At 33.0% G+C, this 144,179-nt stretch overlaps 10 protein-coding genes, 1 non-coding gene and 2 pseudogenes across 20 annotated transcripts; 8 read left to right on the forward strand and 5 right to left on the reverse strand.

Moving 5' to 3' along the window:
* The first annotated feature begins 861 nt into the window (after positions 1–861).
* On the forward strand, positions 862–2,409 carry LOC100790008 (organic cation/carnitine transporter 3). The gene has a single exon (XM_003520168.4). It carries the CDS (start codon positions 862–864, stop codon positions 2,407–2,409), a length of 1,548 nt encoding a protein of 515 aa, XP_003520216.1.
* Positions 2,410–12,444: 10,035 nt separating this feature from the next.
* On the reverse strand, positions 12,445–19,248 carry LOC100791061 (protein PALE CRESS, chloroplastic-like; annotated as a pseudogene).
* A 1,122-nt stretch (positions 19,249–20,370) lies between these two features.
* On the reverse strand, positions 20,371–24,634 carry LOC100799666 (BTB/POZ and MATH domain-containing protein 2). The gene is made up of 4 exons (XM_014767335.3): positions 23,904–24,634; positions 22,868–23,216; positions 21,840–22,116; positions 20,371–20,789 (listed from the first exon to the last, which is right to left on the reverse strand). The coding sequence occupies exons 1-4, from the start codon at positions 24,335–24,337 to the stop codon at positions 20,611–20,613; spliced, it is 1,239 nt and encodes a 412-aa protein (XP_014622821.1). The 5' UTR covers positions 24,338–24,634; the 3' UTR covers positions 20,371–20,610.
* Positions 24,635–29,125: 4,491 nt separating this feature from the next.
* Positions 29,126–34,042, forward strand: LOC100800200 (uncharacterized). Of its 2 annotated transcripts, none has more exons than NM_001289349.2 (5): positions 29,126–29,364; positions 29,988–30,159; positions 31,258–31,660; positions 32,556–32,636; positions 33,108–34,042. In NM_001289349.2, the coding sequence occupies exons 1-5, from the start codon at positions 29,269–29,271 to the stop codon at positions 33,604–33,606; spliced, it is 1,251 nt and encodes a 416-aa protein (NP_001276278.2). In that variant the 5' UTR covers positions 29,126–29,268; the 3' UTR covers positions 33,607–34,042. The 2 variants fall into 2 exon arrangements, with proteins under 2 accessions (NP_001276278.2, XP_040862186.1); XM_041006252.1 differs by lacking the exon at positions 29,126–29,364 and adding an exon at positions 29,469–29,635.
* Positions 34,043–35,562: 1,520 nt separating this feature from the next.
* On the forward strand, positions 35,563–40,139 carry LOC100800734 (E3 ubiquitin-protein ligase SP1). Its single transcript, XM_003518885.5, has 11 exons — positions 35,563–35,925; positions 36,027–36,079; positions 37,179–37,297; positions 37,403–37,498; positions 37,748–37,885; positions 38,005–38,070; positions 38,550–38,662; positions 38,745–38,855; positions 39,019–39,062; positions 39,143–39,245; positions 39,662–40,139. The coding sequence occupies exons 1-11, from the start codon at positions 35,852–35,854 to the stop codon at positions 39,762–39,764; spliced, it is 1,020 nt and encodes a 339-aa protein (XP_003518933.1). The 5' UTR covers positions 35,563–35,851; the 3' UTR covers positions 39,765–40,139.
* Positions 40,140–58,130: 17,991 nt separating this feature from the next.
* Positions 58,131–64,080, forward strand: LOC100791586 (RNA demethylase ALKBH10B). Its single transcript, XM_003520169.5, has 7 exons — positions 58,131–58,797; positions 60,995–61,125; positions 61,266–61,383; positions 61,663–61,764; positions 61,908–62,023; positions 62,156–62,310; positions 63,242–64,080. The coding sequence occupies exons 1-7, from the start codon at positions 58,365–58,367 to the stop codon at positions 63,729–63,731; spliced, it is 1,545 nt and encodes a 514-aa protein (XP_003520217.1). The 5' UTR covers positions 58,131–58,364; the 3' UTR covers positions 63,732–64,080.
* An 841-nt stretch (positions 64,081–64,921) lies between these two features.
* Positions 64,922–66,760, reverse strand: LOC100792113 (BSD domain-containing protein 1). The gene has a single exon (XM_003520170.5). The coding sequence runs from the start codon at positions 66,518–66,520 to the stop codon at positions 65,144–65,146; it is 1,377 nt and encodes a 458-aa protein (XP_003520218.1). The 5' UTR covers positions 66,521–66,760; the 3' UTR covers positions 64,922–65,143.
* Positions 66,761–68,804: 2,044 nt separating this feature from the next.
* On the reverse strand, positions 68,805–72,949 carry LOC100801817 (auxin-binding protein T85). 2 transcript variants are annotated; one of them, XM_014767344.3, is made up of 5 exons: positions 72,774–72,949; positions 71,559–71,665; positions 70,668–70,871; positions 69,807–69,839; positions 68,805–69,508 (listed from the first exon to the last, which is right to left on the reverse strand). In XM_014767344.3, the coding sequence occupies exons 1-5, from the start codon at positions 72,862–72,864 to the stop codon at positions 69,440–69,442; spliced, it is 504 nt and encodes a 167-aa protein (XP_014622830.1). In that variant the 5' UTR covers positions 72,865–72,949; the 3' UTR covers positions 68,805–69,439. The 2 variants fall into 2 exon arrangements, with proteins under 2 accessions (XP_014622830.1, XP_003518935.1); XM_003518887.5 differs by having other exon boundaries at positions 69,772–69,839; positions 72,774–72,947.
* A 2,105-nt stretch (positions 72,950–75,054) lies between these two features.
* Positions 75,055–110,867, forward strand: LOC100792646 (piezo-type mechanosensitive ion channel homolog). 5 transcript variants are annotated; one of them, XM_006575029.4, is made up of 21 exons: positions 75,059–75,531; positions 76,100–76,180; positions 76,822–76,981; positions 77,067–77,224; positions 79,580–79,736; positions 79,838–80,024; positions 87,975–88,090; positions 88,406–88,490; positions 89,947–90,162; positions 90,243–90,420; positions 92,760–92,888; positions 93,061–93,234; positions 93,355–93,588; positions 100,395–101,939; positions 102,403–104,894; positions 105,899–106,291; positions 107,366–107,524; positions 108,804–109,310; positions 109,817–109,964; positions 110,060–110,204; positions 110,394–110,867. In XM_006575029.4, exons 1-21 carry the CDS (start codon positions 75,483–75,485, stop codon positions 110,527–110,529), a joined length of 7,449 nt encoding a protein of 2,482 aa, XP_006575092.1. In that variant the 5' UTR covers positions 75,059–75,482; the 3' UTR covers positions 110,530–110,867. The 5 variants fall into 5 exon arrangements, 4 of the variants coding, with proteins under 4 accessions (XP_006575092.1, XP_006575093.1, XP_014622835.1 ...); XR_001384810.3 differs by lacking the exons at positions 109,817–109,964; positions 110,060–110,204; positions 110,394–110,867 and adding an exon at positions 107,770–107,848 and having other exon boundaries at positions 75,055–75,531; positions 108,804–108,866; XM_006575030.3 differs by lacking the exons at positions 75,059–75,531; positions 76,100–76,180 and having other exon boundaries at positions 76,840–76,981; positions 77,067–77,228; positions 79,594–79,736.
* A 3,030-nt stretch (positions 110,868–113,897) lies between these two features.
* On the reverse strand, positions 113,898–116,797 carry LOC100802350 (methyl-CpG-binding domain-containing protein 4-like). 2 transcript variants are annotated; one of them, NM_001252946.2, is given in 2 exon segments: positions 113,898–114,663; positions 116,642–116,797. In NM_001252946.2, coding segments are annotated over 2 exon segments (534 nt in total). In that variant the 5' UTR covers positions 116,687–116,797; the 3' UTR covers positions 113,898–114,174.
* Positions 116,798–122,511: 5,714 nt separating this feature from the next.
* LOC100793172 (putative E3 ubiquitin-protein ligase RF298) lies at positions 122,512–126,733 on the forward strand. Of its 3 annotated transcripts, XM_006575034.4 has the most exons (5): positions 122,512–122,770; positions 123,072–123,120; positions 123,431–124,440; positions 124,615–125,324; positions 125,987–126,733. In XM_006575034.4, the coding sequence occupies exons 1-5, from the start codon at positions 122,749–122,751 to the stop codon at positions 126,524–126,526; spliced, it is 2,331 nt and encodes a 776-aa protein (XP_006575097.1). In that variant the 5' UTR covers positions 122,512–122,748; the 3' UTR covers positions 126,527–126,733. The 3 variants fall into 3 exon arrangements, with proteins under 3 accessions (XP_006575097.1, XP_014622843.1, XP_006575096.1); XM_014767357.3 differs by having other exon boundaries at positions 123,394–125,324; XM_006575033.4 differs by having other exon boundaries at positions 123,431–125,324.
* Positions 126,734–133,080: 6,347 nt separating this feature from the next.
* On the forward strand, positions 133,081–133,162 carry TRNAS-UGA (transfer RNA serine (anticodon UGA)). The gene has a single exon. It is a non-coding gene; the product is annotated as a tRNA-Ser (tRNA).
* Positions 133,163–141,842: 8,680 nt separating this feature from the next.
* The window catches only part of LOC100793708 (uncharacterized), a 3,814-nt pseudogene continuing 1,477 nt past the window's right edge, over positions 141,843–144,179 (forward strand).

The following is a 144,179-nucleotide window of genomic DNA, read 5'->3' on the forward strand; positions in this document are numbered from 1 at the left end:
CAATTAAATTTTTAGTTTTTTAGTAATGTTCGAAATCACCAAAGTACATAATGTAATTGCAACATTTACGCTTGTAATAATATTGTATAATTATATTTTTTTCAAATAAAAGTAAACAATTTTAATATCATTATTCAATACATATTAATTAATTTAAATATTGCAGTAAACACTAATTTATTTATTTCAAATGTATTATTGTTTATTCTTATAAAACTTACTTTTATTATAAGATTATTTATAGTCAAATATTTATTATATATAATAATCATAATGATGCCAATCAACCAAAAAGTCTTGGTCCTCTTTTGGTATCAAAGTATCATCCAATCCCCGTTCACCTACCAAAATACCAACAAAATTTGGTATCCATCAATCATCAATATTAGACTATATAATTCCTAGAATTAAATTTTCAAGTACACAATATATATTTGATTTTGATCGAGTTTATAATAAAAAAAATTATTATCTTAAATTTTTTATATATATTAAAAGATTTATTTCAAATCTTTATCGTCAGTAACATTATCCTAATATAAACTTGGAAAAAACTGTAAAATAATAAAATCATGTCATTAATTAATTGATCACAAAAACATAAAATAAAATTTTTAATACATCAATAACTCAAAACAAAATTTAAATTATTAGAAACTCAAAACAAAATTTAAATGTATATATCATATACCCAAACATATTAAAGCCTAACTCCTGTAAGTGCGACTTTTATTCATTCACACAGTAATAATTAATTTAAACCCCGTTAATAAGATTCTTGCTAATTGTTATAAGAAGGCTTTGGCTAATGCACATTCTACACAACATAACTACTTTTCAACAGAGAGAAAAGAGTTGAAAATGGCTGATTCAACCCATCTCCTACTCTACCACCAAAACTCATCTGATTCAATCGTTCATCATCAAGATTATGATGCACACAACCTTTCATCTCTTAGCTCCACAATAGACAAGTGCATTGGAGATAAACTCAACTGGACCCAATTCCTCCAAGCTCTTCTCATCTCATGTTCATGGTTCTTTGATGGTCAACAAGCATTCATCACTATCTTCACAGACGCACACCCATCATGGCACTGCATCGACAATCCATGCAACTCAGCCACCACCAACATGTGCACCCTTCCCAAGTACTCATGGGCCTGGGATGGGCCCACGCATGCCTCCATCATCTCAGAATTTGGGCTGGAGTGTTCGAGCTCCTTCATCATGGGCCTTCCAGCCTCCATGTTCTTCGCGGGCTGCTTCGTTGGTGGGCTTGTATTCTCCACTCTGGCTGACTCCTCATTCGGTCGCAAGAACATGCTCTTCTTTTCATGCCTCATCATGTCCCTCTCTTCCTTCCTTGCCACTTTCTCAGCCAACGTTTGGGTTTACTCAGCTCTCAAATTCCTCAGTGGCTTTGGCCGCGGCACCATTGGAACTGTGACACTTGTGTTGGTCTCTGAACTCGTCGCTAAAGGGTGGCGTGGCAAGCTTGGTGTCATGGGTTTCTCCTTTTTCAGTATAGGGTTTCTGACCCTCTCACCCTTGGCCTACATAAACCAAGGATTTTCATGGAGAAACCTATATCTATGGACTTCTCTTCCATCTATTTTATACTGCGGATTAGTCCACTTTTTCGTTCCCGAGTCTCCAAGGTGGCTTCTCATAAGGGGCAAGAAAGAAGAAGCTATGAAAATATTGAAAAACATCAATACATCAATAACTCATAGTAGCTTAAAGTTCGCTATATCACGCCTGTCCCTTGAGGAAGAAGTTTGGAATGCAGATTTGTTCTCGGCCCTCAAGATTATGTTGCAAAAGAAATGGTCTTCAAGAAGGATATTAACGATTACAGCCATGGGGTTAGGCATTGGATTGGTTTATTATGGCATGCCACTAGGTCTTGGAATTTTGTCATTCAACCTTTACCTGAGTGTCACATTTAATGCCTTGTCTGAGATTCTATCCGCATTCCTCACCTACGTGCTTCTAGACAAGTTCAATAGGAGAAGTATGATCTTCATTCTCACCATCATAAGTGGGGTTTCGAGTGTTTTAGCAACCATGGAAGGGGTGATAATAATGAGAAGGCTGCAAATTGTGTTTGAATTGATATCTTTCTCTTGTGCTTGCACCGCGTGTGATGTTGTCCTGATATACACCACCGAGTTGTTCCCAACTTCTATACGAAACTCTGCATTGTCATTGGTGAGGCAAACGGTGGCGTTGGGTGGTGCATTTAGTCCGGTGTTGGTGGCAGCTGGGAGAGAGCATAGGTTTTTATGCTATGGAGTTTTGGGGTTGGCAATAGGGTGCAGTGGGATTTTTGGAGTGTGTTTGCCAGAGACCAAAGGCAAAGCATTTTGTGATACCATGGATGAAGAAGAAAGCAATTGCTACTAGTGTACTGGTTGAGATGATTTTCGTATAGGATTTGTTTCCAATATACATATGTGATATGAATCAAGTGTACTGGTAGTTTGTTGATATGTTACATATATAAAGAAAAGATAAAGCATTTCCTTTAAAGGCATATAACTCATTCATTATCTCACAAGTTATTTCAGCTATATATATATATATATATATCCCTGAAATAAAGTTGGATATGATACGATCACCATCGTGCTTGAACAAGAATTCGCACACCTAGGGGTGGGTTAATGGGAGGGATTTGAGTAGTTAGAATTTGAATGAGATTTTTAGGTTTGTTGTTGTTGTTTAATTGAGATAATGGTTTTTTTTAAGAGCTTAATAAGCATGTATGATTATAACCGGAGAAATAAGGGAATATGTATTCTAAAGTGAAACTGTAGAATATCTTCTGAGAAGTTTTTTTTTAAAAGCTCGATTTTTATTTGTTAAGTCAGTAAAAGAGCCAATAGAAGAAGATACATCAGACTAAATATAAAGGTAGCGCTTGATGAGGGACATCCTAAATCCAAACTTGCTCATGAATAGTGAAACTAGTTTAATTGTCAGCAACAAAATTATCACTCCTTTTAGTAAAAACTTAGCTACTGATATGCAAGTCAATGAGGCACAGTCTATGACTAAAGCAGCAAGATAAGAAATATCTTCATGGCTTATGTTCTGCCACATATTGCAAAGCACTTCTCAAAAATTGTCTGTGGAAGGGACAATTGTGCTTAGGTTGTTGACAATGACATAAGTAATTATTGTGTAAAGATTGCAAATTATAATATAATAAGGACATGTGATGCCATGGATGAAGAAGAAAGAAAAAGAATTGTTAATAAGATTTTTAATTGGGCTATTATATATTGGTAATTTTTTTTCTTCATTTTTGTGACATCTTTTATCACATTTATTAATTTTTCTCTTTTTCTTTATTTTTTCTATCTCTATAATTTTTTTACAATTATTAGCAATTTTTAATAAGAATACTTTTGTTAAAAAAATCATTTTTATAATAATTATACGATTAATATTTTTTAAACAATGTATTTTCTTAAAAAATAATGAGACATTAATAATATATTCAATTTTGTTCAATCACAATGTTTCATCAGGCCCTACGTGTGTTTGGTGTTTTGGCTGTGTTCTTTGTTGGAAGCCCACTTTATATGCACGTTCCTTTATATTTTATTATTTTGGAAAAATTTGTTATTTTTGAATCTGGTCCATTTTTCATCCACATTCATCCCATATCTTTGCAAATATATTTGCAACACCTTCAGTAACAAATCACGTACCCATCATTTATGTCACGTACTGATAACTTCTTATCTCACGTCTGATACTTCCTATCTCTGATAACAAGTTGAGAGCTCTGTGATGGACAGACTCTATAAATAGGATGGGGTGCTCTCAGTTTTGTATCACCAAACCCACTTCTCTATTCAGAAAAAAATACACCATCTATTCAGAGTGAGTAAGGGTCTGGAAGAACAAAATTGTCTTTCAGGTTCGTGTGTGCGCCGCTTCCCGTTCAATTTGCAATGGCTGGAGGTACGCTTGTAATTCTTTTTAATTTCCGCTGTTTGATCTAAATATGCTATTTAAATTTATTTGCATGTTTAGATCAGTGTATGTATATTTTTACATTTGGTATCAGAGCCACTTAATACCTCTGCCTTGCCTTTATTGTGCTTTGTTCAAATAAAGAAGAAACATGAACATTCAGCGTTAAGCAATTTTTTATTTTTTTATTTTAAATATTAAAACTTGTGGCTGAATTTAATATTTAAATATTAAAAGTTTGAACCTCTTTGAGAAAGCGTAAAAGGGAATCGAAGCGAAGCTAATATATATATATATATATATATATATATATATATTAAATAATTTGTTACGCTGAGAGGATGAAGATGTACATGTGCATGTTTAGTGATGTGAAATTGTTAATATATATTGTTTTCTGAAAATTCTAAACAAAGTATGCCTTGATCCAGTGGTTGATGCGGTTAGTATTACCCTTTTGTTGTGGGTTCGAATCTCATTGTTGCCTTTTGTTGCTTGTTTTCCTTTTAATTAATTAAAAGGAATGTATAAATGAAATAAAAACGCCTTGAGCTGGTTTTGAACCCTCGCCCTGCAAGCATGAAAGGACTCCCTTTGTCGCTAAGCTACTGCAATTTAATTGTTTATTAATTGCAGTTCATGTGTATTTATAACTTCTGAAGGATAAATCATTTATACACAAACTGTTTAAAATTGTGTGTCTCTTAAGTTATGTTGAACATGCAATATTATGTTAAATACTGGTATGCATTGGATTTAATCCTTTAAAGTTTATTACATGTTGAATGAATATACGTGCAATGTTATTGTACATGTAATTTTTATGATTCAATATTGAGCACATTTGCATTATTAAGTATGTTTATGAAAAAAATTATTTTTGAATGTTAAGTGATTAATATAATTTTATTAAATTAGAGAATAGCCACAGCATCTTTAATTGAGTAAAATTATATACTAAATTTATAATCACATTAGAAATATTAATTGTGATTAATCATATGTAATGTGATGAAATCTACCTACAGGAATTTTGTTATATTTGTATGATTAATTAGGATAAAATATTAAATTATATTTCTTAATTTACCCACAGGAATTAAGGAAAAGAACATGATTTAATAGTTTTATCATAAAGTTGCATGATGAATCTAATTGAGTAGGACTTTAGCCCACAGGCAAGTTTTGTGTCACTAGATTCATATATTGAGACATGATTTGCATTGGCAAAACATGACATTTGTTTAGTCTCAAATTTTCTTAATGAGCATGTGTGTTTGTTTGCAGTTTCACAATCTATGAATATTTCTTGTGACCTTCCCATTTTGAAAGGTGATAATTATAAGGTTTGGAAGGAAAGAGTTCTCCTTCATTTGGGCTGGATGGATATTGACTATGCTATAAGTAAGGATGAGCCACCGGCTATTACTGAAACTAGCGAACCTGATGCTATTGATCTTTATGAAAAGTGGGAGAGATCTAATCGTCTCTCTGTTATGTTCATAAAAACCAACATATCAACTAGTATCCGGGGTTCAGTTGACCAACATGATAAGGTCAGAGATATGTTGAAAGCCATTGATGAACAGTTTACGACCTCTGAGAAGTCACTTGCTAGCACACTCATTATGCAATTCTCTTCCATTAAGCTTACTGGAACGAGAGGTGTGCGTGAACATATCATGCGCTTAAGGGACATAGTGGCTCAGTTGAAAACCTTGGAAGTTACCATGTCTGAATCCTTCCTGGTACATTTCATTTTGTGCACCCTACCTCAACAGTATACACCCTTCAAAATCTCCTACAACACACATAAGGATAAATGGTCTATTAATGAATTGATGACCATGTGTGTTCAAGAAGAGGAGAGATTGATAATGGAAGAGGGTGAGAAGGTAAATTTGACTACTTCTAATTCTGGAAAGGATAGGAAGAAGTCTGTAGGCACCAATAAAGGAAAGATTCTGACTCAACCAACAATTAAAAAGGAGTCAAAGTGTTTCTTCTGTAAAAAGAAAGGACACATGAAGAAGGACTGCCCCAAATTTAAAAGTTGGTTTGAGAAGAAAAGTACACCATTTGCCTTTGTTTGTTATGAATCTAATATGATTAATGTGAATCATAATACATGGTGGATTGACTCTGGTTCTACAATCCATGTTTCTAATACCTTGCAGGGTATGGAAAGCCTAAGGAAGCCAGTGGGAAGTGAGCAGTGTATCTACTCAGGGAGTAGGATGAGCTCACATGTAGAGGCCATTGGAACGTGCGTCTTAGTCTTAAGTAGTGGCTTTAAATTACATTTGGAAAAAAAAATTTATGTTCCTAGTTTTTGTAAAAACTTAATTTCTGTTTCTAAACTTGCACCTTTGGGATTTTATTTTAATTTTACAGACTTTGGTTTTAATTTACTAAATAAATCTGAAATTATTGGTTGTGGTCAATTGATTGATGGTCTTTATTCGATTGAATTGCAAAATGACGCTACTTCTATGCACGTTTCTGTTGGGTTAAAACGATGTATTGTGAATGAAGAATCCTCTATGTTGTGGCACCGGAGATTAGGACATATCTCTATTGAGAGAATCAAGCGATTAGTAGATGAAGGAGTACTTAGTACTTTGGATTTCGCTGATTTTGAGACTTGTGTAGATTGCATTAAGGGTAAGCAAACTAACAAGTCTAAAAAGGGTGCAAAGAGGAGTTCTAATTTATTAGAAATCATACATACAGACATATGTTGTCCAGACATGGATGCAAATAGTCCGAAATACTTCATAACCTTTATAGTTGATTATTCACGATATATGTATCTCTACTTACTTCATTCTAAGAATGAAGCTTTAGATGCCTTTAAAGTTTTTAAGGCTGAAGTTGAGAAACAATGTGGAAAACAAATTAAGATCGTGAGATCAGATAGAGGTGGGGAGTACTATGGTAGATACACAGAGGATGGACAAGCACCAGGTTCATTTGCGAAATTTCTTCAAGAACATGGGATTGTTGCCCAATACACTATGCCTAGTTCTCCGGATCAGAATGGTGTGGCAGAACAAAGAAATCGAACCTTATTAGACATGGTGAGAAGCATGAGGAGTAATGTAAAGCTTCCTCAATTTTTGTGGATTGATGCTCTTAAGACGGCTGCATATATATTAAACCGAGTTCCAACCAAGACTGTCTCAAAGACACCTTTTGAGTTATTCAAGGATTAGAAACCAAGTTTGCGACATATACGCGTTTGGGGATGCCCGTCTGAAGTAAGAATTTATAATCCACAAGAGAAGAAACTAGACCCTAAGACTATTACTGGGTATTTCATTGGATATGCTGAAAGGTCTAAAGGGTATAGGTTCTATTGTCCATCCCACAACACTAGGATTGTGGAATCAAGGAATGCAAAGTTTCTTGAAAATGACTTGATCAGTGGGAGTGATCAATTTCAGAACATTTCTTCTGAAAGGGATCACTATGAAGCTGAACCTTCTGGGACAAGTAATAGGTTGGTAGTCATTCCCACCCCTCAAGTTAAAATGGGTGTTAGACAACCAGTGATTGAAGTTCCACAAGCTGTTGAAAGTGATCATGTAGATCGAGTTGTTTGTGAGGAACAACATGATGATATTGAACAAACTGGTGAAGAACCAGTTGAACAAGTTCCTCAGCAAGATGACCAAACAACATTAAGAAGATCTACTAGAATAAAAAAGACAGCAATTCCTAGTGATTATGTAGTGTACCTACAAGAATCAGACTACAACATTGGAGCCGAAAATGATCCTGAGACGTTTTCACAAGCCATGAGTTCTAAGGAATCAAATTTGTGGTATAATGCTATGAGGGATGAGATGAATTCTATGGCATCTAACCAAGTTTGGGATCTCGTTGAGTTGCCTGTTGGTGTAAAAGCCATCGGATGTAGATGGGTCTTCAAAACAAAGAAAGACTCAGAAGGCAACATTGAGAGACATAAGGCAAGACTTGTTGCTAAAGGATTCACTCAAAGAGAAGGAATCGATTACAGAGAGACCTTTTCCCCTGTATCTAAGAAAGACTCTCTTCGAGTAATTCTGGCATTAGTAGCTCATTTTGATCTTGAGCTGCATCAAATGGATGTGAAAACGGCGTTCCTGAATGGTGATCTAGAAGAAGAGGTTTACATGAAACAACCTGAGGGATTCTTATCTAGTGTTGGTGAGCACTTAGTCTGCAAGCTTAATAAGTCCATCTATGGATTGAAACAAGCCTCCCGCTAATGGTATTTAAAATTTCATGAGGTCATTTCTTCATTTAGCTTTGAAGAGAATGTCATGGATCACTGTATATACCAGAAGGTCAGTGGGAGTAAGATTTGTTTCCTTGTATTATACGTAGATGACATTCTGCTTGCGACTAATGATAAGGGTATGCTATATGAGGTGAAACAATTTCTCTCAAAGAACTTTGATATGAAGGATATGGGAGAGGCATCTTATGTCATAGGCATAAAGATCCATAGAGAAAGATCTCGAGGCATTTTAGGCTTGTCTCAAGAAACCTATATCAACAAAGTTTTAGAGAGATTTAATATGAAAGATTGTTCACCAAGTGTAGCTCCCATTGTGAAGGGTGACAAACTTGCTTTGAGTCAATGCCCCAAAAATGATTTTGAGCGGGAACACATGAAAAATATTCCATATGCTTCAGCAGCTGGAAGCCTTATGTATGCTCAGGTTTGCACTAGACCTGATATTGCATTCGCTGTTGGAGTTTTGGGAAGATATCAAAGTAATCCAGGTATTGGCCACTGGAAAGCTGCAAAGAAAGTGATGAGATATCTTCAAGGAACAAAGAATTACATGCTCATGTACAGACAAACTGATTGTCTGGAAGTGATTGGCTACTCCGACTCAGACTTTGCTGGTTGTGTTGATTCACGAAGATCAACATCTGATTATATTTTTATGTTAGCCAGTGGAGCTGTATCTTGGAGAACTGCCAAACAAACCTTGACTGCTACTTCCACTATGGAGGCTGAGTTCGTTTCTTGTTTTGAGGCTACCTCGCATGGTGTATGGTTGAAGAGTTTCATATCTGGCCTTAGAGTTGTGGACTCTATTTCTAGGCCATTAAAGTTGTATTGTGACAACTTTGCTGCGGTGTTTATGGCTAAAAATAACAAAAGTGGAAGTCGAAGTAAGCACATCGACATCAAGTACTTAGCCATAAGAGAACGTGTTAAAGAAAAGAAAGTGGTCATTGAACACGTCAACACTGAGTTAATGATTGCTGATCCTTTAACTAAAGGCATGCCACCAAAGAATTTTAAGGATCATGTAGTACGAATGGGACTTGGTTCCATGATGTAATTTCATTGTACGTACATTTGTTATTTTCAATGAAACTCTTATTCAGTTAGATATTTTCTCATATCGTTTTGTGCACATATTTATTTATTTCGAGAAAAATCATTCGGTTTAGATATAGAATAAACATATGGTTTATTCATTAAGTTGAGAGCTAGTGTTGAGAGACTCGATATATTGTGGTACATGGAAGATACTACTCATCATCAGAGGACCTATCACCATGACTCATATATTATGTTTCTTGTTATGGTTGATGTTGAGTTAAATGGACCAAGTGGGAGAATGTTGGAAGCCCACGTTATGTGCACGTTGCACGTTCCTTTATATTTTATTATTTTGGAAAAATTTGTTACTTCTGAATCTGGTCCATTGCAGACCCCTTAAATTAATTGTTATACATTTCTTAGATCAATTTCATAAGATTTTGAAAGCTAACTTACTTTTTGCGGCTTAATTAGCATTTTGAATTTAACACGAGTCTATAATATTTATTTTTCTTGGACAATTGAGATATTTATAACTCGGGCAACGCATATAAATTAATTATTTAGATTGTTTAAATTCTTGATTAATTGTTGTTTTTAAGTTTGACAATCAATATGGGAAATTATTCTCATTTGATTTTATATATATCATGTCATAATCAATCTTTCCATTGTTCCAACACAAATCATAATTAACAATGAGTTTTTTATCAACTAATATTTATTGCTAGTCTGTTAATGGAAGAAATTCTTTATTTTTTTCTTCACCCTTCAACTATCAAGTCAATCTTATAACTTTTTTAATTAACAAAAATATTTAATAATTGATTAAATAATATGTTTACATTATTTATAAATTCTTTGATATCTAAATTCATGTCTCCCCATAAATAAAAAAGTATAGTAATTAATATATGCACTAGATCTCATCTTTCAATTACAAAATTTATGAACTATATATCTCCTATGGACTATATATCTCCTACCACACGATCTTGCCATTGTCATTTTCAGCTTTTCACACCATCACCTCAATTCACATGGTTTCAAATTATAATTTCTATATATCTCCTATTGACTCTTACTATTCAAATAATAGTTTCTATATATTTCTTTTTTGTAATATTAAAAAGTAATATTTTTTCTTTTGATAATAATATTGCGGACCCCTTAGAATAATTGTTATACATGTCTTACATCAATTTTATAAAATTTTGAAAGCTAACTTACTTTTTGTGGCTTAATGAGCATTTCGAATTTAACACGAGTCTATAATACTTATTTTCTTGGACAGCTGAGATATTTATAACCCGGGCAACGCATATAGATTAATTATTTAGATTGTTTAAATTCTTGATTAATAATTGTTTTTGAGTTTGACAATCAATATGGGAAATTGTTCCCATTTGATTTTATATATATCGTCATAATCAATCTTTCCATTCTTCAAACACAAATCATAACTAACAATAATTTTTTTATCAACTTATATTAATTGATAATTTGTTAACGAGAGAAATTTTTTTATTTTTTCTTCTCATCACGTCAATCTTATTATTATAAGTTCCTTAATTAACAAAGATATTTAATTCAATTGATTAAATAAAACGTGTACATTATTTATAAATTCTTTGATATCCAAGTTATTTTTTCTCCTAAATAATAAAAAACACTTGTAGTAATTAATATATACATTGGATTTCATCTTTCAATTACAAAATTTATGAACTATATATCTCCTATGGACTATATATCTCCTATCACACGATCTTGCCATTGTCATTTTCAGTTTTTCACACCATCACCTCAATTCACATGGTTTCAAATTATAATTTCTATATATTTCATTTTTGTAATATTAAAAAGTGATATTTATAAACGCATATAGATTCATTATTTAGATTGTTTAAATTCTTGATTAATAATTGTTTTTGAGTTTGACAATCAATATGGGAAACTGTTCCCATTTGATTTATATATATATATATATGTCATAATCAATATTTCCATTGTTCAAACACAAATCTTCATTAAATTATTGATTAACATCAGTCCAAGATTTAAGCAACATTTAATTGAATAACCATGATTTATGGATATTATACAATATTATGGAGTATATAATTAAAAGTGTTATCACATAATTATCAGTACCGTAATTGTTTATGTCTATTTGTACTATTTAGTAATTAGTATTACACATGTAGTCAATTGGAGTTTATTAAATTAAAATAGATGATCAATGTTAAATTAGAGTTAGAATCTCTCTTAATAAGCTACTTCAAATAGGATGTGTAATATCAAAGAAAAATTAGAGTTTATTGTTATTTTTTTATACATGAAAAATCAAAGATAATATCAAAAATTTATAATAACTCACAACATCTTATCCAACCAATTGAATTGATTCTCTTGACAGAATTTAATGTCTTATAGACAAAGCTCAAGATAGAAAAGTGTAGAAGTCTCTCTTAAAATTATTCTTCTTTTCATCTTTATTTATATACTTGATCTTCTTAATTGTTTGTCTCTTTCAATTTAACATATTTTATCTTTATCTCTAAATTAAATTTAAATAGTTTTTTAAAAGAATTTTTCAATAATTAAAAAAAATTACATCATAATAAAAACATTATTTTATTTTAGATTTTAATTATAATATAATCTGTATATTTAAAATATTCATTTATTATAAATTTTAATTATATGAAAGAAATATTTGTCTTGTAATTAAAATATCAGTCTATAATAAAATTACTCCTAACATGTTGACAAGTTACTATAACTGAATCGTCAATCCTAATCCCAATTTTACAGTAGCGAACATAGGCTAAGTAAACTTAGCATGTGCTTGTTTTGCAGTTAGCACACTTTTTTACTATGCTTTGTGTTGACTAAATGGGTTGATAACATTCTAATTCTATGCTTTGTGGAAAGTTTATCTTATGAACGACGACAACTCTTACTGATGTGCATTTTAAGGTTATGAACAACAATTTCTAACTCTATTGTGAACAGAAGTGATTTAATAAAATTTTATGTTCTTTGACTTAAATTTCAAAATTTAACTTCGAAGTCTTTGATTTATGAAGTACGGGATCATCAAATGTACATTAAGGTTATGATCTGGAAAAAACAAAAGCTTAATTTCTAACACGACTGTAGTCCTGTACCTTTACAACAAGATCACCAAAAATTGCCATGGCTACATTTGTATGTTCTGGTTTTTCTTTTTTTTGGTTGGTACTATATTTTTACGTACTGCAGAAGGCAAAAAAACACCATAAAATGAAGCTAATTTGGATTGTAACTGCAGTGCAAACCAATTCCTATTCGCAACTATATGTAATCGGACGATTCAAGCGATATGAATCAAAATGCAAGACAAAATAGTTACCAGTTCAAACCAATGGCTAAATCTAGCAGAGCTTCTACTTGGCGTATTGTTTGTTGCTTCTCCTGTTGTTTCAATCTATTTGCAACAGATTCAGCATCAAACCCTGGTTCATTATGTACTTCACTCTCTTCAGAACGAACCTCTTGCAGTAATTCATCCACCTCCCTTACAAAGTCCACCCTCAAAAGAGTATCATCAACTTAAAGTGATGGTCGCAACGGCCCATGATGCTGATACCACACAAGATTGAAACAAAAAATCATTAGGGGATTCCAACAAAGGTGATTTCCAACTTATAAAATATAGTTTAGATGGAATCTGCACCATCTCACTTTTAGTTTTAACCCAACTTATGTATAAGCAAATAAACTTGAATCAAGTTTAAACACTTAACATTGATGTATAAACAGATAAACTTCGAATTAATCTTAACCAGTTTATATCAATGTTTAATTTCAATTGTTGTTGTGAACATATTTTTGTTAATCATTTATAAATCAAATAAACTACCTATTTTTAACATGGTGAAATGGACTAACATCTAGTTATTTAAATACAGATTCAGTTAAGCGCTAAGTGGTATAATGGTATTCACACTTCCAACCGCATCTTAGAATCCACTCAGTCACATATTTATATAGGAATTACAGCTTCAGTTATTATCATGAGAGGGAGGGGGGAAAGTCAAACTTAAAGGAGATAGAAGACATCACTTGACTAAGGTCTAATCCCTGTAATCTATAGGTGCAGCTTACCTTATCTATGTCGAATGACTCAAATCCTGGTGGAACAAGAATACTGAATGGATCCTCCCGAGGAAATGTATCAATCATGACCTTTTTACATTTCTTTAGCCACTCTTCAAAATCATAGCCGTCATACATAACCAAAAGATCATTGAGCAATCTCATCGCAGGGATAGCCTCTCATTTCAAAATCTCAGTCTATAATCAAGAACAGAAAATTAGAAGAAAAGAAAAAGTAAAAATTCTGAAAAGAAGTATTAAGGTTAAGTTAAACTGTGCAGGAAGTAATATGCTAGAATTGTTCTAAACAGAAATGCTAGAAACACACTTTTTTTAACACACTTTCTCTATTGGTAGAAACTTAACGGAAATCACAAAATTTCATGAGTCCTACATCTTATTTAATGAACTTCTCTCATGATTTTGTAATTTATAAAAAATTTAACCAATAGAAAAGAGTGTTTTAATTCCTAACACTCCTCTTGTTCTAAATAGTAGCCAATATGAAAATTTATGTGAATATAAAATGGAAAGGAAAAGGTCTAGAGTACCCAAGGTATTTAAAATATATTGGAATACAAACAATAATCATATAGTTTTGCATTAAATTCAACAAAAAAATTAAGAATCACATTAGTTATTAGAATAAGTGATACCCCAGGTCCTAAAAAAAGCAACGAAACCTTTTCAAATGGTGGTGCACATGACAGCAGAATGGCCACTGCAGAATAATTAAAGAAAGGAAAATTTGGGCCAGTTATTACCTCAACCCTTCTGTACAACAGATCCAGACTTCTAATGGCATCCTTTTCTTCCTGTAAAGAGGTGATAAAATAATGTATAAAACTAGATAGTAAGAGCAAGAGGATGAAAAAAAATTATACTAAGTTTTTTCAGAAAAAGACATGGAATTAACTCTAATATTCACTTATCATAATCTCCTTCAGATTATCATAATGATATCCAGCACAGAACAATACAGCAGTCAACATAAATAAATTACACTTTGCTTAATATGTCTATCAAGATAATAATTTATTTTGCTTAATAATGTCTTAATCCCAATGTTGGTACAGAGCCTCAGCCTCCCAAGTACCAAATGATAAAGGAAGGCTCTGATCAGTTTACAACTTAAACAAAACTACAAGTCTAATGAAAAGTAAAAGTTCCCTAATTGCCCAGAACACCAATTAGGTTATATTTATCCACTCTTTCAAGTTTCACCTGCCAAACTAAAGGATTACATGATACTTAAAAAACCTTTCATTCCTTCAGGTTAACTGACTACTACATTGGTCAGTTATATTTCTAAAACAATAATGAAATTTCCTAAGAAAATTATAATTTTGTCAGGTTTCATTTCATTTCAAAAAATTGAGGCATGATATAAGTTCCTTGACAAGAACAATGCAGTGCCCATCACTAGCTATTAGAATTATAATAGTATCATAAGAAAGATATTTTGAGAGAAAGAGTGAATCAATCAGAGAGAATGAAAAATGATATTAAGCCACTTAACAGTGTAGTAAAGTCTGGTATTTATAGACCAGAAAAGTCAGTTATAACAACTAACTTCTAACTAACTCCCTTTAATTGAGAGTGCAGTTGAATACTGCAACTCTCTGTACATTACTCCAATTCTAGCTGGCTAACAACCTTCTGTATCACAAACTTCCAGTTTTTAAAAGAGTACCACACTCATTGCCTACAATTCTGTTGTGATGTGGAAGAAGTAAATATTATTCAAACACAATAAAAAGGAAACTAGTAATTTTTAGTTAAAATTTTAATTTACAAAAATTGATAGTATTTTCAAAATGTTTGTATATTTATCTAAAAAAATGGCGTCGCCTGTACCCTCTGAACTTAGTCTATATTTATATTTAAATTCACAAAGACACCACTTTGTTGATCATATGCTGTAAAAAAATCTGATAATTTGGAACTTAAAATCCTCCACAATGCAAATGATTACCTAAAAGAACCTTGCAATGAAAGATTTACAATCTAATAGTTAGGTCATGGAAAAAGAGTAGGAAACATATGCTACCTGCCTACTTCTTTTTCATCACAAAATGAAACCCTATGCACAAATTAATTGAAACATATACCTAGAATACTTCAGAAGCTAAAACAACAACTTACATCATGCCGAGCAAGATCAAGGCGATTCCATATGACCATTAAAACAAGTTCAGTGAATTCTCCTTTCTTGGCAGCTTCCTCAATTCTCTATCAGAAAAAAGTCAGTCGATACCTTTGAATACACACAAACATGTGTGCAAAAATGTACAAACCAGTCAAAGGAAGAAAATAAAAGGCTTAAGCCATTGAGAATTAAATTATCTTATTTATAATATTATTATTTTCTTAGTTATATGCATAAATGACACACAAGCTATCAGTAAATAAATAACTTAGACACTATACACTAAATATATCAGAGTGAGAGGAAAACTTTATGCAAGAACATGTTAAGAAGGCTACATGATGCAGACCATTATGTTCCTTTCTTTTTCGTCTTGCTTTTCCTTTTAGATTTTTTTTTTAATGTGAACTATATCACAATTTCCTTCAGATAAAACTGCAGATTTCTTTTTTGTTCTATATATGTCAAATTTCCCAAGTATGCTGATTGCAGTACAATTAGTTTCTAGATGCTCACTGGGAGAGAAAGATGATCCCTATATGGTCAAGGAAAAAGCACTCTAAGCTCTAGCTTGGTCACCCAACATTTAATTGAGGCGATCCATCGTACAACATGCAAATCATTTTTATGAGAAACTGAGATATAATTGGGTGTAAATTTAGAAATTGAAAATACAAACAAGCTCAAGAGGACATATTTTTATTTGAACAACATTTAGTATATTGCTGCACCAAGAAATTACCTCTTCTACTTCTTCAGCAGCTCTGAGAAAGCTTGAAACCAATTTCCTTGCTTTTATGACATCTTCTTCTGGGTATTCCTTCAACCGCATGCCAATTTCACGATACTCTTCAATCTTTCTTTCTTCTTCCTCTTCTTCCTGTTTCCGTAGCGGATGCAATTCCTTGGTCTTCTCACGTTGTTGGGTTTGCCATTCCTATCCTAGAGAAGGTTAATAAAAACTCCCCAAATAAAACCTTCCAACAATTTTGGTTTTACATGAAAAATTGGCCCTAAAATAAAAATTCAAATTTAATCTCTGAATGTGCAACAAATTAGTCTTGCAGACAATTTAATGACAAATTGGTCTCAAAAGTTTACAACTTAATGTCAAATTAGTCCTCAAAGAATACAACTTATTTTCAAATTGATTTTGAACATTACAACTTAATGATAAAATGGTCTCACAAGTTTTAGGACAAAACTAATTTGTCACATTTTTTGCACATTCAGAGAATAAATTTATGTTTTCCATCTTTCAGGGACTAATTTGTCACCACATCACACTTACACTTACACTTCAAGGACGAATTTGACTATTTACCCTTTAAATTTCTTTAGTTTCAAGGATTAATGACAACATTTTATATTTTCAGGGACCAAAGTAGTAGTGTTTTACCCTACAAAAAACAAACATGAAAATCAGAATTGCATTGGGCATTAAAGAAGTGAAGATATATTCTCCCTAAACATATGCTGCCACTGCCAAGGTTTTTACTAGAAGCACTGCCTAATAGACCGACAAAACAAGAACTCAAGTTTGAATGAAGCAACAACAGTTTTTTTCCTTCAAAATCTAATCATCAATCAGGGCCATGCAAGTAAAATTGAATAAGAAATAGTAAGAAATTCACAATAAAAAAATGAAATACCCAGATAAAGGTGCATACATACATCGTCATAGTACTCCTTTGGCATCCCTTCTAGAAGCTCCTCCTCTTCCTTTTCCTCTTTGACACATCTCCTTAAAACTATGAGCAAAAGCCACAAACACAAGAAAGAAAATAATCAATTTTGAGACCCAATGAAGGGACTGGGAGTGAGCATGATATGAAATATGTGGTGGCAATGACTAACCTGCGCCAGATGTGCACTTGTACGAAGAGGGAAATGCAGAAAGTCTCGTTACAGAAAGAGATGAACAATAAAGGGGAAGTGGCAAGGTTAGAGAGAGAAGGTTCATTCCCAATGAGAGAGAATTGGGATTCTTCCTTTGAAATGAAAGTGGGAGAGTAAAGAAACTAAACTAAACTATTGCTACTAGAGTATATTAATAGTATAGAACTCAGTTACTAGCTACCTCCAAGAGAGCGTGAAGTGAAGATGAACGAAGGTATGCTATTGCTATCTCTTGCCTCTCGAAGCGGGGTTTAAAGCTTACACATAATCTAGGAAAAGGGGCATTCGCCTAAGTTATCTAAGTTATACGAGGATCAATGTTACATTTTATCTTGTATCTTTTAGTTTTTCTTTAATTCTCCGTTAAAAACATTTATTTTTAAATTTTAAAATAATTAAGTTAGTATACTAAAATGAGTTACTATTTTTATTTTATTTCAAAAATTATAATTCTTTTAACTGCAGAAAAGAATTTTATTAAGCCTAGAAAAGCACAAGTTGTGGCAAGACTGGGAACCACCAAAGATCACAAACGATTATAGCAGAACAATAAAACAAAAGCGATACGAGTACAATTGAAATCCACAAAATAAGGTTACCCACAACAGCAAATACCCTGCATAAGATCCTCCTTGCAACAGTCCTTTAACTAAATATCCCAAAAGCAAAGCCCATTCCAAGAAAACTCTTAAAAGTTCTAACCATTGATCTATCACTCGAGGATTTCCTACTAATTGGTCACCAATTCATGCTCCCTCTAACTCAAACTACATCAAATTGTTGCTTGTTATTGACAACTGGTTTTCCAATCTTACAATAAAGTCGTCCCAAACCTTGTGTCTGGTATGCAAATTGGTCGAGCTAGTAATATAAATATAATACCTTATCCTACTCACGGTAGATGCCCACCAAATGTTTGAAGATATCCTTCTTACATCTGAAACATTACAAAAACCACTCCACATATGCTCTGGAAATCAATACTTTGCATCAAAGTGGGTGGTGGCCGATACAAATCAATGCAGAGGAGGAAGAGGGTTCTGAAGAGGGTGTGGTTAAGCTTCCAAAAATCAATGGGTGTCCTCGTGGGTGGAATAAATTAAAAATGAATTGATTGAATAATTATCTTTGTCCATCAAAGTGTTGCATCTCTAAAATTCAATCTCCAAAAATCAATGGTTCGGTCTCTTCTCTTTCCCCCATTCGGTTTCCAATTTTTTTTTCTCTCCACCAAATTTAATCTTTGTTCATCAAAGTGTTGCATCTCTAGAAAGATCTATTCCATTCTTACACTCTTACTCGACAACTTCAAAAACATTATTCAATGAGATTTGGGAACCTTCACTCCCATCGCCACCTACTTCGACTGTGTTTCCGGCTTCGAGAGCGACACCTTGCGTGTTGATACCGATGGCAACAGATTGGCGTTGCTTCGATAATAACGAAGTAATTCACGGATCTGAGTTTTTGTTTTTAGATATGCGTTGTTTTCCCTGAAATTGGTGAGAGATTGTGCGTTGAATCCGGATTTGTATCTTGAGCGGTGGTGGTTGGTGGAGTCGTCGGTGCGGTGAGAATGCGTATGCCGCCGGTGCTGCGAGAACGCGTGCGCCGTCAGTGCTAATGGTGGCGCCAACCACCGTGAGAGGCTGTTCAGCGAGGACGGACTTGCCATTGCTGGAGAAAAATCCCCAGTTTCCGGTAGAAGTTCCTGGTTACATTAGTTATTTTAAAATCTACATAAGTTAACATTTTTAACAAAAAATTAAAAAAATATTAAAATAATTTATTTTTTAAAAAAAAAATAAGAAATCAGAATAAAAATTTTAAAATTTAGTATACTAAAATAAAATAATTATAAAAATATAATAAACTAAAAATGACATTAACTTATACAAATTTATATTAATGATTTATCACCGATGAAAATTCATTAGTGAGAATCGGATTCATATAACTTCGACGATGGATGTAAAATAAAAAACACAAAAAAACTTTGACAATTATATTAATTTTTTAGTTCTAGATTTTATTTTTTGTTTCTATCTTAATATGAAGAAATTATATAATTTAGTCCCGGTATAAAAATATTTACCAATCAATCAGCATCCTTTTGAAACCATAGCAATATTAACGTTTTTTTTTAATATAAAGAGAAACAAAAAAAAAAAGTGTCAAGAATAGTGTTCAAAATGTAGGACTTTTCATACAAGAACCCTAATGAAGTAAATGTTATCAAGTATGTGAATCAAATTTAATAGCATTATTACGTCGACAAATGTAAGTGTTTCTCGTTATAAAGATTAAATTGCAAGAATTTTTTGACTGGGATCAAAATGAAAAATGTTGTCACACGTAAGTTACACACACTGTTTTCTTTTATCGTGCCAATTTGATAAACGTAATTTTTTATATAAATATTATGATATAGTTATATTACTTAAAATATTTTAATTTGATTTTTTTCCTAATTGATATCAAATCGGCATGGTGATGAAGAAATTTACCAACTTTTATAACGATTTCAGTAACAACTAAAACTGTTTTTTTATTTATTTGAAGGTGTAATTGCCAGAATTCACTCTAAATTTTGAAGGTGTAATTTTTTACTTTAAATTGATGACGTCAATCATATAGAATGTTGAGTTTATCACTCGTGTACGGTATATCGTTTGTCAATGAAATCCCTTGATTTTATCAAACTAATCCATTTTATCACAAGTGTATTCCCAGATAATATTGATATACAACAACTCATCCAAGCGGATACGTCGCCATCTGTGTTTCACTCGGCTTTGTTGGGGGGAATCACCTCTTACGGGGAAATATGTAGTGAGAAAAAAAGAAGACATAGCAGTGATCAATACTTTCTTTTTTAAGACAAATGTTTTACGAGCAAAGTTATCACAGACAGACCTGCAACAGCATCAAAACAAACTACATTTACATCTCCTAGACATGAAGTAAGCTAAGAAAATTAGAAATTGCCACTAATCCTATAAATGCTTAGCATCTCCCTCTATCTATGGCTCTCACAGAAATTTTTAAATGCAACAAGGAGCAGAGGGTTGTACAGAGAAACTTGTCAGTGTTCGCACTATAGTCTTTGCTTCACCCGCCTTCCATTTACGTCACTGCCATCAAGTATCACTTCATTCCTATGCTTGCACAAGAAGTCCGAATGCTCAGTAAATCTAGCCACATACTCCAAAAGTTCAGTCAAAACAGACGGGCAACTTTCCTTCAAGTACTCAAAACCATCAGTTTGCATCACAGCTGTAGAAACAAAGGGAACATAATACTTCAGCCCGAGTTTAGGACATCAAAAGTATGACTATGAATTATCTATAATACACTTTTTTAAATAAGAAGTTTGTAATGTTGTCTTTTACTACTCCATTACTTTTTGGTTATGTAAATGTCATTTTCAAGGGTTTATCATGACTCAATTGGTTATTAAATTTTGCTATATTTTGTAGGTCGACATATTAAAAACAATATTGAAAGTCATATAAAAATGGATTTTTTTTTCTTAAAAAAAAAGCCAACCTGAACCACAGAAGATATTGCATTCAAAATGAACCAAACCGAAACAACAAACCTTTGTGTCGGCAATGAATTTAACATTCAATGATAATTAGATACTAACTTTAAGAGTGTGTTTGGTAAGAAGGAAAAAAATAGTTGAGAACTAGGGAAGACAAAAATAGATGAGAAATAGAATGGATTTAGGGGTGCTTGTTTTAGGAGAAATAGAGAAGAAATAAGGAATAAAGAAATTGAAAAAATAATAAAAATTTCTTTGTTGATCGTTTTTTTATTCATATTCTACCATGATTAGTGAAGATCAATTATGCATTTTTTAAATTGATTTTTATACGTTTCTAGCAGTTTTAAACCCTGACTGCGTGACATATAAGACTGCCAGTTAATGCTCAATTTGTGGGGGTTTCAAACAGCCAGGAAAAAAAATGCTAGAAATTCAAACCGCCAAGGAAACAAAACAATTTGCGTGACATGCGTCTCCCCCCCCTTGCATTTCCACACACCGCACAATTCAGTGAGGAGATAAAAAGGTGTGAGCCTCACACCTTTTTATTTCAGTCTTCTCACACCTTCTTATTTCAGTCTTCTCCCATTACTACCCTACCAAACAAGAGAAATCCCCCATTTCTTCGCCTATTTCCTCTTCATTCTCTCTATTTCTCACCCATTCCTTTTTACCAAACAGAGTGTAAGACCTTTCAACATCCCAATTATCTCCTAATATTGCACATTTTGTTTAATGCATGTTCATGAAAATAAAGTTCAAACAATAAAACACACCTCTGAGATTTTCAGGCCTTGCAACAAATTTTAGACAGACTGCTTTCAGTTGGAAACAATGGTGCTGTTCTGCCAAAGCTAGAGTCGTAGCGACCGTGTTTATTGCAACATCATCACAGAGACTTGCTTCACACATAAGCCTAAGTCTCTCCAAGCCATACCGATCAGCTGCTGCTAGCAGATGCTGAGCCATCAAGGTAGTAGCCCATTTTGAGCTCAACCCAGTAAGCTCTTGCATGTCAGGTAGTGAGTCCCAATATATAACATGAAGCAATGCCTGCAAAATAGAGAAATATGATATAACAAAGCAGACAAAGTTGCACATTCTTTTGGTATAATGCTAAGCTATCACCCAACATTTTAGCACCTAGAAAAATGGAACCGGTACAATAAAAATAGACTTGCAAGAATAAGTTCCCAATTCAAAGCATAAATTATAGAAAGCATTGAACAAAACCAATCAGCCATGCGAATCTACCATTCTGTGTGCAAAAAACAACATTACAATATCATATAGTATCAGTTCTTTACAGTACTAATTTTATACACAACCAGCTGGAACAACATGCCAAAGAGAAACCAAGCAACTAAGGAACCAACCAACCAGAATGGAACTCCTAGCTGCAGTCAATTTATAAAGAACTAGTCTCAGTTCTTTTTTCCAACTTTTCTGTGTTCTTTCAAAAAGGTTATATGATTTCTGTCAAATCTAACTTCCCAGTGCAATGAAATACCATCTAAAAAAGTACCAATGTATGCATCAATTCTTTTTGGTGGCATAAATGAAGGGAAGAGGAGAGAATAAAGTTGGCAAAACAAAAGAGGTATAACTTTCCACATCAGCATATAGCTCAGTTGCAACAATGTGCTTAACAATGATAATAAGGGGAAAAGCAAGGAAAATGTCTTCCAAAATCATAAAGGACTGTGTATATCAGGGTATGAACAGAAAGGGTAACCAAAACATTTTCCAACCGCATCACAAGCATAAATCAAAAACATAAAGCACAAAGAGCACTCATTCAAACCTTGAAAACTGGAGCCTCCATGTCTTCAACTTTTATACAATGGGTATTCTGATCTTTCATTGGACCGAAAAGTTGGGCCCTGAAAACAGGTGAACGAGCTGCTAGAACCAATTTATGAGCAGCGAAAATTTCTCCATTCACTTCAAAACTGACATCACTGCCTTTCCCACTTTCTAGTAGTTTCCCAAATTGCTGACCCATGTTGGAAGGCGGAATTGGGATTTTATATATTTTAGGGCCTTCTGTGTGTGACTTCACAACACCAACACTACAATTAACACTAAGGCAATCATCTTTAAGGTAATCTGATGTCTCTAGTGCTGTTCTCTTAAAAAACCGCTTGTAACCCCTGAAACACCCAATTTTAACAATTAGCCTCTTTACCAAAATCATACATAAGCATCACTCTATATTCAAAAAATACATTTTTTTTTTCTTTGGGGGGGGGGGGGGGGGGTTTAAATTTCAATGCACATACACATAATCCCAGAGCGTATTGAGAGAGTGAGATGAGCTAATTTTGACCAACTAATCTTACACAGATGATCGAGATTAGGTTTGAGTTTTTTACCATCCATTATGGTTGTGTGGTCAAGATTAGCTCTTATCACATCATGCCCTGATTTGATAGCCATGATCACTTCATGTTGTTTGAGGGGAGGATTCTAAACCAACCCCCACCCACAAGTAATCTGAAGAATTAATAACTAAGATTCAGTTTAGCTAGCAAGACAATTTGCAAGACATAAAAATCTCTGAAAACATACTTCTTGAACAGCATGATCCCTCAAGACCCAACCCCCTTCCCTTAAATATAAAAACCATTCATTTAATCCTTCCATCCCCATTTTTCCAACAACATTGCAAACACACATCTAAGTAAATTCCCATCAGCCACTCTATAAATTTCCCTCAGACAAACCCAATACCCAACAACATATTACAATCAGAACCAAGCCAAGTAAATCAAAAAATTCAAATTAAGGAAAATTATAAAATTTAAAAAAAAAAACCGCAGCATATCCAATTCGCTCACCACATGCTACCACGGTATTTTAACGTGTAGGGTCCACTCTCGAGGGTCCTCTCAAAATGGCTATGCACCTTGTGCCTCTCCTTCCCACTCTGATCCAAAAGCGTCAACTCAAAAAGCGCCCTAACATCGGTCCCTTCGCTAGCGAGCGCGATGAAGAGCGAAACGTACGTTGCATTGTCCTCAACGCTCTTCCCATCGGGGTAAAAATAGATCGCCCAATCGTACCCTCCCACCGAGAATATATCCGACGCTATGTACTTCCCAATCCCAATCCCCTTCGACAGCGAATACCCCGTGATCTTGAACCGGTGCGACCCCCTCACCGTGTCCGTCAACGACATCGACGACGTCGTTGCCGGCGGCGCCGATGACGGAGACGCCGACGACGAACAATTCGAGAACGGCCTCGCGGATTCTCTCCGAATCTTACCCATGCTCAACGCGAACCACGACAGCAGCAATGTCTCGAATTTGTGCGGAATTGAGTTTTCTTCTTCAGAAACCAAACCCGATCGGGGGATGCGGAAAAAAAAAATTAACGGGATCTGCGATCTGTACGCCGAATACCGATAATGAAGAAGCTGTGAGAGATTTGAGAGAGGAAATCTAGGGTTCTGTCGGAAGGGGGAATTTTCTAGGGTTTGGATTCTGAGAGAAAAGAGAGAGAGAAATGAAAGAGAAAGAGAAAGAGAAATTATATGGAGTTATGGATGGTGACGATGATGACTTTTTATGTGTTTAATTTCAGGCAATTGAAATGGGAAATAGTGCGATGACGCGCCTTGCGCGTGGTTTTCAGCGATGCCTTAGCCTACTCGCTTTGCTTCCGGGACACGTGTGCATCGCAATGCAACGGTACGCAAAATCTCGCGGAAGCGAACGAGTAACGACAGCGTGAGTGACACAGTAAAATTTAGTCAGGTATGGCGGCGCCTCAATTTCCCCTTAAGGGAAAAAGCACGCTGGTCGATCTAGAAGTCTTTTTTTAACGGTTAGCCACAAAATTGGTTAAGCCATCGTTTGGTTGTGAGCACTAAGGAGGTAAGAGAAAGACAACAGGTAAAAGAAAAAAAAAAAACAATTGATTTAGTTAAAGAGAAATAAAAAAAAAATATTTGAATTAAAATAATTTAATAGATTCATAAAAATTAATTGTAATTTTGATTTTTTTTAATTTTAAAAATTGATAATTTTAAACGTTAATAATTTTGATTCTTTCGTTTAGATTACTTTCATTGAACCAACTTGTAAACTTTGATCAAGTAATTATTTATGTAACAGGCTTATATTTTATTTATCAATAATTAACTATGATTAATGTAATTATTAATTTAATTATAAATTTATTAAAAGCCAAAAATTGTTATCTTCTTTTGTAACCGGTTCTTTATTCGTCTCTAGCATTCATCAAGAAGAATCACAAACACAACCTCATTCTCTTCTCACATTTATTTCAGATCCAATGAATGACTTAAGCACCAGCAGCAACAATAGTAGAACTGAACCTATAAGCAACTTCGATTTCTCCATCTTCATCTTCTCTTCTCTGTCCTAGAAAATAAAAGGATTAATTTAATCTACATGCAGTGGACCTACATTGGGATCGGGGTGTGCATTTGCACCTCCTCATTCTTTACAATTTACTGTAAATAAAATTTTATAATTTTATTTATATTTATATAATTGAACCACTAATTTTATTTTTTATAATTTGTACCTACTAATTTAAGGTTTTGGATTCGTCACTGCCTACATGAACAAGCATAAATCGCACGATGTGATTCTGCAACTGCAAACAGATAAAGAGGTTGAACTCAAAATCGATTAAAATGACAAGCATAGATAAACCATGAACAAAACCAAATGAAGTGATAAACCATGTTAAATATCTAAGCACCTTATGAACATAAATTAATCCCTAACATCTAAACGCGTACATACAGGATCGAATTGAAACAGATGCACTGGCATGCTGATAGATTGATAGCTGTCCTTGTTTCGAGTCGAGGAGCTGGAAGACCAGGGGGAAAAGCTTGAGAGCATTTGGATTTGTCTCATAATCAAAACAGAAAAGGGGAAGAAGGGTTGGAAAAGAGGCAAAGAAGAAATGGGTCTCAACAATTTTGTTTAATTTTCAGTATTTGTTTTTTAATTAATTTTAACTCAGTTTAATTAAACAATAATCACATTTACATCTTAATAAAATCATTTTTAGACATGTACATCATAAGTGAGGACCCTCAAGGCAATCCTCCATTCTCACCCTTTTCCGGAGCCAACCAACCAATTAAAATCGCAAATGTTGTAATAAATCAAATTGAGAAATTGAAAAAAACAAAAGTATAATTTAACTTAAAAAAATAATTAATATCGAATAAAAAAACATTTTTATCCTTTTTTAAAGCTTTTTGTATCTGTAAAAAAAAAAAACTTTTTGCACGTCATTATTGGGTTATTGCTCAATGCTCACATGTTATTATTGGAAGATGAAAATAATATGAGAAAGAATATCAGTTTCACAACTCACAAGGAGTGTCAGAAGGGCAACACGGGAAAGTTGAATGAACTGCGAATTTCTTCGCCAATCCGCTCAATTGAGAGAGGATAAAAAATTGTGGGTCCCATGATTTTTTTTTTTTCAAAAAAGTTACGCAACTTTGCAACCAAACCACCACATGTGAGAACTTCTTTCTTTTGTGTCTTTCTTTCCTATTCTCATGTATTTAAACACAACCAAACAATTGGTAAATGATTTTTTATATATTATTAATGAGATAACTTTATAATAAATAAGAGTATAGTAGAAAATTTACAATTAATACATTTAAAAAATATTATATTTGTTTATTATATTTAAGAAAAATGAGGTAGTACTATTGTATATAATTTGAAAAATATTATGATCAGTGGAGAAATTGCATATATGTTTCCATGGCAGAAATCAACCTTGAGTGGTGGAGTAGGCGGAAGCGCATAGCGTCAATGGTAATCACAAATATATTTTGATGGTACGAATCAACCTCAAGTGAGTTTAAACATTGATGCATAGCCTCAAGAAGGCATCATCATTGGTTTTAAGTGTGGGGTGGCGGAAGATGTCTTCATCACGGTTGTGGATGACAAAAGGTATGGTTTGATATCATGTTGGTAATGCTAACAAGAGGATGAGGGGATAAAGATCATAGGTTAAGGCCAAGTTATTCAATAAGATTAAAATATGTTTTTTTTTTTTTCTCTTAAATTTATGTCACATTTGCTTTTTATCTTTCAAATTTAACTTTGTTTTTTAGTTAATAATTTTTGAAAATTTTTCTTTTTAATCTCTCATCCAATAAAAATTACCACAAATTATGTGCATCTAAACTACCAAAAATTAGTCAAGAAGACTAAAAATAACACTTTCATTATAATAAAAGAAAAAAAAAACAATTTTAAATTTGGGAGACAAAAACAAAAACGACCTAAATCTAACAGATAAAATATATATTTAAGTCATTAAAAAAGATGTAATTTCATAAAAACTCATTTATTGATTAAAAATATTAAATTATTGTACGTTGATCTCTTATTTATATGATTATTATATAACTAATTCTTAAGATAATAAGTAACTTACTATTTTTTTGTTAAAAAAAATGATAGAACAAGAACACATTTCCAAGACAAAAGATTTGGACTAATTCAATGTGAATTTTAACTAATCCGAACCTTGAAAAATTGGATTGTTTTGTATTAGATTGAAAAATTGAAAATTTGGTGAGTTTGGATAAGGTATAATATTTCACTTTTGAAAATCTAATCGAAACCAATTCATCTGATTACCCTGCTGAATTTTATTTTTATTTTTTTCATTTGAAAACTATTGGTCAATCATTACTATAATTATAATATTTCTTTAATATCAAAATAAGAATCATCCTAAATTATTTTACACAGACAAAAGAAACTAATATATAAATAAAAGAGAATAGTTACAAAATCAATCTTATTCTTAAATTACATTGAAAAATTATAATGTTACTTTTTAGAGTATTAGTAGGAAAAAAATTAATAATAAATTGAAAAACTAACATAACACTTATTTTGGATCAACTTTTTTTGCAAATGCAACACTTTTAGAACGGATGGAATATAAGACATGATTTAACTTAAAATGAAGCATCATCATATTAGACTAATAGTTAAAAATAATTGTAGTTAATGTACTAAATTGCATACTATTAAAATCACCTTTATTTTTTTTATATATATATATATATATATATTAAATGTTTCTATTTTATTTTAACAATAAATCCAATAAACTAATTCAATCCAATCTAATTATAATCAAATTAATTCAGATAAACTTAAATTAAACAAAATCTAGAACAATTAAAATTGATTGAATAAAATAAAAAAATTTCACAAATCTTATTCAATTCAACCATAACCATCTACTATCATGTAAGACACCAATGACATAATGGGATTATCAACAAAGACTCACTTCAAATCACAAATAATTCCACCTAATTATAGACAATTAATCCTTATGCGTGAAGAAATCTTCTTGACGAAGGTTGTCTACCAAGCAACAAAAAAAAGGAACAACAAGAAAATTTGAATCCAGAGAGAATGTGAAAGTTTGATAAGGATTCTTAAACATCTGTCTTAATTCACGTTGACAACGAACCTATATTCTATTAATATCCTTGCATCAATAATTTAATTTTAAAGCATTTAATATTATAAAACGAGTATAAAAGTTTTTACATCAAATTAAATTAAATTAATTCTCTCAGCAAAAAAAAAAAATTAAATTAATTCCCTCAATTATCAACTTGCAAAAAAGAAGAGCAAGCGTACAAGAACGGGGTCCAACGAGGAGAGTTTTTCGAGGAAACAACTGGTGGATGTGTGCCGTCAGGAGCTGGGTAGGGCACGTAAAATTATGACACGTGGATCTCGGACATCCACAACTCAATTATCACATGATGTTAACGATTCGGATATATAAGCGAAAAAGAATAAACGGTTGAGATGAATCTTAAACGATAGAGTAGGAGAGACCGAGGACACACGGGAACAAACCATCCAACAAGTCCTAGTCCGAGGCCAAGAAGACAACCTGGATTTTCTCATCCCACCGTGCCGTTGATCCCTACAGTTTCGGAAGTTAGCGGGTTGAACAAATGGATCACATAAAACCACTTTTTATTTTTATATTTTAAATTTTTTGGTACCACTCAAAGATTCAGATTGCGGAAAATCTTTCGGATTTGAGGACCAGGTAGGGATAAGTCGATGGGCTTGTAACAGAGCCACGAAAGGAGAGGAGTTTTGGTTTCCAAAACCTCGTTTCTTCTCAATACAAAAAAAAAAAATGCTGCAGAAGCTGTGTTTGATGGCTTCTCATGGATGCCCTCCCGGACTTTCTTTGCAGCAAGAGCTGGCCATGGTTGGCTGCACCATTACCAAGGTAAAAAAAAATCTGGTTTTTGATTTGGTGGTAGCAACTTGTTTATGGTGTCAAAGGTTTTTTTGATGCAAACACGGATTGTCACAGGTGGTTAAGGATTCGGTACTAAGTCTTACTTTCTTCATGGGTGTGTATTCGAATCTCCCAGAGGTCACTTTTCCCGCATGGTAGCAATGCTCGCCAGGGAGATCCCTTGGTGCCTAGGGGCTAATTGAATATCTGCAATTGGGTAGGACTGCTTGCGGTTCGGACCTATGCAGTAATCTTTTAGGTGGGTCTCTGTTGGCAGCCTTAGCATGCCATTGACACCCTACCCGGTAGTATTGGGGTGCTGCCCTTCTATCAAATTTGGTATAAAAAAAAATGTTTTTATGATGTATTATCCATATTTCAACAATTTGTTAGTATTAATGAATTGGTTTCCTTAAAATTGGAGCATGGTCTATGGAGCACAGCTGGAATTTGGAGTTGACATTGTTACCTTTTCTTTCACTATTGATGTTGTATTGAAATTCTGAAATCAAGATAGTTTAGCATGCTTAATTGGTTATGGTTGTTTGAGTAATTCATCATTTTATAATTACCTAACTTTGGTTTTTACCTCGAATTTTTGTGTAAGACAGGGTTGTAAACCATTATTGCCTTCTCCTGTATTGAAACTAGAAATTATCAGATATGGGTCCTCCCTAAATCCATTCGAGGAGTCTAGCAAGTCCCAGAAAGAGTGGTTCAATTCTAATCAGATTGTCAACATGAACTTGTCGACTCAAAGGCCTATGCTCATTGATGTCCAAGGTGTGCAGGCAGCTGAATGAATTGTGTATTTGATCCAGCCATTTGATTGTTAACTCTTTCTTCAATGTTGCATGTTTGGTTTCTCGGTTCCATTTTGTCTAGCTCCTAGTTACATCACTTATGTTCTATTTGTTAGTGATGTAATAACTAATAATCCTGCAAATACACTTTCAGTTTTGTTGTAAAAGGCTTGTATGTAAGTATGGCTATCATGGGCATCTTGAACCCATCTGACAGACAATCATGCGGTGCAACCAGTCAAGGAATTTTTCATATATGTTGTAATCAGTAGTTTGATTAGACCATAGACTGTAATAAATCCTGGCAACTCTGAGGATTTGGGTGTATTGGGATCAGGATTCAAGAGTAGAGAGATTGCTCCTTGTAATTTTCATTGATCATAGTGAATTTTCGCTATGTTTTGTTGGTGGATGTAAACCTATAGTTTGCTGTAGGTTGAACAGTATTAATTTGTGTTTTTTTAGTGCTATGGTTGTAATTTGTAAGGACAAGGTATTCCAAGAATGGAAATCAAGGTGTCAGCAACAAACTTGATATCTAAGAGTGGCAAGTGGAGAATTTACCTCCAAGAACTTTTTTCATCCTACCTTAAAAGGATGCTATTCAACTAGCCTCTAAGCAACAATGTATCTCCTTGGAAAGAGATGGCTGCCAAGCAAGGCTACTAGTCAAGGGAGGGATTGGAACCCATCCACATGGATCATTGAATGTGAACCCAATTACAATAATTTCTTCATTATTTGTCATTTCTCTCAGCTTATACTGTTATGGACAACATGTGTGTGTCTCTTGTGTATTGATTATGCCTCTTTCTTTCACATGTTAATTTAGTGGTGAAATGTTAAATCCAATGACCAAAAAGGCTATGGTAATGCCTAATCAGTGAAGGTTGGTTTTGTTTCTCAGATATGATGCATCGCTAGTTTCTAGAATGATGTAAGTAATTGGTGAGCAGATGGTAGATTTGATTATTGAGCTTTTATTTACTTCTGTGATGAATGTTTAATGACTTAATGCTATTAAATTTGTGTTCTCTGCTGTGTCTTACTAAGTAATTTCACTTATTTTTTGTGGCAGAAACCTATCCAAGCCCAGTAGATTTTGGCTTTGGCATCGTTGAACAATGCAGTGAGCACGATAAAATTTTGCAGTGTATCATGTCTGAGAGTGCTGAAGCTGGGATAGGTGGAGTACATATATCTTTGTTGTCTGACTTGATGGGTTTACAATTGCCAGGCATTGATGAACCTCAAAAACCATTGACACCTCTTATCCCAAAAAGCAAATTCTTTATCCCGAAGCTTTTGCTCGATATTTTTCAAGATTCAGCCTTTAGTTCAAAGATTACAGTTCATCCAGATGGTCAAGTCACTTTTATGGGCACTGCAATTGAGATGAAAGATCTTCTTTCTGTAGTTGCTGACTCATACTTATTACGTAAGGGTGAAAAACAATCTATGCTTGTTCCGCACTTCAGCAGGTATAAATTTGTGGAGCTGTTTAGGACTCAATTGATCACATGAAATTCTAACTGTTCTGGTCACTTAGAATTACATTTTCAGAGTAGAACAAAATTTAGTTGACATTTTTGTGTGTGTAAAGACTGTCAAGCTATGGATTAAGTCAGATTTAATTAGATTTTCGATGTCAAATTTAAAAGCTTGGAAAATATATGTTTTCAAATGCGTTTCTTTGCTAATGCATTGGCAGATACAGGAGTCTTTGCGATCTGCATGATTTAGCCTTAACATTGTCAACTCTGTTGTTTTGCATTCATGACAACTAGTTGAAGAATTGTATCAATAAATGTGCAAAATTGATAATGGATTGCCTTGTGTATCTAGCATAGTTAATGTACAAACTACACTTATGTGTAGTTCATTAGGTACTTTTGATATTGTTCTCTAACTAAAATTGGAGTTTCAAGCTGGTAATCCATGTAATAATGGTTGACATTGGTTACCAAGGTGAAATTTGAATTTGATTGGAAAACAAAAAACAAAAGCACTTAAATGAAGTATACCATATGATCAAATAAAAATGAAGTACATATTTCTGTCACTCTGAAGAATTACTTGCCTCTTGTTACACTTGTATTGGAGGGACTGCTATTAGTTTGGGATGCTTTCATTTAAGATAGCTTAAAATTTGGTCAATGGGAAGACAAACTTCCTTCTTCACTTGTTCCCTCCACATGTGTGTGAGCTTAGATTTTCTTAAAAAAATTGGTTTTTTATACTAATTTAATAAAGGCACATGTGCCATCTGTATATACTTCAGTAATAAGCTTTTAAATCCCCATATTTAACAATCTATTTTTGTTTGTTAATTGTCATATCAAGCAACTGACTTTTGCTGAAAATCTCTATGGACAGGATGAGTATCAATGAAGTAGAAGTTACAAGTCTTTCCTCCACATTGGATATTCATTCTACATTGACTGTTCCTTTAAAGAGGTATGCAAAATATGCTCTCCCTGAAAATTGGCTTCATTCCTTACTTTGGGATATGCAAAATATGCTTGTCTAGGAGGTTACTTTTATGCAAATAATAGTTCATAATCATAAAGTTCTCTATAAAATAAATGCAACTTTGGTCTGAGGGCTTTTCATCACTGCTATGCATTTCTCCCATGCTATGGCCTATGTGAATAATCCATCTACTAACTGATTTTCTTAATAGGCGTCTAATGAGGAAGAATTATCTTCTTGTAAAATTTATTTTAATGCAATATTAAATATATATAGTTTTCCAACATCATGACATTGAAGAGTTATGTTTTATAGTTGGGCTGCATTATTGCTTTCATTTATGCTGACCGTTTCTCTCTCTGGTTGTGGATAGTCTCATCTACTAAGCATACAATGGCCATATTAATTTCTTGCTCAATAAACATATTATGTTGTTGCTTTTCTTTTGCTTAACAGTCCTGAGAAAGTCAAAGTCAAGCCATCACAAAAGAAGAACAAGAAAGTAGCCAGAGAGAGGGATCTATTCAAGAAGAACTACTTACATGCATGTGAGAGCCTTCTGTCCCTAATGGTTGACAAGAGGCGACAACGGAAAACCGCAATTCTCTCACTGAAGAAATCTGGCCCTGAGCTTCCTGAGCTCCTCACACAATTTTCTGCTGGTATTGCTGGTACTGGCCTTGCTGTCCTGCTATCTGTGATCTGTAAGCTAGCTTGTGGAAGGGGGGTTTCCTTTTGTGCGTATAAGCTCCTCAACACTGGGTTTGGATTTGGTCTGGTTTGGCTTTCTTGGGCAGTTAATAAGCTAAGGGATACAATTGTCAGCATGAACAAGAATACAGGAAAGCTTGGACTGAAAGATGAGGAAATGATTCAAAAGGTCGATAAGAGCCTAAGAGAGGTTTACTTCAGAGCCGCCACGTTGCTAGCAGTGGCAGTGCTAAGGTTAGCTTGAGCACTACCTCTAAGGACATGATCACGTTGAGTTTGAAGAGCTGTAAGCTTCGCAAGGCCACACATTGGAACAACCATTATACCTGATCAGTTGGATGTCCATGGCCATGTCTTTTGGGGATGTGATACAAAGCAATCTTGGTTTCAAACCAAATGAACCTTTGCTTGATGTTGGAAGCACAAGATTGTGGATGATTGGCTTGATCAGCACTTGGATGGTGTACTTACGGTATGGTTAGTACCTCATTTTAATAAACAAAGCAAGCAACATACTCGTATGCTTGGCATTAGGGCGGTAAGACAAATTGTAAAGTGTAATGTAAAATTTTGCGATGAAATACTGTTTTGGTGAAATTGTTGCTTGGTATCAGCGCATGGATTATCTCTGCAAAAGATTAACGCATGCTGTAATGCTAGTGCCACTAATATTCATCACATATAGCAGTAATCTTTGATCTAAGATATGCTACTGAAACATGAAAAACTTTGATTCTTTTTTGTAGCTAAAATCTAGAATTTACGAAAAGTGGCCGAAGTCAGTGGAGTTGAAACTTTGGTAATATTGATTCTGAAAGAATTGATGTTAAAGAAAAATTAATTTATGTCTGCAAATTATACTATAAATTTCCATTTCCATTGGATGGCAAAGTGGCATCATGTTTTAAGTGAAACTGCAGTATGTTTTGTGGATTTCTTTTAATTTTAGTTCAGTTGATTAGTTGTTAGAAACCTCTTAATACTGTTTTTAATTCCTACGGATAAAAAAAATAAAATAAAAAAGAGGTGTAGTTGAACAAAAAAAAATTGTATAGCTGCATGCCTGCATATGTTAACATGTATGGATAAACACAGATTTTGTGAAACATTGAACCGACAATACAGTACAACTACAACCACATGTAAGTCTGTATTCTGTAACATTATTCACTCATGCATTTGTGTTTGTGGCACTCTATTTCTCCATACATTTCCGACAAGGAAATAAAACAACTAGGCATGGAATTTCAGGTACCAGCCAAAAGAGGAGGAGAAAATGCTATGCCCCTTTTATTGTATTTATCAATCGTGGACAGTAACTTATAATAAAACATATAATGACTGCATTAAAAATGTTCATATCGCATTTTTTTTTTGTTAGTACAGAATTATACAATTATACAATTTATTGCAACCACTTATTTCAAAATTTAATTGCTATATTTTATTTTTATCATAAGTTGATTATTATTTTTTACTTAAAAAAGTCGATAAACTTGTCCCAACAAAAATAATTTACCTTTTCTATTATTGCCTTCATTTTTTATAGAAAAAAAGACTTAATTAATTCATATAAATAATAAAAACAGTTAAATATATCATAAATTTAAATTTCATTTAAAGAATATTCAAAGTTAAACGTTTTAAATAGCAATCATATTTAATGATACCATTTATAATATAATGGATAGTTTTTCTCACTAATAAATACGACTTATTAATTGGCTTATAAATATATCCACTTACATGAGAAATAAATCAATATCTCTTCAATAAATTTCAGAATAATTTAAAATATGCAAAAACTTAATGATTAATATACCTTTTACTTTTCTTCAAAAACAAAATACACTTTGTTTATATCTTATTATTAAATGACAAGAAATAATATAATAAGTTGATTGTTTTATCTTATCCAAATTAAATTATTTTAAAAATATTTTTTTATCAATTTATCTAAAGTCTAATAATAAAGATAATATCACCCATTTGGTTTCTATATTTTATTAGACAATTTTATTCTTAAGTCACTTCTTATTCATTCAATTTTTTTAAACGGTCACTTTTTTAATTAATTGTATTTAATTTCTTTTTTTATTATTTTAAATTTTTAGAGAGACACAGATTTTTAATTATAAAAGCAATAATTGATTTTTGAAATAATCTTTTAAGTCCAAAAGTTAATGCTAATAGAGCACCACAAGAATTTGAGGGAAGAGAATGTTAATGATTTTATGAGGTTGGAAAGGAAGGACCGCATAGCACGCACGACACACTATCCTGTTCTTTTGCCCTTTTCCTTCACTTTACTCTTTGCATCTAATTCTCTCTTTTTTACGTACATGAAATTAATAAAGGAACTTTCGCGAGAGACCCAACACAAAAGCAATCAAATCATAGATTGATTTGGCAACCCCAATTCCCTTTTTTGATATTTTTGAATTGAAGCAATGGGTTTGGGCGCTTAGTGTATTTTTGGACGCACGAAGATGATTCCTTGGGGTGGCCTCAGTTGCTGTTTGAGTGCCGCTGCTCTTTACCTTCTCGGCAGAAGCAGTGGCAGGTATACATCCATCGCTTCCACTTCAAATAATTGAATCACGTTTTTGCCATTCTAGAACAACATACATATAGAAAGTTCCTCTTTTTTTTTTATGGGTACAGGGATGCTGAAATTCTTAAATCCGTTACAAGGGTCAACCAGTTGAAGGAACTAGGTTTGTGTCTTTTTCGGGAGCTGAAGCCTCTACTGTCCCCACACTTGGTTTATGCTTCCTGTCTATTGTATTCTATACTTGTGCAAGTTTAAATTGCACTATTGTTGCTTTGAATAACATGATTTGAATTACTGATCTTCAAATGCATGCTGTTATTTCATAAATAACCGGGGATATAATTGTATCTAGTTTTTTTTTTTACCAATGACCAATCGGCTTTGTTGGAAATCCTACATTGACTAGTGATATGGTTAAAATAGTGTATATAAAAGGGGGTGGGGGAACTCTTGCGGCATGAACTTGGGGTTGAGTTTGGTCCAAACTCAAATTCTAAGATGGTATCAGAATCTATGTTAGCAGTTGTTATTAAACCCTATCAGGCCTCACACTATCGGACTATTATCAAACCACATGCTTGTTGGGCCTCTCCTAGCCAGCTGTTGGATATCCCACTTGACTGGTGATATAGTGTATATAAGTGAGATACAACTCTTACCCCATGAGCTAGCCTTTAAGGGTTTAGTTTGGCTCAAACCGAAATTCTAATAGAATTGTTTCAGCTGTCTCGTGGGGCTATTTACAAGAAAGATTGGTAGTGAAACTGGTTGTAGAAAGTTATAAATCATTCCTTACAATTTTTAGCTGAATTTGGTATTGTAGCATTTTCTTAATTAAGCGTGTTTGATTTTTTAATAGTAGCTTCCAGGGGCCAAATGTTGTTGGTTTCTGGCTAGAAAGTGTTAGTTGCCCAAGATTGGCCTTATTTGGCTTGCTGATAATCATTTGTCATGATATATTCACCCTTCTTGCTGCTTGTTTGTTGCAAGATACTTTCTAGTTATCATTTTAGTATCAACGAGTTTTGCATTTCACATTCATTTTAAGCTTAGACACGATCCATATGCTACTGGCCTCCTTGTAATTATGTATTCCAATGAGTAGTACTTCCTATTAAAACATAATTGATGTACATTTCTATGATGCTGAATAGACGAAGTTATATGTTCTTTCATTGCACTAGAGTCTACTACTTGATAATTTGTGATACAGTCTATGTGGTTATGGTTTCTGATCATGCTTGGGATTCCTTACTTTTCAGCTCAACTATTAGATGCAGAAATATTACCCTTGATTGTTACAATTTCTGGAAGAGTTAGCTCTGAAACCCCAATTAACTGCGAGTTCAGTGGTTTAAGAGGTGTAATAGTTGAAGAAACAGTATGTAGACATAAAGCATTAATATCTTCATTTTATAAGGACATTGCTTATGTCCTCTTACCGTTGTGATTAATATTGAACCTGTTTTTACAATTTTCCTTTTAGGCAGAGCAACATTTTCTTAAACACAATGATGCTGGTTCCTGGATACAAGATTCTGCTTTGATGCTATCAATGAGTAAAGAGGTTCCTTGGTATCTGGTGTGCAGTTTGCCTCTGTTCCTCTAATAGATTTTTTTTTCTTACTAAATTATAATTATTATTGATTATCTATTATCAGACTGAAGGGATATTTGCTTTTTAGAGTCAATATTTAAGCTTATTAAGTGAACACTCCCCTCCCACTGCCAAATATTATTATTGTTGATAAATATATGTTCTCTGCATGAAAACCAAATTCACTTGAAGTAAATATGTAGGATCATGGTGCCTCTGTCTTTTATATAATAGGATGATGGGACTGATCGTGTGCATGTGGTTGGAGCTCGGGGTGCTGCTGGTTTTGCATTACCTGTTGGAAGTGAGGCATTTGAAGAGTCGGGTCGCTCACTTGTACGTGGAACTTTGGATTATCTGCAAGGTCTCAAGGTGCGAGTGTTCGCATCCATCCAATCCTTCTGCTCCCCTCTCCCTGCAAAAATAAAAGAAAAATAGAAGCATTAAGCTGCTTATTTTGTAAACTGACATAATTGAGACCATGTTTTCAGATGCTTGGAGTCAAGAGAATTGAACGGGTACTTCCAGTTGGAACTTCCTTGACTGTTGTTGGTGAGGTAATGTAATTAATTTCAAGAATATGCCTAGTTACTTTCTCAATAGTGCCGTATTCTACTGAATTTCATTATAATTAGCAGTGTTGCAGAGTATATATAGGTAATGTTACAAGATATAACAAGAGTAATATTTCCCCTGCTACTTGCTGGAACAATCATTTCATTAAACACATGCTTCTGTGATTTTAATCTGATGACTTGAATACTCATGATTTAAATTTTAGATTGGAAAAGCTTCTTGTAGATTTGATTATTTGGTACATTTGAAGTGAGATGAACTCTAAATTACAAGTTATCTAACTCTGATCATAGTCATTGTTGTTTCTCACAAAATCAAATGCACCACAGCATATTATAAGAATAAGAAACTATGTTCCAAAGAAAAAGGGATTGCAATTTCTATTTTTATTCGAATTCTTCCTTTCTATTTTCAATTATCAACTTTTTTTTTTAATTTCATTTTTAAAATGTATCATCAGGCTGCTAAAGATGATGTTGGGGCTTTTCGAATTCAGCGACCCCACAAAGGGCCATTTTATGTCTCTCCCAAAACAATTGATCAACTAATTGCAAATCTGGGGAAATGGGCAAGGTTACTTTACAAATGTCTGGATGCCTATTAAGTGTTTTGGTGTACCAGTTTTTTTTTTTATTGACTAAATTTTCTTATTTAGGTGGTATAAGTATGCTTCTATGGGCTTGACAGTGTTTGGTGCTTATCTGATAGCCAAGCATGCTATTCGGTACATATTGGAAAGACGGCGTCGCAGCGAACTTCAAAGAAGGTACCGTTGAAAGTTTTTTAATTAGGAAAAGAGTGATACAACTTTGTTTTAATGAAAAAGAGTTCATCTCTCAAGTTTAATGAGAAGTATGGCCTATATTAATCCACTAGTCAATATTCGCCTGCACCTCTGTCTTATAATCAGTCTGAACAATTTTATTCAGGGTTCTTGCTGCAGCTGCTAAGAAGTCGGGACAAAATAATGATGGTAAATTGTTTATGGCTCAATTATATTTATGTTTGCAATGCCTGTTTCAATAGTTACCATAATTTGTGATTCTTTCTCAGTTGAAAAGGCTGACGGCTTATCAGATGGTGTTAAAAAGGATCGCTTAATGCCAGATTTGTGTGTAATATGCCTTGAGCAGGAATATAATGCTGTTTTTGTTCCGTAAGCTATCAATCCCATCCTCTTTTTTATTCTGTAGTCAATGCTTAGTCAGTTATATGTTTCTCTGAATACAACAACTGGCTACTATAAAATCAGTAGCACTGAGAATTACAAGAAAACTTCCACAATTTTGTTATATTTTCCATCAATATAAATTATCTCAGCCATTTCTTCGTTATGATCTTTATTAACTATATTAAACATGAAGAGAAAATTCTTATTCATCCCAAATAATTCAAAGCAATGTTTGGTGGCCAAAATTATTTCTGTTAGCAAGACCCTATATTATACGCACACTGTCTATATATGCCTGCTGCAACCTCCCAGACTAAGATGTTCAAGGCCACTAAAGTAGAGTTATCTATTTAATTCCATACCCTATTTAAAAGCCCCTAAGGTCTATGTTATGTTGTCAGGTGTGGGCATATGTGCTGCTGTACAACTTGTTCTTCACACTTGACCAATTGTCCTCTATGCCGGCGACAGATAGAGAAGGTTGTGAAGACTTTCCGTCATTGAGTGTTGAGCATACATGGCATACATGGTAGTCTAACTAAAAAACAGTCATATGGAATGAGGAATTGTGCTCAAGAATCCAGGAGCAACAAATTGGTCAATTAGATATTTTTTGCATGCTTTGTCTGTGAGCAATTCTAAAACCAACGGCCTTTACAGATATATCAAGATGGCAATCCTTTTGGCATCAAAACCTGTAAATATTTGTTATCAGAACAAGTTATGTTGCTTCAATCTGTAGCGAAATTGTATATTCTTATAGGATGTATTCTACTTTTTGTTGACTGTTTCTCTTCTGATATACTCGTACCCTGTGGATTTCTTTTTAGACTTGTAAGTGAAAACACTTTGTTAATCGTACCAGGAGCTTATTGTGTACTCGAGTCCTTAACGTACGTATGAACTATTTTATAGATTAGTATATTCCTCAGAATTAGAGTATTTATATTGTCTTTGTATATTAGTGCTTTAGGCTGCTGCGTGTAGAATTGTGTTCAAGTCATTGATTTGGGTTGTGGAAGTTAAAGTGGTTTATAAATTGTACATTTCCATTGTGGTCATGTAAATCTGCCGTATGCCTACGTTTGATCACTACGTCACTTTAGTTTGTGTGCTTTGTCTTCTAGCTAGGGGAGGGTATAAAAATAAGTGAAAAAAGGACCCTTTAGGTGCTGTTCAACTCAATGGAATTTTTTTATCAATAAATATTAATTGTTAATTTGTTAGTTTTTGTTTATAAAGGAATTGAATTCGTGATCTTTTTCTTCCTATCTTTTTTTTTTCTAATTACTCAATCAATTTTATATCACATTCTTCACTGGAACTAAATTGGTGGTAGTACTGTGAACAGTTTGGAATATATCCTGGGCTTTCTGAAGGATGGTAAGAAACGTTCACCAATTATGAAAAGAATGAACGGTGAAACATGGAATCCTTTCTTTTTTGTGAGTGGAAACCTTAACCTCTACTTTTAATTAATTTATGAGTAAAAACCTTATTTTAACTTGTTTTAAAACATTTCAAAATGACCCCTTAAAAAATAACATTAGTATCTAAATTTATAATTACTGATTATTTTTAATTTAAAATTACAAAAATAATCCAAAAATTAATAATCATTTGTAATTTTAGCCTCTAATATTGAAACTTCACAATTTTATATGCTATTTTTTTATTATCATGTTATTAATATAAAATACTCACTAATTTTATCAATAATTAATTATTAAAAAATTATAACTAATCACTTTTAGTAAAGTATTCCTTTTTAATCATATTTTTTTCATTCACAAAATTTGAATCTAAAAATCTAAAAAAATTAAGTCCAATACCAGTTATTCTAGTGACATTTTGTATTCCATCAAAGTATATTTTTTAATTAGAAAAAGAAACCTTAACATATTCAAAGTGTAGTTAGTTATCATAACTGGTAACTCAAAGGTTAAGTGAAAAGAAAGAGAATCTTAGAGATAAGTCAGCTATTTTGGATTAAGTTTATTATTTTTTAATATGTGGATCAAATTCGGCGGGTGGTGTTAATTTTTAGTACTAAATTTATGTTTTATAGATAAGATAAAATAAAACAATGGTACCACTTATCATACGAAGAGGGTTGCAAGAGTGATATTCATGTTCTCTTTGATGAAGTCTGAATGTTGAAACCGAATGGTGAAAGTGAAACCAGTTTTGTGTCTAACTCCTTGGCTTTTTCTGCTACCCATTTAGTTTCTTAAAGATACATAATATTAATTCTTTTACAAATTATGGTGTTCATCATTTTCATAAATTTACTTGTGAAAGTACTAATATTCTAGAGATCTAATCTTTACACAGCTTAAGTAATTTCTTCAATTTACTCGTGTGGTCCAGAAAAAATGTGAACAACCCATGGCATCCCTCATAATGGGAATGAGAAGCTACTCTAGCAAGACTATTGGCATCCAACTCCAAGGTTCCAAACATGCTCCAAACGACCAAACCTTTGAGAATTCGGACATTTTAACTCATTTAATACTATCGAGTCACATAATGCATCATTTTTAGGTAACAACCTAGCCTTAACATACAATATCTGTCATAAGTTATCGATATTTAATATATGGACAAATTTTACATTAGTTGTTGATGACTTCATGATCCATCCTGATTCATGCATATATAAGAAAATAACTTATGGGTAAAAATATATGTTTTTATCCTTCAAAACTTTTAAAGTTTAATTTCAGTCGTCCCATTAAAACAAATTGTCCATTTTTCGTCCTTTTACTTTTGAGTTATCCCTTTTTTATCCTTTAAATTTAAAATGCATCATCTTTCATAATGCTTTAAATAGTGCTTTATAGAGAAATTAAAAAGGTTTTAAATAATGCTTAAAATGAAAAACGGACATTTGAAAATTAGAGGGACAAAAATGATTAATATTTTTTTAGAAAAACTAAAACTGAACTTTAGAAATTACAAATACACCAAAAATATATTTTGCCCTTAAATCATTTTTGCAGAATTTGAAATCTGAGTTACTTATCCCTTAATTATCCTGTCATTGTTAAGAATGTAGCAATTTTTTTCAGGTGAGCTCATGATATATTTAGTCGGAGTTAAGAATTATTTTTTAAAATACTAAAATTTATTTAAAAGATTTATCTTTCTTTAATAGATTTTTTTTCCATATATAATCATATAGAAATGTGATGAAACTCGTGACAACAAAATATGTTATTAGTTAGCACCACACTGGACACCTATGTTTTTAATTTGTATTGCATTAGAGCTTAAAGTTGTTTATATGCATTCTTTTTTCTTATAATTTTAAGATAAAATTATCATCAAGTAACCTTTCATGTTAACTAAACAAAATCACTCATTGAACGAGCTAAAGGCCGCATCCCTATATACATGTTAAAATGTTGTATATACTAAAATTAATTATTTTTTTTACATAACCTTTTAATTACTTAGTGTAACTAATATTTTTTTTACATATTAGGCTTTTGAATTATTTGAGTAATTAAATGAAATACGGAAAACACTTTCTTAATCATGAGACATTTTTATCTCATGTAACAATTGAGCCACTTTATTAGTTTTTATATTGATGTTTTTAAAGTATTCATTTCATGTTAGTGAGTAATTAATAAGAAAAAAAAAACTTCATACATATAACAATGTTTTATCCCTTAAATAATGTTTTGTGCTCAAATTTTATAGATGAAAAAAAGTTATTAGTAAAAATGTCTCATTAAATTTCTTAACAAAAGACTAATTATTTACAAAATTAATGGATATTTTATATCTATAATATGTATAGTAACATATATATATATATATATATATATATATATATATTAGTGTGTAATAATATTTAAACAAAAAAATTACTCATTTAATTTTTATAATTACATAAAATTTATATTTAATTTCTACACTTAAAAATTATTTATTTTAGTCTCTACACAGGCATTTTCGTATCCCATTTAGTTCATGTCGTTATACAAAATTTACATAACCAATTAAGTAGTTGAGGGGGGAAGCATATATATGGCATAATCAATTAAGTAAATTAATATTGTTCATTTCTTTGTTTTTCTTCACAGTTTAGAGAAGAAACTTAGATGTGTGGAACCCATCTTATACTCATATTGCAATGAATTATTTGAATATTATATTTTCTTAATTTCAGGTGGTTAATTAAGACATTGGAAGGTGTTTGGCAATTTTGGGGAAATTCCAAAATTACATAAACAATTTTGTTCAAATATTCATGTATAATTTAATTAAAATTCTTATTTCTACGATCTTTATTTTTCCACCTAGATTGAGGGTATGATTATAAATTAACTATCAATTTTGATAATTAATTGAACCTAAAAATAAAATAAAAAAAGCTAATGATAACATTGAGTTTCTTAACAAATGTGAATAATACCCATTCGTATTGAAATTTTAAACAGATATTAAAACAATTATTTACTATACTCCTTAGCAAATATGCAATTCTTGTTTTTCTATTTTTTTTATTGATAATGAATTATTAGAATCTTAAATTATTTCCAATCCTTCGTAAATATGCAATTTTTATTCTCATTTTGTATTAATTGTAAATTAAAGATGGAAATATCAAGAGACATTTTTCACCATTAAAAGACAAAGGAGATTTTGTTCTTTCATTATTACATTATTTGTCATTTCTTCTTATCAAGAGATAACCTTCAAGTTTATTATTTTTTGATAATGATCATGTGTCCTTTAATTTTCAGTGTAGTTTGTATCTTGATGAATGGAAAAATGCATAACAACTTATAAAACAAGCATTGAATAACCTTGTTTGTTGTCACGGTGGATGAAATATGACATGAGGTATAACTTTATAATTCACCATATGATTCTCCAATCTAATAAAATTGTTGTTATTGCTAAGTCACGCAAGCACATTCGAAATTGATGATATGTGTGGGTGTGTTTTGTCTTTCCGAACGACTGTCATGACAAAAAAAATAAGATTGAATATTTGTTTGAGTTTTTTCTCTAATGAAATGTTGCAAGTTTAATGCATGAAATTGCAAGAGATTTGATAAGTTAAACATTACTTTAAAATAAAAAGAGAGAAAAATAATTGAATAGATAAAAGTAACATGTTAACTATTTATCTTTAGTGAATTATTGAATTTGTAGTTGGTTTTAATGTCTGAAATTGAAGATTTTAAATGTCTAATAAAAAAATATATGAAAAGTTTTAGATTTTACACTTTTATTGTTGTTTCTCTTTGTAGTTTTATCCATAATAATCTATCTATTACATATAATCCATCTATAATAGATATAAAAGTTGTTACTTCTGCCATCTACATCTTTAAGTTAAGATTTTCGTTTCTGTCATTATTAATATACCACGTCAACAAAATTATTTTTTTCTTCATGAAATTGAATTCTTTAATTAAGTTAGTCATAATTAGTCATTATTTACTAACATTTTTAGCCATAATTTAATTAAACATTTTTGCCAACAGTTTTCATGAAATTAAATTATTTTACTTAAATTAGCCATGATTAATTGTTATTTCTCTTTGTAGTTTTATCCATAATAATCTATTATAAATAATTTATCTATAATATGTATAAAAGTTGTTACTTCTACAATTTACATCTTTATGCTAAAATTCTCGTCATTCCCATCATTATTAATATGCCACATCAGTAAAATTATTTTTTTCATGAAATTTAATTCTTTAATTAAACTAGTCATTATTTACTAACGTTTTTAGCCATAATTTAATTAAAAATTTCAAAAACTTAATTAAACATTTTTTCCAACAGTTTTCATAAAATTAAATTAGTTAACTTAAATTAGCCATAATTAGTCATGATTTATTAACGTTTTTAGCCATATTAATTAAATGTTTCAAAAATTTAATTAAACATTTTTTTACTATTTTTCTTCCTCTTTCAACCTTAATTAAATGCTTTTATTGGTCATTTATTGACAACCTAATTAGCCTTAATTAATGGCATTTGATTTGCACAATTTTTGTTTAATTAGTATGCAGCTATTGAATGAGGAGTGTCTTTCTGATTTTTATGTAATCTTTTTTTATCCAAGGTGAAACATTAAGAATGTTTTTCAACCTATTGAGACTAAGACTAATCCTGCTTGCAGTGTGTGATTTCGTTTACCTAACATTTTTGTACACATGATGTGAATTGAACATGTGTTAGATTTTTATATAATCTAACACTACAGCATTATTTTCTTATTAGCTGAGTCCTTTATCGCGTCAAACGAGTAAAAACTCAATTTTGTTAGTTTAAAAATTTACCTCAAAATTTATGTCCTCTTCTTTACTATTAAAGTTTATACCCTCAAATCTCAAACTTCCAAACTATAATCTTTGAATCCTTTCAAACCTCAATTTTTACTGTCCATGTTTTCAAATCTTTCAACTCCTTTTCTCAATCTCTTTTTTCCCTTCTAATTTATCTTTTCCTTGCATGTCCTTCTCAATTATGGAAGAAGCATTATAAAGGTTTGCTATGAAAAGGATTGGAGTGCGAAGCATGTGGCAGAAGAAAGGTGGTTATTGTTAGTTAAGTTAACGTGTTGTTAATATAAGTTTTCAGTAAGTATTTTTTGAGGTTAAGAACCGGGGAAGAGGGTTGATGTATTTTGCTAAATTATGTCAATTCAATTTGGTTAACTTTAGGCAACAACATTGATAATAAAAACATTAAAAACTTTGCACCAAACTTTTATAATTCTTAAATTAATAAACATATTGATTAAATTAAATTTTAGTATATGGGATTTTGAATTGATTATAAACTTTTTTTTAATTTAATTGCTGTTAAATATAAATTATATATATAAAAAAAAACAACCCATGGATCGCATGAGTAAATCGATTAGTTTATACAATAACTACATATATTTGATTTTTTCCTGCTTTCTTAAAATCAATGCTATGAAAAGTTTAATTAGTTTTGAAGGAAGTATAATCCTACAACTTTTTCAGTTAATGAATTGATTTTAGATGTAAAATTCGTAATTTTTTCTTCTAAAATATGATTGTTATCTTCATAAATATGAAAATATTTAAAATTTAAATTTTTTATATTTTTTGTCTTTACTAAAATGGAATGTGTCACTTTTTAGTCTAGTTGCAATCCAAACCTATATGATGATGGGTTTTTATATTGGTTATATTTATAACCATGTAACATAACTCATATAAATGTGATATTTTTTTATATTAATTATGTATATAATTAATGTAAAAATCAATACACAAATTGGGATTGAAACCTTATTTTGAATTTAAAAATGATACATTTTAATTTTATAAGGATCAAAAAGCATATTAAAAAGATTAATTTTAAATTTTTTTATATTTATCAAGATGGAAAAATATATTTTAACCCTTTTTTTAACATATATCCATATTTTTACATTAAACTTAATTATATTTGTTATTGATATAAAATTAATTATCTTGAATTCAATTTTAAAATATCAGTCACAAACACATAATTTTTTAACACGTATTTTTTCAAGATTCTTTCAAACTCAGTTATATTAAAATCTATATCCAACTAATTAAACATAAAATGTTTGTGAAATTTACTATATATAATAATTTGATTACTAGCCTTGTTTTACATATAAAAATTCTTTACGATGGTTAAATAATTTTTTTATTGGATAAAATATTTTTATTTAATATCTTTGTGCAAATATTATAACTTGGATTGCAATACAAATTTACTTTTCATTGTCATCCAAAAATCAGATTTCCATATAATAATAACAAACATTCAAATTTATCCTTTACAAAAAGTATACAGTGGCTTTTATCTCACCACAGTAAGAAGGAATGATCCTCCTCAAAATTAGTTCTTGCTTTTTGTTGCACATTGTCTTTTTATTTATTTATTTTTTGTTTCTTTCCCTCGGCTTTCTTGGCTACCATGCAGTTAGGGGAAAATTCTCTAGAAATAAGTATCTTCCAAAGTTTCCCACTTAATGAAATGAATGGTTGTGTGATTAACCATTAAGCCATCTTCTCATGCACTTGCAATGTTCATGCCTAAAAGTATGAATGGTTGTTTCTACCTTTTTATTCTTCGGGCTACAAACTACCTATTTTATATGGTCCTTGTAGAATTTTGATCCATACACTAGTTATTTGGGTTGTCTACTTGATTCTATATCCCATATCAAAGTTCCCAAAAAAGTTGGCACAAGCATATTAAAAAGTGAGTGCATGCGTGGATGTGAGTGATTCGTGCAAGGGAGATATTTTATCTTATAAATTTTGTAAATGCCTTCTTGGTAAAGTTCTCATTTGGGAATTTATGCTCTGGTTGGTATTCGTGAAAAAGAAAAAGAAAAGTAAAACAGAGTTATAGGATCAAAAGAGAGCGGGATTCCTTTTAAATTATTTGTTTAATATACAAATAAGAGAAAAATATTTTTATTTGATTTGAAAAAATTTAATATTATTGTTATGAGAAATGTTAAATGTTTGTGACGATGAGATCCAATGATCCATTGCACGTTACAACGGTAGTAGATAATAGTAGCTATTTCACTCCCAGTCCAGAGGATGAGTGGCATTAATTTTGGAGAAAAGTGAATGAGATAACTTTTTATTTATTTTAAAAACATTTTCTTTTTTTAGTAATTGGTTCAAGAAACCATTTTCCGTGTTTAAAAATGTTCAAGTTAAATTAGTATCGTAGAATATCTTCATCACTTCTTATTTAATTTATTTATGTTCATTTTTCGTAATTGTTTAAACTTCTCAAAATTTCAAATATACCTTATGTGCGAATCAAACAGTGAGTGGATCTGCATTATCTTCACTATTAGGAATAGGGCTCAACGTACGTTTATCATTGCTCATTTTATTATGCGTAGATGTTGAAAAATAGTTTAGTTTCATTACACATTTATTTACTTTCATTTAATGGTAATATAATATTTCTTTAATATAGACCACATATATATTTTGTTGATAACAATCTTATTTGAGTTATGTGAAACCATTGCGGACAACAAAGCAAGGATAAAAATGTTTGGTTTATTTTATTTTTTAAAAATATAACTTTTTATGGTCTTTTACAAAATATTTTTATTAGCGTAGAAACTCATCAACTCATTGCCTAACCCCATTATAATAATCAGTAGTGATGAATGTAGAAATTTTATGTTCAGTTCAAAATGATTAAAACACATGAAATGTGCACCATAATAATCTTAAAATTGGATACATTTCCGGTGCAAAGAAAATTGACAATGAATGTCAACAACATCACGAATCCCTAAAAGAATATGCTTCATTATAAATTTATGATGAAGACTAACATCACAAATGTTTAGTAATGGTTAGCAAATATGACTTTACCTTTGAAATCGGTATTGAACATTTGAATCTATAACATTTTGCAGCAATTTATGTTACGATATAATTCGTACGAGTTTGTAATTGTTTGTGGCATGTCTTTCTTTTTTGTTTTAAACCACACATGTCTGTGATAGGAGGTAATCATATTTGAGTTAGTTAAAATAATCATAAACAATAAAATATCTTCATTTCAAGTATTTAACACCACTATATATTCATAACTTAAATCTAATAATTCTAGTTTCATGTTAATTCGTCCGATACTTGATGGTGTTTGTGGCAGGCATATGAATTATGGGATAAGGAAGAATTACAACAGATATGACGGTGGCCTCTGTCCTCTCAATCGTAAGGGAGACACTTTTCTAAAGGGTACTTTAATTTTAACATGAACCTCTCTTGTGTGACCCAATCTCTTCACAAAAGGATCATGGTCATGGTGACTCCCACTCTTTCTTATTTTTTCCTCTCATTATGTCTTATTTTTTAAGGTCAGCTTAGCTCTCAAGAGTTACAAGAGATCAAGAAGACTATAGTCATGAGGGAGCAACTACTTTTTAATCTTATTCTTTTGTCTAGTTTTATTTTTTTTTCAATACACATTTCAGTTATGTTTCATGTTTGTCACCTAAAAATAAAGAATCTAGTAAAAAACAAATGTTCTTTGAATTATATTATCGATAGAAAAAGAATATAATAAAGCGTATAAAGTCAGCGACGGGCAAATATAAAGAACTAAAAAGTGAGTAGGTCTACTTTGTGATTTCAAGAATAAAAATTATTTACCATTCTTTTCGTATTAAATAATTCGTAGGTAAAAATACGACTCCCTTCTCTTTTTAATAATTCATTTGTCGTGAATAAGCCAATACAAATTTTAATATGATTTAGGTTAATAGAAATTTATTAATTTATTAGTTATATATGTAACATATCAAAACAATTTACATTCCATAAAATTAGTTTCTCTACCAAAAGAAAAATCGTTGAGACTTATGATATATTTTAAGTTTAGACTTTTTTCCCTTCAACTTTCCTTTTTGTAAAGTACGTGTCTATTGCGTGAGCTTTAGATCTTCGATGCATTTTTGCTTTTTTGTTTCGTAATCGCTTTAGATTTGTACAAATAGCAAAACTAAGGAGGATATATAGATAAACGATTGAACAAATAAATTGCAGACACACCTTATATACTTTTTTACTACTTTAATATCAATTCTTTTTAATATTTACTATTAAAATTTTACTGTAAAAATTAAAGTCAGTGGGGTTTTAGTTTTTATTTATCTCAATTACTACTAACGAAATAACACTCAAATTTAATTCTCTCTTTTATTCAACTCTAACTCCTCTCCTTTCTCATGGCTGATGCCTAATTATAATTTTTTAAAAGGTTTTTAATATCCTAATTTTATAATTAATTAGTTGATGACCCCCAAAATGTTTGAGACATCTAGATAATGGATAGTAAAAAAAATAAGATAAGGAGATTTATAATTTGTTATTGCTTATATTGTCATTTATCCTTGTTAGAAAAAAATAGGAGTCTCTTTGGTTCAAATTTTTTTATTATTTATAAATAACTATAAAATATTACTTTACTTTTTTTAAAATTGTATGAAAATAGTGAACATAATAAAATTTTCGTACGAATCTTTAAAAATAGGCAACAAAATAATTAATTAGACAACTTTCTTATAATTACGTATCTGTCAAAGTAGGGGGGGGGGGGGGGGAAACGAAATAAATTAAAATAAAATTGTCTCTAAGTTGAGGCTACTCTATGCATAAATTTTGTAGAAGTTGATTGCGACTAGAACTCTTTTTGTTGGTGAAAATGTGCAATGATCACGAGAATAATTAAAGCGTATCGATTTGTTATTGGCTGAAAGTTTGTCTTTCGTAATTATTTCCTTCCTTTCAATTTAACCTCCTTCAAAATGCAATGTTCGTTTTTGCCTATTGGCATGCCTTGTCAATTTTGCTTTGGACATTTGAATAGACTAGTGATAAATTTATCCAGATGGTAGTTAAAGTGACTTCAAATACAAAATGAATAAAATATGTAAAGGATAAAGATACGTATATTTTATTTTAAAATTGTAAGAAGTGCCAATAATGAATATTGCATTTGTGTGACCAAAATTAAAAATGTATATTGCCTATTGGCATGCCTTGTCAATAATGTATATTGCACCGACGGGAGTTGGCTGCTAAAGTGAATGCCAACTAAATAATTATGCATTTGTGTGACCAAAATTAAAAATGTAGTGGACCTCAAAAATTTGGCGTCCGTATATACGTTGTATTTCATGCCTACAATAAACATTTTTTAATTACTTATATTTTTTACAATCCTTTTCGTATCAAATAGGATTAAGAAGAACAACACATTCATTTCAAAATTTAAATTCGAAACTATTAATTAAATTAAAAAAATATTAGTGATTCATATGCTTTCTGTGATGCTTATCATAGATTGCATTCACAATATAAAATGATTTTTAAATAAATTAGAATAAAAGTAGGTTGGGAAAATTTTTCTTATTCGTTTATAGTCACAATTATATTATTTACTTAATTATTACTTATTAGCTAACATTACATAGCAATACTCAGTATTATTTTTAATGTTTATATTGTCAAACTCATTTAATTATCATATTACAGAAAAGGGAAGGAATCTTCCATCTTTCCGCAACAAATATTTGTTTGATTTTTGCTGATAAAAGAAAATTGTTTGATTTTCTATTAAGCTTCCTTTTTAACATGGTCCACGAAGAACAGCTTCTTGTTGGTTCTGTTTCTATTTCTATAGCTTGTATTGCAGCGAAATGTCAATTAAAGAATACCATAGTGGGAGGGAGAGAACGCTTCCGAGCCCTTTCGGGAAAGCTTAAATCGAAAATTCTCAAACTTTATTGCCTCAAAACTTTAACAAAGTGAATAAGAGACAGCAAGTCTCTTTACAAGAAAGAATCCCCTCTTAATTGGGTTAAAATGATAGAAAAGTCATTTACAATTTTTAGAATATAGGTTAAAATATGTTTTTTTTTTCTTTTACTAAAATTCATTTTAATTTGTTATGTTTTGAAATATTTAGTTTGGTCCTTATCTCTAAAATTTGATTTAATGTTGTGCTTTTGAAATAGTGATTATTTTTCTTTAATTTTATTTTTGGAGCACATTTTAAATAATTTCTTACAAATTTAAGATGTAAAATTTGTTCTATTAGATTTGTTTGCATAAAAATTATGAACCAGGACAACATTAACTCAAATTTTAGCGTTAAAGAATTAAAATAATTTTTTAAAAGATAAATTATCAAAACAAATTTTAATAAAAAGATGAAAGAGAAAAATTGAATGTCAGCGTAAAATCTAGGATAAAATATATTTTTGATGTTTGTTCTATTTTATAAATTTAAGTTTAGTCCCTATACTTTCAAATTGGTTGTTTGGTCATCAAACTTTGAAAAATAGGAAAATTTAATCTTTCATCTTTAACACAAATGGTTAATTTTTTATGGACTAAATATATTTATATGTTTTCAAAGTCTGAGAACGAAAATAATCTATTTAAAAAATGCAGGAATTGAAATAAAATTTATCTAAAAGTACGAGAACTAAAAACATACTTTATTCTAAGATAAATATTAACTAACATCCTTAGGATATTAACTAAAGCACTTTTGATTGAAAGACAAAAATTACATTATTCATAATCTTTTTAATATTTTCTTATAACTCTTACATTAAATATTTTTCTTTTTTAATTGCTTGGGAGACCTAGGAAAACATTTATTCTAAAATCTTAAATCTATAAGCCTAGCCAAGCTGATATAGAAGTGGCTCCATTTAATGGCTGGCTCAAGAAAACAGCATGAGTGCATGCGGTTGGGTAGCCACAAACAAAAGACACAGGCGAGGCTAGAAAGTCTACAACCACCACCACGGCACACAGCACACATACAACAGTGTCTAATGCGAGGATGTTGACATGTTCAAATAAAAGCCTCAAGTCAAGGTCACTTTACCTTAGTATCTATAACCCACTGGCCCCCCACCACTATTTGTAGTGGACCCTAATAATATGGTTCTATGCCCTAAGGGGGTCCCACACACATGGGGACATGCCTTTCACTTATTCCCTCATGTCATTTATTTCCCCCCTCCCAATTTTCATCATAATGAAGGCCAAATTTGCCATCACACTCTCAACCCCTTTGGATCCTTTTTTGTTTTATTGTTTAATGATTACATATTGGCCAACAGGTTGGTTGTAAAGTTGACTATTCAAGTTCAAGTTTTTTTTTATATATATATATATATATAAATTAATACATGTGAAAGCACGTGTTTTAATCTCTATATGATTTGCGGATTTTAATTACATTAATTCTCGAGAGGATTTTTTTTAAGAAATGAATGAAATCTGTCGTATATCAACTCTATTGTAATCTTTAAGTGTGCACTGTGGAATATCAATTTGGGATGCATAGCATACATGCATTCATATAAATTTCTAACAAAATTATTAAAAGGCAATTTTCATAATTGAAAATATATCATGATGTTTAACAAAGTATTGATGCGAAGGGCATGCACATTTTTTACGTTCAGATTTAACTTCAGGCCTTGTTGTCTGTGCGAGAAGCACAAAACTACAAGCTATGATCACATTTGTCCTTCTTTAATTTGGAATTATGAAATGCACTTCACTGATTAGCAAAAGTAACGTTTTTCTTACCACCATATGTCGCCATTTTAGTGTGCAGCACCGTCGCGTGAGATTTTTAAGAAGCCATTCCACAAATGAATTGACAAATAATAAATAAAAACAGTTATGAAAGTACGATTTAATGAATAATCAAAATGGTTGGTTGATAAAATGCAATTACATAATGTTTATTTATGTTCCTTAACGAACGATCTAAGATTCAAATATTCTGAGACCTAAGCTAGCCACCGGAAGGGCAATAGGGTGAAATGTCATACGCCTCTCTCTCAGTCGATTTAAATGGTCATCGGGTCACAATGAGCTATAATGGTGTAATGCATCATTAATTGGTTGACTTATGCATGATTACCATTGTTGCAAATTATTGCTGATTGTACGTGTCTTTTATATATACATTATTCCTAATTTGGGGATCAGATCTGCTGCAATTATTTATTTTTTAAAATAAGCAAAACAGAATATGTTACCTAGTTCAATATAAGAGGTACTCAACTGACAAAAAAAAAAAAAAGAGTTTACAAAAAGAACATACACATACCAAAGGTAGCTCCCACAGAAGTCTCACTAGTTGCAATTATTTTTTTCTATTTCACAAAATATTAACCTTTAAAATGTTTCATTTTGTATTAAAGCATATTTGGTTATTGTATTGGGATAGCAGAGAGCCCTCAGCTGAACACTAGGACCTCCTCTGGCCAAAAATGTTTCGGTCATCCAAATACATCTCAGCCTCGCTATAATCTAAAGAGATCAAGGAGACATTATTACTATCTTAATCTTACCCTTATCTAAAGTATTGTTTGGTAATCTTGAATTATATTTCTATTAATTAAGAGAGATAATGTCTATGAATGTTTTTTTACCCCATATATAGGGTTAGATTCTCAAGATAACGTAACAATTATTCTCATTAAAAAAAATATTCTTTTTACCTTACATTGCATCCTACTGACTTGAGTATCTGAATGTCAATCTTTTTTGCAAATATTTCCTACCAGTAGTAAACTAATATCAAAGGTGAAATATATTGATCGAGAGCTACTAGAAGGAATGAAGGAGAAAATTACCTAGGTATCCTCGTGAAGGTACAATTATAAAACTTAATTACCATTGGATGGATGGATAATTATTTGATTACATCCTGAGCAATTATGGATTAAATAGTAGGAGATTCAATTTCCTAGTTGAGCATAGACATACAAAATGATTATAGTTTTGATGAGTTTACTATATGCCTATGTGAAAATAGGCCAGGTTACGCTAAGTTTTTTTATTTGAACCTACCTTATAGTTAATTTGCCTTGTTTATCTCAAACCTTTTTTAAGGATTTGATTTAATCTACAAGCTTCTTTAAAGACCTATTTTATAATAATTTAATATCAAAATAAAGATATATATATATATATAACTTTATAAAAGTCAAATTTAACTTATTTATGTGACACAAATATATTTTAAAATATAATCTGACATTCATAATGACTCACTTAAAAATATTATACAATAATAAATTTAAATAGGACATAATTTTATTTTTGATAAACTTATAAGTTTAACTTTAACTTTTTCATGTAGATTAACATGCTCAACATTTAAAAAAGATAAATAAATGTTAAAGTTTAATATATTATAACAAATTTAATATAACAATAATGATAATAACACTAACAACAATTTCCTAAAAGAATATGACCTAAAGGATTTTTTGAATCACCTAAAGTCTGACATTTTTAACTTAGATCTTAATAAAAACCTTGGCCTAATATATTTCCTAAAAAAATATGACCTAACTTAAACCTAATGTAGGCTAGGTTATATGGTCGAACTATTTGACATATTTTCACTCCTAGTCAAACCTTGAAGGATCTAAAACTCATCTGGGACCTATTATTTTAAACTAGTTTAAAAATTCTAATGCATAAGGAAAGAGCTAGATTCCCTAATTCGGTGCCCAAAACCCCTTAAAAATACTGATATTCTATTTGATGTAACAAGAAGATAATTTTCTTCCAAGTTGAAACATAACATATCCTTGAGTGTATCATATGCATTTGTCGTCTGAGTATTTACTTTAATCAATATTTATAATTTGGAGCTTAAAACTGCTTAAATCGATAACCCAATTTTCAAGTTGAAATTACAGCCCAATCCGAAACAGTTTGAATTCAGAAATGTCAAACATATCATGGGAGGAAGGGGAAGAAAATAGGACTTGTACTTTTCATTCCAGAAACGATGATTGGATTTGACTCTTTATGCCACAAAATTACAACAACAAAAAATGCCCCATTAAAATAAAAAGGTTTTCATTATTTTTTTAAATTTCCTCTTTTTTCCTCCTTCAATTCGTATCGAAAGTTATTGCCACAATAGCGTGACATAACATATCATGATTTAAAGTTAAAATATCAAAATATCAGCGTATATAATTAATAAACTTATGGATTAAAATGAATAAAAATTAAAATTAAAATGTGGTTACAGTATCATAATCAGCATTAAGTTGATTCAAATAAAATTATATTTTAACCAATTTCAAATAACATTCGAGTTTAAATCTTATAAATAAATTTTTTTATTAAGGGTGTGATGTACACATTGGTAATTTTGATTACCCTTTATTTAATAGCATGTTTTGTTTGATATTTTTTAGTGTGAAGGTGGATCCAACTGAAACAAAAAATATTTACTTTCGCCTCAATTGAAAAATATGGACGTAAATAATTTGGAAGACATGAATTGTGAACTCAAATCCAAACACACCATAAGTGTTCTTGCTCTTGATTCTCAAACATCCATTTTGGGGTGCTAAATCTATGGCTTTCTCTCTCCCTCGTAAACTTTATATTTATGGTTAGTTAGGTCCAGAACAGATGCCGTGAGATCAACCAAACGAAAACGATCTTGCTCGAGACATTAATATGTGTGGTTTTTTTTTTATCATAAAGAGGAAATGCTAAATTTTCCAATCTGTTTTACCGAGGATGACACAGGGAACAAGAAAAACGCGGCAATAGAAAATTTCATTTGTGCTCTATGTGAAGTAATGGAATTGTGGTAGTGCAAACCAACTAACCTATTTGTTTTTTTGTTATTTAAGGGGCTTGGACATACACCAACTAGCAAATTTTATTTCTTAGCCTTTTAGCATGCTTCGTGCAAGCTTTTGCCAAAAAAGTCAAAACAAAAGAAGCTTTTAGTAAATAGATTAATTTAAAAAATTCTTGCCTGATTCAATATTTAATAATTCCAATCATTCAAACAAAAAACTTACCTTATATTGTAACCAAGTTAACCATAATAACTAGGTTATAAAAACTAAGCAAGTGATGCCAACTCAATCAACTTAGAGGTCTACCACGTGATCACTTGTTGAGACCATGAACTTCTAAGTTGGTCGTGTAATAAAAAAATAATAAAACATTGGTCATCAACATCACCTGAAATCTGATCACTTTGTCCAAAGACAAATAAATACTCAATTTCTCAAATATCTTTGACACAACATATTAGTCTTGAGTATGAGAAGCATATATAAGCCTTTTCCTCAACGACTCCTCGATGTTATTTAATCATCAAACATGCCATTGCCTATAAATATATATACCCGCGATTCCCTTCTTTAGGTATGTTCCTCTAATATAATTAGTTGTTACTTTGCCAAAAACTTAGTTGAATGTTAAAGTCTTTGCGGATAACATTAACATTACTTCTTTTTCAACAACATTTATGAAATTTAAGTAGCCATAGAGCGAAACAATAACAAATAACACTTGTATGTGTTGAAAAGCAATTTTTTAACTAAAAATACTCACATGCATTAAGTTTTTTCAAAGACAAAATTAGTTAAACCTAAACTAATATATTCAACATTAATTTTTTTTATATAAATTGCAATGCTGTTAAGAAGCATTTAATACATATTAAATGCATTTAATTATTTAATAATTATTTATACCTATTTGATGTTAACAATACATGTTTCTTTTACTCAAACAATGCGTGTTATAAATGTAGAAAGTAGTTATTTAAATTTAGTTATCATATATTCTTTTGGCTAGACAGTTAAATCATCATATTAAACCATACAAGTTACATTAAGAATATAAACAATATTAATTTTATGCTTTAAATATAATTATCTAAATTTTAATAAACATTAATTTTTACATTTGTAACACTGGTTAATATTTGTCAAAGCTGCAGTATCTTTTATTGATTCAACTGATTGTATATTCTAGTAACAATGGTGAGCACTTAAATAAGATCAAAAGCATAAACTAAAATGGACAGCAACCAATTACGCGAGTATCATAAAACAACATCTATATAATAACTCCCTATCTTTGTTAAACTGACGCTAATCATAAGATGTTTTCAACTCCTACATTAATTATTTTTAAAAAAAAAAGTTAAATTCATGATTGAGTTTTTGTTTTTATTTTATATAAACCATATGTATTCTCAAATTCAAGATCTATGCTAAGATACTTTAATTCAGTTGTAAATAATATTTTTTCAATTTTTACGAATTAAAAAAATTGAGACCCTAGGATGTGGCTAGCTAGATCGAATAAATTTACGTGAGTTGATATAGTATTGGATAAATTATTTTTATATATTTATAATCTTGAAAAAGAAGGAATAATTTAGGTTTGATTTAATTTTGTTGTGGAATTATGGTAGGCAAGCACGTGAAATGGCGTGAGATGGTGCCACGTTAAGTGCAGAAGGAAGCTGAGGAGTGAGGAGGTTCATATATAACATAACTCCACATACATGCATTGCATACATTAGAGAGGATGGAGTATTTAAGCTCACACCGTAACACATAATAACCATACTAAATTCGTAAACCCTTTTCTCAAAGCACAGGCTTAGTTATATACCTTCTTCTTCTTCGACCTTCGATTTGGGCCCAACACAAACGCACCATTGGCTCCGATCACTGCGCGACCCAATTCCATGGCGGCTGGCCCTACAACAACATCACCCTCCGATCGACCCACCATGGTCCCTCCCCCAATGCTCGTCTCCGACTCCTTCGCCAAGGACGCCATCCTCGCCTGGTTCCGCGGCGAGTTCGCTGCCGCCAACGCCATCATCGACGCCCTCTGCGCCCACCTCTCCGCCTCCTCCGCCCACGATTACGACGCCGTCTTCACCGCCATCCACCGCCGCAGGCTCAACTGGATCCCCGTCCTCCAGATGCAGAAGTACCACTCCATCGCCGACGTCACGCTCGAGCTCGCCAGACTCGCCGACAGAAACCACAACTCTGCCGCCGCCGAACACGAAACCGACGACAAAACGACGCCGTCGGAGAGTGTCGGAAATGGTGGTGGCGGTGACGAACACGAGGAGTATGAGTCCCCCGAGAGCGAGATTACTGATTCAGGTAAATAAAATAATTCAACTCTTTTTTTCTAATTTCTCACTTTCTATTTTATTTTCGTGTGAATTAATTCCTCACTTTCTAAATGGAAATGAAAATTTAATTATCATCACAAGGTACACTTGGTGTTGGTTTCTCAACTCTTTCACGGGTTTCTTTCTGTTCCTTCCTTTTATTCAAAATCGAAACGCGGAATTTTCAGAAACGGTCGGGAAAAAATTGAAGGATCATTTTGTTGGGATCATTTATTAATCGCTGATGAAAATTCAATAGTTTTTCTCTGGAGATCTTTTTGACTGAAATAAAGCCTGAAACTTTATGTCTCTCTTGAAAAGAGCGATTTTTTTTATTGTTATTCTTTTTCATGGTTCAAGTGTTGGAAAAGAAAAATAAATTGTGCCAAGAAATCCAATGTAGTACGAATTTGTTTTGTGTACCGTTTCATTTGTTGAAGTCAAAGTTCAGTTGCGCAAAATTTTGATGACGTTAAATTCCATGATTTTGAAGCAAAAGAAAAGCATATGTTAAAATTTAGGCTTGTATTTATAGATGTAGGAGTAGTATTAAAGTAAAGGAGAGTAGTGAGAGACGCAGGGCATGTGGTTGATAATTATTTTGATTACTTAAATGGGGTTTACAGGTATGAGAACAACGGGGCACAAGAAAAGAAAAAGGTTCGGTGTTACGGTTAAATTGGGGGAGTGAGAAATAGTATTAAATAGCAGAACTAGGTTAAGGTTGGAATTGGAACTAAGTATAGATCTAGAAGTGTGTGCAATGATTTTTATTACAGGGTAGGGGACCACATAAGGCGAGTGAATGATGTGTCTTGCATCTTCCTCTGAGTTTGCGGGTCAACTTTGTCTTGGTTGCTCCTTGGCTTAGGGATCCAAATCCGATTAGCTGACCTGATTTGATTTATATTTGTTACCAAACACCACGCACCAGCCATCGGGTCAAATTTTATTTTTCTTTTGTCGATAAATATTACTTATTAATTTTTTTATTAACAAGATATTTGAATTCATGATTTATTCATCTTTTTTTCTTCACATTAAACAAACTTATTATATATATATATATATGATTGTTTCAGATTAAATTATAATATAAAATTGTTTTATATTACCATTCTATAATTTATTTTCTCTTAAATGTATTTAATGTTTAATTTAAAAAATATTATTTTTATTCTCATAATTTTTTTATTAATTTGGTACACGTAAAAATAGAATATTTTTGTTAATATTTGGTAACTTTGTCAAAACATTGTTGTTTCATTTTCTTCTCTACTAAGAAAGTGCAAGAAAATCACCTAGCAAGTAATGAAAATTTGCAATTTTCAATGATATTTAGTCACTAGAAATTGTTTAATTCATTTGGGAGATTTAATCACCACAAATTATTTAATTCACTTCTAATCAAATTACATGTTTAAGTTTGTTTATCATGTCAGATAATTATTGTATACCGGAATTACTACTGAAAACCAATAAAAATATATTACATTTTTTCAAAGACCAAATTAATATAAAAAATTGTATGAGAACAAAATTAATACTTTTTAAAATTTATACGAATTTCAAACATATTTTACTCTATTTTTTTTTTATAGATTATTAGAAAGATTAGTAAAAATATATGTAACTGATTCATATACATATTAAAATAATTGAAAGAAAAGAAAAACCCAGCTGCAAATGCTTGAGCAAAGAAAAAGAGAGAGAATATGTTGAATGAGCAGGATGTATTTATTTGGAAAAGAGACATGTAGTAAATGCTTGCACTGGCCCGTCCCTTTTGGCACTAAATATGTAATGTGCTGGTGGACTCACATTGGTGGTGGGCAACAACGAATAACGATTTTTTTTGGAAGAAGACAAATGTTTCTTGACAATTGTTGCATTTTGAATGTTCAGTTAACATACTTGTTTAATTGCAATGTCACAATGCTGTAGTAAACAATGACCACAAGGGTTGACTAAATCATAACAATGAAAGGACAGTAAAGTAAACGGGAAAGTAGAAACAGTCTAACACATATGCAGAGCCAGTTAATCGATGACATTCATTTAACTTATTTGGGGAAACGAAGCCTATGTATGCAGTGTTGTCTACTGTATTAATGCTTAGGATGGAAATATTTTTGTCCTTTTCTGAGTATTGAAGTTTGCATGGAATTTTTTGGGTTCATGTGCAGGATCTCAAGAAATGCAGGCTAGTCCCATGAACGTTAATATATGTTCCAATCATGAAGAGTGTGAAGGACGTTCTTCACAGTTTAAGTTGACAAAAGGCTTCGCAGCAAAAGAGTCAGTGAAGGGACATATGGCAAGTTCTTTTTTCCAAAAGCTAAATTTACATTCTTTTTAAAAAAAAGAAGAATGGATACAGAGTTTTCATAACCCCACTAGTTTATGCCATAAGAAGCAGTCGGTTTTGCTTATTAAACAGCTGATTGAAATTAACAGGTGAATGTAGTAAAAGGATTGAAGTTATATGAGGACATTTTCACTGATTCAGAACTGTGCAAGCTAACAGATTTTGTGAATGAGATCCATGCTGCTGGCCAGAATGGGGAACTGTCAGGTAAACCACCCACCACTGATCTTTGTGTGTGTCTGTGTATTCTCATTTTTTATTTCTTTATAGTATCATGAATCATGACAATATTAGAGGGTATGTTTGTTTGGACAGTCATACTTTCTTTCTTGTGAAATTGTTGTGACTATATTTCTTCCTTGTATTTGTTTTACTTTCTTTGTCGTCAATCACATTACGTGTTTAAACACAGATATACCTAATGCAAGCTGTTTTTGTTGTGTGCATTCTTAAAAATACTAACCAAATATTCTTGTATACATGTAGGTGAAACTTTTATATTATTCAACAAGCAGATGAAAGGGAACAAGAGAGAGCTGATTCAACTGGGTGTTCCAATATTTGGACAGATAAAGGAGGACGCAAAAAGTAAGATTATTAAAGAAATTGTGATAACATATAACTGTTTTACTTTACCATAACTATTTGGTTCTTCTGATTTTAGATATTGCATAAATGAATCTAGTGATTCTCTTCTTATTCTGTTTTTCATTTTCAATTTTTGTTTAAAGGCAATATAGAGCCAATTCCAGTACTTCTCCAAGGTGTCATTGATCACCTTATTCAGTGGCAATTACTTCCCGAGTACAAAAGACCAAATGGTTGTATCATCAACTTCTTTGAAAAGGTAAATACTGTATACTTTCCCGCTGACTCCTCTTAAGTTCTACCTGGTATTAGTTAAATAGGTACCACAATCATTTACATTGAACAATGAAATAACCATTTAGCAATATCTATATAATTTCATTATTTTTAGGGGGAGTTTTCTCAGCCATTCCTGAAACCACCGCATCTGGATCAACCTGTGTCCACACTTCTTCTCTCTGAATCAGCTATGGCTTTTGGGCGTATACTTATGAGTGAAAATGATGGGAACTACAAGGGGCCACTCACGCTCTCACTGAAGCAGGGGTACATATTAAAGAACTTATACTATTTGCAGTCCTAATCTTCCATTTATTAATTAAGATTCTAGTCACAATGCTGGATACAAAGGAAGAAGTACCTTCAACATTTATAGGACAGAATGTAAGTGAATAAGGTGAAGTGCTAGTTTTATAGAGGATGCAACTATGCCTTCATATAATACATATATCATCGAGTTAGATTGCTTCTCTGCTTTTCTTTTTCTCTTGAGTAACAAACAAACTTGCGGACACTCAAGGGAAGGACAGAAATGTATTGTCATAGAAATATCAATTGTTAGATTGTAGTTAAAGTGACACCTAGTGTACTTTTTCAGTGTTGTCATAAGGGTCACATTATAAGGGTCCAATCTGCCCCTGAAAAGCTTACTTTTCCATGCATAATCTGTATGTCACTCATGTAGTAATTATATATATAGTGTATTGAACAGGAAACTTGCATAATGCAGCAGGGTGTAACTTTCATTTGCAAAGTCCGATTCTTGTTCTAAGTTTAAGCATCAAGTCCTTAAATATGCTAAATGTCTGATTAGCTGCTGAAATATTTTTAAGGAATGTTAATTATGACTATCATTTGATGGTGAGTCCATGGCCTCAGGCCATTTTAGTTGTGTTAGCATGTGATTCCAGACTTCCCCTGGTTGGATAAGACTTTTGTTGTTATTGTTGTAGAGCATTCAGTTCCAACATTCAATTAGGGGATGCATCCAGAATCCAGATGTACGGATAGGATTGGCACATGAGGCATATAACTTCTTTGTTTTATTATGATGATTAATATTGTAAGCACCAGTAGAAAAGTTGCAGGATGTGTCTCTTGTGCAAGGAAATTGAACTTACCATACACAACACCACTCGTATTTTGAACTGATGCGTAGCATGTAAATGACTAGGACCAAACACCTTTAATTTTGCAGGTCTCTTTTAGTGATGAGAGGAAACAGTGCTGACATGGCAAGGCACGTAATGTGTCCATCCCCTAACAGAAGGGTCAGCATCACCTTCTTCAGAGTGAGGCCAGACTCCAACCAATGCCAAACACCAACTCCCACTACCATGACAAGTGCAATGACTATGTGGCAACCGGGCATTGCTGCTAGTCCATATGCTTTGCCAAATAGTGCTCTAACTAGCTATGAGGGTATGGACATGAACATGATGCCCAAATGGGGAATGCTTCACGCTCCAATGGTGATGCTTACTCCTATGCGTCCTGTGGCGCTGAACCCTCGCAAACTTGCTGGTGGTGGGACTGGGGTGTTTTTGCCCTGGAATGTGCCATCTAGAAAACCTGCCAAGCATCTTCCCCCACGTGCACAAAAAGGAAGGCTTCTCACATTACCTTCCTCCGTTGAACCACAAATGGGAGAGTCCACTTCTGAACCAAGCATTTGTGTTGAAGGATAAGGACAAGTTTAGTTCTGAAAGCAGCCTTGGGTTTGAAGAAATCTGAATCAAGAAAGGTGACTTCCACGACTCAGCTATTTGCTCTACACTGTTGAAATTTTGTTGTACAAACACAAACGCCCCCCCCCCCCCAAGTGCTGCAATGAAAGAGCAGTTTGGTTCTTCTTCATCTTTTTTCCCTTTGGATAGAGTAGAGTCTAGTGGTGTTCAAAACGGTTTCCCATGTTTGCCAATCACCGCAAGAGCTTAGTAGAGTAGTCAAGCTTTCAAATTTAAAGTGTGAATTATATCTGATGGTAGCTTTTTGTAAGAATGATATTTTAAGTTAAAAAGACAAATCAATTCGTCACCAGAATGCTTACTTACAATCATCTACTTAACTCGCTGTTATTATTTGTGGATTGTTTTAATTATTCTTTTATCGGTTAGATAAGTAGCTACTTCCGGTCTCATAAGTACACGCTTAATGCAATTTCTGTCAAATATTTTCCACGATTTATATTATTCATACAATACTCTTTATAGCATTTTTATCCTTTTTTTTATCTTTATTGCATCGCTCATCACAAACTTCTCTTTCTTTTCTTCTCATCTCTCTTTTCTTTCATACAGAAGTTATACAAAAACAAACTACAGTTACCATTTCTCATTTCCAGCATATATCCGTGTTACTGGTGCGATGCAGCTGTGGCTTTTTACCTTTTCCTTTTATATAATTCATACCAAAGTGAATTATTGACTTCAATTCATTATGTCCGTTTCTAGATTTGCTAGACTTTATCTACGTGAAATCATGAATAACATTATAACTGCCTTGATAATCAACATCCAAAATCTTAAGGGGGAAATGAATGGAATGTTGGTTGTCTATTTTGAAAGCTTGCCGCAGTCCAATTTGAAAAGTGTCAAGACTTAGCGAGACTTTTGGGTTTAGCAGTGTCTGTGACGTACTCTATGTCTGAGTTTTTCTAATTTGATTTTAGCCATTTCTTGAATCTTGATTTTTAAAAGAACTGCGGGAAAGTCGTTTGTTTACTCTGTTTTGATTTGGTTACTCATGTTTCAAGACAAAATGAGCATAACTCAAGTTTCTTAAAGGAATATATTACTGGTCACAAATAATTAGTACTGATTCATAAGTTGTCAAATAAAAGGCAGAGACAGACTTAGAACAGGAGATAGGAAATGTCTGTCTGATAATGGTCACCATATATTGATGAATAACCAAAATAAAGAACAGAATATGAAACAATAACATAGAAACAGTTACTTTTCATGCATTTTAGGGATAGAACAGATAACAATACTACTTCTATCCCAGTTTCTGAAAGTATAAAAACACCGACAAATTTCTTTACGTGAAAATGACACTTACACCATATACTTCCATTGAGAAATCATAATAGAATGCATTAAACACTTGAAGCCTTAGCAGGCTCATCATCATCATCTTCAATGTCCCAACTCAAGTCTTCGTCTTCTTCTGCAGCACTAAGCCGCTTCCGCAAATCAACTTTGCTTGTGCCACCACTCTGCATTGTTTTCTTTTCATCAATACTGCTAAGATCCTCAATGTCATCCCACCCAAGGTCCTCCTCCTCCTTATTTGCCGATTGCTGAATTTCAACCGTGAAAGACTCATTACCTTTACCAGAAGTTTTCTCATCACCAACCTCCCTATCCTTTACCACCTTCTCATCGGATTCACTTGTCGAATCATTCTTGCTCACACCATCATCCGCTTTTGACTTCGATGCCTCATCAACACCACCCCTGTCACCAACAGATTCAGATTTCTCAACTTGTGATTCTTCAACAGACTTATCCACCTTGTTGCCAACTTCCTCACTTTCCAATAAATTGTCTTTCTTTTGTTCCTTAGACTCCTCTTCCACATCCAATCTCTTTGTTCCCTCTTCATTGCCATCAACATGTAAGTGGGTATTATCCACATTTTCACCACCAACCTCTTTATTCATAATCACAGGTTTGGCATCACATCTAATCCCACCATCGTCATTCTCATCGTCTTCAACATCCCAACTCAAATCCTCATCTTCCCCAGATATTCCACTTACAAGCCTAACCCTAACATCTTCAGCTTTCTTGAGCTTATAAACCTTATAATAATACCTATACCAGAAAGTTTCATTATCAACACTATTTGGAACAACCTTTTTGTAAACACTCTCCATAGCATCATTCTCTCTGAAAAGCCCCTCCATTTCCTCACCCTTCCCCTCCAACGAAAACCCTAATTTCCACTCATTGAACTCATTCAAATCCTCGGGCTCCTCGGAGTAAGTGCTAACATCACCCTGAATAGCACGAACCTGAGCGTCGAACCTACTGTACCGAACCGAATCGAGGCTCTTTCTATTGGCGCTGTTACTATCGGAATCGGAATCGAGATTGACGGCGAGGATGGCGTCCTTACCTTGAGATATGATCTGAGCCGTTCCTTTCACGACGGTGTTTCCGAACTCATCGATGACGTGGCCCACGGTCCCGAGAGAACCCTGCGCGACCTCGATCTCTTTCTTCAAACCGGTGCCGAATTCCTGCAGATCGCGACGGTAGGTCTCAATTATGGATTCCGATTTCGATGTAAGGGTTTTGATGAGGCCGCCGAAGTTCCAACCGTCGCCGCCGCCTCCTCCGGCAGCGGACTCGGTGGCATTCGATCGGGGCGGGGAATGGGGATCCGGTGCTTTGTCTGGCGATGCATGGTTGGATCCGGGTCGTGGAGGATCCGGGTCTTCGGAAAAAACGGATTTGAAGATATTCATTAGCAGTGGACAGAACAGAATGGTGATGGTAAGAAGTACAAGTATAACATAATTTATGCCATTCCTGATTCAGAAGCTTAAAAATGAATGCTTACACTTCTAAGATCTAGATAAAAAAATATTCTAGTAGCAAATAGAAATAAATTCCAATTAGGCCAGAGCCAAGTACCCAACTGTATTCATTTGATAGGAAGTTATTGGGCTCGTAATTCGATTTATTTTAGTTCAACGCAATTAAATTTAAACTTGACAACAATTCAATTTAAGTATTGAACTCATTGGCTAAATTCGATTCAACATTTTGATTATATCACATGTTTTTATTTATATATTTATTTCATGTAAAAATAAAATTAATATAAAATGAATTATACGAATATATAGTGAGAGAAAGTTGGTAAAAAAAAATAGATAGAGGAAGGGAGAGAGAACTACTTTTTAAACTAAATGTGTTGATCAAATGCATAATCCAACTCCTTTATATAATGAGTTTCATTAACCAAATTATATGAATTAATTATTGAATTGAATCTCAAATTAATTTCAAATTAGTTTAGTTCATTGCCAACCTTAATTCTAATATTCGTTATTCCTTTTTCTACTTGAAAAAAAATATTATTGTTATTGTTGATTTTTTTAAAATGTTTATAGTAGTGATAATTGGAATTGAAACTAAGAACTCATTCATATTACTTTAACCTCTCACTAGGTCAACCCTAATTGGATACATTGTTGACATTACATGGCTCAAGGTGTCATTATTCAACATCAACTTACTTTGCATTGTCCATATATATATATATATATATATATATATATATATATATATATATATATATATATATATATATTAGTATAGTTTGTTTTTTAATTTAATTTTATCCAAGTCTTAAATAGTATTATAGATTATAAATGCTATAATTATTATTATTATTATTATTATTATACCTTTTTTAATTCACTTAGAATGAAAAATGAAATAGTAACATATGAATATTAGCGTGTGTAATATTTTTAAAAAAAGAGTAACTCCTATAAATAACAATACTTATAGAAAAGTAATACTTATTATTGTTAAATCATACATATAAAATTTGAAACATATAATTATTCTTATAAATAATTTTTTGAAGAAATTATAAATAAATAACTTTAAAAAATATCAAATAATAATAATTATATACTACTATTACTACTACTAATAATAGTAAAAGTAATAATGATAGACAAATCTCATTGCACGAGTAGAAAGTGTTCAATTTAAGTCATAAGGTTAATTAATTCAAAATTTCAATAATATCATGTAATTAAAACATATTTTCAAAATGATTAAAAAGATCCTTTTAAAATATATTTTTTACAATAAATATTAAAAATTATTACTTACAAACACACAAAATTGAAGTACATGTAAACATAATATTCACAATACCAAAAATGAATACTCAAATTTAAATAATTATATTTTTTATTTATTATATATTATTTTTTTAATTTATACATTTCATATAAGTATTACTTTAATATTGTTTCTTTGAGAAAAAATAAATCATAATAAATTTCAATAGGCTTAATATTTTTTAAGAAAATATCAACTTAATAAAAAATCAAATTAATCTTCCCCAGTTTTATGTAATTATATTTAATGGACTACTAAATATTTTAAAAATGGATAATTTTAATTATGTGCATATATTTAAAAAAGTACTAAATATAATATAAAAATGAATAATTTAAATGAACCAGCACATCACATGCGTTTGAAATTTAGTATTTACTAATTTGATACATGAAATTAAAACTAATTTTATTTTAAATGATAAAATAAGAAAATGTGATAGAAATTTCTCTCACGGAACAAATTTCTATAATCCTTCCCTTCTTAACTAATTCTTGTAGTTATCTTTTCAATATTATGTGCCTATTTGCTTTACTAGAATAACATATTGCTCTAGTTTGTAAAGATGTAACCAAACTAATTCAAAACCAAATATTTGCAGCAACTTTCCATAAGGGGATTGTTTGAATTTTATTACATATCATGGTATAAACTATCCGCTTCATGCAGAGAATAGTGACTCTCCTTGTGGGATAAGACTGATTCCAGATTCCTCTCATGATTTTCAATGTAAGTATGCAACATTGGACATGGCCCAAGCATACGAGTGAGCCTTTCTAAGCAAGTGATAGAACATTAGATGGATTTGAGGAGTGTGCCTATTGACATATTATTAATCTTGGTGTGTGGAGAAATGTTAATGTAAGGTTTCAGGGAGAGGAGCCAGAGAAAAATTACACTGCATTAGAGACAAGTGAATACATATGCAGGATTGTTGATGCCGCTAAGAGTATTAGATACCCTAGGTTTCGGAACATTGGAAATCATCGAGAAAATTATCAAACTCGGCCTTTCTCCTGACTATTATACATGATATACTTGGTTCGGAAGTTCTTCATCTCGGTAAAAAACATTCACTTTTTTTTCTCTACAAAAAAAAAAAAGATTTGGCATTTTTATTGCCTTATTTAATGGCCCTTCAATGATTGTTGAGTGCACATTTAGATCCTGTATCCGACGTTATAAGTAAAAGCTGTATGAGTTCCAAAATTTGCTATACATCTATCAATAGTCCTCTCTCTCTCTCTCTCCCTCTCTCTAGTATAATCATCTTGATCAAATCGTGGCAATTTTTACAGAAGGTAAACACATTCAAGTCTTTATGAATGAAGCAGTGATATAAGACTAATCAATATAAATCTGTCTTGATAGCTTCTTTTTTTTTTTAATCGGCACTGTCTTGATAGCTTTGACTTTCAGTTAAGAAAATACTTTACAGTGATAGAAAATCTCAGTAATAAAATGTGTAAACCATGACTATAAATCATAATTCATCTTTTGGAGGTTCTTGATAACATTGCTCATCCCAGTAGTAGGGGAATTTCACTTTCGCTGCAGTGTGAGGCACGGACCAGTCCTCGTATACAAACCTAATCAATAACCAAAACATTCAAAAGACGGCCATTAACAAATAAGAAGCATGAGAAGAAACTAACATAAACAGCAGAAAATGAAAACCAAGTTGAATACAGGTATTTTTGGGGATACAATCTACTGAGTTACTTGGAAATAACAATGCATTTGCACTAATCAATAAAGAGCTTCAGCAGTTTGCCATGTTTGAAAGAGCCAGGACAAGAGTTACCACTATCAACTTGTTAGTAAAGTATGAAACATGAAGAGAAGCACATACACTTTAACTGGAGGACGAGATATTATGACAAGCACCTGTAAGTCCTCGTGCTCATTGGTGTTCCAAAGCTGCAATGCAGATTATCTTTGGTTATTTAAAAATCCAAAGTTTTCCAGAAGAACTTGAATAAACATAAATATCACCGAAGAACAAGTAAGAATTGGATTAACCTATATAAAGAAATGTATATGATTCATTGGCTAATGCTCTCTGCAACATTTACAGATTTCAATTCTATTGGGCAGGCATTACTTTTTTATACTCTAAACAATCATATGATATCCTGCTTTTCATCAAATTGACGCGAGTAGAGTATAAACAACGGAAATGGAACTAAGAAGTTCTAACAAACTCCCAAGAGTTTCTTTGTTCGACCAACTTGCATTTCTTTGGACATCGTTTGACAGCACACAGACCTGACAAAAGCTTGTACTTTTCAACAAGCTCACGCATTACAGTTTACAACTGACAAGACAGGGCTAGCTCTACATGCCAGCCTGTTATACTTTCTCAGTAAAATTTTAAACTTCTCACAACATGATGTTCTCTCCCTAACCCTAACAAGCATAACTATCATTATTCAAATGACAAAAAGTATCCACAACATCTTTATCTTTCCCTTTATCAATATTTCAATTTGTTGAAAATATATAGCTCCTTAATGCAAACATTAAAAATTGTTGAGATCACGTGATCAACAACACGTAAAAGTTGACACTTAACATTCTAAATCTTCATTGCTAATGTGCTTAGGCAAACCACATGCATCAAAAGGAGCACCTTAAACTAATTTACCTGTACCAAATAAATTATTCAAAAGGTTGTTTCTAATTCCCAATTTTTTTTCCAAAACCAAATTAAGTTGGAGAAATCTCAGTTTGCTTTTAGTGGTTTACCTGATGAGCATCATTAACAGGAATATGAAATGTGCTATTTGGAAAGATGAAGTGCTCCTGTGGCTTTCCAGGGTATCTTCCATGTGAATCTGATGCAAGATAAAGAGTGCCACTCCCTTTGAGAACAATGAAAACTTCTTCACAGGAATGTCTATGAATTGGGGTGTGTGTTCCTGGTGAAAATGTTTGAAGCCATACTTCAACCTGTTCCAGAAAAGTTTGGAGATATGATAATAATATATAAACAGTTTGAACACCATTGACCACACAGATGGCTGCCAAACAGGATTCAGTACCTTAGAATAAGAAGTTTTGGACTATGTCACTATCCATTACCATAGTAAAAAGTAAACTCTTTTTTAAGAAAAAAAAGGGTAAAATATGTTTTTAATCCCTCAAAGTATCTTGAAATTTGGTTTTAGTCCTTATAAAAAAATTAATACGAATTTAGTCTCTACATTTAAATAAAAACACATGTTCCCAGTTGCTAATGAGGGACTATATCTACATCACTTTCGATAAGTATAGGAAATAAAAGCATTAAATTTTTATAGGGACTAAAACCGAATTTCAAGATATTTTGAGTGACCTAAAACATATTTTACCCCAAACTAATTGTGTAACTTTATCAATAACAAATCTTCTGTTACAGTAGACACAAGGCGTAACCATCAAGTACTATACACAGCTGCTCTTTGGGTTGACTTCCTTCTTCACAATTACTACTTGAAACCTATCATCCAATACAGTTTGGCATCATGTTTGCTTAATATAATATTTTAGTCACAACTTCATTTCACCATTGTCATGTGATATTTTGCATCAAATAAATTATGAATTTAAAATGAGTTAAAAGGGGAAGGAAATGCTCAGAAAGATTAAGTTGGATACCTCTTTCATTCCATGCAACAATGAACCTGCAACAGTCATGTGAGAGAGACCAGCCCTACCGTAGTTATCCTGAGGAATCTCACTGATATTTCTCACCAGCGGTAACCCTGCATATTTGTGGATTCAAAAAATGAACCCAGAAAAAAGTGAACAAAGTAAAAACATACACCTCTAGTAACACTTTATCATCTTTGACAATATTTCGTTTATTAAAAAAAACACATAGGATAGGAATCATCACTTGGTATCCAAAACAAACATCTGGATAAATAACCGAAAATGAAGCACTACCCTGTGATCCTTTTCATACCCAAAAAGGCTTCTTATTAGCAGCGAGTTGTATATTGTTAGAAGTTTAAATCAAGTTAAAATATTTGACTGCCTGAAATGATTTCTTATTGGACCAAAATTCTGCTTCTAGACTTGAGAATCGTTTACTGCCATAGTACACCGCCCATACAGCCGGAACACGGCCTTGAATCCACTGCATGCACCGCATGAAAAGAAGAAAGCACCGACATTTTGTTCTTAGCAATGGAGTCTTCTTATATTATTTTACTATTTACTTAGTCATTAAGTGTTGATTAGTTTATTGTTTTGCTTTGCCTGTAAAAGACCACTCATGAATTTAGTGAAATCAGTAGAATGAGTGAATGAAAGTTGAGTTCTCTTCCTCTAGTTTGCGTGAATGATTGGTGGAGCAAGACCCAACCAAACTTCTCTCTCTCTCTCATTTTATTTCTTCCGCTGCATGTGTTTGTGAGTTTTATTATCCCACCGATATCATATATTAACAATAATACCCGGATAACAATTTGCAAGAATCCAACATAGAAAATGCATGCTAGTTCCAATTATTAAAGCACAGAAGACCCGAATTAGATTGAAATAGAATGCCTACAATAGAAATAATATACATAGCAAGCAGAGTTAGTCGTGATGCTAAGACAAATCATCGAACACATACTGTGCAAAGCATAATGAGCAAACAATTCACGTCGAGCATCACGTATGCAGCGTAACTTGTTTGGTGCGAAGGAACATAATTCAGAATCCAAAAAACAAAAAGTGAAAAAGACCACTAAAGAGGAGAACAGACATCGAAGTAAGTAATAAGGAAGAGAAAAAGAAAAAAGAAATTGGAAGAAAGTCACAAACGAATGAAAATGATAAGAGACAGAAAGTAAGTGGAAAGGAATAAGCATAAGAACTAACCAGTGAGGGGGCATGGCGAAAAAGCTAGAGTAAGTGCAGAAAATGAGAAGAGACAGAGCAACACAATCGGACTCGTACAACGTTCTACCATCTTCTTACAATTTCTGGTGATGAAAATTGCACCGCCACGGGAGAGTCATATTAGCCAATGAGCAATTTAACATAGCTCGGTTAAAACTAACAAAAGAAAGGATCAACGTGTTACTAAAAAACAATTTTAGAGAACTATTTTTAAAATTTTAAAACATAGGAAATTAATTTAGAACTGAAAAATAAGTTAATAATCAAACATATATTTTAGCCAAAAATAAAAAAGTGAAAATAATCATATTAAATTAAATAAATATATATTTTTAACACATAACTTGTCTTAAAGTAATGTATATGTTTTAGAAAATTATTAATTGCATAAATTGTCCTGATAAAATAATTTTTTTTGATAAATATACTTATTAAAAAGTAGAATTTAATTAAAATTTTAAAAAAATATTTAATCAGATATTTATAAACGAAAATATTATTATTTTTTAAAAATAACGAAAATGTTAAGAGAAAGTAACTCAAGAGGAAACAGGAATTAAGTAGGTAAGCAAATCATTTTGTTACTCTACATTTATTTTTTCATATAAAAAAACATTAGAAAGAAAGGAAACCAACATGAAATTGGTAACATGTAGAAAGCATCCTGTGCCAATTTCTTCATGCACCTAGTAAATTTTTGTAAATTCCAAAAATAGCCTTGCTGATATACGGATTCTTAATCTCGCCTTATTAGCATGACGTTCTAATCAACTAAATTAAAAATTAATGTCATTATATATAACATTAAAATTTTTAATATATATTTAATGCACATATAAGTTTACATAATAAATTTTATGACAATTAATTTTGATCTAATAATTAATTTTTTGATATATAATTTTTTTTATTAAACCTATGATTTTTATTTAAAATTGATATATACATATATATATATAATACATTATTAGATCAAAATTAATTATAATATGACCAAAATCATAAATCTATTTAATGTACTAATTATAAAAAAATTATAATTAAATTTATTAAAAAACATTAAAAATATTTTATTTTAAAAAAATAGGGATACAGATTTGCAATCCATATGAATCGTATGGATTAACAATCCGTATGATTCATACAGATTGACAATCTGTATTATTCATACGGATTGTGAATCTGATACGGATTGCAAATCTGTATCAATTATACAAATTGCGAATCTGTATATTAGCAAGGGTACTTTCAAAATTTGCAAAAATTTGCTGGGTGCATTAGAAAAATATTGGGTACACAAAGCAATTAGTCATTCCTTTTAGTGGAAGTTGAAATAATTTTTTGGGGGAATTGCTTTCTACATTCCTCAAATTGCTTTTTGCACCTCTCTACTTTCTAATATCTTAACATTATCCTTACCATTTTATAAGTAGTTTATAAGTAGTTGTCTGCCTTTAAAAAAAATTGTCTGATCTTTCTTTCTCATATGGTCAACATACACCCTTATGCATTATCCTTATGCATTACTATCAAATTATTATATTACTATAAACATTAGAGACACAAGAGGTTAAAAAAATGTGAATAGATAGCAAGTATTAAAAAAAATCAAAAATTAACATACATGTCATGATTTATAATAAAAAATTGTTTCAATATACAAGATTTAATATACTAAAATTTGATAGTAAAATAAAAATACAGATAGACAGTCTTCTATGTTTCTATTAAGTAATGACGTTTTGAAGATATCCTCATCATCAACCATGTCAATACTTGAATTTGTTTTTATTAAAAATAGAGATTAAAATTATAAAACCAAAATTTACAAGAATTAAATTAAAAAAAATTATAAAATGATTTTTTTTATATTATAAGGACCAATTTTTTGTTGTAAAAGAAAAGGCCAAATTGTTATTCAAGGCTCTAGATTTTTACATTAATTGATCATACTTTTATCCATTATTCAGGGAAACTTTGTGAGTAATTTGTACGTTGAAGAATGAAGACTGGTAGGTTAGCAATAGAATATTCGGTATTCATGGGTTCAGTTCAGTACGTTAAGATTTTGTTGAGACTTGAGCGCCACGAGTCATGGTTTTTAAAAGGGGATGGCACCAAAATCAAAATGTCTCAAATGACCATCTTACCCTGCCATATGAGCCCGCTTCGGGCACAAGCCACGTGATTCCAAAGCCCGAGAATGGAAAACAACTCAATTCTCATTTTACTTTAAAAAAGAAAATTTTCCATTGGACAAACGCAGCATCGAGAGTCGCATAAATATCTGCTTCCTTTCTTCTTCCTCGTGTTAGCGCGATTTCAGTTTTTTTTTTCTCTCTCAAATATTGTCTGAATTTCGATCATCACTTTATTTTAATGTTAATAATATTTAGTTTTGCTGGTTTCTGATTTAGAAGATTCTCGATCAGCGGAAATCTCAATACTGTTTTGTTTTATTAGAGCGTCAAACTGAAACTGTAGAGCGAAGAAAAGAAACGCTGCGAAATCAACATTTCGGTTTTCTCGAGTTGGCGATAGTTTCCGACTTTCTGCTCTGCGCCGGAAAGTACTTTCTTCGCGATTCGGGAAAAAACTTCCTTCACGAAAAAAAAAACACTATTGAATCTCGTAACGGCTGATTGATTTGAATCTCGATGTGATCGCCGTGAGTTGAGTCCGAATCCAATGGGGAAATTTCTCGCCGGTTTCGTGCTGCCTTCGCTGCTTCTGTCAGGTACCAGGCATTGCAATTTGTGTTTTCTCAACTAAGTGAGAGTGAGCTTCTAAGCTGGATTGGTTTCATTTTTTATTGTTAAAACCTATAATATATCATTTGCTAAGCTGGCATTAATAGTTTAGTGCTGCATAAGTTGTTCGTCGTTACTGATTGATTCCAACCTAGTGAAATTCATGTCGTCATAAACTAAATTAGAGTAACTGTAAAATCGTTAATCATCATTATCATTATATGCTGTTATAGTTAAATAATTTGTGATTGGTTTTGAAGTGAGAGTGAAGTAGGCACTAGGCAGTAGCTATTATTGAGTATCCACATATATACTGTCTGATTTTATTTCTTAGAGTCTTTAAGATTTAGAACTTAGAAGGAAGATTATTATTAGACTGAGTAAACAATTAAAGGAAGAATATTAGATGTAGTTTTTTAATATTGTTTTCAATTGGCTTTCTTATATTTAAGTCAGGTTTCATTATGTAGAGTAGACACATATGTATTGGATTTGTACTCCACTTTTGAAATATGTGCTGACTTTTATATGCTCATGCGCTCATCTTTCTTGCAGCTGCTTTAATCAATTGGAGTTTGATCTCTCTCATTGATTTGATAGCATTTCTTCTCATCCTGTACAATGTATCACAATTAGGTAAGCTGCTTAGTTCTTTCTGTTTGGTTTCCAAGTTATTGTTGCTTATAGCATGGGACTATACTTTTGATATTTTACCACAATGTGCAAATAGCCTTACCATGAGAAATCTACATAGAATAAAACTCTTCTCTCTCTGTCTCTGCTATTTTATTGCTGGATAGTTGACAGATTCTAGCTGTCATTTGCAGATTAACAGTGGTTTTAATACTTATAATTGTTATTTGTTGGGCTAGCCTCTTACACAGATTATCTTTAGACCAAGTTCCTCCCAACATTTTATGCCTTACATTCAGTAAGGAATGTAGTCCATCTACGATTCAAGGAGTTTCGAATGTGTCAATCTAATGATTCACACCCCTTTAATTTGTATTTAAACATAGAATTCATTCTGACAGAGTTGGAGTTGCTTCTATTTGAAGAAAGATTTGGTAGATCTCCTTTTAAATGTTTATGTTTATTATGTGCTTGACTGTTAAAACTTGGACTTGGTCCTTGTGATAACAATTATACAGAATTATTCAAATGGGTTGATGATTCTTGATACTGCCTATTGGTATGCTAGATACTATGGTTTGACTCATTTGTGTTGTCTTTAACAGTTATATTTAATTAGCACTATTGCTGTTTTTCTTTTGTAGGATTTCATATCCACAGGAGGTTTTTGTTACTGTGGCCTATTGTTATCTTTTCTGTAGTTGCAATACTTTCTCAAGTAACTTATCTGGTAATATGGGCTGTTAAGCCAATGCCATGGAGTACACCAGATGCTTCGTGGGCAAAGTTGATTGGGTTTATGATGTGAGATTGATTTCTTTTTCATCTATTCCTGATTTGCCCTTTTTAAAATATACTGATTTGTTGTTTCTGGGGTGTGCTCTTGCAGAGTTCAGACTTGGAAGTCTCCTTATGTAATTTATTTCCTGGTCATACAACTGCTAGCTCTTCTTGTTGCTTTGGTTGATATATACGGGAAGAGAGATTTTCTGAAAACATGGCAAGATCCATCTTGGGGTCATTTCATATCAATTATGGAACATTTAGGTTTGTAAGTAGTTTCTTTCACCCTTTTGTTTCTTTTTCTGTAGTCTTTTCATTGCTATGTGTGTTTATTTCCTATGCACCAGGTGTAGACATGCAATATGAAATGTCCACTGTTGGCATATGAATGTCATCTCATGTGTGCTAATGCAACTAACTCTGCAATTTTCTTTGAATTGTTATTTGTGAAAAAAAAATCTTGATTGATTGATGTAAAGGTGGACCTTATTTGAAGTATGTTGCATTCTAATGGATGAGATGCTAATCTTGTGGTCAATGCTTTGAATGATAGACCATGGAAGTTTATATCACAAGACTACGCTTCTTTAGTTCTTTTACTTCTCTCATCTCATTGGATTTGGGTAATGGCTCTCTTATTAAATTTTGGGAGGATCTTTGGGTGGATAATATACTAATATTCCTCTTTCGCATGCTTTTTCTAGATTCATCTCTCTTCGTTGTCCAATGCTCCTGTTATTCAGTTTTATTTGTTATCCTACACTACTGTTTCCTGTAATTTTTACTTCTTTAGAATTTAAGTGACAGGGGATTCTCTGAATTTCAGTTTCTTTTGGTGTTGTTGAGCTCTATTCATCTCTCTTTTTAATCCAAATAAGAGGATTTGGTCCCTAAACATTGGGGGTGTATTTTCTTGCGAATCCTGCTTCCAATTTCTCCCATTAATGTTCCTTTCCTCTGCATAACTGTATTTTATGCTCTTTCCAAAGTCAAATCCTTTGTTTGGAGTGCTGTCATTAATAATATCGATAAGGCTTAATTGCATGTTTTACCACTCAATTATCATTATTTTGCGAATTTTACCTCCCAAGTTTTCAGTTTTCACACATTTTACCACTCAAGTTATTTTCTTCCACGCATTTTACCATCAGATTTTTCGATTTTTGCACATTTTACCATCATGTTGGTAATAAAACAATGTTTTTTGTAAAAATTGTTAACAAAACGATATCACATCAACATTGGTGAAATGTGTGAAAATTGGAAACATGGGTAAATTTCACTAAAAAAATTTGCGAAATGATGATAGTTTGGTTGTAAAATGTGTAATTAAGTCTACTGATTTACTTCAAAATTGAAGACCCTTCACTACTTTATCGTGTAATGTGCTGATTAAAATCTGAATCCTGTTCTCACTTTTTCTTGCATTGCCCATCAGCTTCCTTCCAATATATCTGGAATAACTTGTTTGATGTTTTTGATGAACACTGGGTTTGTCCCAAAGAGAGAAAAATAGAGCCAATAAAAGGAAAGATTTAGAGAACTCATGATTCCATGTGAAATAGTAGAACTGTATCCAATGTGGGCGTCCATCTTTAAACTTGGCTAGTAGTACAGGATGGTGTAGTGTAAGGAACATAAATATCCTCAACCAAACTATAGGAGTAAGTACACTCTTATACTCCTATACAAACTAAACACGTACTCAAAACCTTACTCTTAAATGCTCTAGAAAAATTAAATCTTAAGAGAGACCATTTTAGATCTAAATCCTTTTTAATGGTTTCAATTAGTGTCTTCCTTGATCTTGCTCTACCTCACATTATTAGGATATTATGCATCTTAGTGTGTTATTCTACCTTCTTTTCCTCAATAGGCGCGACTCCTACTTTTTCTCTAACACTCATTCTTAACTCTATCATTTCTTGTATATCCACTAATTCAACCCAATATTCTCATTTCTGCAACAGTTTGCTTGTGTGCTTGTTGTCAGATTACTGGTCAAAATTCATTACCATGAAGCATAACTCATCGTATGGCTGGGTGATAAAATTTTCCTTTTGTAGCTTGAGAGGCTTCTCTTGATTGATCACAAGTAACACATGAAACATTCCTTCATTTCATTCACCCAACTTGAATTGTATGATTTACATGTCACCATTTTCCCATCATTTTGTATTATAGATCCAAGATACCTAAGTTCTCTGACTTGTGGTTTGCTACAATCTCCAATTTTACCCTCCAACTCAATGCTTGTGTGCATTTTGCTGAACTTGGATTCCATATACTCTGTTTAACTTAAATGGAAACCACGAGGCTCCAAAGCTTCCCTGCACAACTGTAGTTTACCATTGATAGCCATTACATAGTTGTCTCATCAATACATAATCAATTACACAGATTTAGTCATTTAAAAGTTAAGGTGATCATAAGCTTTTCATATTCAACAGATCTATTTTTTTAATGTTTTGTTGTACCTTTTTCATCCCTCATATGGGCAATGGGGTACGAAGTTTTTTATTTTTTTTTATGTTTATTTATAATTGTTATTTATTTGTTCTCACACCTGCATCTTGATGCAAATAATGCCATTGGATTCTCTGTTTTTGTGTATTGAAGGTTCTCATCTCCAGGTGGCATCTTGCTTGCTATTGCCTGCTATTCAACTAGTTGTTGGAATTAGCCATCCTTCATGGGCATCACTACCTTTTTTCATTGGTAGTTGTGTTGGTCTTGTGGATTGGTCTTTGACAAGCAACTTTCTTGGGCTTTTTAGGTGATTTTTATTGGATGTTTCCTATATGCACTTTCATAATCTCTATAGAACTATTTGACACTGTGTCCCATGGCCTTATGTCTGTGCATGTGATTCTAAAGGTGGTGGAGGCTTCTTCAGCTGTATGCAGGTTTTACTATATTCCTTCTATACATATATCAACTTCCCATGGAACTTCCAAGTATGATTCATTGGATGGCTGATTTAATTGGTCTTTACAAAATATCTGCCAATTCAGAGTGGCCTAAAATTTGTTCCAGCATTTCTCTCATGTTTTACTATATAATGGTATGTATCTGTTTTATAAATTTTTTGTTAATACTGAGTATGGTAGGAAAAGACTAGTTAAGCACATTTGGGCTTTTTCACTTTTTGATTTAGGTATTGCTTGTCTACTCTCACATTTTGATATATTTTGTTCTTAATGTAGTAGAGCTCTGACATGTAGAATGTACCAAACTTGACAAATTTTCTATGTTCTTGAGAATTCTAAATTTCTAATGCACTTTTTTCTACTTTGTAGTCCTGTAAATTTCGTTTTGCACATTGATAGGCTTGTTATGGCCCTAAAGGTTTTTAGGTGCCATTTCACCCCTTAATTTTTAACCAGTGCAAAATTAAAATTGTGCTGACACTACGAAGTTGTAGTATTTGTTGACATGAGTTTCCCAATGGAAATGCTACTTGTGCGAATTTTTATAGTTTAACCCACCCCCCCTGCCTCCCCAATTTGTTTGTTAGAAACTAAGAAAGGTAACTTTTCTTATACAAAATTACAAATGTTTCTGATTGTACTTGTGGTGTATAACTACTAATGATATTGTAGGTCTCCTATGAAACCTTTAATTTTAAGGCTCAAATTTTGTCCTCACATGAATCACACTTTTAGGAGTCATGAGTGAACGTGGGAGAGAGTGCGTGGGAGGGAGGGGAAGAGTGAACGTGAGTGAGAGGGAGAGGAAGAATGTGAGAGAGAGGGACAAAGTGAGAGAGAGGTTCAGTTCCTTTGAGCGAAACACAGAAAGGGAACGTCAGAAGGAAGCAGTGCTGCCGGAAGTCGGTGAGTCTGAGTGGAAAACGGTGAAGTCAAGGAGGAGTAGCTATCTGCGCACACAGATACATGGCAGGAACGGACGTCGGCAGCAAACAACCCGACGGAACTGGAGGGATGATGCAGACATCACCTCTTTCTACTTCACTAGATTCTCAGAGGAGGTAACAAAGGCAGAGCTCTGGCGACACTTTAGCCAGTGGGGGGAATTGAAAGAGATTTTCATCCCCAACCGGAGGAACAGAGAAGGGAAGAGATGCGGTTTTGCTCGTTTCAGAGGAGTAGGCGACAGGAGGGGCATCGAAAAGGAGCTCGATAATAGCTTCATACGGGGACTCAAGTTACACGTTAACATCCCCAAGTATGGACGCTGTGAATTGACGAAGGAACCACTCCGACAAAGGCTTGCGGGCGTAAAGGTGGACATGACTGAAAACACGCGACTGGGGAAGGCTCCTCGTGGAGCTACAGTGTATAAATCAGTCAACAGATCATACGCAGAGGTAGCAGCATTGCCAACACAGAGGACGTACCAGTTGACTAGAGCGAACAACCAATCTGCCGGAGGTGATTCATCATCGTCTACGCTGTCGCTAGACATCTCGGAGGAAGACAAGGCTAGATATGAAAATGTTTGGGTAGGCAGATTGAAGAAGCTGGAGGTTTTTGAAAGGCTTGAGGAGGAAGTAGCGTGGCATATAGGCCCAACCATATCGGCCAAATATATGGGTGACGACATGACCCTTCTTCTTGGCCTATCAGATAAGCGAGCAGCAGAGATCATTCGTGAAGAGACAGAACAATCTTCGTCACCGTTCTACTCTTTAACGAAATGGAGTCCTCAACTGCGGATGGGTACCAGATTGATATGGTGTCGTTGCTGGGGTATTCCGATACTCGGGTGGAAGGCGGAATATATTCGGCAAATGGTGGCGGCAGTGGGTGATATGGTTGACATCGATGAAGACGTTGAGAATATGCAGAGATTAGATCGGGCTAGGGTCTTGGTGAGGACACTGCGGCCACCGCTAGTCCACCACACCACGCGCGTCCTTACTGATGGCGTTAGCTACTGCGTTTACATTGTTGAAGAAAATGGCGGTACGGAGACAAAAGGGTACCGCCATGCTAGGAGCTCATGGACGTCCTCGGAAGAGATTATCTCTGACATAGACGGAGACGACTTGGCCACTGTGCGGACGTGGTCGACGGATGTACCTCCGACAGCGGCAGTCGGCGAACTGGGCAGCGAAAAGGCGTGTCACCGTTGTGACACTCAGCCAGCTCCTTTAACCACTGGTCTCGACAACGAACCAGTGGGTAATGACCCGTCCGACAGGTTGGTGGTCTCAAAGTCCGCCTCGGACATCGTGGAAAGCTTAATGAGGAAACAATTTGAATGGGGAACAGAAAAGCAGATACCAGCAAGTGCAACGTTTTATGAAAAGTCAATGGAATCAAAGGAGTTGGGTGAAAAACTTCCTCAAATAACCAGTGCAGGCCCCTGTCTTTTTGTTCGTGATTCTGAGAATTCTCTTTATGAGGAAGAAGCAGCAACTCCCAAGTCTGGTCAACACGTGGAGTCTAGTTCACACGAGCCACACACCCCTTCCCCTGGTGTTTTAACAGCCCATAATCATATTGGGCCTTCCACCTTTAACTATACAGAAGCCCAGTTGCATGGATCTCATCAGCAACACCAGGACTTATCCAAGGATCTACAGGTGTACTCAAGAAAGAAGTGGTTCAAAAAGAAAGAAGCCCATCATGACTCTTCAACAGAGTTAAAACCTGCTCTCTTAGAAAAAGAAAAGGAAGATACTACGGAGAGACAGCGTGAATTAATATATCAAATGGGGCTGACCCATGGGGGAGATCCACAACAGCTCATGAGGCTTATGGCAGATTTGGAGCAGAGAGATGGTGACATGGCTGCAGAGAAGGGAGTAGACAGAAGCACTAATGATTATTCTCTCTTATAACTGTAGAGGCTTGGGGAGGGGGGTTAAGTGGGCTGCTATTCGCAAGCTCAACTTAAAGTATAAGGTGGACTTAGTTTGCTTACAGGAAACAAAAAAAGACTGTATTACTAAGCTTATCTGTTAGAACCTTTGGGGAGATCCTTCTGTGGCTTGGGATAGTGTCCCAGCAATTCACACTGCTGGAGGACTACTCTGCATGTGGAATAATTCAGCCTTTGAGGTAGAAAGGAAGGTAAAAGGCACGAATTTTTTAATGTTGGCAGGGAAATGGATTAAGGAAGATATGAAGATGTCCATAGTAAATGTTTATGCACCTTGCGATAATGCTGGGAAGAGAGAATTGTGGTATCAACTGAAGCAACTAAAAGACTCTAATCCTGAGGACGTTTGGTGCTTCCTTGGAGATTTCAACAGTATTAGAAGCATGGATGATAGGATAGGCTCCTCTCAAAGGACTGTGGGTGATTATGATACTGCTGGCTTCAATGACTGGATCTCAGATATGGAGTTGCAGGAAATTAAAAGCCATGGCAGTAGATTTACTTGGTGTAGGCCAAATGGATCTGTGAGGAGTAGACTTGACAGATGTCTGGTATCTGAGCAGTGGATAACTAAATGGCCTGATACTTCTCAACAAGTGTTGCATAGGGACTATTCTGATCACTGCCCAATTCTTCTAAAAACAGACATGGTGGATTGGGGTCCCAAGCCATTTAAGGTGATGGATTGCTGGCTTAAAAATAAACATTTCCAAGCTCTGGTCAAGGATGTGTGGTGTGGGGATCAGCAACCTGGATGGGGGAGTATTGTGTTGAAAAATAAATTGAAGGTCTTAAAATCCAGCATAAAAAAATGGAGTCTCGAGTTTGGGGATATTACTAGACATAAGATGCAACAATTGAAGCAGCAGTTACACCAAATTGATATTTCAGCCCAGGACAGACCCTTGGGGGATGATGAAATGCAGACCATGAAGTCTATACAGCAGGAATTGTGGGAGATTTCTTTTGCTCATGAATCAATCTTGAGACAAAAATCTAGAATCAAATGGCTCAGGGAAGGTGATAACAACACGGCCTTTTTCCATAAATCTATCAACTTCAGAAGGCACTATAATGCAATTCAAGGTATGCTCATTGAAGGTTCATGGGTTCAGAACCCAAAACTGATTAAGGATCAAGCTGTAAGCTTCTTCTCTGCCAGATTTACAGAAGAAAACCATGACAGACCTACCTTGGATGGGGTTATGTTTAATTCCATTACTCACACTCAGAGGGAGGAGCTGATTGCCCCGTTTTCAGATCGTGATCTTAGGGAGGCTGTGTGGAGTTGTAGTGGAGATAAATGCCCTGGGCCGGATGGTTTCAATTTTAATTTCATCAAAGAGTTTTGGGAGATTTTCAAACCAGATTTCAGGAGGTTTGCTGATGAGTTTCATGTCAATGGATGTTTTCCTAAGGGTAGTAATGCATCTTTCTTGGCTTTAATTCCTAAAATCAATCACCCACAGTCTTTTGATGATTATAGGCCCATCTCCCTCATTGGCTGTATGTATAAGACCATTGCTAAATTATTGGCTAATAGATTATGTAAAGTATTGCCTGGCCTCATTGATGAGAGACAAACAGCTTTCATAAAGGATAGACACATCCTTCATGGAACTTTGATTCTCAATGAAGTTATAGAGGAAGCTAAAAGAAGTAAGAAACCAGCTCTGGTGTTTAAGGTGGATTTTGCAAAGGCTTATGACTCTGTTTCATGGAACTTTCTGGATTATATGATGGTCAGAATGGGGTTCTGCCCAACTTGGAGGAAATGGATCAAGGCTTGCAATCAATCAGCTTCTATATCCATTCTTATAAATGGCAGTCCCTCAAATGAGTTTGTCCCCACTAGAGGTTTGAGGCAAGGGGACCCCTTAGCCCCTTTTCTTTTCAATATTGTGGCAGAAGGATTGACTGGCATGATGAGGACAGCTCTATACAAAGGTCTGTACAGCAGCTATTTAGTAGGGAAGCAGAAGGTGCCAGTAAACATTCTGCAATATGCAGATGATACTGTCTTTGTGGGAGAAGCTTCATGGGATAATGTGTTGGTCATGAAGGCAATGCTTAGAGGCTTTGAGATGGCATCTGGGTTAAAGATTAATTTTTCCAAGAGCAGTGTGGGGATTTTTGGTGCTGATTCTAATTGGGTTCTTGATGTAGCTCACTTTCTCAAGTGTAGACAGATGGAGATTCCCTTTCAGTTCTTGGGGATTCCTCTAGGGGCTAAGTCATCTAGCTGCTTGGTGTGGGAACCTTTGATTAAAAAATTTGAATCAAAGTTGTCTAAGTGGAAGCAGAGAGCTCTTTCAATGGCAGCGAAGGTCACACTGATAAATTCAGTGCTAACTGCTCTACCAATTTTTCTGCTGTCTTTTTTTAGAATTCCTCAAAAGGTGGCTCATAAAGTGAGATCCTTACAAAGGAATTTTTTGTGGGGGGGCTCCCAAGATCTCACCAAAATCGCCTGGGTGAATTGGAAAGATATTTGCCTTCCAAAGGAGTTGGGGGGTCTCGGGATTAAGGATATCTCTAGTTTTAATGTTGCCTTGTTGGGAAGATGGTTATGGGCTTTAGCCTCTAATCGAGATCAGTTGTGGGCTAGAATTCTTATCTCAAAATATGGTGGCTGGGCAGATCTTAATAATGGCAGGGATAGACCTTGGCACTCTTATTGGTGGAGGGATATTCGAAAAGTAAGTAAGCAACCTGACTTTAGTCCTATCCATCAACATCTGGTTTGGAAGGTAGGGGATGGAAGCATAGTCAACTTCTGGAAGGATAAATGGCTTGGGGCTGCTTCAAATCTTGAACAGCAGTTTAATCAGCTGTTCCTCATCAGTAAACAGCAGACCAGTTCTATTTCTAATATGGGTTTCATGTCCCATGGTCATTGGTGCTGGGATTTAAAGTGGAGAAGAAACTTATTTGATCATGAACAGGGTGCAGCTGTGGCTTTTATGGAAACCATTAGTAATGCTCTTATTCAGCCTCATTTGAAGGACACCTTGAGCTGGACAGCTGAATCTTCGGGTTTATACTCAACTAGGTCAGCTTATAGATTGCTAATCACTGCTAACAGCAATCATCCTCAGTCCAATATTTACAAGACAATTTGGAGGCTTAACATTCCTCCAAGAGCTGCGATTTTCGCTTGGAGACTTATCAAAGATAGATTACCCACTAGACAGAATCTCCTAAGAAGAAACATTCTCATTCCGGAGCAGCACTGCCCCTTATGTGGATCTCATCAAGAGGAAGCTGGGCATATATTTTTTCACTGTAAATTGACTAATGGACTTTGGTGGGAATCAATGAGGTGGAAGCGAGTGGTTGGACCTCTAGCAACAAATCCAATAGCTCATTACACTCAATTCTGTGATGGCTATGGTGCTGGGAAGAATCAAAACAGATGGCACAGATGGTGGATTGCTTTAACAAGCTCGATATGGAAGAATAGAAATCTACTCATATTCCAAGGCAAAAGTTTTGAAACATCAAAAGTCATGGAGGATGCTTTATTCCTTTTGTGGTCATGGCTGAAATCTAGGGACAGAGACTTCTGCACTTCCTTTAACTTTTGGTCGTCTAATCTTGGAGACTTCTTTGGTTAATTTAGGTCTCTTGTATTTGTGGGGGGTTTGTTGTTTTAATTCTGTATTGGTGGGAGGTTTAGATGCTCTGCATCTATGTATTCACCAGCAGCACTTCTGGTGCTGCTGTGTCCCTTATGTTTAATATATATATATATTATCTTTTGCCTTTCAAAAAAAAAATGAATCACACTTTCTTTCCAATTCTTGTCCACACTATTCTTTTCTCTAACTTTCCTGTGTACCAAAGTTTAAATTCTATAGTGTCTAGCTTCTGTGATTTTTGTTAACCCATTTGGAGCATGTTTGGGAAAACTTTTTTCCCCAATTTCAGCTGTTTTTGTCTCATTTCAGCTATTTATAAAAAAAGCTTGATGATGTTTGGGAATCTTAGCGTGAAAGCCCAGATGTTAGATTATTGTTAAACAGCTTATTTCAGTTTTAAAATTGTATTCCCAAAACCCACAACAATTTGTGGCACATGCGAATTTGGCAGGTGCACATGCCTGCAATGTGGCATTACGTGTTTGTGTGAGCGAGGGGGAGGGTAACAGAATGAAGAAGGTGGATGTAAAAACACATTTCCTTAGTTTTATTATATTAATAAATTTTTATTGAACTGTAGATTGTAACTTCTTTTTATTTATTATTTATTTTTTGTCTCTCACTTTTATTATTCATATTTATTTAATTTATAAAAATTCAAAAATGATGATAAAATATGAAATAAATAAACATTTAATTAATATTATTATGAATACAAATAAATAAGTATATACCTTTTTTCGTAATTTACTTTGTAAAACCTGATTTTTTTTGGGGTATCCAAACGGAATTAATTATCTTATTATAATCAATTATAACAATAGTCGATTATACTTATAATCGATTATTGCAATAATTAAATTTTTGCAGTATCCCAAACACACCCTTGGTTTCTTACAGGCACATAATAATAATCCTCCTTCGAATCATGGTCTTCACCACCTCCATAGACTTACCTATCATAGTACCAATATTTAAAGTAGCAAACCTAATAATATACTTCTGAAGTAGGTCTTTACCCACATTCATTCAAGAAAATGTGAGGATACTTGCTTATTTTACACTTCATTTGGGTTTTGATGCAGTGGCTCTAGCTCATTTGACACCTTGAGCTATATACACTGTGCTACTTCTGAATAATGACCTAAGTACCTTTAGCACATAAAAACTGTTGTGAGTGATTCATATTAGGTATAGCAACTAGTTTTACGTTGGCTGCCGAAGGCTCAACACAATCCTCTCTTGGAACCAGCTATGATGCCATAGTAAGAGTTTATAGAAATGAAACAACTGTCAGCAGCCAATAATCCAATAGAAACCGTGCTTCCAAAAGATATCCGATTGAATTATTGCCATTCTTTTTCAACATAGAGAACAACTAACTAATATCTATTTTATACAAAATAAAATGATATATGACTGTGAAGTTCTTTTTCCCTTATTATTTGTGTTCACTGATGCACTATACTCTTGCTGTGACTGATAATGTTTTGACTTATAATTATTCCTTTCTTGTGATGCAGCTGTCTTTTATTAAATCTGATTTGGAGGAGATGGGTTTTATTATTTCCAGGACAGATTGTAGCTTGACTGAGCAACTTCTTCCCTCTAAGCATTCATTTTTTATTCGTGAATCAAGGTAATCAAATGAAAATCTACTTTTCTGATATGCTTTATGTGATATTGTTCATGCACCTATTTATGATTGAGTGGAGGAAAATTTCCGTTCCATTGTTTGATTTCTACTAGGAAGTTTTCCTTTGAGAATAACATTATGAAAATTGAGGTTGAAAGAAATATGGTTACTGATAATTAATGTGTGAATTTTGCTTATTTTAATTGGAATGTATTTTTACTTTACATCTGCAGCCTCACTTTTTGTTTCCAGATTTTTTCTTTTGGGAATGTGGATTTTGGCTTTAAATCCTGCTGAGTGCCTTAATTAAATGTGCAGATCTGGTGTGAGGCACACAAATGTTTTACTCAGAGGAGCTGTTTTTCGAACTTTCAGTATCAACTTTTTCACGTATGGTTTCCCGGTATATATTCTTAAAACATGTTATAATCTGCTTTCTGTTATCAATGATGAATGATCCCAGAGGCGTGACCCTGTTTATTGTAGTCTTTCCTTCATTGGTCTACATTTATCGCATGTTTGAACTAAAATTAACTTTTAGGATATATATTATATATACACCTTACTCCCTCCTCCTTGAATGTGCTTTAGGTTAGGTATCTAATCTTGTTTCATGGGATCGGGGATGACAATTGGTAGGATTTAGGCATACCGGCATGGGTAACAACTTTAAATCCGCATTCTCATACCTAGATTCCCATACCTGTCCTCATTACTTGCATTTTGGTTAATTGAAAAATGATTTCCCTTAATACCTTTTTTTCATGAACTAATAAAACATACATATTATGCTATCATTATAAAATAAAGAGCATTCATTAAACAATACATCAAACAAGGTACGGAATTACAGTATCATTCATCTAAAGTTAAAACACTATACAATAAGATACCAAATGACATCATATTTATATTTATGTGTGTGTATGTGTGTTTGAGGAGGGATCAAATTACATTATTTAACCATTACAAGTTACACCAACTATTTCACTATCAATAACTTCATATAGAATGTGTTTTCTATTTTTTTTAAAGCAAAAAGTTTTATTGATAGCTCTTAGTTTAGCACAAGTAGTGCCCAACCAAGCTAAGAACACCTTACAAAAGAATAAGCAAGAAGAACAAAGGTGATCAAAAAAGAAAAAATACACCAACTCATCTAACATTCTCATGTCTGAGGAAAGCTAATAACTACCCATTACATAAGAAGAATAGAATGTGTTTTTTATTAATCCAATCATTGAATTATAATTATATATTACCTTGTTTGTTTGTGTAAAATCTTATTGAAATTAACTATAAGTATATACTCAAAGATTTTGTTTTAATATATTTTAAAAGTATATATTACGTTAATTTTGATGTATATCAATGGAGTATTAAACAATTTTAGATTAGTATAATATTTGGTAAATATGATCAATATGATTAGAGTTTTCAATCCAACCATAGATTTTCAGATAAAATTTGAAGTTATTGAGTAGTGTAATAGTTGGTGTAACTTATAGCAGTGTCATTTGATCCTCTTTCTCTTTGTGTGTGTATCAAGTGAGAGGTGAAAGCATGAGAGTAATGAATGTCAACCATATAATTCTAATAGATGGCTACGATTAAAACTAATCAAAACAATCCTGACCATAAAATTTTCAGTTATTTATCCAAACTAAACCCATCCAGTAGGTATTTACTCTGCTCTACTCATTGCAAGTACCCAATGGGTATAAGACCCATTGCCATCTCTATTTGGGATATATATTTTGATGCATTTGCAGCTACTTATGTAAAGTGTCATATGCATTTAGTTCACTTAATACCAAATGATTTGTTTATTGATTTCCCATATTAATTTTATTTTGCAGGTCTCCTTGTTTGTCCTTTCATTTTGGAGCTTCCATTTTGCAAGCTTATGTGCATTTGGGCTACTTGCTTATGTCGGCTACATTGTCTATGCCTTTCCTTCGTTATTTCGTCTGCACAGATTGAATGGGCTGCTTCTTGTCTTCATTCTCTTTTGGGCTGTTAGCACCTATATATTTAATGTGGCATTTACATTTCTGAATTGGAAACTTGGACGGGTAATCTTTCAGGGTGACAATTGTTATAACTGATAAGCATACATTCCACTAATTGCAAATATTTTCATTCCTTTTAACAGGACATGAAAATCTGGGAGATGGTGGGACTGTGGCACTATCCAATACCTGGATTTTTTTTGCTCGCACAATTTTGTCTTGGAATTTTGGTTGCATTAGGTAATCTTGTGAACAATTCAGTTTTCCTCTGCTTGTCTGATGAGGGTGGGCTATCTTCAAATGACTTTTCCTCAGTAAAAGGTATTAATTACAATCTTGTCATACGTGTTAAATGAAAACTTAACAAACATCTTTTATTTAGAGTTATGTATGGCCACATACAGTCATATCCTTTTTATTTGTGACTATATATGGCCATATACAATGGAGTGTGTGTGTGTATATGTATGCATGGTCATTTCAAATTTAACTACTGAGAATAATTTAGGATGGTCCAATTTTTTATTATAATAAAATTTTAATAAATCATTATTGCAATTAAATCCTTAATGCATTTATAAACCTATGCTGAGTTCAATTCACTCAAGTAATTCATCTTAAAAACATAATTCTTGTAAGTAGTATATTGTAATTCATTCCTTAGTGCATTTATAAACCTAATGTGATAAGTTCAATTCACTCATATAATTCATCTTAAAATAATTCTTATAAATAGCAGATTGTAATTATTTCCTTAATGCATTTCTAAACCTAATGTGCTGAGTTCAATTCTTGTTTTAAGTATTATTATTATTATTATTATTATTATTATTATTTCATACTGTTGAATTTGGGTTTAAATCTAAATCAAATCTAAAAGCTTACTTATTAGGTGAGGATTACCCAAGCCTTTTATAAGTTTTACTTTAGCTATATCTATAGTTGATGTGAGATCTCAACAAAGCATGCCTAAGATTCAACAACTCAGGTGTGGAGATTGTAGGATTGATTTTTTTTTCTCCCTTTATTGCATTTGGAAAGCCATGCGGACAGGTAGATTTTTGGATAGTTGAAGGTGACCTGATATTAGACCTATAATAGACTATGATACCACCTTGAATTTATACTGGACCTAACTCAATCCAAAAAGCTAAGTCATAAGGTGAGGATTGCGTAAGCTTTTATAAACCTTTACTTTGGCTATATCTATAGTCAATTTGAGATCTCAACACATACTGTTTTTATGAATGCTTAGTCTCACTAGGGTTATCTATAGTCAATTTGAGATCTCAACACATACTGTTTTTATGAATGCTTAGTCTCACTAGGGTTGACTACATTTTTCTTTGAATGAGCTTTGTCATCAAGATTTTGTACAGCTTTTATGTATATCACCTTATGTAGCAGACGTTTTGGCTTGAAAATGCTTTGTTTCTAGGAGTTTTATAGTTTGGTTATCTTGTCTTTGCATCTTTTAATTGCCTTGTGGTTCTGTCTTCATTCTTTAGGAGACAGAAAAGGAATTTGTTGAAGAAAGGGATAAATCTCATTGGAAGACAACAAGCAATCCTCAAAATAATAAAAATAATGTTTAATTACTCATTTGGTCTCTATAGTTATAAAAATATTTCCTTTTAGTCTCTATACTTAAAAACATTTACTTTTTGTCCCTACACATACCATTTTTAATCCCATTTAGTCCCTATGCATATCTTTTAAGTTCCTACACTAAAAGGGATTGAAAATGGTATGTTTAGGAACTAAAAGAGGATGTTTTTAATTCTAAAGTATAGGGACTAAAAGAGAAATTTTTTGTAACTATAGGGAGCAAATGGGTAATTAAACCTAAATAAAAAAGAATAAGAAATATCATATAAACCAGACAAGAATACAGTAAAGCTCCCTGAAAACATTTTGGCGTGGGATCACTAGGATCTTGCTGTGCATCAGCCACTCTTGAGTTCAAGCCCAACTGGTTCAACCTCCTCACACACAGACATGCATGCACACATGCATGGTTATAAACCCTGAAAATTGTTGACTGAACAGCAAATGGAAGCCAAGTAAACAACCGTATCCAAAAGCTAGTTTAGGGAAAGGAACTTTTTCCTTTGTATCAGTTGTTGTTTATGTATTGATTTAACATTCTTGTTTGTATCAGTGCTAATTTTAGATTTATTTGCCTGGACTTTATTTGACCCTCCTATCTGTTGCTTAGAGTATCATATTTTCTTTTTTTTTCACCCAATATTTTGGGCATGATATTGGGGAAGGGGATTGGGTACATAGAATAACCTTACTTCAATATGTTGTGGTTTGTGGAACCCTTGATATGATTTGCTTCCACCTACCAAAATTTGAAACAGTTTTGTGTTTGTCTGCATAATTTTTTAATGAGGTCTTATGGAATTACGCTGAAAATTGTGTATTTACCTTTTTTGGTGCTTACTTATTATGGATATGAACTTGATTTCTTAATTTATGATTGGAGCTTTTTTGCTTTTTATATCTGGAAATTTTTTAGATGTTTCACTCTGGATTGAACATCATAATAGTACTGAGTTACTTGTTCCATTTTTTTTTCTGTTGATTTTGATCTTTTTTTTTCTGACTTCAGATATTTCCCCCCTCTTATGTCATCATATCTTTCTTATCTGCAGTGGAGGGAGAGACTAAGGTATTGATTGTGGCAACAATTGCATGGGGACTGCGCAAATGCTCTCGGGCTATCATGCTGACATTGATCTTTTTCATTGCTATAAAACCTGGTTTCATCCATGCTGTATATAGTATGTTTTATCAAATCCTTACATGTTCATGTTGCATTTAATCCATTTAAATGATTCATGGTCATTTATCTTGTTTCTTGTTAGCCATTAATTAAGTTGTAGAATGCAGTTTATTGTGTGACTGTATCCTATGCTACTTTATTGATTAGCTTCTATTATGTCGTTTCTTCAGTGATATTCTTCCTGATGTACCTTTTGAGCCATGATGTCAGTAGAAAGATGAGACAAGCTTTGATTCTCTTATGCGAGATTCATTTTTCACTGTTGTATGTTCTTCAAATTAATTTGATCTCAACTGCGCTGGAGAAAAAAGGCTCTTTAAGCATGGAAGTTGTAATGCAATTAGGTATTGATGGATTTTAGTTAGTTTATACTTTTTGAAATTATATCAATTCCATATCCATATGCTTTCCCACTTATTAAATGACAAGGACATGGGAGATTCATGTTCTATGAATTGTTGCAGGTCTCCGTAAAGAAGATAGTGCCTGGGATTTCTTGGAAGTAGCTTTGCTTGCTTGCTTCTGTGCAATTCATAACCATGGTTTTGAGATGTTATTTTCATTTTCAGCAATCATACAGCATGCCCCTGGCCCTCCTATTGGATTTGGCATTTTGAAAGCTGGTCTTAACAAATCCGTTCTATTGTCTGTATATTCTTCCTCCTCTGTGAGAAACAGTGATGAAAGTTTGTCTTATGGTATGTTTCAAAAACATTTATAGTGCTTCTGAATTACATTTTATTAGTGTATAATATATGTATGTGTAATGATATTAAATTGATGTTAGTTCAAGGTGGTTGATATACTAATATCTTGAGCATTGTTTCTGGAAATGAATAGCAGAAAATTGTTAGGCATAGAAGTATCATCAGTTATTCTCTAGGACTCACATGCTGTATCACTGTCTTCAACTGGTTGTTGCAGAAATGCGTTCCTCCATCACTGATCAAGGCTCGTGGGACTCCGAAGCGGGAGAAAATGTTCTTCTTTAGAAACTTGATTACTACCCTGGCATCGTCCTTCGGCGTAGCTATGGCCTCCACCCACTTGGAGACATAATCCACTGCTACCAAGATGTAAATATTCCCATATGACGAAGGCAGGGGTCCCATGAAGTCTATGCCCCAACAGTCAAAGATTTCCACCTCCATGATGTTCTGCAACGGCATCTCATTTCTCCGTGATATCCCGCTTGTTCTCTGGCATCTATCACAACAACGCACAAACTCGTAAGCATCTTTAAAAAGAGAGGGCCAGAAAAAACCTGATTGTAGCACTTTTGCTGCTGTTCTGTCCCCGCTATGATGTCCTCCGTATGATGAACTGTGACAGTGCCAAAGAATGCTTCGTGCTTCTTCCTTTGTGACACATCTTCTCAATACATTATCTGCCCCTGCTTTGAACTAATGGGGGTCATCCCAAACATAGAAGCGTGCGTCGTGTAGGAACTTCTTCCTCTGATTCCAAGTGTACTCCTCTGGAATGACTCCCGTGGCTTTGTAGTTTTCCATGTCTGCAAACCAAGGTCTGGTGGTAACCTGCAAAAGAAACTCATCAGGAAATTCATCTCTTACCTCTGGCTCTTCCTTGGTGACTTCTTCATTCTTTAACCGAGATAAGTGATCGGCTACCACATTCTCGGATCCTCTCTTATCCTTGATGACGATGTCAAATTCTTGCAATAAGAGGACCCATCTAATCAACCTTGGCTTCGAGTCTGTTTTGGCGAGCAGGTGCTTGATGGCAGCATGATTTGTAAAAATGGTGACCTTCGATCCTATCAAGTATGACCTGAACTTCTCCAAGGCAAAGACAACAGCTAGCATTTCCTTTTCCGTGGTGGCATAATTCAACTGTGCTTCATTCAGGACCCTACTAGCATAATAAATAGCATGAAATACCTTATCGTGTCTCTGTCCGAGGACTGCTCCTATGGCATAATCACTGGCATCGCACATCAGCTCAAAGTCTTTACTCCAGTCGGGTGCAATCATCACAGGTGCAGTAGTAAGCTTGTCTTTCAGTGTCTGAAATGCTGCTGAACATTCTTCATCAAACTTGAAAGCCACATCTTTATTCAGCAGGTTGCTTAGGGGTCTAGCAATCTTTGAAAAATCCTTGATGAATCTCCTGTAGAACCCTGCATGCCCTAAGAAACTTCTGACACCTTTAACATTCAGTGGTGGTGGCAGCTTCTCTATAACATCTATCTTTGCCCGGTCAACTTCAATCCCTCTAGCTGAGATCTTGTGGCCCAGGACTATGCCCTCTCGGACCATGAAATGACTCTTCTCCCAGTTCAGGACTAGATTAGTCTCTACGCATCTCTGAAGTACCATCTCTAGGTTCCTCAAGCAACTGTCGAATGAGGATCCGAAAACCGAGAAGTCATCCATGAACACCTCGATGCTTTTCTCCACCATGTCTGAAAAAATGGCCAGCATGCACCTCTGAAATGTGGCTGGTGCATTACATAACCCAAATGGCATCCTTCTGTAAGCAAAGATGCCAAAAGGGCATGTGAAGGCCGTCTTCTCCTGGTCTCTAGGGTCCACCGCAATCTGATTATATCCTGAGTATCCATCCAAGAAACAATAATATGTCTGCCCTGCAAGTCTCTCCAGCATTTGATCCATGAACGGTAGAGGGAAGTGGTCCTTCCGGGTGGCTTCATTCAGCTTGCGATAGTCGATGCACATTTGCCAGCCGGTGATAGTTCTTGTTGGTATCAGGTCATTCTTCTCGTTCCGCACCACTGTCATTCCACCTTTCTTGGGAACCACCTGTACTGGGCTTACCCAAGCGCTGTCAGAGATGGGATATATGAGTCCCGCCTCCAAGAGCTTGAGTACCTCCTTTCTGACCTCTTCCTTCATTGTCGGATTTAGCCTTCTCTGAGGTTGCCGGATTGGCTTGTAATCCTCTTCCATCATTATTCTGTGCATGCAATAAGCAGGGCTGATTCCCTTGAGATCCGATATATGCCATCCAATAGCTTCCCTGTGTTTCTTGAGGATATCTACTAACCTGTTTTCTTCTTCTATCGTGAGTGCATTGCTGATTACTACAGGCTTGTCTTCCTCCAAGAACACATACTTTAGGTGATCTGGCAATATATTCAACTCTACCTTCTTCTCGGACGGAACTTTCTCTTCTAGCGTCTCAAACTTGGCTTCTCCCTCCGGAATACGGTCTTGTCGATCCAAGTCTTCCAAGCAAGCCTTTAGATCTTCCTCCTCTTCACTGGTTAGACAGTCCAAAGCATTTACCATTGCTTTCTCCAGTGAAGACTGTGGTGTCTCGAGAATACTGACATCTTCCTTATCAATCTCTTCTACTCTGAAACACTTCCAACCTTCCTGTGGATACTTCATTGCTTTGAAGAGGTCGAAGGTGATCTTCTGGTTGTCAATACTCAGCTCCAAGTTCCCATTCCCCATATCCACCACACAGTTGGCAGTCAGCATGAATGGTCTGCCTAAGATGAGGAGAATGTCTGTGTCTTCTTCGATATCCATTATGACAAAGTCCACCGGGAAAGTAAAGTGGCGGACCTTGACTAGGACATCTTCTACCACCCCGTAAGGCCTCGTAATCGAGCGGTCTGCTAGCTGAAGCGTCATCTTGGTAGGATCTATCTTCAGATTCCCAATTCTTTTACACATTGACAAGGGCATCAAATTGATGCTTGCTCCTAAGTCAATGAAGGCCTTGTTCACCGTCTCCTTCCCTATGGTGCATGGGATGGTAACACTTCCGGGGTCCTTAAACTTCTTGGGTAGCTTCCTCTGTATTATAGCGCTGCAGTTACCCCCTACCACAATGTTCTCATTGTCAATGTACTTCCCCTTCTTGGTGAGGATGTCCTTCATAAATTTGGAGTAGAGGGGCATCTGCTGTAAGGCTTCCCCGAATGGCATAGTAATCTCCAGCCCCTTGAATATTTCCAAGAAACGCTTGAAGTAGCGTTCCTTGTTCTTCTTAGTGGGCACCACAGGATATGGGAGATCTTGTGGTAGAGCTGGCAGTTCTTCTCTCCTGGCTTCCCGTGCTTTCTGGCTCTTGGTTGTAGGTGGTGATGCCACCTTCTCTTCTTCTGTCTTTTCCTCTGGTGTCTCTATCCTATCTTCCTCTGTCCGGTCTTCTTCTTCAACCTTACCTTCCTCCTGTGCTTTCTTCTTCCCTCGAGTCAGCACGGCCTTGCATTCTTCCTTTGGATTCTTCCCCGTGTTAGCCCCGAAAGTTCGAGTGGGCCTTTCAGCTTTGTCTTGTGCCAATTGGCCCATTTGAACTTCCAGATTCCGAATGGCTGCATCCGTGCTCTTCTGATGGGACCGTGTCTCCTGGATGAATTGCAGTAACAGTTCTTCTATGTTGGTGGGCTTGTCTTGCTGATTGGGGTCCTGGCTAGGATGCTGGTATGACGGTTGGTATGGTTGTTGATTCCTCTGCTCCTTGTACTGGTTTCCCTGATTCCTCTACCCTGAACCTTGCGTGAAGTTTCTTCCTTGATTGAATCCTGGTGGCCCATGATTGAATCCTGCTCCCCCTTGGTGGAATCCAGATGAGTTCCCCTGGTTGTAACCCTGGAATCCGCGATTTCGTATGCCCATATAGTTTACTTCTCGAGAAGTATCCTGTTGGCTTACACACTGTCCAGGCTCATGGGTTCCTCCGCATGTGGGGCATCCTTCTACCTGCAAAACAGAAGAGTGGGAAGAACTTACCGCTTGTAACTGTTGAGGTAATTTGCTGAGGGTTTCGGTAAGGGCTTCAATTTGTCTCGTCAACAGCTTGTTCTGTGCCAATGTCGCGTCTTGCGTGCCAAGTTCCAAAAGGCTTCTTTTTGTAGGCACATAGCTTTGATCACGAAGGATTGCTTGATCACTGGCCGCCATGTTCTCGATGAGCTCCATTGCTTCCTCTGGAGTCTTCAGTTTGATTTTTCCCCCTGCGGACGCGTCTAGTAGCTGTTTCGAGTGAGGTCGCAAGCCATCGATGAATATATTCAATTGTACCGGCTCGCTGTATCCGTGTGTTGGTGTCTTTCGTAACAGCCCGTGCAAACGGTCTAGTGCTTCGCTGAGGGACTCATCCGGGAATTGATGGAAAGAGGAAATCTCCATTTTTCCTTCGGCGGTCTTCGACTCTGGGAAGTACTTCTTTAAAAACTTTTCCACTACTTCTTCCCAGGTTCTTAAGCTGTTGCCTTTGAAAGAGTGCAACCATCGTTTTGCCTCTCCTGCTAGAGAAGAGGTTAAGACGTACCGCATCTTCTGGGACTTCAACGATTTTTACGGTGTTGCATATTTCGATGTACGAGGCAAGGTGAGCATATGGATCTTCGCTTGGAAGACCATGGAAAAGATTTCCTTGGATTAACTGAATAAGGGAATGCGGGTAGGAGATATTTGCGGCTTGCACCTCCGGTCTTGCAATGCTCGTGAAGAACTGAGGAGTGGCGGTGTTGGAGAAATCCTCTAAGGTGACTCTTCGTGCCGGTTCCCCGTCCATTTCAGCGTGCTGTGGAGAAAGAGGAGGTGATGTGTGACTGCTTCCTTCGGTGTCTTGTTCCCTTCTTCTTCTTGCAGCGTTGTTACGCCGACAAGTGGCTTCAATTTCCAAGTTAATAGGGACAACTTCTCCAGATGCAGTCCTAAGTCGCATAAAAACAAAAAGGCACTACCCGTGCAATTATAGAAGAAAGAAAGAAGGAATAGAAGTAAAGAGAAAGTACTGATAGAATAAAAAAAACTTCGTACCCCATTGTCCAGAGACTCTTCGCTATGCGAAGGTATGGGGGAGGGACGTTGTACGCAGCCTTACCCTTGCATATGCAAAGAGACTGTTTCCGGATTCGAACCCATGACCAACAAGTCACCAAGGCACAACTTTACCGCTGATAGAATAAGCCAAGAAAAGAAGAGTTGGGCTTACAAACTGATATAGTATTAAGTGCGAAAATAAGATCCCCGGCAACGGCGCCAAAAACTTGTTGAAACTTTGGCAAGTGCACCAAATCGTTACAAGTAGTAAATCTCGGAAGTCCGAGTATCGTGTCCACAGGGATTTTATTGCACTTATTAAATACTTCTCAATTTGTAAGTGAAAGTAAAGTAGTTAAACAGGAATGAAAGTAGGAATAGAGTGCTATCAAATAAGTAAAAAGGAAAAGCAATTGATAAAAATGCCAAGACCAGACAAACCCAATTGGCCTACGATGCATGTAAATATAATATTCATTATCAATGAAATGATATTAGTTCTACCCACATCTGTTGACTACTTGCCCCTGATGCCTCACGTTGGCAAGCCTATTTTAACTACCTATCTCCCAAATGCCTTTGCGAAGATTCAATAGTTAAAATGCATTAAGATTAAGTTCTAGATGTTGCTTAAATGCATGGGCAGTGGGTTATCATTCTATGCCTAGCAATGCTAACCCAAGGATTCTTTTCTTAAGATGTTCTATTAGGTGTTACCCTTTCCCAAGCGTATAACCCCTAAAACTGATGCATGCATTGAATCTTAAATATTTATTGGGGATTACCCTCTCCCGAGCAAATAAAACTCAAAAAGAGATCTAAGAATGAATGCAAGAATACAAGAAAAGAAATAGAACAGAAAAACCTGGAATAAATTCCTTTGTAACTCTTGAAGCTCATTGTACATCGTTGGCTTTTTAGGCCTGTCAGGCCCTAGCTAGGGGATTAGCCACTCATGGCCATTGAGGGCTTACAACTGGGGATGAAAGAAAGAATGGGGCTAATAAAACAAAGAATATAGAGAGAGGAAAGAAAACTCAGGCTTGAAGTACTGAGAGTGGTGCTCTGAGACAAGGTGAAGTTTCCGTTGGACTGCCTCTCTATTTATAGTTGCTGAAGTGGGCTTATGGGCCTTCGTAGTCGCGCTCAGCGCCACACCTCGCGCTTAGCGCGTTCAGATCGCGCGCTGGGCGCGCCATGCACGCTGGGCCTGTGCTTCTGTTGGATCGCGCGCTGGGCACCTAGCTGGGCTTAGCGCGCGTAACGGTTTCTGCCTTCGTGCTTAACGCCACGCTTAGCGCCTGCAGTTAATTGCTCGCTTAGCGCTTGATGCGCGCTTAGCGCCCCTATTGGACTGGGCCTGCTTCAGAATTTCTTCTTTTTCTTCCTTCTGTTGCCACTTTTGCTAAATGTAACCCCATTTTTCGTATCTGCAACCAGAAATTCAATTAAATTAATTTTCTCACTTTTAATTACAAATAATTGCTAAATAATTAGTTTTAAGCCAAAATTTGACTATTTAACTCCTATAAATTCACAATTATTTAGCAGTTATCACATTGGCTCTGCTTGGATGGTGAAAATAATAAGTCAACTCTGGTTATGATGCTTTAAATGCAAAGCACATATATTCCTACTATTTTTTGCAAATGAAGTCTTTTGTAGTGCAATTATTTTTGCAGGTTCTGTCTTATTTATTGTGATCCATGTTTTCACATTGTCATATTTTATTTTTACAGAAAGGAGAATAGCATCATACCTGAGTGCAATTGGGCAGAAATTCCTATCAATATACCGATCATGTGGCACCTACATTGCTTTTGTGACTATTCTTCTCACAGTATACATGGTGAGACCTAATTGCATATCATTTGGTTACATATTCCTTCTCCTTCTTTGGATTATTGGAAGACAACTTGTCGAGAGAACAAAAAGACAGCTTTGGCTTCCATTGAAAGTGTATGCAATTTTGGTGTTTATCTTCATATATAGCTTGAGCAGCTTCTCAAGCCTAGAGATGTGGTTGTCCAAATTAATAGATCTCTACTTTTATCTGGGATATGACTCAAAAGCATCTTCTTTCGACAATGTTTGGGAATCTCTGGCAGTCTTAATTGTTATGCAACTTTATAGCTATGAGAGGAGGAAGAACAAGCAGAACAGGCAGGATCACTTGGATCAGTTAGAACCAGGGGCACTTGGGTTTATCAGGCGATTTATTATCTGGCACAGCCAGAAGATCTTGTTCATTGCTCTGTTTTATGCATCTTTAAACTCAATTAGTGCATTTGGTTTCTTGTATCTGGTTGGCCTCATCTTCTGCTCCATTTTACCAAAAACTTCTAGTATCCCATCCAAATCATTCTTAGCATACACAGGTTTTTTGGTGACAGCTGAGTATGTTTTTCAGATGTGGGGTAAGCAGGCTAAAATGTTTCCTGGGCAGAAGTATTCTGATATATCTCTCTTTTTGGGTTTCCACGTATTCCAGCCTGGCTTTTGGGGTCTAGAATCTGGATTGAGGGGAAAAGTGCTAGTGATTGTGGCTTGTACTCTTCAATACAATGTCTTCCGTTGGCTGGAGAGGATGCCAAATACAGTTCTAAGCAAAGGACAGTGGGAAGAACCTTGTCCTTTGTTTGTTCCCACAGAAGATGTATTCATTGATGATGCTATGTGCAATGAGGAAAGTAAATCATCATATAATTCAAATCTGCCGTCTGCAATAAAAGAAGGGGTGTCAGGCAAGTCACTGCAAATTATTACCTCTGGTCTTTCCCAAGCACTTGATACTCCATCCTCTAAAACAGGAGATTCTTCTGACAGTAGCAGTAAAAAGTATTCATTTGGGTTTATTTGGGGAAGTTCCAAGGAGAGTCAGAAGTGGAATAAAAAGCGGATTGTTGCTTTGAGAAAGGAGCGATTTGAAACACAGAAAACTGTCTTAAAAGTATATTTGAAATTTTGGATGGAAAATACATTTAATTTATTTGGACTTGAGATAAACATGATATCATTACTACTGGTAAGCTTTGCCTTGTTGAATGCAATATCCATGATGTATATTGCACTGCTTGCTGCTTGTGTTCTTCTGAATCGACATATTATATGCAAAGTCTGGCCTATATTTGTCTTTTTGTTTGCTTCCATTCTCATCCTGGAATACTTAGCCATCTGGAAGGATATGTTACCTTTGAATTCTCATGCTTCAAGTGAGATTCGTTGCCATGACTGCTGGAAAACTTCAACTCTGCATTTCAGTTATTGCCAAAAGTGTTGGCTCGGTAGGACTCTCTTATCCTTCTCTGAATTGCACTCTATGGAAGAATTCCATGATCATGCTGTTAATACTTAATATTTGTTTCTAATGCTTTAAGTGTGAGGGCATTAGAAAGTTTTCTTTCAGCCTAAATATATGGTTCATTCATTCTTTTTTATTTAGATACTTGAGATATTTAGTCATTTTCTTCCTATCTGGAGCATCTCCCTCTAGCAAAGATGGAAACTAAGGAGTGGTGACATCAGTTCTTAAAATTCTTGGGGGCTTTCCACCACTATTTAATATGCATGTATTATTTTAGGGGAATGCTAAAATTGTTGTTTTAAATAGTTTGAAGTGTACAACATAATGCATTAAATACTCCTTAGCCAGTGTCCTTAGGGCACTTATTATTGAGGCTTCAATATATTATTTTGCACATTGAGACCTTTAATAACCTGTTCATTTCACTGTCTTTTCTGCTGTAGGACTTATTGTTGATGATCCCAGGATGTTGATTAGCTACTTTGTGGTATTCATGCTGGCTTGCTTCAAACTTCGTGCAGATCGCCTGCCTAGCTTTTCAGGATCATCAACATATCGTCAGATTATGTCTCAACGTAGGAACACATTTGTTTGGCGAGATCTATCTTTTGAAACTAAAAGCATGTGGACCTTTGTTGACTATTTGAGGCTTTACTGTTATTGCCATCTGCTAGATCTTGTCCTGATATTAATATTGATTACTGGAACTCTTGAGTATGACATTTTGCATCTTGGTTATCTAGCCTTTGCTCTGATATTCTTTCGCATGAGACTTGAAATACTGAAGAAGAAGAACAAAATATTCAAGTTCTTACGCATATACAACTTTGCTGTTATTATTATTTCTCTTGCTTATCAGTCTCCTTTTATTGGGGGACCAAGTGCTGGGAAGTGTGAGACAGCAAATAACATTTATGAAATGATTGGTTTTTATAAATATGATTATGGTTTTCGGATTACAGCAAGATCTGCAATTGTAGAGATCATCATTTTTGTGCTTGTATCACTTCAGTCATATATGTTTTCCTCGCAAGAGTTTGATTATGTATGCCGCTACCTAGAAGCCGAGCAAATTGGTGCTATTGTGCGTGAGCAAGAGAAAAAAGCTGCATGGAAAACTGCACAATTGCAACAAATTCGTGAAAGTGAGGAGAAAAAACAACAGCGTAATATGCAGGTTGAGAAGATGAAATCAGAAATGCTTAACCTGCAAACACAACTCCATAGCATGAACACATCCACTAATTGTATTGATGGATTTTCTCACAACAATGAGGGTCTGAGAAGGAGAAGGAGTGTTTCTCTTGCATCAAATAATGACATTGGAATCCCTGATAAAGAAGATCAGGTTTTGGGTAGACTAGATCATACAATAAGAGAGGATTCTGTTTATCCTATTAATCTGCATGAACCATCTGTTTGTACAAATGTGGAAACTCCATCAACAGAGGAGTATATGAAGCATTCAGTGGATTCTGATTTTTGTGAAATTACTGAAGTAGACATTGATACTACTTCTAGTGATTCAGGAAAAAGGGAAAAATTTAAAGGGCAAGCAAAAGAAAACCCTCTCAAGTCTGCTGTACAATTAATCGGTGATGGTGTTTCCCAGGTACAGTTCATTGGAAATCAGGCAGTCAATAACCTAGTGAGCTTCCTGAATATTTCACCAGAAGATTCTGATTCAAATGAACACTCAAACATTGAGGACAGCATATATGACGAGATGGAGAGTCAGAAAACTCAGCATATATATATGGATCGTTCTTCATCTGTGCAGTCAGATAAGAGTTCTGATGCCGCAAGGCTGCAGTTGGGAAGGATCTTTCGTTATATATGGCACCAGATGTGTTCCAATAATGATGTTGTATGTTACTGCTGCTTTGTTCTTGTGTTCTTATGGAATTTCAGTTTGCTATCAATGATGTATCTTGGGGCTCTCTTCTTGTATGCTTTATGTGTAAATACTGGTCCAAGTTACATCTTCTGGATTATCATGCTGATCTATACAGAACTTTATATTTTACTTCAGTACCTGTACCAAATTGTCATCCAGCACTGTGGGTTGAGTATCGATCCTCACCTATTACGAGAATTAGGTTTTCCAACACACAAAATCACATCTTCATTTGTTGTCAGTTCATTACCTCTCTTTCTTGTCTATTTATTTACCCTCATTCAAATCTCCATAACACCTAAAGATGGTGAATGGATGTCTTCTACTGACTTCAAGTTTAAGAGGACTGATCTCCATGCAAAAGATGATCGTACTAGTTATAACTGGCAAGATAGAGCATGGGATCTGCTAAATCAGGTTATTAACATGGTAAAACTGATAATCATAAGCTTTTTTAGGTATTGGAAATCACTCACACAAGGAGCAGAATCTCCTCCTTATTTTGTTCAGGTGTCTATGGATGTCAACTTCTGGCCAGAGGATGGGATTCAACCAGAGAGAATTGAATCTGGAATTAATCAGGTGCTCAGAATTGTTCATAATGATAAGTGCAAGGCAAAGAACCCAAATCTTTGCTCTTTTGCTAGCAGGGTTAATGTTCAAAGCATTGAAAGAAGTCAAGAGAAACCCAATGTTGCCTTGGTTGTTTTTGAGGTTGTGTATGCTTCACCTGTAATTGACTGTTCTTCCACAGAATGGAATAAGTCTTTAACTCCAGCATCTGATGTGGCCAAGGAAATCCTCAAAGCTCAGCGTGCTGGTTTTGTGGAAGAAATGGGATTCCCTTACCGCATTCTTTCTGTAATTGGTGGAGGCAAGAGAGAAATTGATCTGTATGCTTACATATTTTGTGCAGATCTGATTGTATTCTTTCTTGTTGCCATATTCTACCAGTCTGTCATAAAAAATAAAAGTGAGTTTCTCGAAGTGTATCAGCTTGAAGACCAGTTTCCAAAAGAATATGTCTTTATGTTGATGGTATGTCTGTACTTTTTACTTTTTATTTATCCTACTGTTATTTAACAGGGCAGGAAGAGTTTTTCCATAATATATAAATAAATAACGACCTCATTTGAATAAAATTCTTTATAAGCACTAATAAGAGAAGAAAATAAGAAGATAAACTGAATTAACTTCTCCCATAAGTTAAAATCATGTGCTTCAACTTTTATAGAAGCTCTGTCATATACTCCAAACTGAAATAAACTTCTCCCATAACTTTATTTCATTTTACCTTCGCATTTTCTTCTTCCATAATGTGCATATGGAAACAGGGCCTAAAAGAATTTAACTCATTCAGACAAATTTGACATTTTATTGGGTAAAAGAAGCAGGTCAAGTGTGTCAATATTTTAGTTCTCTAATATTTATAGTTAGAGACGTAGTATAAAACCATTCATATCTCTTCATCTAACAGCTTAAGCTTTTGGAGTTGTTGGTTCCTGATGTGGTATTAGAGGTTCTTTGACCAAGTATGTTGTCTAGAGTTTGATCCTTGTTGTCCCTCATTCTAAATAAATGCTGAATTTCATTACATGGTAGGTGAGCATATTCTCTTTTTCAAGCCCAAAGGGCCTGTGCAGGAGGAGGGAGGGGGATGTTAGAGATCTACTATAAAACATTCATGTTTCTTCACTTAATGGCTTAAACTTTTGGCATTGTTGATTCATGATGGTTTATAATGCCAAGAAATTGTCCTGGCCCTTTGAAATTATTCCATTTATGATTCTTTTGGTTTTCCAAATAGAATATTTAGATTTTGTGTTCCTTTTTCATAATTTGGAAGTTAAAATTTATGGCACTTTGAAAGAGAATGACTATAATTCATCATTGGCATGTTTAAGAAACATTTCTTATCCAAGTTTCTTTGTTGAATATATATGTTAGAATGACGCAACGATTTATTGCATGCTTCATTTATATGTGTGGCTAGAGTTGTAATGTCATATAGACTCCTAATAAGAGTTACTTCTTCTGTTCAGGCTATCTTCTTCTTGATTGTGCTTGATCGAATAATATACCTCTGCTCATTTGCCACGGGGAAAGTGGTTTTCTATATTTTCAACCTCATTCTCTTCACATATTCAGTTACAGAGTATGATTGGCAATTGAAGCCATCCCAACGTATAGCTCAGTTTGCTCTCCGTGCCATATTTCTTGCAAAGGCAGTTTCTCTGGGACTTCAGGCTATACAAATCCAATATGGCATTCCTCACAAGAGCACATTGTATCGGCAATTTTTGACAAGTGAAGTTTCAAGAATCAATTATTTAGGATATAGACTTTATCGTGCTCTGCCTTTCCTTTATGAATTAAGATGTGTTCTTGACTGGTCATGCACAACTACGTCCCTCACCATGTATGACTGGCTAAAGGTATATGTAAATATTTATTTATAAATCACAATCTTTAATCCAAAAAGTGAAATTTCCCTCATTTGATATTTTTTTGGCAACGACTTTGATAAACTATCATGTTTATTAATTTATCTTTAGTATTACCCTATTATTGTGAATAGTGTACTCGAATAGTTTTGATTTATTAAATAAAAATTCTCTTTTTAATTTGGTTGTTGTTGAATGATGGTGAGTATAACAACCCAGACATCATAAATTTTAGTCTGAAGAGAGAAGTTTCACTTTATTGTTTGCAGTACCCAAAATTAACAAAATAGTTGTTAGAGGACCCAAACAAAAAAATACTTGTTTTAAAGGGTCTAAAAGTGACCTTTGTGCCCATGAAGAATTTCACATGACCTCATTTGTTTTTCTTGCATAACAGCCAGCAGGAAAATAAAAATTGAGACTTTGTGAAATCAATGAAAAGTGTATTGTTTTATGTGCATATTAATCTAAGTTTTTTTGTCACTGATCATTCAATTTAAAAATGGCCACTGCTTGAGAATTTCAAGATATGACAATACTCACAAATTCACAATAGATACCACTATATATGTTTAGTAACACCAACCTATTCCTAATGGAAAGACCAAAAGAAAAACTACAAATGGCAGTTAACCAAATTTCCTGTCTTTAGATTAAAAATGGCAATACTTTGCTGAGTATAATCTGTATTGTTTATTTAGAAAAGTCATATAATTTAAGATGGCTGTCACTGCTCCTAAATTGTTTTTTAAAACAAAAGCGTAAACTTTTATTTTATTATCATTTCATAGACCATACCATTACACAGGAAATCAGGACTTGTTTTCATTATTCTGCATTTGAATGTCTTTTAGGAGATTAGTAACCCATCTGTTAGGTCTGATTTTGGGTTAACATCACTTTTTAGTTTTTAGATTAGTTTTTTTTTTCCTTTATGTATAAGCACCTGTGAAAATTCATTTAGAAGAGCTTATATTTCTAGTTTCACAGTTTTTTTTTTTTGTTGCTTCTAAATTTAGCCTTGTTTAGAAACTAACACCACCATCTTTTCCCCTGTTTTGTTAGCTGGAGGACATAAATGCAAGTTTGTACCTTGTCAAATGTGATTCAGTCTTAAATAGAGTTACACACAAACAGGGGGAGAAGCAAACAAAAATGACCAAATGCTGCAATGGGATATGCCTTTTCTTTGTATTAATCTGTGTTATATGGGCTCCAATGTTGGTAAGTACTAAGTATATGTAAACATCCAAAATCATATCTTAGATTACTCTCTAGGATTAGTTTCTCTATTTCCTTGTTATCTCTTTGGAATTGTTAGTTCGTCGATATCATGATTTGTTTCCCTAATTAGTTAGATTATCTTAGATTCTTAGAATGTGAGTTTAGGCCTAACTCAACCCCAAAAGCTAGCTCAAGGGGTGATGATTGCCCCTCACTTATATATTCTAACTTGACTTTATTTTTAGCCGATGTAGGGCTTGGATTTTTTCCAATACACCCCCTCACACCTAGACACTTCTTGGGCTTGGTGCGTGGATAACAATGGTGGGTGACCCTTTGGATTAATCTTTGATATGTTTTGATACCATCTTAAATTCTTAGAATGTGAGTTTATGCCTAACTCAACTCCAAAAGCTAGCTCAAGGGGTGCGGGTTGCCCCTCACTTATATACTCTAACTTGGCTTTATTTTTAACCGATGTAGGACTTGGATTTTTTCCAATAGATTATGATTAGTATAAACAAGGGTTTCTTATCATGTATGTGTATAAATGCATGCTCGTGTCTATGTGATGTGATGAAACATTAAGTGAATATTTCAGTGTAATAAACATGATGGTTTCTCTGATATTCTGCATGCTTGCAAAGCCTGGGTATTGATGTACTCTTTGGTTTCTTTTTCTTATGTCACCTTTTACCAGAAGATCCAGAAGTATAAGAAATGTGCTAGAATAAAACTAGTGTGATCAATTTTTGAAAAAGTGGTTGGTTATCAATTTATAACTAGAATATCTTTAGTGATCTCATATGTCCATGATTACAAGCTAATATGCATATTCTGAGGAACCTGCAAAACCATCAAGTTTGGTAAAATCATAATAATAATTTCGAATGATTGTTAAAATAATGTTGATGGATGTTTTTATTAATTTTAATGGATGTTTATTTTTTTTCAAATCTAATATAATTTAATAATTTCTGTTCTTGCAGGATTTTATTATCCTATGTTTCTTGTAGTACCTCTGGTACTTTTCCTACTATAATATAAATTATCTTTGCAGTTCAAAAAAAAAAAAAAAAAAAAATATATATATATATATGTATAATTTAATAGTAATGAAAATTTCAACAACTTTGTCTGGGAATACTGGTGTTGGGTTGTGATATTATTGGAAACTTGTGTTATTATTAAACTTGTGTTCATGTGTTTGACATTGCAATTTTTCAACCACCTCTAGTAGCATAAACATATTCATCTTACATCTTTTTTATCCTTACAGATGTATAGCAGCGGTAACCCGACAAACATTGCAAACCCCATAAAAGATGCTAGCTTTCAGGTTGATATCAAGACAGTAAGTGGAAGGTTGAATTTGTATCAAACTACTCTATGTGAAAGACTCCGGTGGGATTTACTAAATTCAAATGCCAATCCCGATCCTTATGGCTATTTGGATGCATATAATAAGAATGATATCCAGTTGATATGCTGTCAAGCTGATGCTAGTACATTGTGGCTTGTTCCACTTGTTGTTCGGACCAGATTGATTCATTCCCTTGAATGGAATACTGACATGGAAATTTTTTTCACCTGGATATTCTCAAGGGACAGGCCAAAAGGGAAAGAAGTTGTGAAATATGAAAAAGCTGTTGATCCTCAATATCTTCCAACACAGTCTGATGTTCAGAAGGTTCTTAATGGCTCTATGAACAGCTTTAGGATTTATAATGTTTATCCAAGATATTTCCGTGTCACTGGTTCAGGTGATGTTAGACCTTTGGAAGAGGTAATCTGATTCCGAGTACATATTTTCAGTTCAGAAATGCTAGTAACACATTTTGTTATTTGAGTTTTATTGGAAATTTCAATATTTTGTGGATTACACTTATTTAAGAAGCTTCACCTTCACTCATGATTTTGTAGTTTTCAATAAATTTTAACCAATAAAAAAGAATGTGTTAGAGGGTGCTGCTAACACTGTTTCCATGTGTTTCTTCCTTCAATTACTAATTGCAGGAATATTTGAGTATAATAACTGCATATTGGCATTCCATAGGTGACCGCCAGAAACTAACCATCTTTTGCTCCTACTGATGTAGTTTTTCCAGTAACACTGGAACTTTTCTTTCTGACTATTGTTGGTTATAGATTAGAAACTACTAGATTTTCTTATATTGGAGTGATAGTCACGAAGAGGGAGGAGAGCTGGTGTTCATTTCACTGATAATTGCACCCTGGTTTGTCTAAAATGCTCCAAAATAACTATTAGAAACTTCAAATTCAATTTTTCAGGATAATGCTCTTAGTGCTGATCTCATTTTGAATCGCGAGCAATTTGAGTGGTGGGCCTTCCGAGATTTTAATCCATCAAATTTGAGTGGACTTTGTGGAGGTTTGACGGGACCTATGGCAATCATAATATCTGAGGAGACACCACCGCGTAAGTTGGTCATGGCATTATTTATGTGTCCATGATTCATTTTATTTCCTGATAATAATGCCTTGTACAATATTTCTAATATTGTAACACTACAGAGGGCATTCTTGGCGACACACTCAGCAAGTTCAGCATATGGGGGCTTTACATAACCTTTGTTCTAGCTGTTGGACGTTTTATCAGACTCCAATGCGCTGACTTAAGGATGAGAATTCCGTATGAGAACCTACCTTCCTGTGACAGGTACTACAGATTTATTTTCTGAAGATGGCAGTACCATTCATATCTTTTTCCCCATTGAGAGTGTCTGGCCACTTAAACATAACTGATGTCACTGAACATGCGTTATTCTACTACTATAAGATTGTTGCTAACCCTATTTATGATACATCCTGATTACTTATTACTTCTTGTTTCATGTTTCTCGTGTAGATTGATAGCGATCTGCGAGGATATATATGCTGCTAGAGCTGAGGGTGAGCTTGGAATCGAAGAGGTCCTTTACTGGACTCTAGTGAAGATATACCGGTCCCCGCACATGCTGCTTGAGTACACAAAACCTGATTAGAATTTTCAGTGTACCATTTTCTGGTCACTAACAGCTAACCAGGTTCAGTGCTCACGTATGATTTGACTGACATTGAACGATGTTGGAGTCAGGAGCAATACAATGCAAGTTGATGCCTGCATGATAAGATTAATATTGCAACATTTTTGGTGCGGTATTCATTATGCGGTTATGAAACATTTCTCTGAACAGATTGGGGAGCACGGCATCGTGATTCTTGACTGTTATCATACATAACATTGATGCTAATGATTATTTTGGGGGAAATCATGTATACAATGTACAATACAGTCAATGCCAGAATTATAGGAAAGCAAACTTGTATAGTTAACCAAAAAGAGTGATGTTTTGTTGTCTACCCCTTCTCTCACCTTAAAATCATAAAACAGCAAGATTAAGTCAACCGAAACTTAAATTAAAATTAGAATATCGATTCAATAAATGGTTGCTCAACAAAATTTCACGCCTTAAGTTGTTTTAAATTTGGTCATTGCTCATTTAACTTAGATTGATGAGTTAAGATTTTTTTTTTATAAGCCCTAGTTATGCCATAGGTTGTAAAGCAAACTAACATACTTGTTCCATAATTTTATCATCCCACATATTTGTGCTACACACTAATTGACTCAACCTCTAGCAAAATTCCATCTCATAATCATTTCCCTTGTCTAAATATTATGTGTGCCCATAAAGGAAGGGTTAATTACTTAAAGAGTACATTTTTTAATGAGAAAATAGTGTAGCGTCATATCACTATGAAATTGAAATATGAATGATTAGATGCTGTAATTATTGGCTCTAATGATTAATGTTAAAATATTATTATTAAATTTATAACTTTAATATTTGGCCTGATAATTTATTAGGGGTAATTCAAAATAAATGTATAATATATATATATATATATATATATATATATATAATCTATTATAATAGATATTCTCTTCTAAATAAAATATTTTATATTATTATTAATTAATAATTAATTTTTAATTAAATTAATAAATTATTAAATTTTAAGCATAAAGATATTCTTAAGAAAATAATTTGTGATCATTTTAAACAATATATTTTGATGTTTTAATTACTTTAACATTATGCTACATTTATATTTTTTAAATTAATGTCATTGAGCCATTATACACTGCAAGTAATCAAATCATATTAAATTTTATAAACAAAGGAAACACATTATATGGATGTCATAAAAATTTATAATATTAAAATAGTTTGAAATTTTTTATAAATTCATTTTTAAATATTTTAAAAATAATTATTATAGTTATAATATGGGATAAATTACTAATTCAGTCCCTTTATTTATTTAATTGATTCAATTTGATCTATTTTTTTACTAAAAAATCAATTTTATGATTTTATCACTTAATTTTTAAAGTTAATACAATGTTGTCTTTTGTGTGTGCACCATTTAAATTTCTTATGAAAGTATCCTACATGACAATTACATGTAAATTTTTAGTGTGTCACGTACACATGTTAACATTATTTCTCCTAATTGGACATAAAGGACAACATTAAATCAATATTAAAAATTAAACGAGTAATTTAAACTTTTAATACTAGAATTTCTCGTAATTGGACATAAAGGACAACATTAAATCAATATTAAAAATTAAACGACTAATTTAAACTTTTAATACTAGAAGAATCAAATTAAATCAATTAAATAAATAAATAAAAACCAAATTGGTAATTTAATTTATAATATAAGATTATAATTATTATTATTATTATTTGAATTTCTATCCTTATAAATTATTAATGAAAATAGCAATGTTGTTAGCAATACTTAGTGTAATTTATTACACCATGTGATTATTTATCTTAAATTTGTGAGATCTACAATGTTATATAGATTTAATAATTTTACATAAGTTTATTTTAATGCATAAGTTATTAGAGTGAATATTTATCTTGAGCTTAAGGCACATTAAACTGTGACAGAAAATAATTTTTTTATTGATTCAAATTAATTAAGCAACAATTATTTATTTAAAGAATGTATTGTCAAGTCATTTGCTTTGATAAAAAAATTTGTTAAGCAATGTTTTTTAACTTTGAGCAACTCATGGTAAGCACATGCCATAACATCTCTAATGGTTATAGTTTAAGTAATCTATTTTGATTTTTTTTTATCTCATGTTAATTGAGACCAACAATGACACATCATAATTAAGCTACTTTAAGCAATCCAATATGACATATAGATTATCTCCAATGATAAAAAAAAAATAATGTCTAAAAATAAACAACTCATTAAAGTAACAAAGATGTTGTTAATTTTTTTAATATAAAGTTCATTCAATTAGAACAAATTTGTTTCTTAGATTTTCTTAATGTAGGAATAATCATATATTCTCATAATTAATAAATAAAAGACTAAATGACCTGTTTGATATCTTATCTTATTTTTTGTTTTAATTTAATTATTTATCTTTTAAAAAAGTCAATTTTAATCTTTCATATTTAAAAAAAGATTAAAATGATAAGTGTAAATTTAATACTGTTAGTTAAATAAAAATATTAACCACTAAACATCACCACAAAACTTAAAATTTTTTACTTTCTTTTTCCTTTTCCATCCTCCTCCCTCATCTTCCAATTGACGGTCACAAGACAAAAACCACAACCATCAGATTTATTTATCAATTATGAATTAGTCAAAAACACCTATAAATAAATTCTATCTAGAACCAATCCGTTGTGATCCTCAACACACTAAAATATTAACAAAAATCACAACACCACTATGCATCCATGAACCCTAACCTCAAATCACCATACCCAACAAAAATCACATATTGTCGGAAGGCATCGTGGGTGTCAGAGCCATCGAGGAGGAAGCGCTCGATGGAGGCTTTCATGAATTTCGGGTTTGGGGGCTTTGGCAGTCTTGAGGGCAGGGACGATGTTGTCTTAGGCTTCCATTGCAGGTCTTGGAATAAAGGTTGACGGCTAAGACCAGTCAAAATTTTATTCAAAGACTAAAAGTGAAATTCAAAAAAGTCCATGACCAAAAACATAATTAACCTTTTATGTTTTAAAAAAACATAAAGGACTAAAATGAACTTTCTTAAAGATAAATGATCAAATTTGAACAAAAAAAATAAAATAAAGAATCAAATAAATTATTTTACCTAAATGAAATCAATGGCAAGAAATCGAGTGCAGGTTGCTGAAGTGAAATTAATCATAACTGCCCCGTGAAACAAATGGAAGATTTTAAGGAGTAATTAGCGATTCCCCTCACGAGGAAAGGTCACACGAAGAAAATAAAGGTTAATAAAAATAAAAACAGGGAAAAAGTAAGCAAAAGACGAAGAAGTCTGGTGCGAGACAATACAATAAGGATGCATAAAAAAACACTGATATCTTTTGTGGTGTTCTGTTTACATTTTAAGTTTGAACCACACAAGCCGCAGTAAATATCTGTTTAGGTGTGCGAATTGCGATTACATTCAAACATGGTAATAGCATACTTAAATATAATACAAAAGACACGAGAACAAAAAAATTTTCGACGCCGCAAGCTTTGGCTTTACCTCAAACAGTCTCTAAAGTAGCATCCAAAAAACCAACCAGAATGACCATCTTTCGCAGCATGCAAACTAGAGATGGTATTTCTCAAACCTCATCTTTGGCTATCTTAACTTTCTTGTTAGCAGAATCCTTCTGCTCAATAATCTCTGGGATGGTGTCTTGCATTATCTTTGGGGAAGAAAAATCAAAATCCGAAGCAGACACACCTTTGAATTCTGGATTATCTTTTAGAAACGCAGCAATCTCATTGCGGGTTCTCAGTTTTTTGCCTGCAGGTGTGATGTAGTAAGCGTCCAATTTGGAGTAGTCTTTTCTAAGCACCAAGCTCCTCTTAAAACCTTGTGGAGTCTTCGGGAGGTTAGGCTTGTCAATGACCCACGTCCGAGTGGAATCATATTCAATATCACCAGGTTCATCACAGGAACTATTAGCCTTTCTGCTGCAAAGAAAAGGTTCCTCAGTCACTTTACTTCTAATCTCTTCAAACTCTTCCTGTGTATCAATCTCTCTCCATTTCAAACAATTTTTGCACTGAGCAGCATATATATCAACTGAACCCTGGCTTAGTGTTCTCTGTCACAATAATTTGGCATGAGTTAAGAAAGCAGCACACATTTAATTCTTTGATTAAACCCAATAACAATCAACTATTCCAGACTTCAGAAATATGCAAACCTTCATTACAATTTTCAATGTTTTAAGTCTGCCTTTGTCCCAAGTCCGGATAAAAGGAGAGGGTTGTGTTAGGCTTTCGACAGCCAACGTTAAACTTTGTCGAATCTCTATGACATGGATCAATTACGTAATAATGTACTTGATAGAACATTATGGCGGAAGTTGATCCATGTAGCCGACCCCACCTAGTGGGATAAGGCGTTGTTGTTGTTGTTGTTGTTGTAAGTCTGCCTTTGTGTGTGTGTAGTAAATCTATTAGTTTCCTTCCTTTTAATGACAGAAACAGATAGCAACCACTTTACATTTAACAGCACCAAAACAATTTAAACATTAAGCATTCATTGGTAATGTAAATGCTAGTGTATCCAAGTTTATCAAGCAAATATTAATTCCTAACTAAACCATCCGGCCTGCTGCACAAGCCGACCTCAACAAGTTTCATGCCTTTCAGACTCAATGCTTGGGGGTTGTGAACCGTCCGGCCAAACAAGTTGACCTCAACAAGCGCTTACAGAAGCCTTGTCCCATTTGGTCAATACAACTGACAGATGATCCCCTGGCCAGGTCACCAAACCGGGAATAACTTGGGGAACATGAGCAATGTAACCACTATCTTATCAACTAAATGGACTGCTAAAATCATGGGCTCGAGATTTGAGCCCAATGCAGGAAGTTCTAGAACGCACCAGTGCTTTTCGACAAACAGGCATGCATGGCAATGCCAAGGGACACACCCCCTTTTGACATGTCAGATACACAAGCACCACCACAAATAAGCACAACAGCAGAGCAGTAGCGCACCACCTTCTGAAATGCCACACAGGACGATTGCCACAGCCATATTAGGAATTCGCTAGAGAACATTGGTATTGTACTTTCTGGTCATCATTGGGCTGAGCCCAATGATCAATTGGAGACCCTTCCACTTTTTAGCCTCTACGCGCTATCACACTTGAGGCCAGGGGCTGTGTACCCTCTAGTCATTATTGGGCCGAGCCCAATATACCAAAGCCAACACCTTGCCTATCGGGTTGGATGTTGACCAACCGACCCAACCCACTATATGAGATGCGCCGGCTTGCACCATCATCACCCTACCTTATACACAAATATCAAAGGGATTAAACTTAATCATAGCTTATCTCTGAGATTGACGAAGATAAGATATGATTAGATCCTGTATTTTGAAATTAGTATATAATACACGCTAGGTCTAGGGGGCAAGGGAGATAACACAGTTTGATGCTCTGGGTAGGCAACCTCTAACCCTAGCCAATGAAGCCCATGTTGGAACAAGTACAAATAGGTGCGGTACCCCTGCCACACCCAGGTTAGCACATTTGAGTAAAACTCACCGAGATTTCTTGAGTCCCATCACACCTCTCGTGCATTTGAACACTAACTATTCTACAATTATCAACAAACCCAATCAGCACAGCACATTAACATTTTTTCCATTTCCTTGGGATAAGTCATAAGTCAATTGTAAATTTTCGTTTTCCCGTAAACATTAATTCCAGAATCGAACACAAACTACAGGTTTAAGGGATCCGAACCCTCCTCACTAAAACAACACGCACTGGCAAATCAAAAAACAACTTAACCATGGTAAACTGTAGCTTCATTTAAAATAAAAAAAAATGCACACCCATTGCATAACAGACAGTATAAAATGATCGACCTACAATACAAGAGCAAGCAATACAATTGACCCAGAAACAAGCAATCATTTTCGGTGAATCCATGAAAACTGAAGAAAAATGAATCAAACGACTAAGTTCAAAAGCAGGGGATCTCGTACACGGAAAACCCTACTTGCAAAATTATTGAAAACAGAAAAGAAAAAGAGGAATTGTATTCAGAAAAGAGACGATACCTTAGAAGAGGATGGTGTTTTTGAGATTTCTTGACCGCTCTTCATGTCATTCACATAAGTTGCTTCCTTTCTACAATTTTAAGTATATATATACTCATCTAAGCGGGTTAAGTCAGTCTTGTACAATGGTTACAATGGTTCTTTTGAAAGAAGGATAGTTTTCTATTTTATTTTGACACACAATTTTAAACTTTTTTAGATTAATTTGAGAAGTAAAAAGTGATAAACATAGTGAAATAACTTGAAAAGTGAATCCACTAAGCAATCGAAAAAAATAAATATTAAATTCTTTTTGAGTTCATAAAACTCATTTTTCGTGAAAATTTTTTTTATTACGTTTGATCCTTTTTTATTTATATATTAGTTAAATTTCATATTTTTCATGTAAGTGAATTTAATAAAATAGTTTTCACATTAGTAAAAAAAAGTTTAAAATTGTGTCCCAAAATAAAATAAAAAAATCATTATTTCAAAATTACCATTTTGACTCATTTTAGAAATATAAAGAATTAAAGTTATGTTCCATAAAATTAACTAAAAGTTTAAAAATTTATTAAAAGTTAAAAGTTAAAACCTGATAGTTGAAAATTGAAAAGATGAATTATTAATTTATAAATGTTCAATAAAATTAATTATTAAAGTAGTTAAAAAATATAAAATAATAAAATTAGGATTTATTTAAAGAGAGTATTTGGAAAAATTAATAAATATATTAAAGAGAAAAAAGAGAAAATAAAAATATAAAAAAATTAGAAGTTAGAAGTTAACATTTTAAAAAATGTTATTTCAAGTAATGTTTTTAACAATATTATAAATTATTAAAAAAGTTTATTTATCAAAAAAAAAAAGTTTTTCCATTAATAAAAAAAGTTAGAGACTAATTGAAATGCTTCACAAAGATAACCTAAATTGATGCTTTGAAAACATAAACAAGAAAACTGAAAAAAAAAAAACTAAACATGTAATTTAGTTGTATAATTATAGCATGTCTACTAGACACTTGTTCGAAGTTAATTTTGATGAGTTTGTTTTGAAAAATAAAATTGATATATTTTGGGAGATGTTGAAGTTATATTTGAAATCATGCTGACTTTCTCTAATATTTAATTTTTTTTAAATAGTTATTGATCAATAAATGAAAAAAGGTTTAAATACCTCTTCAATTATTGTAATTTAGCATTTTTTGGTCTTTTAAAAAAATACTTTTAATCCTTACAAATTATATTTATTTTATTTTCCATCCTTTAAGTATTTTAGATAGTATTTTTTTCACTATTCAAAATATTATCTAAACTGTTTTAAGAATAAAAAACTTTAAATTGTAAAAATAAAAAATTATTTAAGCATAAAAAAAAGTTCACATAAAAAATTATTTAAGCCTAAAAAAATGCACATATGATGAAGAATTTGTTTAAAATATGATGGACTTATATTTTTGTTTAAAAATTATTAGCAAACAGGATCAAACAGTAGAATAATATAATCATTTACTTTTAAAAAAATAGTATTTTAGAAAGTTACATTTTTATATATGCAAGATGGACGTCTGTTAGTTGGGGTGGAACTATGCTATTTCTTTTGAGGGGTCAAATTTGAAAATTAAAATTACATTATAATCTTGAAAACAATATATTAAATATAATCAATAAATAAAAAATATATAATAATTAATCACATATGATGAAAATTGCATATAAAAGATATTCAATTTTTAAAAATCAATCAAGAAACTTTAAAAATAGAAAGTTTTATTATATTTGAACATCATATTTCAACTTTTAAAAACATAATTAATCCTCAATTTTTCTTAAAAATATTTAATTTTTAATTTGAGAATTATAAGAATAATAATTTGAATTTTATGCATTATTAGTGAAAAATTAATTATAAATTCTTCAATATATGCTTTTGTAAAGCAATTATTGTTTAACAATCTTGACATGTATACTACAACAATTTATATGATTGAATGTTAATATAAAATCCATTATAATGTTATTGTATATATCAAAATTAAATTCTAGGAATAATGCATTCTCTACTTAAAAGAAAAAAAATAATATTTTTTATAATGCTTATCTTAAGAATCTTTTATAAGGCAATTGATATTCATACCTTCTTCTTTTATTAACTTACTTCCCTCTTAATTTTTTTTTCTTTCAAAATTATCCTTTTCCTCAATGTCAACATAACCCAAGAGCTAGACTATGACCTTTCTAGAGGCACGAATCAAAGGATTCGTGTGGCATGTCGAATGGACCAAAATGTCGGACATTGAATCTCTTTCAACATGTTGATATTCATGTGTCCTTAAAATATTTTTTGTTTATGAAAATATTATAAATTATTTTTTTCCGCCATTGCATTAAATCGATATATGGTTTCCCTGGGCTTCTAGAAATTAGTTTCTAGAATCTTAATACTTTCATAAATTAATTTCCAACAAAAGGTAGTTTTGGAAGAAAAAGAATAAGAAGATACATTAATTAAAGGGGAGGTAAAAATATCAATTGCCCTCCTATAAAATACCACATTTGAAAATAGTTTGTTTTACTAAATCTGCTCCTATATTATTCATTCACCTCATTTCAATTTTTTTTTTTTACATTTATAATCAAGGAATGTACTCGACTAAATTAATAAAATAGAGGAATAGAGCATTAGAGAATATGGAGATGAGGACAATTAACACCTAAATCTGGTTTGATAGAGGTCTAATTATCATCTTTAGAGCAATAGTAGAAATCCTTAATTAAATGGAAATTCACATAGAAATACAAATAGAGTTGCATTCTTCTACACACATATATAAGAGAAATAAAAATGAATCCCCTTTCCAAAACTTGCATTCCTTGAATTAGATATTTATTATAGGTCAGTGCAAATCCAATGCACCTAAAGAGACCGACTTTTCTGGTTTTACGTATCACATTAATCTTTCTTTTTCACGCTTAAATTTATACGCATGCCTTTTGGATTGTTCTGCTAGCAGTTATCAACTTCCTCAAATTTCATGTTAGCTAGAACTTAAAACATTAATAATAATTAAAGAACCCAAATTTGGATGAAGGTGGAGTTATATTCCGAGTGCTGGTCATTTTACTAGTTTTACCTTTTCTCTGATTTGTAATTAACAAATTTAATTACCAAACATGTCTATGATATGTGTGTTTCACAAATTACCGCATCTTAAATTCTTAATTGCAGCCACGTAGGGGATAGGATCATAATCTATTTAAGGTTAGCGTTAAATACCCATAACAAAGAGAGAAAGAAAATAATATAAAGATTTTTTTTTATCAGTAAAGAATACAAACTACAAAGGTTTGAAAACGGAAAGAAAATATTTATACAAATCATCATAACATGTGAATCACTTAGGCCATTAAAAGAAGTTATAATAAAGACAAAAGAATTGTTTAATAATTCACATAAAAACAGAAACAAATTAATATTCTAGACTGTACAATGTACATAGTAATTGTTTATTTTATACAGCCAAAAATTATAATAAATAAGCATTTTTAAATATATAAATCATATTAAAACTAAAATTTATAATAAGTAAATATTTTTTAGTTTATAAATTATAGACTTAAATATATTTTTGATTTCGGTAAGTTAGCGTTTTATAATTTTTTGTTTTTTTAATCTATATAAGTTTGTGTTGGTACCGGTAAACGCAAATATATAGAGACAATAAATGAAAAAATTAAATTTTAAAATAATTATAATTGAAAAAATATAAACTTATAAGAAATAAAAATGAAAAAAAAAACTTACAAAGACTAAAATTGAAAAAATATTATTTTATAAGGATTAAAATTAGAAAAACAAACTTAAATGAACTAAAAATAAAAAAAATGCTAATTTACAAAAACCAAAAATATATCTGATCATAAATTATATTTTAAATTTATGATATAATTTATATTACCATACAAGATTATTTTTAATTATTTAAAAAAAATAAATTTTAAAATAAAGATGAAATAATAGATTAAAAGTGATAAGAGACTAAGAAAAATTCCTAAAAACTTTGTTGTTAATGCTCTCGTAGATGAACAATTCTTAAAATGCTCTCATTCAATATAACTGTTATAATTTATATATTGCGGATATTTAATTATAATTTTGTTAACTATTGCTATAATTGTTTGTCTAAGTAATGAATATTTTAATTTTTTTAATAAATAAATCTAGTATTTAGCCCATTATAGCACATAATAAATGTTTGTTTTATATAACCATAATTAGTAATAAATAATACCTCTAAATATATAAATTATATTATAGTTAAAATTTATAAAAAATAATAATTACGATTTAATATATAAATTATATTTGAGATTATGATAAATAATTTATAATGTGATATAATATTATTTTTAATTATTGATATTTTAAAAAATATTGAAATTTAAGTTAGAACTACAAATATTAAAAATGATAAATTAAAAGAGATAAGAAGTGAGAAAAATCTCTAAAAAAATACTTTAATTGAAAGAAAACTCCTTAAATTTACCTCGTTAAAAATGATATGGCTCGATATAATTATTTTAATTTACATAGAGATATTTATCTCAAATTCTAATATTATAAATGTTAAATTATTTTGTGGATTCTCATATTATAAATTACATTGAAGTATTTTTTTTTTTCAATTGGGTCCTCGTATTTAATTTTGCATGTCAATTTAATTCAAGTTTTTTTACTTTTTTCACAAGTCTTTCTCAATTGTTGGACTTTAAAAGGTTTAAACTTAACATAAAACTTTTACCATCGTATTTACAATACACTCCAAAAGCACCACTCCACTGCTTGCACTTATAATTAGGTATTCGTGGTTATTTTTCATAACAATAATTAAACAAGATGAATCAATTGAAAAAGAAAAAAGAAAAAAGAAAAGCTTAGGAACCCAATTTTTTTTTAAAAGAAGTTGTAGACTTAATTAAAAATGTGGTATAAGTATGGAACCCATAAATCAATTTAACCTTTCATAAATGAAGAAAATAGATGAGTTTTACTCTCATAAACAAGTCAAATTGATTTGATTTGAATTAGTCAAAGCTCAATTAGTATTAAGGAAGAAATCTGCACAATATTAATTACAGCAAAAAAAATTAAATAAATTATTAAATTAGTTCTCGAGGTTAAATGAATTAGATATTGATATTTTAAAACTGTTCATTAATGTTTGACTTCACAAAATTCATTTAATTTAAATTTGACTGTCATTTTATATCAAAATAAAGGCTAAATTAACATCATTTTATTAGAAAAAATATTTATTAAAAGAGATAAATTATTTAAACGAATCTCAATATTTCAATGGATTAGTCATTGGTTAGAGATCAATCTTGTTCGTGATGTATGACTGACACAAGAAAATTTTACATACTATAAAGATTGAATAAGTCCGAACTTTACATTATGAAGTATTTCTAATTACACCTCTAAATATGGTAAAGTAATTAAGACTATTTCTTATTGGTGCATTAATAATTTTGATTTTTAGAAGATATTTATAATATAGCATTAGTTATATTTTTCAGTAGAATTTGCATTAAAAAAAGAACACTATCCCACCAAAAACTGCATATAAAGATCAGTCAAAGTGAATTCTCCTGTACAAATAACAAATTGAAGGAAATTATAAATGAAACAATTTAAAACAATACATAAATTTGCAAAACAATAGATAAGAACATTTTAGTCAAAAACTTATACAAGTTAAATACTTATTAATTCATGCAAAAAACTAATTAAAATCTTTTAATCTGTTGAAGGGGTAGATGTATGTGTGTGTGGTATTGTGAGCTAGGTTGGGTATATATAAGGCCGAATGGGGTTTTAAGTTGTAACTTTTAACCGCAAGCAAAGCAGTTAGCGCCTAACCCAATTCCCTTATGTATAAATAAATTAAAAAAAAAAAAAAAGGACCCTTCCAAAACCCAGAAAGAACCCAAAGAAAGAGTGTACGCGCACACACACAACAGAGGACAAGTGTTCACTCACTGTGTAAGCCAACAACATCTTCGACCCACCCCAGAATCCGCAACCTAAATTAATTTCCTCTTCCGTAACGTTCCCATTGCCGACCCATGGAAACAATGCGTGCGTCAGGTACCATTATGCATTCGCTTCCTATGTCGCCGATTACAAATTAATGTTTTTATTTATTTATTGTATTCAATGACCTTGTTTGGATGCTTTTTTATTGAGCCCAGCATTGGATTTTTCCTTGCATCGGTTATCTCTTTTCTTTTCTTTTCTTTTTTTCTGTGATGGGTTGTCAGTGTTCTATTGGCATGTGGATGCACTTGGCTTCCATTCTCGCTCTCTGCTTTCCCTATATAAGCTTTGCACATAAACTGTTTGTTTAAAGGGTTTCAATTTCTAACAAGGTCTTCTTTCTGAGTTTCAGATACTGGAAATTCCTCATTTTGCTCTCAGTCTTGCGGTTCTTGGCCGAGGTATGGTTTTTTTTCTTCTCTTCCTTCTCTTGTTGGATTGGGGTCCCTTATTTTTATTTTTAATGCGAAAGTGGAATTTATTGCTTTTTTTTTAATAACCATTTGTTTGATGTTGTTTTAAAAGGTTTTATTTGAATGGGTGTTAATTGTGTGTGGATTTCGTTCCCAATTTTATTGTGTTTATGTTTTGTTTGAATCCCCCAACCTTGCGAGCTATTTTTTAATCCCTTGTTATGCGTTTTTTTTTTGGACCTATGGTTTGTTTATTTGTAGATAGAGAATTGATAGGCAAAGGTTTTGTGGGTTTCAGTGTAATTGTTCCTGAAATGGACAAAACAGATGATGGCGAGGACAGACAGGATAAAGGGTGTAAGAACAAGAGAAAATTAACTCATCCTTCTATACTGCCTGCTAGTTTTCCATCATCTCTGATTGAGTTCCCTCGGTATCAATTACCGGTTCCACAAAGTGGCTTAAACGGATTTAGTCCATCTGAGTTGTGGGCAGAGTTGTTTAGAGAAGACGAACCTGAACTTTATATGCATGAGCTTGTGGATTGGAATGATCCTATTGCAAGCCAGCTTGAGGAACTACTGTTGTCTAATTTGCAAGCGATTTTCAGTGGTGCACTCAAGCGGGTTGTTGAATTAGGCTTTGATGCAAGATTGGTTGAAATGTCCCTTTCAAGGAAGGCCCTTTACATTGAGGAAGGAGACCCTGTCTCAAATATTGTACATCAGACGGTGAATGTTTTAAAGGGGGAAGATGATACTATTACAGATTTTATATTTGACAATTTTCAGCACTTGCTGCATTACACCATGGTGGAGATGATCAGTGTTGTTCGTGAAGTCAGACCCTCCTTGACAGTTGGTGAAGCAATGTGGCTTTTGCTGATATGTGACTTGAACCTTTCACTAGCTTGTGCAGTGGAAGATCGTCTGAGTGTTGTTTGTAATGGGGAAAACTCCACCAGTTCTTCCAGTCCCCAATCAAATTGCAGTTCACCAACTTTCCAGAAGGATTTGTCCACCAATCACCAGAATCAAAAGTCTGAAGAACCAAAGTTTGGAAGTTTCCAGAATTCTGCCAACAACCAAGGTCCTCATGCTTCAGGAGGGGTAAAAATTAAGGCAGAGAATGCTTCATTGCCAATTACTGCAGAGACATCCTCTGGAACTTCAGGGATTCCTGCCCACGAATGTAAATCAGGACCTTGTTCTAAGCGGCATAACAGGAAAGAAATAGCAGCACTTAGACAGAGATTCCTTCATATGGAGAAAACTTACAGGTCTTGTGGAAAAGGAAGTTTTAAATCAGGTAAGGTTACAAATGTTAGCAGTTTGGTTGTTGAAAAAAGACTCAAGCCACCATCTGAAATTCCTAATCAACAAATGAAATGTGGCTCCTCAAATATGATAAGCACAAAAGGAGTTCGTTCAGCAAATGTAGCATGCCATGTTTCAAACAATGATGCATCTGTTTTGCCTGCAGGAGGTAAGTCTGGAACATTACCTGCAAAGGATACAATATCTACTTCTCGGATGGTGAATGCAAACACTTCAACACCTGGCAATATGTCCAAACCAAAATCTGAGCTAAGCTTTTCTGTCAAGATTCTTGATTACTGTGCTGATATTCCTTTTGATGAGGCTTTGGGTAAGTATGTCCCACGGGATGAGAAGGATAGGCTAATTTTGAAGTTAATAACTCGAGTGCAAGAATTGCAGAATGAGCTACATGGCTGGAACAACTGGACAAATCAGAAGGTTATGCAGGTTACCAATAGGCTTGGCAAACTACAGGCTGAGTTTAAAACTCTGAGGAAGGAGAAGCAAGATGCTGAACTGTTGAAAAAAGATAAGAAAATTGTGGAGGAGAATGCTGTGAAGAGGATATCTGAAATGGAGAATGCCATGGAAAATACTAAAAAGCAAATTGAGAGTGCTGCTTCTGCTACTCTTGTGTTAGAGGCAGAAAATTCCTTGTTAAAGAAGGAGTTGGATGCTGCTAAGTTGTGGGTTGTAAAGTCAATGACAAGCCATCAACAAGCACTGGAGAGAGAGCAGATGGCTCTTAAACAGGCCCAGATATTGGAAAGCCAGAACAGTTTGCTTCGAGATGAGCTTGAGAGAGAGAAGCACAAATTATTTAATCTGCAACAGGAGCTACACAAAGAGACAAATCTTCAAGCCAAGGTTGAGGTATGTGACAAATATGAAAGTACTTAGTGACAAATAATATCAAGATATGTCCAAATAAAATCTGTTGAGTTTACTTTTATGTATTGTCAACATACATCCTGAGTGTCTTTGCCTTGTGATTATCTGTACACTGGCAGTCCTACTCTAAATCTTATGCACCCCACATGCATATTGCATAGGCACCTTGAACACTCATAGATACGTAAGTTTAACCTTCAAAATACTTTCAAACTAAATATATGTATATTTTTTTTTAATTTACATAATAGGTGGTTGACAATTATAATCATGTACTGGCAACATAGGAAAGATGCTAAGTTGTGCTATTTGAAGGATGTTCCTTCAGTCTTCTGTTGAGAAATACAAATCCTAAATCACCTTAAAATGTTTCTCCCATATTATTACTTCTCAATCTATTAAATGAATTCAACCAGTGCGTTGAAATTCTTTTTATTTGTTTAAAGGACAATTCATATATATTTGCATTATTTACTTGTAAAATGCATGATTGTTTCACTTGTTAAAGCTAATTGGTTTATTAATTTGTTTCACTTGTTTAAATAATAGCTTTTCTGTTATATCTGTGGTCCCATTGTTTATAATCGGTACTCAAACAGCTTATGATGTCTACTTCTATACTATAATTGGTGGAAATGTTACAGGGTAGATTGGCTAAAGAGAGAGCTGCAAAAGAAAAGCTCCTTGCACAGGCTGCATCCATTAAAAAGGAGAGAGAGCAACTTGAACAGCACATGAAATCTGAGGAGGATATGGCTAGAAAGAAGGCAGCTACTGATCTGCAGAAATATGTGGAAGATATTGGAAAGCTAGAGAAGGAGTTGGTTGACTTGAAACTAAAATCTGATTCTGAAAAAATAGCAGCACTTCGTAGGTGTGTTGATGTAAGGAATGATAGTTTCTCAAGAACCAAGAGTGCTCCAAACATGAAGGGAAACAAGAAATCTGATACGTCACAAACATTGGTGAGCTACCAAGACAAATTGGCTGCTGGAAGTTTGAGGCGTGAGCAGGAGTGTGTCATGTGCCTATCAGAGGAGATGTCAGTAGTTTTTCTGCCATGTGCACATCAGGTTGTGTGTCCTGAATGCAATGAGCTCCATGAGAAACAAGGGATGAAGGAATGCCCTTCATGTAGGGCCCCAATCCAACGTAGGATTCATGCTAGATTTGCTCGGCATTAGAGAGTATAGACTTTCCTGAATGAATGGGAATCGTGAAGAAATACATTATGTCCCCCCCCCCCTCCCCCCCCAAAAAAAAACAATAGGAAATAAACAAGAAAGAAAAACAGAATAGAGAAAGAAAGAACTGTCCCAAGAGACAGTTGAGTGTAAAGACTGTTTATGCTTTTTATATTTGGAAACATAAATCAGCACAATTAGTTTTTACATAATAGAGTAACTTGAATGATTTTAGATATTCTATCATTACATGCTGGGAGGTACAAATGAATGCAGGTTATAGATTTCCCATCTGGGCCATTCATTTTCTTATTTTAATGATGCCTTTTGACTCACTGGGTAATTGGAATCACGCCTCTTCATCTCTAATATCTACTTGTGCTTTTTTTTTTCCCCTCTTCGTCCAGGTAGGTATGTGAGATTTAAGGATCTCTAATATCCATTCTGCACCTTGAAGTGTATAAAATTGATTTGATTTAGACCATCTGTTTCTTATTCTTTAAATTAAATCATTAGATTATTGTTTCAATTTAACCATAGGATAATCGAGCTAAAGCAAAGAGAAATTCTTTGATCTTGAAGGGAGAATCCTCCAAAGATAGTTACCATTCAAATTCTGGAATCTCACATTCTCACTATCCATGTAGGTCCCATAACCAATTTAGGAGAAAAAAATTCTTGCAGGACACAAGAATTTTCTAAAAGAAATTGAAGTTTTAATTATTCTTTTGCTCCTTCTAAAGAGAGTGGGTTTTTGAGATGCTGGAGTATAAAATTCAAAAGAGTTGGGATATGGTCGGTAAAGTTAGAATTATTGATATGTCGAATGGATACTTTTGTTGCAATTCACATTGGTGGAGGATTACAATCATGCTTTGTTTGAGTGTTGTGGATGATGGCGGATCATTATATCATTCTGCAACATTAAAAACCTGCTTTCTTGGAAAGTACGAAGACTCAGAATGTGTAGTATGGGTTTGTTTCCTGTGTTTAGCCATGGAGCTTTATCATGAGAAATTCCTAAGGAGGGCAGGATACTGGTTAGGATCTTTCTTAAAAATTGATAATCTTACATCCATCCATTCCTGTGGTAAATTTGCACGATTATTGTGTTGAGTTTGATTTGCTTAAATTAGTCCCAATATTCGAAGCAACACTTATTGTGTTGAATATGTTGGGCTTCATTTGATTTGCTTCCATTGTTAAAAATGAGCACAAAGCTACTTAATGTGTAGAAAAAGGATGCAAGCTGATCTTGAGTGGAGGAAACCCATGACGAAAATTCCTATTCAGTGCTTTCCAGGGCCGATGTTATTAATATTAACGTTTCTACTAATATTGGGCAACCTACTATGGCAAGTAATAATTTAGAAAAATTTGGAAAAAAAATTATTTAGGTCCATGGATGACTGGAAAAAAAACCCTGCTAGAAAGGTTTTGAAAAGACATTTATAGTATGTTTGGATTTGTGTTTTCCAACCACATCCAACACCAAATTCATGTCAAGTAAGCCAAACTAATGTGGAAGCTATACAAATTTCCTTCGGTAGAATGTAGATCACACCAACCTACATTATAGTGAATATTGTATTTAAAATTAAAGACTCACGTTACGTCAATCTTGTATAATTTCATGAAGAGACTTTAACTAATGGTAGGGTTCACGTTGATAACAATGATACTCAATAGAATCATGTGGGTATAAACAATGGTGTGCATGTACAACAAATATTAAAGGATCCACGTGTTGACAAAAATAAGAAGGTTGTAACGAAACCTAATAGGCAGAAACAACCTAGAGGAAGGAAAACATGAAAAGTTAAAAAGCAAAGCACTAGCCATGTGATTGTAGTGTCACATGCAATAGAACTTTCTATGATCCTAAAAAAAAAGATTTTGGTTCTTGGTTGACTGCAAAAAAAATGACTATAAAAGTTATGAAAAGGCATTTATCGCTTGTAAATAAGGAGTTTGCATGCGTGAATCATAAAAATATTGTGTCTAATGTTAAAAGTTCACGTTATGTATATCTTGCATAATTTTAACAATGGTGCTCAACAAAATCATGTGGGTATGAATAATGTCTGCAAGTACAACAAAAAGTAAGGGACTCAAATACTGGAAAAAAAGTAGGTTGTAACGAAACCTCATGAGCACAAAAAAGCTAACGGAGGGGGAAAGGGAAAGGTTAAAACGTAAAGCATTGCCCACGTGATTGTAGGATCATATGCAGTAGAACCTTCTACGATCTAGGAATAAAAGATATTGGTTCTTAGATAACTACAAAAAATGACGGGAAATATTACAAAAGGACATTTATTGCATGTTAATAAGGAGATTGTAGGTGTGAATCTTAAGAATATTGTGCAAGATGTTAAAAGCTCATGTTACGCAAATCTCACACAATTTCATGAGGACATTTTAATTGATGGAGGATTCCGCATTGAAAACTCTATTGCTCAACAACAAAGGGTAAGGAACCCACATGCAAGCAATAATAAGATGATTGTAACGAAACCTGAACACAAAAAACCTAATGAAAGGCACAAAATCTAACAATGTGGGAACATGAAAAGTTAAAAAACAAATCACTTACCACATGATTGCAACATCACATGTAGTAGAACCTTCTACAATTCAGACAAAAATTGATTTTGGTCCTTGGATGACTAAAAGAAATGGCTAGAAAGGTTACAAAATGACATTTATTGCTTGTTATTAAAGAAATTATGCGTGTGAATCATGAGAATATTATGTTTGATGTTAAAAGCTCACTTTACACGAATCTTGCATAATTTCATAAGGAAAGTTTAACTAATAGAAGGCCCCACATTGATAACATTGTTGCTCAACAAAAATGATGTGGGTATGAGTAATGGTGTGAAAGTACAACAAAGGGTAAGGGACCCACTTCTTGCGAATAATAAGCACGTAACAAAATCAAATGGACACAAAAAAACTAATGAAGGGAAAATGGGAAAGTTAAAAAGCAAAGCACTAGTCATAGGATTGTAACGTCATATGTAGTAGAGCCTTCTACTATCTAGGAATAAAAGATATTGGTTCTTAGATAACTACAAAAAATGACAGGAAATATTACAAAAGGACATTTATTGCATGTTAATAAGGAGATTGTAGATGTGAATCTTAAGAATATTGTGCAAGATATTAAAAGCTCATGTTACGCAAATCTCACACAATTTCATGAGGACATTTTAATTGATGGAGGAGTCTGCGTTGAAAACTATGTTGTTCAACAACAAAGGATAAGGGACCCACATGCAAGCAATAATAAGATGATTGTAACGAAACCTGAACACAAAAAGCCTAATGAAAGACACAAAATCTAACAATGTGGGAACAAGAAAAGTTAAAAAACAAATCACTTACCACATGATTGCAACATCACATGTAGTAGAACCTTCTACAATCCAGACAAAAATTGATTTTGGTCCTTGGATGACTAAAAGAAATGGCTAGAAAAGTTACAAAATGACATCTATTGCTTGTTATTAAAGAAATTATGTGTGTGAATCATGAGAATATTATGTTTGATGTTAAAAGCTCACTTTACACGAATCTTGCATAATTTCATAAGGAGAATATTATGTTTGATGTTAAAAGCTCACTTTTTGTGTTCAGGTTTCATAATGTTAAAAGACATTTATTGCTTGCTAACATGGAAGCTATAAGAATTTGCTTCAACAAGATGTGGATCACACCTACCTACATTTATTCATGCCTATTAATAAGGAGATTGTGATAGTGAATCATGAGAATATTGTCTTTGATATTAAAGGCTCATGTTTCACAAATCTTGTACAATTTCATGAGGAGGATTTAATGGATGGTGGGACCCATGTTGATAACAACAATACTCAAAAAAATCATGTGGGCATGAGCAATGGTGTGCATGTACAACAAATGTTAAAGGATCCACGTGTTGGCAAAAATAAGAAGGTTATAACGAAACCTAATGGACACAAACAACCTAGTGGAAGGCAAACATGGAAAGTTAAAAAGCAAAGCACTAGCCATGTGATTATAGTGTCACATGAAATAAAGCCTTCTACGATCCTAAAAAAAATTGGGACTTGGTTGACTATAAAAAAAATGACTTTAAAAGTTATAAAAAGGAATTTACTGCTTGTTAATAAGGAATTTGCATGTGTGAATTATGAAGATATTGTGTCTAATGTTAAAAACTCATGTTACGTATATCTTGAACAATTTTATAAGGAGACCTTAACTGATGAAAGAGCCTATGATAATAGTGGCGCTCAATAAAATCATGTGGGTATAGGTAATGTCTACAAGTACAACAAAAGGTAAAGGATCCAGATGCTAGAAAAGTAAATTGTAACAAAACCTAATGGACACAAAAAAGATAACCGGGGGAGTGGAGGGGGGGGGGGGAAGGTTAAAACGTAAAGCATTGGCCACATGATTGTAGAATTACACATAGTAGAGCCTTCTACCATCTAGGAATAAAAGATATTGGTCCTTGGATAACTATAAAAATTACTACAAAGATTACAAAAGGGCATTTATTGCATGTTAGTAAGGATATTGTAGGTGTGAATCTTGAGAATATTGTGCAAGATGTTAAATGCTCACGTTACGCAAATCTTGCACAATTTCATGAGGACACTTTAACTGATGAAGGAGTCTACGTTGATAACTGTGTTGCTCAACAAAAGGGTAAGAGACCCACTTCGTGGGAATAATAAGCACGTAATGAAATCTAATGGACACAAAAAAGTTATGAAAAGAAAAATCGGAAAGCTAAAAAGCAAAGCACTAGTCATAGGATTATATCGTCATATGTAGTAGAGCCTAGCTTCTACAATCTAGGAAAAAGAAAATGGATAACTAAAAAAATGGCTAGAAAGGTTACGAAAAGACATTTATTGCTTGCTAATAAATAGATTATAAGTGTAAATTATGCACATATTGTATCTGATGTTAAAAGAATGCTCATGTTATGCAAGCCTTGCACAATTTCTTGAGGAGGCTTTAACTGAAAGAATGGTTCACATTAATAAGAGTGTTGCTCAACAAAATCATGTGGGTATGAGTAATGATGTGCAAGTACAACAAAGGGCAATGGACCCACATAATGGCACAAATAAGCAAGTTGCAACAAAATCTAATGGACACAAAAAGCTAGTGAATGGAAAAGTTAAAAAAATGAAGCATTAGACATGTTTTTATTTATATTTTATCGATAAATGTTAGTTTTATTAGTAGAGAAAATCAAACTCATCACTTATTTTTTCTTTTCTTCCCCCTTAATCATTCAACTTATCTTATATCTTTCTAAGTACTCATGTGTTGTAGCATCATATGCATTATATCCTACTATAATCCATAAAGAAATAAGAATACTAACATGGATTCAAACAATGTTTATGCATGTTGTTACGAGTCACAAAACATAATAAAAAGTGCATGAATTTTATGCAGCTTACTCAACATCACAATAAAAAAATTCATTATTTTCTCTCTGTGAAGTACATTACATGCATATATATTGATACTTTATTTAATTAATATATATATATATATATATATATATATATATATATATATTATAATATTATATAACTCTGTATTTTAAGGTGTAACATGTAATATTATGAATATAATTTTTTTTCATAATTATTTTTTATTATATTATGGATTGTTTTTTTAGGTGTTTATATTATGTATTATTATAAATTATAAATTATAAATTAAGAAATAATTTAATTATATAATTATTAAATTATAGAATAATAATAAAATAAACTATACGATCATTCAAAATTCTAAAGATAAAAAATGTCACATCTTATTGACTTTTTTTATTTGTTTAAATTTTCATTTTCTATTTCATTCAAATTCTAAATATTTGATTTTAATTATTATAATTAAAAATAATTTCTGTTTAGTATAACCACATGATTGTGTTTATGGTTATCATTATTTTTGAATTATTATAAAAGTGAAAAATAAATTAAGATACGCACAAAATTTCAAAACAGTTATGAATTTTTAACATCAAATTAGATTAATTGTTTTAATGCTATTCTTTTTCATTAACTCATTTTCATTGTATTATTCCCCTCAGAAATTTAGATTAATATTGACTATCAATTAATTTTAACATTGCAAATAAATTAATATGAACCGAAACATACAAAAATAAATAAAATTTGTTAGCCTAAAAATAAAATTCTAATAGCTAGGCTAGGCCCAGTTCATTTGAAGAAAAGAAGAAATAATGACAAAATAAATATAAAGTAAAAAATAAGATAACATGTTCAATCAAAAATCCCTAATGCAGCTTGAAAGAAAAAAAAAAGGGTTTTGTTGCTTGGGTTGTGTAATAATATTATGAAAATCTAATTTGCCCATACTTTAGACGGAAAAGTTTCTGACAGGACAAAAAAAAATCTAGAATTACTTACTATATTAAGATAAGATATTGGAGTTGTCGTAAATATGAAAAAACAGGGTCAGGTGTAATAATTTGTTATAAATAAAAATAAAGTAAATGCCTAAAACAACAAGTCGATATGTCCGAGTGGTTAAGGAGACAGACTTGAAATCTGTTGGGCTTCGCCCGCGCAGGTTCGAACCCTGCTGTCGACGTAACTTTTTTATGCTGTTTGTGTGTTGTGTGTTGTGTGGTGTGTTTTGTGTATTGCGTTGTACTTCAAGTGCGTATTGGGAAATGTTTCTTTCACATGGCATTTCTCTCAAATAACATAATACATTAATTATATCTCTTATTTTTCTTGTGCACTATGCAAATGGTCCACATTTCCCTGTTATGTAAGGTGACATTAATTATAACTTATAATGATTATTATATATTATCTATATTCAATTTGGGTTTTGAGTTTGTAAATCGTTACATATTCCAAGCAAATCTCTTATTAAGGAAGCTGTGAAAGCTAATTTGATTTCGGGCGTGGAAGGATACTCGGCAAGAGGGGCTTATGACACCATACATTGTCAATCGCAACCACCTGATACAGATTTCTTCAAATCCCTTTGGAGAACCAAAGCTCCCTCAAATTGGCCTTTGCGTGGAAGGTAGCACTTCACAGAATTCCTACAAAGAATGGTTTGAGTAGAAGGAATATCCAGCTTGCAGATTTGCATTGCCCTCTGTGTGGGGTGGACCCTGAATAATCTTCCCATCTTCTATTTGGTTGCAGCTTCTCTTACAATGTTTGGCAGAGATGCTATGCATGGTTTGGTTCTCAGCAAGCATTGCCTGCAGACTACTTCACACAGTTTTGGCAGCATGGTGGCTATGTGTGGGGGGGCAAAGATCAAGAAGGAATGGATGGTTGTATTGTTAGCAATGAGGTTGTTTTTAATGATGTTCAGTGTTGTCCCCAAAAGGTGCTAGACCAAATCATGTTCAGATAATGGTGTTGGGTTATGACAGATGCAACCTCTCCTCTGCTTAAAGAACATTCTATGATAGCTTGTGGACAAGTGTTTAGTGCTACGATCATTAGTATAGTAGCATCTTTTAGCGGGAGGGGTAGTTATTGTGTTGGGCTATGGGGTTGATGCAATTCATAAAGTGTTGGTGATAGCTACAGGAACTAAAAAATAAGCTAAAATTATATTGGAATGGTTCTGATACCCATTTTATTCTATTGCTTCCTTTATATAGCCTTTCTACAAGATATTTTCTGCTAAGTTGTTATAACAGACTTTCGAATTTGTAAAACTATTACAGGTATCAATTAAAACGTGGGAAATTACTTTTGGCGCTTAATGAGTAAGATTCTAGAAGCTGTGTAATGGGCATGTTCTCACACGTAATCTGCAAGGTATTTGGGCCTGTGAGTGTCACGTTTGCTTCTGCTATTCATAGCTGTGAATTCCTCTTTGTTGTCTGTTGTGTCGTTTGGGACTGCTGCAGTCTCTATGTGTTCTGTTATTTGGATGTTGCTATCAGTTGGCTATGGGGTTGATGCAATTCTGTTTGGTGAAAACTGATCACGTCTTGTGGTGATGGCTACTTCTTTCCCCCTTATTAATATAGTATATTATTGGCCTCTCAAAAAAAAAAAAAAAAAGAAAATCCAAGCAAATCACTTTTATCATATTTATCAAGCGCATTCTCTATATAATGTTAGTGCGGTATTAATCTTTGTGTGTGTAAGCATTCATAAAGAAAAACCTAGTCTGGCATAATAATATTAACTGGTTGATTAATAATTGCTTAATTGTGATATACTCGTCCTGTTTCTAATTGTAAATCCCTTTTTAGAAATTTATTTGTCCTTTTTTATAAGATTATTTTTAAATTTTTAAATGCATTAATTATTTCTTTCTTATATATTTTTAATTTTCTCTCTTCAAATATTAAAAAAATAATTAAGGAAATAGAGAGAAAAAAAAGAATAATTTTAAAATGATAATACAAATAATTTAATAAATTTAATATAATTAATTACTTTTCTTAAAGGATATGAATTAGTAAAAAAAAATTATAATTAGAAACGGAAAAAGTATATAAACTCATGGCCGAAATATTCTGATCCTCTGGAGTTTGGACTGACCAAACCAGCTCAAGTTGTCAACTTTAGATATGTTATGGATTTGATTCTTTTAAAGTGTGAAGTGTAATAAAAAAAAAAGAAGTTAAAGTACAATAATAATGGTTAGATAGTAAAATATATGAAAAATAAAAAATAAATTATGAAGTTTGTAAAACTAAAATTGTTAGCTTTCTAATTAATGGTTTTGTGACCTAAAGAGCACTTTGCATTCCACACGCTTAAGTCAAATTCCATACACTCACATGACACATGAATAAAATACAATTGAAGGATCATATTTAGCAGGTTCTTTCTTGGGCATATAATATATGATCCAACCTAATGATGAAAACTAAAGTATATTGCTGTAATGGTGTCACTTAGGGAGCAGGGACACGTTTACACTACCAGTATCGAGTATTAGGTTTCCGCGTAATGACCCTCTTTAATGACATGGAAACATGTATAGAACCATTTTCATAAAACAGAAATTCTGGACATGATTCAGACAGGTTTAGCTAAGCTCGTGAATTATATCATCAACTTGGGGTGCTCAATTATCCGTCTTTGGGCAATTTGAGTCATTGGCATGGTATTCCCTTTCAGAACAGTCTCTGAGGTAATGAATAATGAATTCTATCTGTCCAATTAATTGAATGGTACATTCATAATAATGTTTATCCGTACGTTCCTTGAGGAGTTGATATAATGATATAGGAACTTGTTTTAAAAATTTGGAACTGCCACTTCAAAACGCTTGCATTCAATATTGTATATATGTAAGCCATACCTATATATAGAGCCATACCCTAATAATGCATTTTTATATATCCTATACAGAGTTGGCTAAAACTGATCATTAAATTAATTAAAGGATGCATACATTATTAGTTATGTGCAATATCCGTATAGTATAAGATTCTTTTATTCATGAAATGTAGACGTGTGTTAAACTGGATCATCTGAGTCCTTTGACTTCTGTTAAGAGACTCTTTTTCTTTGCAAAACCGTTCTGGAAATTAAAGTAACTTGGTTGTTTCAAGGCTCGAGTCATTAGGAGTGAAAAAAGCAGAAACCGAAGAGAAGTGTCAACTGACTCTCCCTCTCATTTAATTTCATGTTTCCTGATATAAGTGATCACATTCTAATTTCTAAATAGATATCATGTTATCACCTAGAACATCAGAAGCACAGATCCTTGTCTACAAAACTGTACGTTTCCTTAATTAGAGGAAGAGGAAAGATAAACCAGAGTATTGAAATTTGCTGATAAAGCAGAATTAAGTACTTTTTAACAATTATTTTGGAGTCACTAGATTATTTAATTACAGACCTGATTTTTTTTTACAAACTTTTCATATGAATAAATAGTCTATCATAAATTGTCAAATTACGGCGACCTTCTTATACCAAATCCATGCATTTGATATCTGTTGATACACAAAAGTCTAGCTAGACCCACATTATTAACTACTTGAGTGTGGTGGTTTGTGATGCATCAATCCCACGAGGTCCAATGATCATATGCACATGCACAAGTCTTAGCCTCTTACTGGCTTGTTTGAAAGTTTTTAAAATAAGTTCATACATACATATACATATATACATATACATATATATATATATATATATATATATATATATATATATATATATATATATACACACACACACGTGTATAGAAATACCCAAAAAAATACAACATGTGGATACCATTTGTCTACATTTTATAAAATCATTGTTACACTATTATGCAAGCCCGGGCCTAGACTAGCTCACATTTTAAAGAGACCAATCTTCATGCCTTTCTCTTTCAGACTTCTTATGCTCGTGCTTCTTTTCCTACAGAAAGTGACTATACGTGATGATTAGTTTTACATTATTATATGGCAAACATATATATTCCTGCGCCAGTGTGACTGTGGTGCATTAAGCGTGTAGGATACATTTTGAAACAGACCTTGTTGTTTTACTATATTGTTTTTTGATCATTATATTTAGGCAGATATAAGTCTAATTGTTGAGCGTGAAACTCTATTTGAATCTCCTATTGCTTTTACATATATATGACATTACCATGTTATGTCTCTGCAAAATTGGTGGACCAGTGCACAGATAATAAAGATCATTTACAAAAGGAATATTTATATATATAATTAAACCGATCAAACTCGAACAAGATGATTCATATTTTATCTTGTCACTATTCGCATTTATCATATCTGGAACATGTTTATCCCGTTAACGGATAAGTATCGAATTGGAAAACTCATCAATAGTGTAATCCTAAAATAATTATGAACAACATAGGTTTAAATATGTTTATGATTTTTTTAATTTTTTTTTATAATTTTAGTACCCGTAAGTTATTACTTTTTTTAATTTTTATTAATATAAGATATTTATTTCATTTTTACTTTGTAGCTGTAAGTTTATGTTTTCAATTTTAGTTCAAGTTTGTATTTATAGGAATAAAAATTGAAAAAATATAAATCTACAATTAAAATTAAAAAAATACAAATTTATTGAAACTAAAATAAGAAAAATAAATTTATAAAAACTAAAAATAAAAAAAAATTGTTACCTTACCAAAATCAAACAAAAACAAATAAATGTCAATAACTTTTCTTTATTCACTTCGGGGTTTTCTAATTTGTCCCAAGGATTAAACAATCCTATTGCACTTTATAAGTACACTTCTCCCATGTAATTTAAGATGATTTGTCGCAGATATCAATTACACCAATGAATTTATTTAATCCCACTTTTACTTGAAATAAGTTAGACAACTCCGCTCACTTCTATTCTATTTTTTTTTCCTGTCTACTTATTTTTCATCTCATCATTTCTCACGAAATTTCTTCTTCATTTTCACATCTTTCCTCACTTCTATTGTCTTTTTTATACGGTGGAAAAATAACACTCCACTTCTATGATCCAAAAGTCAGTTTTTAGAAATTGTTTTATAAATCAACTTTTTGAAAAATCGAAAACACAGTCACGTACACTATGAGACTCTCAATCTCCTCACTGTCACTAACTTTTAATATTAATCATCCATCTATAAGGTCCAATTTTATAGTTTTTATTTCTTACCATGATTTTAAATTCTAGTTACTGACTTATGATCGTAGTTGTGGTAAGTAAAAAATCTTTTATATTACAGACAATTACCAAAAATATTATTGATGCGATTACAATTACAGTTGCTATGAGTCAAAAACGTTTGCGTTGCAGCTGCAATTGCAATTGGAGACTATAATTTAAAACTATGTTCCTTAAAGTGTTTTTCACTTTATTATCATAAAAAATAAGAACTATAAATTTTAGTCATACAATTATATGAATTGTCAAGATAAAAAATAGTCAATGGCCACATGATCATATGACACTTAAAAAAATCATGTGCATTTATCATTTAATTTTGATAATCCAAATGTGATTTAATGATTTATGTTTATTGTTCTGGTTTCTCAATATTACAAGAAATCTAAGAAGTCTTCTTATTTTTTAAGAATGTGAAAATTATAGGCCAGAGCCATACAACTATATAAGTGATCAAGATTAAAAGTTACTAATCCTGAACTTATATAAGCAAGAAAATTATCTTATATGTTCAACTTAAATATAAATAAATCTAATTAATTTTATTTAATTTAATGTTATTATTTTTAAAACACCATCATTTAATTCTAATCATGTTTTCAATGATTTTTTTATATGATAGAATGTGATTGCAATATAAGATCGTAGTTGAACATATCCATCAAGTTCGAATTGACTTAACATAAGACCTATTAATGGGAAAGTGCCATGGAAAGCAACAAAAGTTCACATATACCACAAAGTTCCAATAAAAGATATTTTAAAAATAATTTTATATTTTTACTTGAGATTGAAAAAATTAAATGATATCAACTAACTTTCTTAATTAGTGTAAAGTTAATTATGTTTACTTATATAAGAATGAAATTTGAGTTACTGGTTACATGATCAATTAAAAATTGTGATGCTGCCAGGCACACACATATTTATAATGAGAACAATGTGTTATCATTTTTAAAATATAATAACTATTTAAATTTAAGTCATATATAAATGGTTAAAATTAAAAATTGTTTAGCAGTTATATGCATGCTTTTAAAAAATAAACCGTATTTATCTTTTAATCTTGACTTTTTTTTTGGTGATCTCTTTTAATCTTGACTATTTAATTATAATATAATAGTTTATATTTATTATTTTTACTTTTCATAACTAAGTATTCTCATGTGATTTTTCTCTTTTTATTTTTCCCACCTAATCTTCCTCCATATAGGCGAGTTTTAGAAAAAGCCCAAGAACTAGGCTTGAAGCTTCATTTAGATCGATTCTAGTGGTCGCACCAAGTTTTCTTTGTCGGGCATGGAGAAAGCTCCATGGATTGACCCGTTCAACAACCCTAATTCATTGTTATTGAGGCTATTCTCTCGAAAGAAAAGTGTGATAGAACTCAGCCTATCAAATAAACAAAAACTAAAGTACTATATGCTAGCGTCTTTAACTTTCTTTGAAGGTTGATTTTCGAGTGGAATAATTTTGATCTTGAAAGTCATTTAATATAAGATTATTATAGTAATTTATGATTAATTTTAAAATAATCATTTATCTTTCCTCTCTCATCTATATGAGCATTAAAACTATTTATAGTAAATTACATTGTTTTTATATTTTTTTCAACCAAATTGTTGCTTTCTTTGAATCACATTTTCTTTTTGAAAAATAACGTTTTTGTAATCTTTATGAAACAAATATTTTTATTTTCTTTTTTTAAAGGTAATCATATCTTTTAAAAAAATTACGTAATCTTTTCTTTATATTCAATTATATTTTTATTGTGTATTTTATAAAAATCAGCTTTTTCATATTAATTTGATTTATTTCCACTTAATATGTTCCTGAAATTTTAAAAAATACTATAAATTAAAATTTACATTTATTTTTATAGTACGAAATTTTCATAATATATTTATATTAGGATGATAAAAGAGAGGAGAGAGATTGAAAAGTTATTATTTATGAGAGAGAAAAAAATTGATAATTTAATAGTCTATCTTATGACGCCTTTTGATGATGGTAAGAAATATAAAACCATTTAATTATAACTATTAGATTAAAATTAACGTTGAAATTACATACCATTTAATTATAACTATTAGATTAAAATTAACGTTGAAATTACATATTCATTTACAAAATTCATGCTATCTTTTATTAAAAAAGTAACAAATCACATTAAATTTGTAATTGACTGTGCAATCTAAAACGGTAATTTTATTTTAATGATTATATTTAAGTATTATCATTTAAAAAAAAAAAATCACTCTGAAAGTACAAGAATTACAATATAAAAACACAAAATAGATAGATAAATGTTGGCATGCTTTTATATATATATATATATATATATATATATATATGATGAACACTAAAATTAGCTCACTCGCTTGAATAGAGTGTGAGATATCATAAATTTTTTTGATATTTATTCCTCCTGAATAAAAAAAAACTAAATATTAATTAATGATCATATAACCATTAAAAAAGACTTAATTATATATTTGTTTCCTTAATAATAATTTAAAGTTTAATTGATTTCTTAAATTATTAAAATATTTAATTATTTAAATCATAACAATTGAAAATAATAACCACTAAAATCTGTCACTATATTTATTATTTATTTTTAAAATAAAAATATAAAAATAAATATAGTTGTGAAAAAGTGACAGTTTATAAATGCAAGTTTAATTATTATTATAATTTTAAAAAAATAGCCCCTATCACCTCAAATCAATTCCAATCGAAACTCTAACTACCCCCAAAAATCAACACAATCGAAACCCTAATCCCAAATCCTCCAAACCAATACGGGGGATCTTCCACCTCCAAACCAATCGAAAAAATTACTTTCAATTTTGAATTCTTATAAAAAGAAATATGTATTTATTTATTCTGATTCCTTACGATAATTAATTAAGTATTTTCAGCAAAGTAGTTGCATAAATGCACGCACACGATATCAGTAGGGAGAAAAAGCTAAATTATCCTTTTTCTAAAATGGTGGAACCTAAGAGCAGTACAGAAAGGTGTGTGCTAATTTTCCCTGCCAATATTCCACCTTTGTTTGCGCTTCACAAGGTGTTTCTTAAGTCGATGAAATGAGGTCCCCAGTCCAACTCACATTGGATTGGGATTTTTAATTTTTATCACACACGAGAAGTTCTCACGTCAAAACTGCAGAGTCAACAGTCATAATAACTCTTTAGTCTATGGATTATTAGGTTCATAGGAGATGGGTACGCCGGGTTTCCTGTGATGTGGAGTTCCAAATAAGAATCTCACTTGCATGGCCAGGAGGAGCTGAAGTTGTTGTTGGCTCATTTAATTTATTGTCATAACCACTAATATATTTTTTTCTTTCATTCGCTTAATTGGCTTACCTGTGTGTCTTAGTCAAACAAGAAAAACAATAAACAATAGTAGTACAATGCTACCAACTTTGCACAATTCACTTGTGTGATTGCAACTGCAATGTATTCAGGTTAAACATTTCTCTATTGATAATGATTTATAAAAATGCAACGAGTTTAAACTACATCAACAAGTTTTACATGTAGTTTAAATTAATAACCTTATTACTGCGCGGTAAAGAACATAAACGACATTGCCCTTGTGTGTTGTGTCCACTAAACACCTAAAAGCAACCCAATAATCTTATTTATTTTTTTTGTAGCAGTTGGGGATGAGCGTGACAGTGGCCACAAGCATCTCCCGTCCCTCTTTTTTTCTTGTCTATGTGCTAAATTATGGCATCCTCCTCAAAATCTTAATAACTATTAACTATTCTATTTCCCTATAAGATTTCATTCGGAAATGCCAAATGCCAAATGCTACCAACTCATTTCCTAGAAGCCCCCTTCCCCTTTTCTACTCAACTCTTCCGACAAAGCAAGCCTTCAACTAGTCCCTAATCTAATCACAAAATCCACAACACAAGACAGAGTTAAAAACAACTCTGCAATTAAACTCCACATCTTATGATCTCCCCAAGGCAAGACCCTCTTCTGCCCCACACCCACTTCTCCACCATGCTCAAGCTCCTCAACAAGAACCTCCGCCTCCTCCTCCGCCGTCTCCGGTGGCCAATTCGCCGCCGCTCAAAGTCCAAAGTAGTAGTGATCAACAAGCTCGGGAAGAACGCCCTAAAAGCCCAAACCGAAGCAAGCACGAATTTTTCCTCCATGGTTCATCCCAACGCGCAATTGGGTACTCCGAAACCCATTCGGGTCGCGACCTTCAACGCCGCCCTGTTCTCCATGGCACCGGCGCTCCCGAAACCCAAACCCACGTTCGAGGACCAAAACGGGGTCGCTTCGAACCCCGAAAACCTGAATTCGCGATCCAAGTCCACGAAGGAGCGTCCCAGAAGCATACTGAAACAATCGCAATCGCAATCGCAGTCGCAGTCAGTGAAGAACAGAGTAAACGACAGCGACACCAACGTGGGGAGCAGACAAGAGGCGGCGAGGTTGGCGAAATCGAAGATGAGGGTTTCCATAAATTTACCAGACAACGAGATATCGCTGCTGCGAAGCCGACAATCGAGCTTCTCGGAACACGACAAGGCCTCCTCGTGGGTAGGTGGTGGGGCCCACGTGAGTAACAGAACTGTGGTTGAGGTTCTGAAGGAAGTGGACGCTGATGTTTTGGGGCTGCAAGATGTGAAGGCCGAGGAAGAGAATGGGATGAAGCCATTGTCGGATTTGGCGGCGGCGCTGGGAATGAACTACGTGTTCGCGGAAAGCTGGGCACCTGAGTACGGCAACGCTGTCTTGTCCAAATGGCCCATCAAACGCTGGAACTCTCACAAAATCTTTGATCACACTGATTTCAGGTCAACTTTTATTTTTAACCACTCTTTTTACTAGCTTTTCATAATGCTACACACATTTATTTCTGTGCACTTTGTTAGTTTATGTTAACGTTGAATTTGGGTCCGTCATCGGTGGAATCGAATACGACCTGAACAGGGAAGTGAAATCATGGTAGTTTTCATTGTTCAAACAAAACCAATGCAACTTAATCATGATTGAATTTAATAATCACTTTATCATTTTGCACTTTTTAAATAATGGAAAATAATAAAGAAAATATTCTATTAACTGATCCATTACTATATAATCATAAATTGTTATATATAATTAATTTTATTTTAAGAAAAAGACTATCTATTTAGAAATCAAAACAGTTTTACAGTGTTTTGTTATCTCATTGTATAAATAACCATTAAATACTTTAACTTTTTTTTTTTTTTACTTTTACAAGACAATTTTAAAAGTCATATGCATTATTAATTTTTATTTGTTAGACAATGAAAATTTATTACATTTATAGTACATACAAATTAAACTCATAAACATATTCTTCTTTTTTATTATAGTGCATTTCATTATATTTTATCTGTTATTAAGTTTTCAAACATTTTATTACCAACAAAAAATTAATATTTAAACATTTGAATAATTTAAAGTCAAAATTTTGTTGACAATATTTTAAAACAATTGATTTATATAGTTAAATTAAACCGTACATTTCCAGCAGCCTGACTCGCTTATAAAAATGCGATTACTTTACTATTATAAATACATTATACATAGAGCAGGTATTTTCCTTTCAATTTTTTTATGTCGTAACTCGTAATGGAACCACACGAAAACATTTTTTAAAAGAAAAAGAAATAAAGTTGTAACACCTTTTGGTTTACTTCTCTTGTATGTATTTCGAAGAAACTTCTTCGTGCTTGCCATTGCAAAGAAAAATGAAAAAAGATAATCACTTTTTCTGCTCATAAAGTGACCAATTATTCCAAAACTTTTTCAACGAAAAAATAATTCTTGAACTAACACATGGGAAGTTTCGAAAAACCATACATAAGATTTCTCATTCATTAACTACTGGTCCAAACCAATATGCTTAAGCAATGATCGACCTCCCACTTAGCTTTACGCAAAAAGTTTAGTGCTAACATCAATCATCCTGAAACTGCTATTCACGTCTTT

The sequence above is a fragment of the Glycine max genome, chromosome 2, assembly GCF_000004515.6.
Source record: "Glycine max cultivar Williams 82 chromosome 2, Glycine_max_v4.0, whole genome shotgun sequence".
Lineage (NCBI taxonomy): Eukaryota > Viridiplantae > Streptophyta > Magnoliopsida > Fabales > Fabaceae > Glycine > Glycine max.

Bases quoted from the DNA above. Each gene is read 5' to 3' on its own strand.
- LOC100790008 (XM_003520168.4), top strand. From the start codon at position 862: ATGGCTGATTCAACCCATCTCCTACTCTACCACCAAAACTCATCTGAT.
- LOC100799666 (XM_014767335.3), bottom strand. From the start codon at position 24,337: ATGGGTAAGATTCGGAGAGAATCCGCGAGGCCGTTCTCGAATTGTTCG. The intron at 23,217-23,903 runs GTGAGCGAATTG...TGGGTGTTTCAG, and splicing joins AAATACCGTGGTAGCATGTG to GGGTTACAAGCGGTTTTTTA. The intron at 22,117-22,867 runs GTTTGAATGAGT...TCTATTTTGCAG, and splicing joins TGGAGGCTCCAGTTTTCAAG to GCATTGCTTCATGTTATATA.
- LOC100800200 (NM_001289349.2), top strand. From the start codon at position 29,269: ATGCTGCAGAAGCTGTGTTTGATGGCTTCTCATGGATGCCCTCCCGGA. The intron at 30,160-31,257 runs GTGTGCAGGCAG...TTTTTGTGGCAG, and splicing joins TATGCTCATTGATGTCCAAG to AAACCTATCCAAGCCCAGTA. The intron at 31,661-32,555 runs GTATAAATTTGT...CTCTATGGACAG, and splicing joins CTTGTTCCGCACTTCAGCAG to GATGAGTATCAATGAAGTAG.
- LOC100800734 (XM_003518885.5), top strand. From the start codon at position 35,852: ATGATTCCTTGGGGTGGCCTCAGTTGCTGTTTGAGTGCCGCTGCTCTT. The intron at 38,663-38,744 runs GTTACTTTACAA...TTTCTTATTTAG, and splicing joins AATCTGGGGAAATGGGCAAG to GTGGTATAAGTATGCTTCTA. The intron at 38,856-39,018 runs GTACCGTTGAAA...AATTTTATTCAG, and splicing joins CGCAGCGAACTTCAAAGAAG to GGTTCTTGCTGCAGCTGCTA.
- LOC100791586 (XM_003520169.5), top strand. From the start codon at position 58,365: ATGGCGGCTGGCCCTACAACAACATCACCCTCCGATCGACCCACCATG. The intron at 58,798-60,994 runs GTAAATAAAATA...GTTCATGTGCAG, and splicing joins GAGCGAGATTACTGATTCAG to GATCTCAAGAAATGCAGGCT. The intron at 61,384-61,662 runs GTAAACCACCCA...GTATACATGTAG, and splicing joins CCAGAATGGGGAACTGTCAG to GTGAAACTTTTATATTATTC.
- LOC100792113 (XM_003520170.5), bottom strand. From the start codon at position 66,520: ATGAATATCTTCAAATCCGTTTTTTCCGAAGACCCGGATCCTCCACGA.
- LOC100801817 (XM_003518887.5), bottom strand. From the start codon at position 72,864: ATGGTAGAACGTTGTACGAGTCCGATTGTGTTGCTCTGTCTCTTCTCA. The intron at 69,840-70,667 runs GTAAACCACTAA...TCTGCATTGCAG, and splicing joins CTGTTAATGATGCTCATCAG to CTTTGGAACACCAATGAGCA. The intron at 69,509-69,771 runs GTATGTGCTTCT...GTTATTGATTAG, and splicing joins TCTCGTCCTCCAGTTAAAGT to GTTTGTATACGAGGACTGGT.
- LOC100792646 (XM_006575029.4), top strand. From the start codon at position 75,483: ATGGGGAAATTTCTCGCCGGTTTCGTGCTGCCTTCGCTGCTTCTGTCA. The intron at 90,421-92,759 runs GTATTAATTACA...TCTTATCTGCAG, and splicing joins TGACTTTTCCTCAGTAAAAG to TGGAGGGAGAGACTAAGGTA. The intron at 101,940-102,402 runs GTAGGACTCTCT...TTTCTGCTGTAG, and splicing joins TTGCCAAAAGTGTTGGCTCG to GACTTATTGTTGATGATCCC.
- LOC100793172 (XM_006575033.4), top strand. From the start codon at position 122,749: ATGGAAACAATGCGTGCGTCAG. The intron at 122,771-123,071 runs GTACCATTATGC...TCTGAGTTTCAG, and splicing joins GGAAACAATGCGTGCGTCAG to ATACTGGAAATTCCTCATTT. The intron at 125,325-125,986 runs GTATGTGACAAA...GAAATGTTACAG, and splicing joins ATCTTCAAGCCAAGGTTGAG to GGTAGATTGGCTAAAGAGAG.